We start from the raw sequence: 144,179 nt of genomic DNA on the forward strand, positions 1-144,179 counted from the left end.
GACAGTGATACATTGAACATAGTTTTAATGGCATGGAGTTTCCATTAGTTGCGCTCAGCATAATTCACCCAATATTCACCAAACCAGTGCAAAAGACTAAGAAATTTCAAACACAAATTATACCCAGTGCAAATCAAGTTTCCCCAATCTTCTGCATTAGTTCCCTTCCTAACAGCACTGTAGGTGTACCTACGACATATGGGGCAGAATTTTGCCCTTGTTGGCTCGGCGGGGGTGGGCGGGGCAGTCGGGAAACAGGCCGATGCCCATGATTGAGGCTGGAAGGCGATTTCACGGCCCGCTCAGCGCTACCTGTGCAGGTGGGGGAGGGTGGCAGGGTTGGGGGGCAGTGGGGAGTGCGAGTGGGGCGAGTGCAGACTTCGCACATGCAGGTGAGTGTGCGCAAGGGAATCTCCCTGAGGCACAGAGCTGCCTCAGAGAGATGAAGAGTTTTTTTTTAAATTAATAAAGATATGAAAAATGCCATAAAACATGTCCCCTCATGTGACCCTGTCACATGAGTGAGGACATGTTATTTATTAAATTTTAAATTTTTAATTTTAATTTTAATTGCTTTAGGAAACCTCATCAACCTGCCAGCGGATGAGGTTTCCTATAAAGTGCAAAGGCCGCTTGGCCTTTTTGCCTGCCCGCCAACCGTAAGGCTGGATGGGCAGCGAAAAATTTTGTTCAGTTACCTTTTTAATGGCCTTAACAGGCCAACTCCGGCACACGCCCGCCAAACAAAATATCGCGCGAGTGCATGTTGACATTGGGACGCTCGTCTGACATCAACACGTGCCATTTCACACTCGCGTGGGTCGGGCATGCGCCCGCCCGCTGAGGTAAAAATTTTGCCCATGCCCTGCAGTGGTTCAAGAATGCAGCTCACCACTACCCTCTCAAGGGCAGTTAAGGAAGGGAAATAACTGTTAGTCTAGGCAGTGATGCCCACATCCCTGAAAGAATAAATAAAAAAAGCATTACCCTAGAAGACACCAAACTGGTCATACCCCTGAGGTCAATTTAAACACCCTTGTACGTTTTTGCTAATTGCACCTGATAAAAATTAAGCTTTTTCAAAGGGTGAGGACCACTAATAGACACATTATAAAGGCTGCTTAATGTTCTTAATTAATACAATGGTCATGTGCAGATTTTTAAAAGTCATTTTCAGTCATTTGAAAGAAGGTTACTCATGGGTGGTGAAAATGCTTACTTTTCAATTAATGAAACTGCATTCGGTTAATGCTCCTAAACATATCAAGGAATATATTTTAAAGCAGTTTCTTTTAATTACAAACTAACACGTTTGTTTCATAGAAGATTTTACATTTGGTGATAAGCAAATAAGTTAGAGCAAGAACAAAAAAAACACTTTTTAAAGCTAGTGCAATTTTAACCCCAATTTGTGCCCTGATTGCCTCCAAAGCAGAAATTCTTGGCTATTCATTTTACAATTGTTGCTATTATTGTTTTCTTGGACATAAGGATCACAATGATTAAAGCCAAACAAACCAAAGTAGAGGCACAACATTTGAGCCAAATGTGTAAGAAACGTCAGTAGATGAACAGTGATTTTGTTTTTCTCTTTTAAATTAGTTATTTTAATCATTAGGAGGTCACTACTGTAAACCAAGATCATTTCAAATTACACATAAAAATATCTTTGCAGTCACTCGCTTCGGATTAGACAAATTGACTTTCAATTTATGAGAAGACCAGAATATTTTGATTTGGTCTTCCGGCAGTTAAATCCATAATAGGCGTTGTTATGGTTTATCGATGCAATGCGATGGGGATGAGGAGCACCAGGAGCAAACTATTAAATTACTTGTTCATTGGGGGCAGTAGAAGTGACAGAGATAGGAGCTGGATTTATTACCTGCCGGCCAACAGAAATAATAAAAAGCAAAGGAGATTTCTATAGCAGTTGTACTGTGGAAAGGTGGCCTCAAATAACACTCTTACTTTGTGGCTTTCCTGCAAATGTATTAGAAACTCAAAAATAAAGCGTACATTTATGTAAAGCCTTAACATGGCACTCAGAACCATCCCGAGGCAATGTATTACTTTTTTGAAATGTATTCACTGTTGTTGTGCAGGTAAACATGGCAGTCAGTTTTGGGACACAGCAGGGATTAAACTCCACATCATTGCATTCATTTTTTAGACATGAAATAGTCGAATCAATGATGAATTTAGCAGTGCAACGGCCAGCACCTGATTTGCAAATGTGCTGGAACTCCAGCTGAGTTGGTTCTCAGATTTATTTTTAGTGTGATTGAGAATGTGAGCTTTGGATAACTTGTAATTTATGGAAGGAAGAAATGAGGAGACAACTGGGTGAATATCAGAGAGTTGCAGCCTCAAGACAATAACAGCGTGCGTTATGTCATCAGGGGTAGAGAGTGAAGAGGTAGGCAGGTGATGTTTTAGAGGTGAAAGAATGCGGATTAGTGAGGCATCAGTTGCGGGATTTGGGGTGAGGGAGCTGAGCTTAAATTGAACAGGAAGTCCCAGGTCTGTATGACAGGGCTTAACCTGTCACAGCAGGGAAGTAGGTTGATATAGTCAGATGGTGGATCAGGACAGATATTTGCAAACGCCAAAGGATGGATTTATTGCTGCTGAAACTTAGCACAAGAGACGTTTACAAGGCTACAAGCATGGAAGCCAAGGGTGGGAGCTAAGTGACCAGGGGGTGAGATGGCACTCAAAATGACAGGAGTTGGACTTCATGGAAGAGATGAACTTCTAGACTGGAGGGAAATTTCAGCTTGATGGGAGGTTGGAGGTAAAATGGATGAGGCACCAGAGGTATGTCAGGAGTGGTGGGGGAAAGGAAAGGAAGGTCACAGCAGAGGAGGCTGTTCAGGGAAGAAATCCATTAACTCCCGCATTTGATATCTGACAGGTTTGCGTGTGTGGGGGTAAAAAGGGGAGGTTGGTGTAGAGTGGTTTGTAGAACGATCAAGGTAAATGTGTTTGAGACAGAGATTCATCATGAATAAGAGAAGCCTTAGCTTGTTCTTTTTCATCGCGATGATCTAAAGTATGATGAGGATTTGACTGAGGACAGTGAAACATAGTAGACAAGTGATGAATGACTAGACCAGTCAGGAGTCAGGTGTTGTTGAGTTTATGGCTCTTGGACTTAAAGGAGTGAAGATGAGTCTTGCTGCTGAGGAATTGGCTTGGTCAGTGATGTGATGTGATCAGGGGCACAGGAGGCAAGAACTCCTACACCTCCTGATCCACAAGCACTGCTAGTAAAATTTCAGCTGTGGCTCAATTTGGTAGCACTCTGGCCTCTGAGTCAGAAGGTTCAATTCCAATTTGAGCACATGTATCAACACTGAAACTCCAGTGCAGTATTGAAGGAGTGCTGCACTATTGGAGATGCTCTCTTTCAAATGAGACATTAAACCATGACACCACTTTGAAGCAGAACAGAGGTGTTATCCTCGGTGTCCTGGCCAATATTTATTCCTAAATTAGTATCACAAAAACACATTGGGAAGAATCTTCCCCCTATCCAGGTGGAAGTGCAGGAGTGGGCACAAGCAGGCGCACCTCCGATTGGCATCCCCAATCGGGGGCATGCCGCCATTTTACGTGGGTAGGCCAATTAAGGCCCGCCCAGCGTGACGTCCGCCAGGCGAAAGAGCGCACTCATCTCCCTGAGGCTAAGTGCTGCTTCAAGGAGATCGGTGCCAAATTTAAAAATGGTAAAGGTGCACAAACACAATTTCCCTGACATGTCCCCTCATGTGACACTGTCACATGAGTTGGGACATGTCCATCACTTTAAATCAATTAAATTTTTAAAAACCCTCATGAAACCTCATCCCGCCCGTGGATGAGGTTTAATGCTTTTTCTGAAGCCCGCCAGGGCTCCCAGCCTGTCCTCCAACCTTAAGGTTGGATGGGCAGGTCCATTAATAAAGTCAATTACTTTTTAAATGGCCTCAATAGGCCATTGACAGGTTGGCAGGCGCACAGCTAATTAGGCTGCGGCCTCATCAACCTGAAACTTGTCATCCCACGTCATTTTACACGTCAGCGAGCAGGCCCGGCCTCCCCACTCGCCAACCTAAAGATCCTGGCCATTGTCTTGGTCGTAATCACATTGCTGTTTGTGAGAGTTTGCTATGCACAAATAGGTTGCCATGATTCCTACATTACACCAGTGATTACATTGCAATAGTACAATATCAGCTTTGAGATACCTGGTGGTCAGGATGCAGACAGCCTCATTAAAATATCAAAATGAATGATCTGCCTCCTGGGAGTGGGTTCATTGCCTGCTGCCCCTTTTCTCCCAGCCCCCATTGCCACACTATCCCACCTCTGGTATGACAGGAGGACACCTCGGTGGGCTCATGCAGCAAGGCAATATGGGTAGAGCTCCGGAATAGGAAGGGTGCAGTCACAATGTTGGGGGTTTACTATAGGCCTCCCAATTGCTGGCGGGAGATTGAGGAACAGTTATGTAGGCAGATTTTGGAAAGATGTAATAGCAATAGGGTTGTTGTGGTGGGTGATTTTAACTTTCCCTATATTGACTGGGAATCACTTACTGCTAGGGGTTTGGATGGTGCAGAATTTGTAAGGTGCATCCAGGAGGGCTTCCTGAGACAATATGTAGATAGCCCAACCAGGGAAGGGGCAATACTGGTTCTGCATTAGGGAATGAACCCCGCCAGGTGGTCAAAGTTTCAGTGGGGAGCATTTCAGGAAAAGTGACCATAATTCAGTAAGTTTCAAGGTACTGGTGGATAAGGATAACGGGAGTCCTCGGGTTAAGGTGCTTAATTGGGGGAAGGCTAATTATAACAATATTAGGCAGGAACTGAGGAATCTAGACTGGAGGCGGATGTTTGAGGGCAAATCAACAACTGACATATGGGGGCTTTCAAACGTCAGTTGGTAAGAATTCAGGACCGGCATGTTCCTGCTAGGATGAAGGATAAGCATGGCAAGTTTCAGGAACCTTGGGTAACGAAGGATATTGTGAGATTAGTCAAAAAGAAAAGGGAAGCATTCGTAAGGGCTATAAGGCTGGGAACAGATGAAGCCTGTGGAGAATATAAAGAAAGTAGGAAGAAGCTTAAGCAAGGAGTCAGGAGGGCTAAAAGGGGTCATGAAGGGTCATTGGCAACCAGGATTAAGGAAAATCCCAAGGCCTTTTATACATATGTAAAAAGCAAGAGGGTAGCCAGGGAAAGGGTAGGCCCACTCAGGGACAGAGGTGGGAATCTGTGTGGAGCCAGAAGAAATGGGAGAGATACTAAATGAGTACTTTTCATCAGTATTCACCAAAGAGAAGGACTTAGCGGTCAATTTGTCTAGGGAAGAGTGTGTAGATAGCCTGGATCATGTTGAGATCAAAAAAGAGGAGGTGTTAGGCATCTTGAAGAATATTAAGGTAGATAAGTCCCCAGGGCTAGATGGGATCTACCCCAGAGTATTGAGGGAGGCAAGGGAGGAGATTGCTGGGGCCTTGACAGAAATCTTTGTATCCTCACTGGCTACGGATGAGATCCCAGAGGACTGAGAATGGCCAATGTTGTTCCATTGTTTAAGAAGGGAAGCAGGTATAATCCAGGAAATTACAGGCCGGTGAGCCTCACGTCAGTGGTAGGGAAATTATTGGAGAAGATTCTTCGTGACAGGATTTACTGCCATTTGGAAGCAAATGGGCGTATTAGTGAAAGGCAGCATGGTTTTGTGAAGGGGAGGTCGTGTCTCACTAACTTGATCAAGTTTTTCGAGGAAGTGACAAAGATGATCGACGATGGAAGGGCAGTGGATGTTATCTACATGGATTTCAGGAAGGCCTTTGACAAGGTCCCTCCTGGCAGACTGGTACAGAAGGTAAAGTCGCACGGGATCAGAGGTGAGCTGGCAAGATGGATACAGAATTGGCTTGGTCATAGATGGCAGAGGGTAGCAGTGGAAGGGTGCTTTTCTGAATGGAGAGCTGTGACTAGTGATGTTCCGCAGGGATCAATGCTGGGACCTTTGCTGTTTGTAGTATACGTAAAAGATTTGGAGGAAAATGTAACTGGGCTAATTAGTAAGTTTGCAGACGACACTAAAGTTGGAGGAGTTGCACATGGTGAAGAAGATTGTCAAAGGATACAACGGTATATAGATCGGTTGGAGACTTGGGCGGAGAAATGGCAGATGGAGTTTAATCCGGACAATTGCGAGGTAATGCATTTTGGAAGGTCTAATACAGGTAGGAATTATACAGTAAATGTCAGAACCCTTAAGTGCATCGACGGGCAGAGGGATCTCGGTGTACAGGTCCACAGGTCACTGAAAGTGGCAACGCAGGTGGATAAGGTAGTCAGGAAGGCATGTGGCATGCTTGCCTTCATTGGCAGGGGTATTGAGCATAAAAGCTGGGAAGTCATGCTGCAGCTGTATAGAACCTTGGTTAGGCCACACTTGGAATATTGCGTGCAATTCTGGTCGCCACATTACCAGAAGGATATGGAGGCATTGGAGAGGGCGCAGAGGAGGTTTACCAGAATGCTGCCTGGTCTGGAGGTTATTAGCTATGAGGAGAGGTTGGAGAAACTTGGATTGTTCTCACTAGAGTGATGGAGATTGAGGGGCGACTTGATAGAAGTTTACAAAATTATGAGTGGCATGGATAGAGTAGATAGTCAGAAGCTTTTTCCCAGGGTGCAAGAGTCAATTACTCGGGGACATAGATTTAAGTGAGAGGAGAAAACTTTAGAGGAGATGTGTGGGGCGAGTTTTTTACGCAGAGGGTAGTGAGTGTCTGGAATTCGCTGCCAGAGGAGGTGGTGGAAGCAGGTACGATAGTGGTGTTTAAGAGGCAGCTTGACAAATACATGAATAGGATGGGAATAGAGGAATACGGACCCCGGAAGTGCAAAATGTTTTAGTTAATGGGCAATATGATCAGCGCAGGCTTGGAGGGCTGAAGGGCCTGTTCCTGTGCTGTACTTTTCTTTGTTCTTTGTTCTCTGTTAAAACTAAAGGGGGCAACTTGAGTTTGGGCTTGAGATACCGGGTGAAATTTTCCATGCCCTCTGGAGTTGGGCGTCATGGTGGGAAACATGGCTGGAAGACCAAAACTTGGTTTCATAATGTCGCGAAACCAGTTATCAATCGTCCACTCCACCCGTCAATGGCGGGCCGCATTTCCCGCCGCCGCATGTTGGGAATTTCATTGTAATATGTCTGCATATCATCATAAGCCCAGCTCACAGGAATCTTCCCCCTATACCGGATCATCCAGGACGTGTTTCTCAACGGCATTTATAAGGTGTGCACCTGGCGAGCTGCACTTTGAGGGGAACTCAGCGGTGAGTGCACAATAACATTGCGCAGCACTCGCGAGGGTCACCTGCTGAACTTCGAGTTGAGGCACCGTGCATTCAGGCAAGGGCACAGGCAGGTCGCTTTTTCCTGGCTGGCTGACAGTGCGGTGCTGGGGCAAGGGGTGCACCGCGGTTGAAGCAAGTTGGTGGGTGGCAAGTGCTGCCCTGCAGTTGAGGTGAGTTGTCGGGGGGTGGGGGGATAAAGCAGGCCTGCAGTTGAAGGTAGTGCACAGGCACGTGTGGGGAGCAAAGTGAACCCGCATTAGGGAAACCTTGTATAAAGTGACCATTCCTCTGCCACTGAGACAGTTCAGACACTGCATTGAGATGCTTGGAGTCAAGCCTCAAGATTCTCTGCCCACTCAAGCAACGCAGAGGCATCAAAGTACCACCTAGTGCTCCAGAGCCCTTCACCCCTTGGGCACAGACTGCAAACTAATGAGCATTTTGATGAACTGTAGAACAATTGGATGACTGGGCACGTTGTACAATCTCCTTGCTAAAGCTGGCCATGGAGCTGTCACTGGTGGAGGTGCTCACAGCCCCTTGCAATGTCAGCATCCCGGTTTGGACCAGCCTCCCCCATGGTTGAAGCTAACAGTGCAGCCTTGCAGTGTGGGTTAGGAGAATTCCTGCACCTGAGCTGAGAGCACAGCATGCAGTCCAGTGGCCGAAGCTGCTGTCAATTGGTCAGGTGGAGTGAGGCAGAGGAGGGGGGGTTTCGGGCAGCCACACAGCGCGCTAAACTCTGGCCATCCAAGTAGCAGCCAGCATTCTCTGGGACGCGTTAAGGGACACTCAGGCTTAACCAAGAGAGGTTCTTAGTACATCCAAGCTAACCCATGCATCTCTCTCATCCTACAGGAGGAATACATCAGGAGCGTGGAGCCTGGTGACCCAGCTGTTTGCCTCATGGCTTAGAGGGAGTGGAGACGAAGAAGAAGAGAGTGACAGAGGTGCCCTGGATGGACAGAGGAAGGAGCAGCATCCTCAGGGAGAAAGGGTGCTGGGTCTCCCGCGCACGCCGCTGAAGAGCCACAGCAAGCTGTCACTTGTCAGTGCATAGCTAGACCCAGGGGCTATAGGTGGTGCTTGTCATTCCTGCAGATGACCAAGAACCAATGTCGCCAAAGACTGTGCATGTCCAGGGAACTTATCGGTCACATCTGCCACATGCTGCAGGATTTGGTGCCGTGGGACATGGAGGGAATCCACTGCCAGTGGCCATGAAAGTGACCGTGGCACTCAATTTTTATGCCAGTGGCTCCTTTCAGAGCTCCACAGGTGACCTCTGTGGGATAACACAAGCCGCCACCCACAAATGCATCCATAAGGTCATGGATGCCATCTTCGCGAAGGCACACAACTTTGTTCATTTCATCCGGGACCAGGAAAGCCACGAAGCAAGAGTGCTGGGATTTTCCCAGATCTCAAGTTGCCCATTTGCACAAGTGGCATCAGTGATGGAGTTGAACCTGTGCAGCAGTGCAGGAACGATGTCTTGGACCAAGGTCTCGATGGCAGCTGCCGTCCTACCAGTGCATTGGCATGCCGGTGCTGTCACCTTAGACTGAAGGCGGACGGACTCCTCCATTGTGCCTTGCAATCTGAAGAGTGCAGCGGACATCCCTTCCTGATTTTCCTGAACTTGGCTTTGCAGCTCCAGCAACTGAGGTATGACTGGGTCTAGAGGCTCATCATCTGACTTGGACTCAGCAGATTTCTGGCCTCCAGCCATCCTCTGAGTGCTAGGTAGTCCCTGCCACTCCCTGCTGTGGATCAGACAGTGCTCACCAGTTTGCGACCCCAAGGCTACTCTAGAACTAGGTCCCACCGAGTGTATGTCTCTGCGCTGGTGGAGGGTGTGGGTGAACACTGTGACAGGTCTTCAATTAGGGTTTCAGCAGATTCCTCTTATGAAGTGTCTTTGGGGCTTGAGTCAAGGATCTTGTGGACCCCCTCGGCTATTTCCCAGATGTGCCTGCGAAGGCAAGGAGCTATAAGTAATGCATGGCAGTGGCCTGTGAAACAGGACACATCACTCACAGCATGGTTGTCTGATGGATGTTGCACTGCTGGATCCTCACTTGGTTCAGCACCGCCGACCTCACCATCAGCACAGGAACTGTCTAGACCTTCGCTGACCAGCTGGATGACTCTGCTTTCAAAGTCTGTTAGGACCTTGACATCAGACATTCCTCCGCCAGTTTGTGGCCTCTTCTTTTTGTTGGGTTCCAACTTGTCCTGTGTGAATACATTGGAGAGAGTGTAAGCAGGACATCTGTCTGGTCAGATGATAAGTATGCCAGGCATGTGTGGGTGGCGAGCGGTGCCATGGATGGGGTGAGGACAATGAAGGTGTGTGTGAGAGAGTGAATGGTGATGTCCCTTGAACTGGCAGTGAGTGAGATCCCTGTGGATGTGTGATGGGTTTGTGAGTGTGCGAGTTCATGAGAAGAGTGACTTACTCTGGCGGAATGGAGGAGATCATTCAGCCTCTTGCAGCACTGGGTGGCTGTTTTCTTTTGCAGGGCGTTAGCACTGACCACTGTTGCCAATGTCTCTCAAGCTAGATTGGTGATGTTGCTGCCCTTCCTGCTGCCAGAGTGGGAGTAGAGGACATCACGGCGGTCCTCCACTGCATCCAAAAGGCATTCCAGGGACGCTTCGCTGAATTGGGGGGCTGCAGTCTTTTTGCCTTTCAGAGCCCTGTCTTCTGTGCAGCTGTCCTGGGCTGGAAGCACTGGGAGGTGTGCGCATGGCTGCACTTTAAATATGGCGCCTGATGTGAAGAAGCGATCAGGTGATGGCGTGGCAGGCGACTGAGCGGCTACCCGCCAGAGACTCGGCATGAGTAATGAGGCCAGATTGGGACAATACAGCATGAAAAGCTGCCATTGCGACCAGCGGGTAAAACGTTCTATTTCCTGCCCACTACCGCACTTAGTCCAAATCTGGGACAATTCCGCCCACTTTGTTTTGCATATCCCAACCAACCGAAGCCCACACATTTTTGGGAGTTAAAATGCAACTTCCGCATTACAATAGCATCTGACTGAGGAAAAAACCATGGGAGACCCACTGGAATATTATAACCAGCAACAGGGAGAGGCTTCCAAGCTGCGTTATAAACTGAAGGCCCAGGTGCTATCAAAAACCATTTTAGGAGTTGTCTTTCCCAGGTACATCAATTATTTTTAATTTACCATTCCCCATTTTCTCCACACTCTGCCAAGATGTTTCCTATAACCTCATTCAGTTCACTTTGTAGTTTGACTGATTTAGGTCATGGTCATGTTATATTAGGGCTGAAATGGTCTTTGTGCTTTTCTTCCCCTTCTTTAAAATGCATGACCTTTAATATCCTTATTAGTTTAATGAAAAGCAAAACAATGTTAACAAACGCTGATGAAATTTCAATTGGAAAAATAATCCTTAATGTGTGAGAATTAATCAAATTCCGCCCAGCTCATTGCTTATAATGTTCCACTGCTTAAATACATTAAGCTTCCACCAGAACATGTTTTGAATTGATAGAAAATTGCAATTTAATGAAGAGAAGGATTTGAAGGATCAGGCAGAGAGTGTCCTAAATAAATGATTATGCCAGAGAGAAGTACAATAGGGGCAAATTAAAAGCTGAGTTTGGACCAGGGCCAAATTCACATTAATAACTTCACGTAACTCAACCTAAGGAATAAGAGATTGTCAGACCATCGGCTTTGCACCAGCAAGCACTGAAATTTTACAGTGAGCATTCAATTATATTCCGCACAGCAACAGAAAATCATATCCAGAGGCGCAAGCCGGTTTTTAAAAGGATGAAGTCGATAAAAATGGCGGAGATAAATCATAATCTACAGTGTTAGAGAAAACGCGTTGGTTTGCAGTGTCACCAGATTTTTATTCCCCCTCTTCCCCGGGTGACTGTAAGTAGAAATAACTGCAGGCGATCATCACATACATCTTCATGTTTATGTCCTGTCACCTGCAGACCTCTGCACTGTATGGGCATTTGTTTAAAACCTGCAGTGCTCTGTAGAACTGCAGGCAGACACCTTGTCAGAGAGGCCAAGGACAAAACTAATGAGGCAATTACAAGGTATCTGTGTGATCATGGCCTTGTTGAACTGCTCGGAAAACAATGAAACCAAATTTCCTCTCACTTTGTGCATCATGCATGGCATTTAAATGGGATGGTCGGAGAAAGGTAAGTACAACAGCTTGTTCCATAGAGGACATAGAATTAAAATGGACATTTTGGGAGAAGTTCAATTCCAAGACTGCACCTTCCCCACTTCCGTACTTGCAAACACTTGGGCCAGGATTTCGCCCTCGTCAGGCGGGCTCGGTGGGGGTGAGCATGAGTGGTCGGGAAGCCGACCACCGCCCGCGATCGGGCCCGACCGCGATTTCACGCTGGCCGGCCAATTAAGGCCCGCCCAGTGTGAAATGTGCGCGCTACAGCCCTCAGCGCTGCCTGGGGCGGGGTGGGAGGAGGGTGAGCGGGGAACTTTGCGCAGGGAAAGCTCTCTGAGGCACAGAGCTGCCTCAGGGAGATGAAGAGTTCTGAAAGTTAAAAAGAAAGAATTGTCAAATGTTAAAAAAAAAATGCCCCCTCATGTGCCGCTATCACATGAGCAGGGACATGTTAGAAATTAGTATGAAAATTATTTTTTTTTTAATGACGGATCAAAACCTCATCCCGCCCATGGATGAGGTTTCCCAAAAAATGCAACGGCTGCCTGCATGAGAGCCATTACCTGCAGCCTACATCATCAACGCCTCATTGGGCGTGTGAACGAATTGAAGTGGGCATGTCCTTTACAGGTTTCCCTCCATCTCAAAGCCAACAGGCAAGCGCTAAGTCTTTCACCTGGCCTCTGTCTAGACATGGCATCCCCCACCCCACCCCTTCCATGGAGGACCAGAGATGGATGTTCCTCCTGTTCATCCATGAATTCACATCGAGACGTTGCTCTTTGACCAGGGTAATGTGAGGCGTGTGCAAGAAGCCTCACGCGGACACTTTTCAGCTTGTCTCCACCACCCTCAAAGCTCTATAGAGAGACCATTCACTTGGCAGCATAGAAAGACGAACCGCATGATCCCTTGTTAGCCATGACCATTCACCTGATAGGATGGAGATTCGGAGATGTGAGCTGGCTGCCCTCCACCAGCCGCGTCACTTGGAAGCATCCACATCCCTCCCACCCTGCCTCACCTTTGCCTCTGACTGCAGCCAATGACAAAAGGCACAGAATGAACGGCAGCTCTACAACTTCCTGAGATCTCGATGTTATGAGACCCATGAGTCAGGAACAAACCTGCTGCAATGTGGGTTTCACCATGGAGAGGAGAACACAAGTGAGAACCTTTGACATCCAGTTGCCTCATAATTATTAGGGTGTTCCTTTACTTGGCCACTTGCGCTAACATTGAACTCCACCCACCTGAAAAGACCCTCCACTCACCTCGAGGGGTCTCACTGACTGACTGACTAACTGCGTGGTCAAGGTCAGCTTGGGAAAGTAGCGCACATCACCTTTCAAACTCGCTCGAACACCTTCTACCTCCTGCCACCCTTTCCCCCATCACCATAGACCCACCCATATCAACATTGTCCTAGGCCCAACCATCTTCAGCTGTTTCATCAATGACCTTCCTTCTATCATAAGGTCAGAAGTGAGGATGTTCGCTGATGATTGCACAATGTTCAGCACCATTCGTGACTCCTCAGATACAGAAGCAGTCCATGTCCAACTGCAGCAAGACCTGGACAACATCCAGGCTTGGGCTGACAAGTGGCAAGTAACATTTGTGCCACACAAGTGCCAAGCAATGACCATTTCCAACAAGGGAGAATCTAACCATTACCCCTTGACATTCACCTCTTGACTCCCCAAAGTTTGTCCACCATCTACAAGGAACAAATCAGGAGTGTGATAGAATACTCCCCATTTGCAGATGAATGCAGCTCCCACAATACTCAAAGAGCTTGACACCATCCAGGACAAAGCAGCCCGCTTGATCGGCACCACATCCACAAACATTCACTCCCTACACCACTGACGCACAGTAGCAGCAGTGTGTACCATCTACAAGATGCACTGCAGGAAGTCACCAAGGCTCTTTCGACATTGCCTTCCAAACACACAACCACTATCATCTAGGAGGATTAGGGCAGAAGACACATGGGAACACAACCACCTGGACGTTCCCCTCCAAGTCACTCCCTATCCTGACTTAGAAATATATCACCGTTCCTTCACTGTCGCTGGGTCAAAATCCTGGATCTCCCTCCCTAACAGTACTGTGGGTTTACCTACACCACATGGACTGCAGCGGTTCAAGAAGGCAGCTCACCACCACCTTCTCAAGGGCAACTAGGGATGGGCAATAAATGCTGCCTTAGCCAGCAACACCCACATCCCATGAACAAATTTTTAAAAAATCCTCTTCCCTCCTGTCAAACTTGAACCTCCCCCAGTTACCCTGGACTCTATAACGTGCCTTTCCTCCCCTCAGAGCTGACCCCCATTACTGTCCCCATGCCCAAATGACTGCCCAATCCCTTTGTCCAAGCCACCTGTCTTGTCCCCCACCGGGACCCCCCTGATGACACCTTCACCTACCAGACTCTCACCCTGTACCTGCCACCCTACCATATGCCCCTCCCCGACTGACTGTGACTGTTCCCTCCTGTCACTAGTACCCTGAGTCCTCCAAACGAAATATCGAGGGACTGCGCAATGACATCGGGGCGCTTGCCCGACGTCATCGCGCGTCATTTTATGCTCAGCTAGGTTGGGCCCACGCCCACCCGCCAAGCTTAACATTCTGCCCTGAATGTTCTAATTTCCCGCTGGTGCGGAACTTAATTTGGAGGGCAAAATTATTTCCAGTGAGGTGGCCTTTTATTGTGCAGGCATGAGATGCTAATGCATGCAAATGGGGTTCCCGACATTGTCCTTCGGGAAGTTCGATCCACCTTTAACCCACCTTGAAGTTGGGAGAACAGAATTCCAACAGTTAATCCTCATGTTGGGAAATGGGTTTTTTGCCTCCCGCCAAATCTTGTGCCCCCACCCACCACTGTTCCTGCTGCTTCCAGAGGCAGATAATTCTGCCCTTTGTGATTAAAGCTGTTCAGAAATAAACTAATTTATTTGAACCACGTGATTGTCACAGAGCCATATTAGGATATATAAAACAGCAGATTCCAACACTTTCAATTTATGATGTTTCTAAGTTGAATCTATAAGGTGGGCATTTTCAGCAGTCCTTCATCATATCCTGCAGGCTTGTTAATTCTTTTACCCAATGTAGGACACAAAGTCAAAATGGAGGGATTTGGAATCCTAGTGCTGAATTTTCCCGGTCCTTTGGAAACAGACTGGGAGTTGGGAGGCCTCGGAAAATGGTGATGGAAGGTATCGGGAGGAGAGCCTGGCATCTTCCAGCTGCAATGGGATATTCTTAGCGGTGGGGCACCATCGGCAGGACTGTTCATTGCCCAGAGGGGGGCAGCCAGGTAAACCAATAATTGTCCAATTGGCAGCCATTTCCTGCCCTGCGCCCAGTGGCATCTTACAGGTGCTGGGGTTGGCCCTGAAGCATGGGCAGGCTACCAGCTGAACCCTGGCTGCCTTCTAGTGGGTTTCCAGGGGGTGAGGGTTGGAGGGCACCTTCCTTTAAGGCCACTCAATGGCCCATGGGGGGCAACAGCCAGCCCTGTGACTCCACACTACTACTGGCGGGTTCACCCCTCTGATCACCAGGTCATGCATGCCTGGCCCTGGCACAGTAATAAAAAGCTTATCTGGCCTACGAAGGCACCAGGGGTGCCCTCTACTTCTCCCTTCAGCCTCAGCAGTCATCACTTCTGTCACCCTAAGGATCACATTCCCTAATTTAAAGAGGGAATGACTCAAACAAGGCCAATCATGGAAGTGGTTCAGGCCTCTCACTCTTGTTGGTGGACAAGAGGTGTCACTGTTCTATTCATCACTCGCCTGATTTGACTTACTATTCAAAATGGGTATTTGGCTGTTAAATTTTACTCATTCAGTGGTCCTCAATACAAAAATGGTGTTGCACTGATGTATACAGACCACTACAGGTTCAATCCCCGGTCTGTGCTGGCAGAATTGTGTAGAAAAAACGATTTGTGTCTTGTTTTCCACTGGATTTAGATTGGTCGCCATTTCTGGTGTGACACAAACTCTTTTGTGAGTTTTACTCCTGACATTGGGTTGATGCCCTAAGGGATGTGGGAGCAATGCCAAAATGATAGTATGAATACAGTATTTACAAAATGAGTGGAAAATATAATTTGAGAGTTACTGAAATAGGCTGTAAGTGCATAATTAAAGTGAAGGCACAAGTCAGGAGTGTGATGGAATACTCTGCACTTAATGAGTGCAGCTGCAACAACACTCAAGAAGTTCAACACCCTCCCAAGTGTCGCTCAGCCGGTATCCACCATCTTAAACGTTCACTCCCTTCACCACCAGCATACATGGGCAGCAGTGTGTACCCCCATATACAAGATGCACAGCAGCAAAACTCGCCAAGGATCCTTTGACAGCACCTTCCAACCCCGCGACCTCTACCACCTAAAAGAACAAGGGCACCAGACGCAAGGAAACGACAACACCTGCAAATTTCCCTCCAAGTCATTGTTCTCACTTGGCTGCATATTGCTGTTCCATCATTGTCACTGGGCCTAAATCTTGGAGCTCCATTCAGAAGCACTGACAGCACAAGAGCTGTAGAAGTTTAAGAGGCCCACTTCTCAAGGGCAACTAGGGATGGGCAATCAGCTTTAGCAACGTTACTCATATCACTGGAATAAGCATAAAAAACATAGGAGATTACTGCCTGAATGTTTTCCATGCTCAGTGATACTCTCTTAAATAGTCTTTATTTTGCAAAACCAGGCCACTAAGCTTTTGAGTCATGCTATCCATTGTACAACCAACATTCTGTATGTTATTTACCAAAATCCTTTGAATAGTAGCTCATTGCTTGCCACACCATACTGCGTTAGGTCATGTTATAAGAGGCTGCAGTCTGCGCTTTTTATTTCTGAACAGAGTCAGGAACAATTGCCTGAAAAGAAAAAACTAGCCATTAATGTTATCTTATGTGCTTTCTCTTCCTGCAGAAAAGTACCCTGCTGGACCTTCGCTACCTTGTGGAGAGCTGGATAATCTTGGCAACAAGCTTCGCACCCACCACCACCCCCAACAACTCCCATCCCCACCCCTCCAGCTGCAGTCAATGTCAGTTTATGATTGTCCATCAGAAATTGAAATTCAAGTAGGGTGATGATATGTTCCAAGGAGAGCTTCAGAACCCTGTGAGTTTCCTTGTAAATGAGGCTGGAGATGTGTTTAACGCCTCCACGTTGAGTGAGGCAGAGAATGGCGGGTTTAGTGATTCCCTGGCTATTATCTCAGGAGGTTTTCCGGTGCTGTTTAGCACTGCCTTTACCGAGACCTTTACCGCCTTTGCCTCTACTGTACATTCCACCCAGAGACAAAGCCTTGTAACGATGTTGGACAACATTCGCAATTCCTTCGGTTTCCAATCTTCACAAATGGAATTATTATTCCACTTCAGTACAGTGCCTCACTATGAGCAGACAACCCAGGAGCTGACCAAACTCAGCCAACTGAGGGAAGAGTAAAAATTGTTGGTCGCGCTTGGGATTTGGGTCCCTGCTCCTTTGGCTAGGATTGAACCCTTTTCACCAACATGTGCAATGTAATCAGGTTTCTTCTAGAGGGAATAACTGTAGCATATTGAGCAGCAGTTGAGGGACACGTTTCTGTTATTAAAAATGTTAACGTTGTTTGCTAAAAGTCTTTTTTACCCTGGCTTCAGAGGTGCACAATGAGTACAGTTGCCCTGCTCATGTTATGCACTCACTGGGGTGGCTTTTGAAAGCCTCTCTAATGATGCGCTTGGCACTCAGAATAAAAGTTCCATTCGGGCGTTGCTAGGGAATTATGTCTGCAGAGCTTCCTTGTAAATGAAAACAAATCTGGTGGCATTCTTCTGTCACTTTCAGTGCTATGAGTCATTGCACTCTGAATGTATGTTCCCAATTTGTCTCTTTTGAATTGTTCCCATTCCCACAATTCAACAGATAACAGATTTCTGTGCACAGGGTATTAATCAAAAATAGCTCAAGCGCGATGCATAGATTTTCCATGTGTAATACAACCGAGGCAGCATTGGAAAACAAAACAGCCACCTTTGCTCCTGTAACAAATAGCAGCAACAACAGGAACATTTTTTAAATCTTTGAAATCAAACGGTCACAAAGAATAAACTGAGGCACAGAATGTAATTTGTTCGACTAGGTTCCCTTTTGTGAGCTTTTTGTGGCAGAGGCATTGTATTTGCAGTTGCTTCAAGGACTAGTCAAGCACGCCCAGTTTAAAATTGAAACTGAAATTCATTACTGCTATTACAGCAAGGCAAAACTTTATAAGGAGTTAGAGGAGCAAGGTTCATGGGTTCTATTGCATACTTTTTAAAAGGAGGAAGACAGAGCTATTGACAAAATATATGGCGGGCTAAATTGGATAACCCTCCCCTGAAATCAGGCAAGGCTTTTGCGATGTGCAGTCACGAGAGGGCATTAACTAGAGCAGCAAAGTCAAAAATGCGAGGTCTGGTGCTAGGGCTGGCTGGTTTCAGGAACTTCCTTCCCTGCATACATCTGGTGGATGTGTGTAACGCCTGCGTTATAGCCTGTAACAACATGGCATTTAGTGCTGGCTGGGCTGTACATGGGCGAGAATGATGCAAGCACTTTTCAGTAAATTTGTACCCGCAGCGCCAAAGTGACTGGTGCTGCAGAGATGACTTTTGCAGCCCTGGGACCCCAGGTTTTATAAATAAGGCAGTGACAATGCCGATGTTTACAGGGTGACAGGGCTACGGATCCTATTTTGAAGCCATTATTACCCCTGTTGATGCCAGGTGAGGGCACTCAAAATCAACCACTCTGCTTTTAAAAACTTTACATTAAAAGTAACATTTTTTTCCCCAAATGCTTTCTGTGAAAAAGTGGTCAGGAAATGTCACTGCCTTATTTATAAAACCTGATTTGGCTACAAGAGCAAGTCAGAGTCTAGGGATCCTGTGGCAAGTAACTCACCTCCTGACTCCCCAAAGCCTGTCCACCATCTACAAGGCACAAGCCAGGAATATGATGGAATACTTTCCACTTGCCTGGATGAGTGCAGCTCCCACAACACTCCAGAAGCTAGACACCATCCAGGACAAAGCAGCCTGCTTGATTTGCACCCTATTCACAAACATTCACTCCCTCCACGACCGATGCACAGTGACTTTAGTCACAAGATACACTGCAGGAACTCACCAAGGCTCCCTCGACAGCACCTTCCAAATCCACGACCGCTACCATCTAGAAGGACAAGGGCAGCAGACACATGGGAACATCACCAACAGGAAGTTCCCCTCCAAGCCACTCGTCATCCTGACTTGAAAATATATTGCCGTTCCTTCACTGTCGCTGGGTCAAAACCCTAGAGCTCCTTCCCTAACAGCACAGTGGGTGTACCTACACCACTTGGACTGCAGCGGTTCAGGAAGGCAACTCACCACCACCTTCTCTAAGGCAATTAGGGATGGGCATTAAATGCTGGCCCAGCCAGTGATTCCTACATCCCATGAATGAATAAAAAATATAAACTAAACATGAATTAACAGGTAAATCACTTACAATATTACAAATTACACATTAAATAGCAGATAAAACAAAAACAGAGCTCACAGATTTACTGGGTAGTCCACTCAGCATATATGACACCAACTTCAGCCACAAAATCCTTCAAAACTCTGAAACAAAAACAGAAAATGCTGGAAAAACTCAGCAGGTCCAGCAGCATCTGTGGAGAAAGAAACAGAGCCAACGCTTCAAGTCCGTATGACTCTTCTTCAAAACTCTGAACTCCCTCAGGTAAAATCCCAGCTCCTTTTCTTTGAAGATTTACCCACCAATTCTCTTCCAACAGCATCTCCACAAGTTCTACAGGCATGATCTTCACCAAAATAGCAGACTTCTCCAGGACCTTCTTTGCTCTGCTTACAGCAGCCTTGATGGCATGGATGAAGTAACACTTTTTATCCGATCCCTCAGAACATTCAACAAGTCATCCATTCATCAGTTCCCACATGCTCCCCCACTGATCCCACAAACCATGGATTCCTTCGCAATTCCCATGCCAGATGGACTGTAGCAGTTCAAGAAGATGGCTCTACTTTCTCAAGTTCAGTTAGGGATGAGGAATAAATGCTGACTGTGTTAGTGATGTTCAAAACCCGTGAAGGAATAAAATAGAAAAATCACTCCACACACCAACTTACCTCATAGGCACACCCATCCCTCTCTGTCTGCACTTCCTCACATCTCTGTGTCCAACCACCACTGACACTCATCCTCACCTTTATGCAGTGTCATGTCTCTTCCTCATAGTTACCCTCAACAAATGCATCAGGTGAATACATCCCATGAGCCTGACCCATTGGTCTCTTCTTTCCCTCCTTATAGAAGAGAACACAGGGGGTTGAGGGCCTGCCAGATAGTGACAGAAGTACATATCAGTCAACCACATGACATGCAACGCTTATTCACTCATATTGACTTCATGTTAGCAGCATGTGAAATTCATGCAGATAATGATAATGTCATACTTTCTTATCATTCTCAGCTTGGCACATTCCTGTCTTTTATCTGCCCATAGGGCCTATATGTATCCCACATCAGGTGGTCTACTTGGCTGCTGCCATTGACCACACTTCAGAGGAGGTCACTCCCTTTGAGAGCTGTTGGGAATATGAGGTTTATAAGATTGTTATGTTTTGGGATTGTGTCTTTAATTTAGGATAAGATGAAGGGGGTCATGCTTCCTGTTCTGAAGTCTGCCTAACAACAGGTCTGGGTGACATGGCTGCTAAGGATTAAAGGGAGGCTGAAGTTGCTTCGCTGGAAAGAAGTTGTTCACATTTGGAGACAATAGCAGCAACATCTGTGTTTTCAATGGTGAGACTGTTAGTCCCCAAAGCCCCAGGAAGGTGTTGCAGGTTGTAAACAGTTATGCTTTCAACTGTCTATTTACTTCCTGGATCGAATAGAGTTGGTGTCTCTAACTGCATTTCTAACTGGATACAAGGCCCATATGATTCATGTTGCCATGGAGATAGTCTTTAAGAGGGAGAAGTTCTTCTAAGATACCCCTGACAACTCACAGACAAGTTAGCCTGTCAGGGTCCAGGAGAGATGGAGCAGCGAGACGCCAAAAGCCAAAATGGCTCGATGCGCAGGAATGCAAACGGGAGCTCGTGCTTAGATTGAAAAGACCAAAGGCAGGTCGGCGAATTTTTAGGTTGGCTTGCAGGCACGCGCCCAACCTGATCGGACACGAAATCGCCCGAGATGATGTCAGGCGAGCGTCGCAATGTCATCCCGCGCTCACGCAATATTTCGGTCGGCAGGCACCCGCAAAAGTCCACCGACAACTAAGGAGCTAATTAGTGCAATTAAAGTTGCACTTGTCTCCAACTTTTCGTGGTCCATCCAACCGTACTGTTGGCGGACGGGTGAATCAGCCAGATGGACCTGTGAGGATTATGAGGGACATGGACATGGGGGATAGGGAGCAGCTGTTCCCCTTAGTTGAAGGGTCAGTCACGAGGGGACACAAGTTCAAGGTGAGGGCAGAAGGTTTAGGGGGGATGTGAGGAAAAACTTTTTTACCCAGAGGGTGGTGACGGTCTGGAATGCACTGCCTGGGAGGGTGGTGGAGGCGGGTTGCCTCACATCCTTTAAAAAGTACCTAGATGAGCACTTGGCACGTCATAACATTCAAGGCTATGGGCCAAGTGCTGGTAAATGGAGTTAGGTAGGTAGGTCAGGTGTTTCTCATGTGTCAGTGCAGACTCGATGGGCCGAAGGGCCTCTTCTGCACTGTGATTCTGGACTATGCATTTTTCATGAAACCTGATCCAAGGGTGGGATGAGGTTTTCATTATTAAATTAAAAAATCTCTTAGACAGCATTTTTATAATGTTCAGGTGACTGATTGTAATTCTTGGACATTTTTTTCCTGCTTTTAAAAACTTTATTTAATTGTTTTCAAGCCTTCAGCCCCCTGAGGCAGCTCTCCACCTTCAGGGAGCTTTCATTCAGCATTCGCCCATGCCCGCCCTCTTCTGGCCCCCACCCCGGCAGTGCTGAGCATTTCAGTACGTGCTTCACACTAGCTGGCCGTTAATTGGCCAGCCAACGTGAAATCGCAGTCGGGGGCCAATCGCGGTCAGCAGTCCGTTCCTTGGCATATCCCGGGCCCGCCGATCGCTGACCTAAAAATCCTGCCCCAAATTTGTGAGGGTTTGAAACAAAGCTGGAAGATTTTGTAGCTTGCACTAGAGGGAGGGTCACCAGGAGAAACCATTACTGTAAAAGACAGTCCTGGGATTAAAAGTTACCCGGCTGGGAAAGAAATGGAGCAGAAGTAAACCTTCAGCAGCTAAGAATTACTTTGGACTGGGTCCGGGACAATTGAATGACAAGAGAGATAGAGGTAAAGGATGTGAAAAGGAAGAAGTGCGCCTACGACAGATGTCAGGTAGAAAATAAGATGGAGAGTCAGACTGAATATATAAGGACCAGAGGGGAAGTGAAAAAACTAATTAGAAAAGCAAGGAGAGAGCATGAAAAGAGACTGGCAGCTAATATAAAAGGGAATCCCAAGGTCTTCCATAAGCATATAAATAATAAAAGGGCAGTAAAAGAAAGAGTAGGGCTGATTAGGGATAAAAAAAGGGACTAGCATGTGGAGGCTGGAGAAATAGCGGAGGTGTTGAATGAATACTTTGCACCTGTCTTTACAAAGGAAGAACTTGCCACCCAGGCTGCGGTGAGAGAGGGGGTAACTGGTACACTAGCAGAACTTACAATCGAGAGGAAGGAGGTGTTGGAAATGCTATCATTACTTAAAATAGATAAGGTACTAGGACCAGATGAGAGGCTTCCAAGGGTACAGAGGGAAGTGAGAGTGGAAATTGCAGAGGCATGAGTGATAATCTTCCAGTCTTCCTTAGACACAGGGGAGGTGCCAGAGGACTGGAGAACTGCGAATGTCACACCCTTGTTCAAAAAGGATGCAAGGATAAAGCTGGCAACTATAGGTCAGCTAGTTTGAACTCAGTGGTAGGGAAACTTCTGGAAACTATAGTATGTGATAAATCAATAATCACTTAGACAAGTGCAGGATGAATTCATCAAGGGAAAATCATGTCTAACTAACTTTCTGGAGTTTTTTGAGGAGCTAACAGAGAAGGTTGATAAGGGAAACACTGATGATGTGATGTATATGGATTTTCTAAAGGCATTTGATAGAATGCCACACAACAGACTTGTCAACAAAATGCTAGGTCATGGGATAAAAGGCATTTGGATGAGTAATTGGCTGAAACAGGAAACAGAGAGTAGTGATAAATGGTTGCTTTTCAGATTGGATGAAGGTTTGTATTGGAGTTCCCCAGGAGTCAGTGTTGGGTCCCTTGCTCTTCTTGACACATATTAACGATTTAGACTGTGGTGTGCAGGGCATGATTTCAAAATTTACAGATGATACAAAGATTGGAAATGTTGTCAACTGTGATGGGGATAGCCCTGAACTTCAAAAGGACATGTTGGTGGATTGGGCAGAGAAGTGACAGATGAAGTTCACTGCAGAGAAATGTGAGGTGATTCCTTTTGACAGGAAAGATATGGTGAGACAGTATAAAATAAAGGGAGAGCCTCTAAAGGAGGTGCAGGAACAGAAGGACCTTGGTGTATACGTACATAGGTCATTGATGATGGCAGGGCATGTTGAGAGAGCAGTTAATAAAGAATATATAGTATCTTAGGCTTTATTAATAGGGGCATTGAGTACAAGAGTAAAGAGGCCATGTTGAACTTGTATAAGACACTAGTTAGGCCTCATCTGGAGTGCTGCATCCAGTTCTGGGCGCCATACTTGAGTAAGGTTGTGAAGGCATTGGAGCGAGTACAGAGGAGATTCACAAGAATGATTCCTGGGATGAAGAACTGTAGCTATAAGGATAGATTGGAGAAGTTGGGACTGTTTTCCTTGGAGAAAAGAAGGCTGAGAGGAGAGTTGATAGAGGTATTCAAGATCCTGAGGGGTGTGGACAAGTAAATAGTGAGAAACTTTTCCCACTCAAGAGAACATCAAGAACTGGAGGGCACAGATTCAAAATAATTGGCAAAAGGAGTAAATGTGATGTCAGGAAAAGATTTTCATCCAAAGGGTGGTTGGAGTCTGGAACAAACTTCCTGAAAGGATGATGGAGGCAGGTTCAATTGAGGTATTCAAAAGAGAATTGGTTTCCTATCTGAAAAGAGAGAATGTGCAAGGTTACAGGGATAAGGCAGGCGAGTGGGACTAAGTGGAATGCTCTTTCAGAGAGCCAGTACAGACTCCATGGGCCGACTGGCCTCCTCTGCACTGTAAAGCTACTGTGATACTTAAGGTAAAGTGAGTTTTTCGGTTGTATTAAAAGTAAAAAGGGAAAGTTCTGTTCTGTAGTTTAAAGTATAAGTTGAAAACAAAAATACTGTTTAATCAATAGTGCTTTTGGACTGGCTGGTACAGAAAAAGTCTTTCAACATGAAATCTCGTCAATACATCCTTTCAGCTATCAACTGCAAGCTCAAATTGCATTTTTTTTAATGTTATCCGTCTCTACAGGGAGCCTAACAGGATGCACAGTCATAGGAGTTATGCAGTCATCCACCAGCTCAGATACTGCCACTTCAGCAAGACAGATAGTTGGGTTTTCACCTGGTGACTCACAAATCACAAGTCAGCATGAGCAGATGGTGAAGACAGAGCAATTAGAGGAGTCCATCTCAAGCATGAGTGACATGATGCCACAGGCCTTTGTGATGAGATCTTCTTCAATGGAAAGAGTGACCAACTGCATGGACCATCATATGCAGCAATCAGAATGAGTGCATGTAGGCCCTCACCAAAGCCTTGCACAATATGAATGCTACCTTAAATAGGATGAATGATACCCTAGCCTTAGCTGTTCATTGCCCCACTGATCCTCAGCTCACCAGCCCAAGGAAATGCGGCTGGACCATGAGAGGGATGATAGGGAAAGGGGATCTGGAAGTGGGGATCTGATCAAAGCACTTCCAATTCTCGGCCATTGTCCACCCATTCCCCAGTTAGAGATCCGCATGTTGCCTCATGTCCCAGTGGCAGAGTTGGCCCCTGCACAGGTGCCAGTGGAGCAGTCTGTGGCAAGGATCACAGTCTCCTGAACCCAGAGGTCATTGGCCAAGAGATTCTCACCAGTCACAGCAGGGGCCTGAGCAGTCTGCCTCTACCTCTGCTGAAGCCACACATGTTACACCATGTAGAAGTACTAGGAAGAGGAAGAGTAATGATTTGTAGTCACACAAGAGTCTGCACATGGGCTGTGTTACACAATGTTAAAATGTTAAGTTTCTATTGCATGTGTGAGCCACCTAGAAATGACTGTTTTTATTACTTTTTTGCACCACTTTCCTGTTCTTGGTTATTGGCTGGCAAGAGGCCTTTTCGAGTTGTGTGCTAATGAATGGAAAGATATGAATTGGCATCATGGAATTAGGGCTGTGAAAGGGAGGCTTGTCATTTTCAGGGCTGTTTTACATTGGTTGTATTAGTTGTGGTGGTGGGACAATAAAAGTAAGTTTTGTATATGAGTATTGGATGGGGGGAACATGAGTGAACTTTATAATCCTGAGAGCATCCAAGCATTCCTTGAAACAGTTTACAAAGCTAGTGTTGTATTGCCCACAGCACCTTCCACTTCCTCCACATCGCCCTCCTCCCCCTCCTCCTCATTTTCCTCCTCCTCCTTGGAATCATGTGCGGGGGCTCTGAAGATTGCACCTCGTTCCTCCTGCAGGTCCAAGCCTACAATGTGGTGCAGAGCACCGCACAACATGAACATGCTGGAGAACCTGCATGTTGTGTACTGAAGGCTGCCTCCAGGTCTGTCCAGGCAACTGAAGTGCATCTTTAGGATGTCGGTGGCTCGTTCAATGACACTCCTGACGCTCGGTTTTCACGTAGTTCAGAAGACTCCACGGACCTTTAAAAATGGCAGGCAGGACCCGGATGCAGAACTCCCCATTTCCAAAAGATCCATTTTTTCCCAGCTGGGGAAAGGAGAAACAGCGTGATGCACAGGCAGGAAACCTGAACCCAGCAGGGCCATTTCAACTCAATGCTGAGTTCAGACAGACCCCCTTTTGGTTGTTCCAAAAGACTTAGCCTGCAATGTGGGAGTCACAAATTGATAGAGTAGACGTAAACACTCTTGATGGGTGCATCTGGACTGTATAACTGACATTATCTGAAGTATTTTTTTAAATGCCTGCTCTTTAAACTTTAAATAAAAACACTCTGCTGCTGTTAGTGAGAGTTAAACAATCCCTTGGCTGGACTACTTTAATTGACAAACACAAGTTTGAAAAAAAAAGTAACATCTGATCATACAGTTTCAATAGAGCTCTTTGTTGACATTTCTCCAAGGGCTTTCATTATGAATGCTTGGACTAGTTTCAAAAGCTACAATTATCTCAGCAAGGGATTCTGAGTTCATTATTTGATTGACAGCTTAAAGAGGCTATTTAAGGATTACCTTTCTTTGATGTGGGGTCTGAATAGAAATTTTCCTTTGTGAGAGATCAACTACTCAAGGGGATTTAAAATCTTTTTATGAATGGCAGTTTTTCTACTAGCAAGGGCAGAATTTTGCCCCTAGCGTGCAGGCTCAGTGGGGGGAGGTGGAGGCGGCCAGGAAGCTGACCGCTGCCCGTGATTGGCACTGCACCACGATTTCACACTGGTGAGTCAATTAAGGCCTGCCCAGCGTGAAATGCGAGCGGCAGCACTGAGCGCTGTCTGTACAGGGATAGTGAGCAGACCGAGCACGAACTTCACGCATGCGTGCGAGTGAGCACTGCATAATCTCCCCGAGGCACAGAGCTGCCTCAGGGAGATGAAGAGATATTAAAAAAAAATGTAAATAAAAATGAAATAAAACATGCTGCCTCATGTGTCTGTCACATGAGCAGGGACATGTTATTAATGAAAAATTAAAGTTTTAATTTTATTATTATTTGCTTTTCGAAACCTCATTCCGCCTGTGGATGAGGTTTCCAAAAAAAATGCAAAGGCCGCTTGGCCTTTTCGCGTGCCCGCCAACCATTAGGTTGGACGGGCAGCGAAATGTTTAATTTAATTGATAACTTAATGGCCTTAATAGGCCTTTTAATTGTTGGCGGGCATGCTGCCAACTCTGACGTGCTTATCTAATGATGACCATGAAACCATTGTCGATTGTTGTAAAAACCCATCTGGTTCACTAATGCCCTTTAGGGAAGGAAATCTGCCATCCTGACCTGGTCTGGTCTACATGTGACTCCAGACCCATGGCAATGTGGTTTATTCTTAAAATGCACTCTGAACAAGGGCAATTAGGGATGGGCAATAAATGCTGGCCTGGCCAGTGACACCTGCATCCCACGAATGAATTTTTAAAAAGTCTGGTGACACCCTGAGCCTCCTGAGACACTGGGTGCTCTGACCTGTCTCCTGTAGACCCTGTAAGCCAGGAATGGCCCCCTGTGATCTGCACCTCTCTGCTGATTCCATCGCTCACGTGGAACTGGTGCAGGTCCTGCTGCTCCTAATGCTGCTGTTGGTCATCTTGGTCCTCACCTGAAGCCCATAATAACACAACATAAGCAACTTTCAAGGGCTTAAAAGTGTATATCAGAATTCTGAACCTCCAAAGTGTAGATGACACCTCCAAAGGCTGTAATGTTAACCTCCCAGCACAGGCACTGTGAATAGACCCTTTCACAGAAGCAGGTAAGAAAGCAGCTCTGAGTACTCAGTAATTATTGACATATTTCCCTGTCATGGCTTCAGCTCCCTCAGTTGCCACTTTCTTCTTGCTTCTGTTGGTGAGTTTTCAGAAAACCGGGAAAACCCATGGAGCAAAAGTTAAACTCCAAAACCCACATTAATATCGCTCCAGTTGACCTATTAACATATTGAAGGTGACAAATTGCCTCTCTCAAGGGGGTTGCTCACACACAGCGAAACGCACTGCAGTTAAATTCTGAACTCAACAGGTTAGACATGGCTTCCCAATGCACTCACACTTCATTCATTTTCACCCCAACCCGCACCAGCACCCAAACCCACCCCCTCACCCACATCAAAATTCTCCCAATGAAGCAGTTTACTTTTGAAAGACAAAAATATCCGATTCAGGTTACAAAGGGGTTCTATTTTATACTTCCAACTAACAATGTCATATAAGTGGTTATCACACAGTGCAACCCAGCTCATATGAAGATAAAACACATTTTTTTTCTGGAGTGACTGACGCCACTGTCTCCACTACCTTTGGCAGACCCACATTTGTAATGGGGCATAGAGCACTTAAAGCAAAGTGAGGATGTTTCAAATGATAAAATTGTAGCGTCAGCTGTGGGTCAGTTGGTTGCACTCTCACCTCTGAGGCAAAAGGTTGTGGGTTCACTCCAGAGAGTCAAGCAGAAAATCTCGGTTGACATCCAGCTCAGTACTGGAGGAGTGTTACACTGCTGGGTGTGCTATCTGTCAGGTGATATGTTATATCATCTGCTGTCTTAGTTGGATAGAAAATATTCTACAACACTATTCAAAGAAGTATGGTGGAGTTCTTCCCAGCATTATGATCAATGTTTATCTTTCAACCAATATCATTGCAACAGATTATCAGTATCATATTGCTGTTTGTGGAATCTTGCTGTGTGTAAATTGGCTGCCATGTTTCTTACATTGCAACAGTGACTATACTTCAGGCTTTGAGATGTCCTGAGGTTGTGAAAGGGGCTATATAAATGTAAGGCTTACTTGTTCCTCTTATACAATTCAGTGGTTAGGCTGCAGTTAGAACATTGTATCCAATTATGGAGGCCTTATTTTAGGAATCATATGAAAATGATGGAGAGAGTGCAAAAGCAACCCACTAAAATGATACCAGGGATAAAGAAGAGAGAAACTGGGACCTTTCACCAGAATAAAGTGGTTTAAGATATTATCTAATGGAGTCATTCAAAATGATGAGAAGTTTTGATCAGGTAAATTGGGAGAAATTATTTCCTCTGGTCAGTGAGTTGATAACTAGACAACACAAATTTAAAATCACCAAAGGCAGAATGTTATATGCAGAGAAAGAGCAGGACATGGAGTCCCCTCCAAAAGGCAAGAGTTGGAACAAATTCCATGACTGCTTTTAAAAAGGACACAAATATAAAAACAGGATATGGGGAAAGAGCTAGGAAATGGAACGAAACAGATAAATCTTTCAAAGAGCTAATATATTGAGTTGAAAATTTTCCTTATGTGTTGTAAAGTTCCATGATTCAATGTCTTGGCAGAAGGTTGTATAAATTTGTGCTACATTGTGTTGCAATTTCCATTCATTTTCAAGACATGCAACTCTTACAATTGTGCTCAGAATGAACATGAACTGCATGACTGAGTCCAGCACCCTTCCTCTGCCATTCCACTGATACACGTTTATTTTTAATACAGTTACAAAAAAGAGGTTTTAATCTGAGACCTGCTGAACACTGCTGATCTTGGAATAAAATGCTGAAGTCACCATTTGGCATGTCCCAGCGTCACAGTAATAAAAAAGTGAATAATATACATGAGCTCCATGTCAGCCGCATATAAAAACAACACATTGTGCCTTGAAACACATTTGTGTCATTATTGAAAAAATATTCTTCTGCCTATGAATGTAAAATCGTTTTAGTGGTTTGTTATCCGCTCTAATGGAACCCTTATATTGTCCATTCTGTGTCAATTGTGATGTGGTTCAGCAGATATGCCCAACTTACTTACATATTGTTCTACAGCCTCCTTGTATTTCTATATTCTGCATATCACAGTACGTTTTGTCAGTACATTGTGGAGTTCCATTTGAAGCTGTCACTTGGTCATAGCCTTTGCCCCTTTTAATGTGGTATCAATGTCTGACAGCAGGAGGCATAAACTGCTTTGGATCTCCTGGGAGCTGATGGTGGAGCTCTTATTCTATTGGACCAGGTAGGAAGTTTCACCCACGATGCTCTTGAGAATTTCACTTAACTTCCCCTCCTGGCCCCCGGTATTGTAAATGGTCCACTCTCTTCTGGTGTTGTCCCTCTCTCCTTTAAACTTGCTGCCATCCCCTCTCTTCAAAAAAGCAACCCTTGACCCCACTATCCTTCCAATTTACCATCCCATATCCAACCTCCCTTTCCTCTCCAAATTCCTTGAACGTGCTGTCGCTTCCCAAAACCATTCCCATTTTTCCCTGAATTCTATGTTTGATTCCCCTCAATCAGGTGAACTGTGCCACAGTACTGATATAGCTCTCATCAAAGTCACAAATGACATCCTCTGTGACTGTGGCAGAGGAACGCTTTGTACTTCTCGAACCCTCTGCAGCCTTTGGCATGGTTAACTATCCATCCTCCTCCAGTGCTTCTCCACTTTCATCCAACTGGGTGAGACTGCTCTCAACTGATTCCATTTTTATCTATTTAACCATAGTGGGAGAATCACTTGCAATAGCTTCTCTTCCTGATCCTGTACCCTTACCTCTGCTGTCCTCCAGGGATCTATCCTTGGCCGCCTTTTATTTCTCATCTACTTGCTGTGCCTCGGCATCAGTTGATACATACACGCTGACGACACTCAACTCTATCTCACCGCTCTGTCAACTCTTCCACTGTTGCGAAATTCTTGACTCGATTACTCCAATGCCTGGTCTTCCACATTTTACCCTCTGTAAACTGTAGGTCACCCTAAACTCTGCTGCCTGTCTCTTAACTCACATCAAACCTGGTTCACCTATCACCCCTATGCTTGTTGACATTAGGCCCAGGTCAAGCAACACCTGGATTTTAAAATTGTCATCCTTGTTTTTGAATCACTGCATGGACTCGCCCCGCCCTATCTCTGTAATCTCCTCCAGCCTCCCAAACCCTCCAGGATATCTATGCTCCTCTAATTCTGGCCTCTTCAGCATCCCCAATTTTAATTGTTCCACCATTCTTGATGATGCCTGCAGTTGCCCAGACCCCTAGCTTAGGAATTCCCTCCCTGCACCTTTCTCCACCTTTCCACCTCTCTTTCCCCCTTTAAGACACCTCTTAAAACCTACCTCTTTGATCAAGCTTTTGGTGATCTGGCCTACTATCTCCTCATGTGACTACTGGCGTTACACTTTGTTTTATAATGCTCCTGTGAAGTGCCTTGGTGCATTTCGCTATGTTAAAGGTGCTATATGAATATTGTTGTTGTTTTCGACTACTGCAAATTCAGCCTAGACTCAGTTTAATTAGATTACTGCAATATGCAACCTGTGAAAAGCAAACTTTTAAAAATGTTTTCTAACTAAACAACTGATTGGCTCAGCAACTCTTTACTAAGGTTACAAGTGTAACCAGGGTTAGAACGAAGTGACAGAGATATCACATGCAGGTGAGCACACATGGGTAGAACTTCTCTTATCCTGATTAGAGTTGCATGGAGCCAGCAATATCATTTAAATCTACCCATTTGCACTTCACTAAAGCACACACAATGATTGCGAAGGTTTTCCCTGTAGAGGTGCTAGGTAAATGCAAGTTGCTGTTGGTGAATCAGCAGCATATGTCATCAGCACTCCCCACTCTCCAAACATGGAAAGGAGAAGCTGATCAAGCAAACGGCAAAGTGACGTTTATACCAGGTACAAACAATAATAACAAAACAAAAATCGAATTAAGTTTATAGGAAGAAGTTATTGTCGTGAGAGAACACAAAGGCGCAGATGGGTTATCAAACTAACCCTCGAATTGAAACAATGCAATTTTATTTATTTGGAGTTGTCATTGCCTCATTGGCCCCATCTGGATTTAAATTGCATTCCCACGATGATTTGTTATCAATTGTTAATCATTTACAACTGTTTCTGGTGCTCCTGCAGTTTTCCACAGCTGCTGAGAAGTTGTTTGCTGACTAAAACCTAACTGGTTCTTGTTGGGCTTCTTTCTGTGGTGTTTGCAAAGGAAGTTTCTTATAGTGTAAAATCGCAAAGACAAGGCAATATAATTCCCTCTTTAGGTTCGATGCATTTCTTTTCTTTCCCTGATGTGTATCCTCCAACATTGAAGGTAGGTTGCGGCTCTATAGGCTGCCTCAACATTTTCGATTGCAAAGCTGCTCTTTGCTAAGCTACAGGAAGTCTGAGGGATCAAAATAGGGTTACACATTCCATACTCAGTATTATTCTGCTGCTCAGGATCAGAGGATATTTCGCAGGGATATCTCATGTGTTTCATATGGGCCTAGGACAAATATCCCAGTTGGTCCCCAGTAAATATGTAACTAGACATCCTTACCCAGTAGACTGTCTAAGGAATGTCAGAGTAACCCTTTACACACATGACTGGTAAATTTAATTGTCAGTCTGGGACAGGAACTGACAGGGAAATACAAAAACTACACAGATTAATAGCAATTCAGAAAACATGACCTGATCAGGAAAGAATGTTTTTGTTCCATTAACAGAAGAATGCACTGTAAGTATTAAATGGGGGTGCTTCCAGAGTCAAGCAAGGTACAGGATGATTCAGTTGAACTCTTGAACTCTACGAAGACGACAGGGGGGCATGCATTTATGTGATTGGTTGATCACTGAGCTGAAAGAAGACAGGTGTCCTAAAATGGAGGTAGCAAGTTCAATGGGGCACATCTGAAGAAAAAGATTATTTCTTTTGCGAAATGTTGCCTTTGTTTGAGAAGGAAGGGGAGCCAGAAAGGATTGTACATCATCTTTATCCTGAATGATGTCCCAAATTCAGCCCTGATTTTAACCAACCCTGCCCAGTGGGTGCAGAGCGTGTGAACTGTCACAATGACAAAAATCAACTGTTTCTGCCAGAAAGCCACCGACTGCCATTTTAACTCCAGAGTCGACTCGGATCCGAAAATCACCAAACCAGAAACGGGCAGGTGCCTCATAAGTAAATTGAAACATGGGTCTGATGATATCGTTTGGACCCTGGCGCAATTTTATCTGGGCAGGTGAGAGGTGTCGCCCAGTGGTTAAACCCATTGAGTAATACCTAGCAGCAGTGGTTTCAAAAACTGACTGATGATGACTAGAAACTAATGAGGTTCACATGGGCAGAAATTTTCGCTCGGCGGGTGGGCGGGCATGCGCCCGAACCGCTCCAGCGTGAAGTGACGCGTGTTGACGTCGGCCGAGCGTGCTGACCTCAACGCACAGTCACACGATAGTTCGGTCGGCGGGCACGCATCAAAGCCAGCAGCGCGCCCGCCGACAATTAAAAGGCCTGTTAAGGTCATTAAGTAATTAATTAATTCATTAAGTAATTAATCCATGGGCGGGATGAGGTTTCCAAAAGCAAATAAAAATAAAATTAAAACTTTAATCTTTCATTAATAACATGTTTTATTACATTTTTATTTTCTTTATTTTTTTGTATCTCTTCATCTCCCTGAGGCAACTCCGTGGAGTTAAGAGTCAACCACACTTCTGTGGGTCTGGAGTCACATGTCAGCCAGACCAGGTAAGGATGGCAGGTTTCCTTCCCTAAAAGGACATTAGTGAAACAGACAGGATTTTATGGCAATTGATTTTAGATTTACAGTCACCATTACTGAGACTAGCATTATAACTCCAGATTTATGAATTGAATTTAAATTCCATGATCTGCTATGGGGAGATTTGAACCCATGCCCCCAGAGATTTAGCCTGGCTCTCTGAATTGCTAGTCCAGTGACATTACCACTATGCTACCATCTCCCCCTAATTCCTCACATCAACCTTCATTGAACTCTCACTGCTTATCACATGTGCTGTTTTAACTTCACTCCTTTGAATGGATGAGCAGTTGTAAGAGAAAAAGCAGCAACTGGACCTGTTAGAAGACAGTCGGTAAGGGGAGCTTCTTGTAGGAGGCTTACCCCAGCCCACAGGGATAGGCTGAGCTTTACTTCCTTCAGATATTGTGAGGAGCAGTGCAGGAGGGTGGTGCACTTCACCAGGCATGCTGCTGCGCCATTGTAGCAGGAGTTGCTAACTGCTGGAGCAGAAGGCCATGTCTTACCAAAAGCTGTGAAAGTCATCAATGCCCTTGGGCCTGAACCATGCGTTCATTGGGCACGTGTGATCGGTGGGCCCGGAATCAGCCACAGTGCCCGTTTCTGCCCGCGAGCTTTGGAACGACGCGATTTCACGCTGGCTGGTCAATTATGGACCAGCCAGTGTGAAACATGCCCGGACATTGGTGCAGCGCTGCCAGTGGAGGAGGGAGCTTGGCAGGCGCTGGCCGGAATGGTGGCCTGGAGGGGGGCATGAAATGAGCTCAGGCAGCTCTCTGAACACTGCCTGGAGTTGGGGGGAGTCTAAGGGAGCTGTTGATGAGAGACTGGAAAATTTGGCATACATGATAGCCTCAACACCTGGTGGCCATGGCAGGCAGGATGCCAATGCTGGTGGGCACTCTGCTCCACAATTCTAGTGGAGGCAGTTAGTGCCTGACATGAAGTGCTCATGCCATGGGATGGCAAGGGAGGCCACCCCACAAGACGAAGAAGGCTGGATGGAGGTGGCTGCCCAGGTGAGCGGGCATGATGTGGTGCGCCGCACATGGATCCAGTGCCGGAAACGGTTCAATGATCTTCTGCGCTCCGCAAGGAAGGGTACCAACTTGGCATGGAGGTGAGTATAGATGCTTTGGAGGGTGGCCATAAGTCACGGTTCTCAGGGGTGTGAGATGCATAGTGCCAAATGGCACTTATCCCTGTGCCTGCCAAGAGTAGATGTTTCCGCTCACCTTGTGTGTATAGAAGGGTGAGGAGTGCCAATCTGACGGACTCCTCGAGCTGACTGTCCGGGTAGTGGCGGGTGGGTCACGAGGCTGGAATAGTGTTGCAGGTAAATGATGGACCAATGAATGCACTTGCTTGGGTTCAGGAGAAGAGCAGCCATAACGCACTGGAGCGCACACGAACGGGTGGTGGGATGCCCAACATCCTGATCCTGTCCAGGTTTGAGATGGACGCCCTGGACATGGAATGCGAGCGAGGAGCAAGGTCCACAGATCTTGGAAAGGCAGGGGTCTCGGAGGATAAGAGTGCAGTGAACAGGTGAGAGACTGGGGATTGTGCAAGAAGGGCAGGGTCATGGCATCTCCAGTAAGAAGTTTAAGCCCAGCGCACCCATCATTTGGCCAATCACAGTCTCAGTGAGGTACGAAATGGCAAGCAACCATCGCGCTTGCACCGAGACTTCGTGATTATAGACTTAACATATTCTGTTTCTCCCTCAGGGGCGCCATCCTCACAACATGCAAGTGACCCTGATGACTCCCACGTTGTTACCCAAGGAGGGTCCTGCCGAGTGATGCCCCGTGGAGAGGCAGTTCCAGGAACAGGATCAGGGGCTCTGGGGATCACGTTTGGACCTGCAATCCCACACACTGGCAGTGACCTCAGGAAAGAAGCCACTGCTTTTTTTAATTCATCCATGAGATGTGGGCATTGCTGGGCCAGAATTTATTCCCCATTCCTAATTACCCTTGTTCAGAGGGCATTTTTAAAGCCAACCACATTGCTGTAGTCTGGAGTCACATGTAGGTCAGGCATTTCCTTCCCTAAAGGGGCATTAGTGAACCAGATGGGTTTTTAATGGCATCATCAGGCTTTCAATTCTAGATTTTTATTGAATTCAAATTTCACCATCTGCTGTGGTGGGATTCGAACCCAGGTCCCCAGAGAATTACCCTGGCTCTCTAGAATACCAATCCAGTGACAATACCACTACACCACTGCCTCCCCACTGAGGGATGGATGAGGCACCTAGTCTCTCTGCTAGGTGCCCGTCCGTCAATGGTGAGCAGGGAGGTCCAGCCATACCTCATGCTGGCGGACGTGCTGCCTGTCGTCTCTGTGGACTCCTCTCACAGCGCTCCAGATGAGGGCAGCAGCTCCTCTGCCCCTCTGCCAGTGACCGTGCCATCTTGTGAGGCCACGATGACTGAGGACAGTCATGTGGCTGGACGCACCCTCCCAGGTGGAACCTGCTCAGGCCCTGCTAGCCAGAGGGCGACCACCAAGGCCATCAGGGCCGAGACGATAGCAGAGTCAGCAATCTGCCTCCAATGCCGCTGCCAGCGAGTGGGGGGGCACCAAGGTGGAGCACTCGCACGTGTAAGTTTAAGACATCGTGAGCACAGGATGGGGTTTTCATGGGTGACATATGTTCATTTTATCTGTGTTTTGTATTGTTTTTGTGTGACTTTGGCAACCACATTATGTTTCCTTCCTTGTTTGCAACTCTGGTAAAGATTTAAAGCAAGATTTTGTTTCAATGCCCTGAGTGTCCCTTATGTTTTTCCATAGCTACAGGCCACATCAGTGCCTCGTGATAGATGGCAGAGGGCAGCAAACTTTATTACAGAAGTTGTGAGGTGACACTGGGGTCATGGGATTGCTGTCTTAGAAACGTGTGTGATGGAGATGGTGCCATTGCACTGAGATGGAAGCCAAGCCCTCGAAGCCTAACTGAAGTAACAATGAAACAAGGCTCCCCTGGTGTCCCTGCCTCCCTGAAGGTGCATCAAGTCTGCTTCCTCACCCTCGCCCTGTGCCTGCCCAGGCTCCTCATCTGTAGAGTCTTCCTCTGAGGTGTGGGGCACTGTCTCGGTGTCCTCACCCTCGAGTCCCCCCTTGCCAGTGCCAGGTTGTGCAGAGCACAGCAGAGCAGGACGATAAGCGATACCCGTTCTGGAGGATATTGCAACAGTCCAGGCAAGTGGAGCCTCATCTTCAGCAGCCCTATTGTCTCCTCAACCAGCGCCCTGGTGGAGGCATGACTCCAATTGTACCTCTCTTCCACTTTTGTCCTCAGATGCCGGAGTGGTGTCATGAGCCACCTTTTCAACGCACCCTCTTTCTCACCCAGCAACCAACCATCCAGCCAAGCTGGAGCCAGGAACAGCCTTGGCACTTGGGAGTGGCACAGTTTGTATGCATCATGGGAGCTGCCAGGGTACCTTGCACAGACTTGCAGAACCTGGGTCTAGCGGTCGCATACTATCTGCACATTCATGGAGTGATAACCCTTCCTATTCACAAAGGCACCCGGCTGACCCGCTGGCTCCTTACTGGCCACATGAGTGGCACCCTGGATGCGCGGGAACCCAGCAACAGCTGCAAAGCCTCTGACTCACTCAGCCTAGCTGGCTTGGTCTGTCCGGTAATGAATAAATGTGGGGACCTGTCTGAACAGAGAGTCCGTTACGAGCTTGATGCAGCTATGGACAGCTGATTGGGACACTCCACACAGATCCCCCACTGACCCCTGGAAAAATCCGGATGTATAAAAATTGAAGGCTACTGTGACCTTCAGAGCCACTGGCACTGAGTGCCCACCCACATGTTGGAGGCGATCTCCGGCCCAATCATATGGCATAATGATGTCACAGTGTCCCTAGAGAGGAGGAGCCTCCTGCGGCACCGAACCTCGGACATGTTGAGGTAGCTGGATCTCTGCAAATACACCCTGGCAGCAATATAATGGCGTCTTCTGCGGGCCCGTCTGCCTTGCTGTCCCTGATGACCCTGCACCCTCTGTGCCTGCACCTCTCCTCCCACGGGTCTCTCCCCGCAATGCTGCCTGCGGACACCTGGCCTCCGCCCCCTTCTACCCCTCTCTTCCTCCTCAGAGGAGGTGCTCCCAGCGAAGTATACAACCCCCACCTGTTGAGATGCAGATGGCACTGCCCCCGAGCACTGAAAGCTGCACTGGGCAGGAATGCTGCAACAGAGCTGACAAAACAAAAAAGCCCACAGAACAAGGCTAACAAAGCAAATACTTCAGAAGAAACCAGAAGTAAAGTTCTGAAAAGTCAACAATAAAGCAACAGCAAACTCTCACCTGAACTCCTAACACACAGCCAGTGTTCCCGCCCCATTTTATCCCTCCCTTGGATGAGGAAAGTGAAAAAACGGATGGCCGCCTGCCCTCATTGCCCGTGCGCCAAACGAAAAATCACACGGGAAACATAAAACTCACGTCAATTGTCCTTTTAACTGTCTTAAATGGCTGATTAGTTGTCGGCGGGCGCGCTGCCGACTCCCTCGCTCGCCCGCCGACCATACTATATCGCCAGTGCGCAATGATGCGGGACGTATGCCGCACGGTTTAACATTCTTCCAGATCGGCCGTGTGCCTGGAACTAAGGCTTGAAATTCTGGCCTTAGGGCAGAATTTTGCCCTTGGCATGCGGGCTCGGTGGGTGCTGGTGGGGGCAGCCGGGAAGCCAGCCGCTGCCCGCGATTGGCGCCGGAAGGCAATTTCACGCTGATGGGCCGATTAAGGTCCGGCCAGCGTGAAACACGAGCGGCAGTGCTCAGCGCTGCCTGTGCGGGCAGGGAGAGGAGGGCAAGCGGGCCGAACATGACCTTCGCGCTTGGTAATCTCCCTGTGGCAGCTCTCTCTCTGAGGGGGCAGAAGGGGGGCGATGGATACGTACTGCTCGCTAACCCCCCCTGGATGAACTGATTTCAAAAAAACAATTAAAGATTTTATAAATGTTATGAAACATGTCCCCCCATGTGACTCTGTCACATGAGCAGGGACAGGTTATTAATGAAAAAATAAAGTTTTTACTTGATTTTTATTTGCTTTTGGAAGCCTCATCCCGACCGTGGATGAGGTTTCCAAAAAGGTGCAAAGGCCGCTCGGCCTTTTCACCCGCCCGCCAATTGTTAGGTTGCATGGGCACTGAAACATTTCTTCTCATTCACTTTTTAATGGCCTTAATAGGCCTTTTAATTGTCGGCAGGCGCACTGCTGACTCTGGCGCGCGCCCGCTCACTGAAATATCGTGCGAGTGCGCAACGACGTCAGGACGCACGCCCGACATCATCGCGCGTCATTTTACGCTCGGTCAGGTCCGGCGCGCGCCCGCCTGCCAAGCTAAAAATCTTTCCAGGCTGTTACACGGACTGTATCCCCCAACCTGCCGTGCAGATGGAGAGATGTGAGACCCAACTTTAACTCCCAGGCCTCATTTCAATGTGATTGATGAGTTACACACCCTGATTATTCTGAGAAATGGGCAGCCCACCCACTTCACGCGGGCAATTTCCAGCAAGTCTCCGGAGGCTTGTTTGAAGCTGTAATACATCTCTTAAATTGCGGTTGCATTCCTCAAAGAAAGATTGCCTTGCAAAACTGCACACACAATTCTACAGAGACCAAGCCAGGGCGAGTCAGGAGGCTGCCTCCACAGGCTGTATTTTACAGGGTTGAGGAGGTGAATCAGGGTGGTGGGTGTGTACTGCTTGCTACCCTCCTGGAAAGAAAGTCGGTCCCGAACCAACCAAGAGAGGCCACCTTCATGAAAATATAATAATTTTCATAACATTATTATAATTTATTGTAAAAGTAAGTTAATATTGGGGTTTGGATTAGTTTCTGTGTATAGGTGTGTGTGTGTGTGTTTTAATTAAATTGCAGACAGCTAGTCTGGGCGTTTTGATGTATCAGAAGGGAAACTAGGTTTGAAATGCTAAACACGTAAACATGACTGAAGTTTTAGAATGGGAGGTGTGAAGGACATTTGCATTTATAGATAAACCAGAGTCTTGAATTTCAAAGAGATGGTAAGGTATTACACCTAGCCAACAGAGGCTAAGCCAAACAGTGTGTTTATTTTTCCCAAAGATTACTGATAATATGAGTACTATGAAAGATTTATATTATGGCAAAAGTAAAGTTGGAAAGACATATTGGAACAATGGGATTTACATTAAAAAGGGAAAAACCTGTGTCAAGAAGATGAGGTTATGTATAAGAGGAAGGCATTCTCAGATCTAACAAGTGTGAAAAGCCTCCAACCTCTATGTGCCAAGCTGCTGTCTACAGAAACCAAAGCTAAGAGCATTCACTTTGAACACCACTGTCCAGGGTATTGTGTGTTTTGCCTGGGTCTGTTGAAATCTATGTTGTCTTACTGTTGCCTTAATGGAGGTGTAACTGGGAGCTAGAGTGATTAGGGGATTTAGGAGTTATCATAGTAGCAATTTGTAGACCTATGTATGTGCTTAAAATAATTTATTTTATTAATAAATGTTTAATTGAGCTTTGTGAAAAACCTGTAAGGCCTGGTGGACTTGTTACTGCTGAATTCAAGGCATGCATCTCGAAATAAAAAAACAAATTTCAAAACAATTTTGGCAGCTGTTTCAAGTTTCCCTCTGGGTTTTGAGCAGCTCAGCATTTACCATCCACTGTGCCATAATACCGCCCCTCAGTGATAACATACTCCAGGCTACCTAAACAAGCTAAGGGGCAGACTTCCGTCCCTCAATCAAAGGAAGTCCTGCCCTCAGTGCTGCCAGCCAATCTAGGACCCATAGTTGTCCTTGCAAAGTGCCTGTTTTAGCCATGGTCACTGGACACTTTGTTTTTGAATATGCTAATATCCAATTGCAATTTTAGAAGCAATTCTGGCTTGTAGTGAACATTCATTTCCTGTCCACCATTATGGAGATTTAGCTGCCTATTTAGCACCTGAGCAAAGGGCATAACACCATCAAATGCTTTGACCCATAAGTATACACTTACATAAATCCATGTTATATTCGTTGATCAAGAAATCAAACTCTCTCTCTCTTAGTGGAACAGCTGTTTCATCCCAACCTCTACAAGAAGTTTTTTTCTGCATCTCTTCTGATTGGTTTGCTTATTTAAGCCTTTATACGCACAGATTTCAGTCTACTGTTTTTGCATTGAATTTAATATTCTGCTTTTAGCGGTCTCTTTAGTAAATAACGGTGTTCATCAATAAGTATGTTTTATAATTCAGTTTACCACAAAAATGTCTTGCTTGGCTGATATTAGTCATTTACTTAAGTAATTTGAGATTTTTTATGATTTATCTGATAACAGTAAAAGTGCCAGATTTGATAACTGCAATAAAACAGAAAATCCTGCAAATAGTCAGGATGTCTGGTAGCATTGGTGGAGAGCAGAAAAGGGTCAACAGGTTGAATTTTAGGCCAGGATTTTACTTATGGCAGGCGGGCTGGGCAGGAGCAGGTGCAGAGCCAACCGCCGCCCGTGATCAGCTGTGGGCCACCATTTTACGCGGGCGGGCCAATTAAGGCCCGCCCAGTGTCATGCACGGCCGGTAGAGCGCTACCTGTGCGGGCGGGGGGAGGAGGAAGAATCGGGGCCTGCGAGAGAGCGCAGCAATCTCCCTGAGGCATGGAGCCGCCTCGGGGACACTGAATAGATTCTAAAACATTTTAATAAATGAAGTAAAAATTTATCCAAACATGTCCCCTCATGTGACAGGGTCACATGAGTTGGGACATGTTTGTGAAGTTGGGAAAATTTATTTATTTGTTTTATGAAAGCTTCAGGAAGCCTCATTCGCCCGTGGATGAAGTTTCTGGAAAAACGCGAAGGCTGCTTGGGCTCTTCGCCTGCCCGCCAACCTTAAGGTTGGATGGGCAGCATTGTAACGCATTTTAATTAATTTCTTAATGGCCTTCATAGGCCCTTAAACGAGGAGGCTGTGCGCCCGCCGAAGGAAATATCGAGATGACGCACGCCTGACATCATCGTGCTTCAGTTTACGTGTCAGTGTGTCGGGCCCGCCCCCGCACGCCAACCGGAAGATTCAACCCTTAGTTCCAGGGTCCTAATCCTGGGCTGAATTCCGGATTGGGAACCAGGAAGTGACTGTGGTAGGAAGCTGGAGGAGATTTTTGAGGAGGTGGCCAATTAAGAGGCCGCCTCTGGCAGCCCCATCCGGTTAAGGAAGGCAGGTGGTCTCTGCAGCAATGGGATTGCCTGAGACTCTGAATGGCTGGCAGCCTCCACTGGGAGAGGTGTTGGTTGAGTTGTTGGTGCTGCCGGTGTTGGCGGAGCACCGTGAGGGCACCTCAGGATGGAAGTGCCATCTGAAGACATGTAAATGTTACAAAATATTCTGTAGCTACAGCTGCCTGGCTATCAGCGTGGAGGGGGAGCCCTTCCACATGACTGTAACCCTCATCGCCTAGTGGATTCCTGCCAGGCTCTTTTGCAGAATGTGTCTGTGGACCCCACCATGCCTGACATCGAGAGGTGGCCATGATGCCACCTAAGGGCTGCGGCAAAATTGGGGGGGGCCCATTACATTGTCTTGAAAACACAGGCAGGGTGTGGAGGCTACTCTCAATCGGCTCTTTAATTGGCCTAATTGCCTACCCGCTACTGACGGGCAGGTAGTTGTTACACCTCCAGACACTGCCACCCTGGAAGTAGGCCAGAGGTGGTAACCTGCGGACGGACCATATGAAATTGCCGCCATGCCTGTCTCTGAACCCGCCTGCATCTCAGCCCAATGTTTCAGGCATTTTGTCAGTTCTGATGAAAGGTCATTGACCTGAAACTTTAACTTTGTTCCTCTCTCCGCAAATGCTGCCAGACCCGCTGAGTATTTTCAGCATTTTCTGTTTCTGGTTTTATTTCAGACAGTATTTTACTCTTGATAACTGCAATGATGCCAACTCACCGAGCAACCAATGCATTGCGATAATCTATGTTTATAAAGTATTTTACAAGATAGTTTATAATGTTGACCCTGTGCCATAAAATGGTTTTGTTTTTAACCTCACTATGCCATAGCATGAAAAGAAATCTAAATTCCTGATCCTAAACTCTTCCTCACCACATGTTACTAAGGCACTGATTATAACTGTGGACTGGTTTTCAGCAAATGATCAGCAGTGGGAATTAGAAACTCAACCACCGCTTCAGAAATGAGGCCTGGGGTATTTTAATTCCCGGGCCTCAGTTAAATCCATTCTGAGTGGGTAGCCGGCAGGAAGCAATGAGAAGTTGTAGGCTCGGAGGCTGCCCACTGACAGAAGGTGGGTGGCGTGATCAGACACCCCCGGGTCATCTCATGGGGGACTGTGATCAGCAGGGGATGGATTTACACCTGCAGAGGCCTAATCTCTTCTTGTGATGTTCTCAAGGAAAGTAAAACAAAAATTACAAACCCTTTCCTTTTTGGGTCTCCTCAGGCCCCGATCCTCTACACTGGTAGGTTGGCCTGCCAGAAACTCGCTGCAACTTCCCAGTTGCAACTTCCCTAACCCTAACCCTAACCCTAACCCTAGGCTACCCAGTAAAAATTGCCATCAGGTCCTAACAAGGGCATCGGGGCCCAACATGCATAAGTTAAAGAGTACCCAGTGACTTTGTTAGATATTTGTGCCATCTACTCAGGAAGAACGGGTGAAAATTGGAGCTTGTCAGCTCCTGGAGGCTTCGTGTCAGGTAACTCGGACAATTCTAATTGCCCACCTAGTTGGTGTTGGCGAGTCGGGTTTAAATTGGTCCCTTGGTAACTGTTTAGTACATCTTCCAAATTGTCTTTCAAAACAACAGAGCTTGACCATACCAGTTAATCGGTGCTCACATACTCTCTGGTTGAGTTTACATAGTAGAAGTGATTCTCTGATCGCAAGTCACATGCAGCGGCAAAGTAAAACATGTTTTAGTTTACGTCAAAGAATCTTTTTTTGGATAAGTTTTAGGTCAACTCACATTTAGTCAACACCCTACAACACCCCTCAATATAACTCTTAGCAGATTAACCAATGTTTTTTGTTTTCCCGAATGCTTCACCGATTTCTCACAAGCTTTTTTTGTAATATGTGGTTTGTTTTCACATGAGTTAAATACTATTTCAATTAAAGAATTATATAACTCTTTAGTAATGAGTTTCTTAATGTGATGGAAGTATTCATTGGAATGGAGTGGGTTTGGATGACAGTGTGCTGTGCTGCTCCCTGCCAATTCATTAGAACCGTTTGAAAAGGATTACATTCGGGGATCAGTCCTGTACAAAACAAGAGAAAAACACGTCATCTTGAATTCATGACCGAGGCCAACTGAGTCTGAGAAATCTTGACAAAGCTGATTTGCTAAATTGTTTGTGCCTAATTTTGCCGGTATGTGTTCAGTTTATGGCAGAAATGTATCAATTTCTGCCGTCTTGTGCACAACAGAAAGAATTTTTCTGGACCTGGGCTGTTTTACATTAGTATCGGCTGCTGGGGCCCAGTGGGCAAGGCTTCATGAGTCAAACAAAAGAGAGATCTCAGCAGAACGAGTTAACAGCCAAACTCGAATGTGGCATCATCTGCCCATGGCCTTTTTTAAACCTGCCTTGTGAGTCAAGCAGCAGTTCCAAGAATAAATTGGGAGGACTATGTTCTCTGTTATCAAGAAATCTTCTAACCATTTTTAAAATATCAAATGGCTAATGAACCATCAAATTCACTGATAAAACAAAAGGACCAACTTTCAATAATTCAATCCATGGGCCAGTGTCATCACATGAATGAAATTCTATTGATGTCTTCAATTAATTGTTCTTAGCTCTGACAGCGTTACTTTATTGCTGTGGAAATCACACTGATAATTCACTGCAATAAAAAATAAAGGGCTGGATTTTCACGGAGTTGGGGAGACTCCGTGGAGGTGTGAAAATGGCCGCCGGGACCCGGTTCCAGGATTCCTGACCCCATTCCCAAGGTTTCCGATTTTCGCCAGTAACGAGTTAAGGATGCAGGCTGCTGTGGGTCTCGAGCCCGCACTCCCGACCTGGCTGCTCCATTGCAGGGTTTAATGTGTTCTAGTCCTCCGCAATTGTCCTGGGCCAGAATTTTTCGCTGAGCAGGTATGTGCGCGCCCGACCCCCCCAAACGTAAAGTGGCGCGCGATGATGTCAGCGAGTGTCCCGACGTGTTCACGCACTCGCTCGATATTTCAGTCGGCGAGTGCCGACAATTAACCGGCCTATTAAGGCCATTAAAGTAATAATTAAATGCACTTTTGTGCTGCCCGTTCAGCCAAGCTAGGAGGCCTTTGGATTTTTTTATGAAACCTCACCATGGGAGGGATGGAGTTTCCAACAGTAATTAAAAATAAAATTAAAATGTTTAAATCTCATTTGTAACATGTCCCTGCTTATGTGACAGAGTCACATGGGAGGACGTGCTTTCAACATTTTTAAATTATTTATGTTTTTAAAAGTCTTCAGCTCCTGGAGGCAGCTCTCTGCTTTCAGGAAGCTTTCAGTGCATGCACGCACACGCATGTGCAAACTTCCACACTCGCCATCCTCCCCCCCACTCCCACTCAGGCAGCACTCAGCGTTGCAGCGTGCGATTCACGCTGGCTGGTCGTTAATTGTCCAGCCAGCGTGAAACTGTGGTCAGAGCCCAATCGCGGGCAACAGTCGGTTTCGCAACTGCTCCCGGGCCCGCCCGCTGCACCCGCCCAATGAGGCAAAAGTCCTGCCCATAGAGTCCGGCCAGCGTTTAAAGGGCTCATGGTTCACGGCACCTCCTTTCACTACAGCCCAATAAAAGTGTCAATCTCCAGACACTTTAAAGTATGAATAGCAGAAACTGCAAACACTTGAAACCTCTTTGTGTAAATAACATTGTGCAATTGACAGAATAGACAGACTAGATCAGGCTGCCAGAGCTTCAATCAAGCAATGTTTTCCCTGGGGCGCAACTGCTTCAACACTTTAATGGATGTCTGGGATTTCAGCCAAGAAGGAGGCCACGGGGCTGTGTGGGGGGCATGAGGCAGCATGGTTGGGACACAAGGAGTGTGTGGGGGCAAGGGATTAGGGCTAGAGGACTGTACTGTTTTTATTATAACTGGGGAAAAGTCCCAGATCATCAAGGTGGACCTATTAAACAGCCCGCTGCAGCACCCTGTAGCTGCCTCAGAACTCTTTCCAGGGGTAGTGGGCCTGACTCCTACAGTACCTTCTCCCAAGGACAATCTGCCAAGCTGGGAAATTTCCCGATTCCCACTACCCGCCCTGAAGATGAAAATCCAACCCATTATTCCTCACCTGATGTCTTGCCACTCAGGCAGAGCCAACCAAAAACAGACAAAGCCTTACATTATCTTCCAGTATTCTGCACCCAAAAAGACAACGAGTAGAATTTTCCCATTCATCCTGTGGCGGCTTTCAAGACGGGCGGGAGCAGAGAATCCAGCGGGAGCAAAAATGCCGGAAACCTGCCGGCGTAAAAACAGTTGGCGATTCTCCCGATGGTGGTCAATTATCCCGCCAATTAGTTGCGTGAACAGCTGCTCGCCGGAATTTCCTCACATCATCCAATCTTGTGCCACACCAGCGGGAAATTACATCGGCCTCAAACCCGTTTGAAAATGAGTGGCGTAAAAAGTCGGGACTTTATGGCCCTGCTCAGCTAGCGGACATCTGATGAGAGGAAGATGATGGAGGCCTACAGCTACCGGACCCTGGAGGAACACATGCATTGCCTGGTGGGTGGAGCCTCATCCTCCATGAAGCACTTTCAGAAGGTGGGAGGTGTCCATGCTGCAGCTTCAACTTCGCTGAGGCTCCGGACTTTCAGAGACTTGGCTGAGGCTTGGGACCATCTCACCGGGACTTTGGTGTGGGGAATGGGAGCCTCAAGCTGCGGGATGGAAGGCAGAAGGAGGCACTGATGTGTGGTGAAGAGGCTGGGTTGGAGTATCTAGGTCTGAAGAAGATGAGGAGGTAGCTGTTGTCCTGGTCAACGTGCTCACTGGGAGGGTGGACTCCTTCTGACTCCTGGGGTGTGAACTCAGGCTGGGTGTGATAGGAGGGGATGGTTAAGATAAGATGGTTAACAGCCAGTAGGGTGGAAGGGTGAGGGTTCAACGGTCTTGGGTGAAGGGGCGGCGAGGGTTGTTAGTTGGGAATTGGAGATAGACACGGATATGGGGGTTGGGGTGGTAGGCAGGAGGAGGTTAGGGAGGTCAATGTGAATGGGGGTGGGATACTCTGGAAGAAAGGGAACGTGCACAGTCACCTGGACATCCTAGAAGGAGAAGGGTTCGGACTGGAGGGTGATGGTGGGGAGGTTGAAGGTGATGCCAGCAGGGTCAATGGTGATGGTGGGAAGGACATGGGTGACTAGGAGAGGGGAAATGGTGGCGCAGCTCTAAAAGAAAGTCACTACAACCATAGTCCTCAAATCGAAAGTGAGCGAGGCCTCGTGTTGGAGGAGCATGGGAGTTGGGTCAATGCGTGGATGGAAATGCAAGTCGCCTCAACTAGGCAACAGAAAGGGAACCACAGCAGACATTATTGAATATGTTAGGGACCAATGAGATGAGTTAGCTGGATGAAGGCTCCATGGGCGTGGGAGAGTTCTCACATGAGAGGCACTGCCAAAGAACCGGCTCCCTGCAGATTTAGTCGGGGGGCCAGCTGTGTGCAGGAAGACTGCTTGACAGTGGGGTGCCTCACAAAACCTTTAGAAGAATGCTGAAAGAAAACTGTAGACAATATGCATTGCAAGTGAATATATTTGCAGAAGTTCATATGGTGACAATTATTGTCTTCACCTGTGTAGCAAGCTGTGATCAAAACCTTTTGATTTTTCTAGGCCATCCACTCCTAGGTGCTGCCCTGACATCCGCAGCAGGGGTGGAGGCAGCCTGCGGAGCTGTTTGCCCTCTTGCCTTTGATAACAGTGCAGTCTTCCTCTTTGAGGGCTTCAGACACTGCTACATGATGTTCCCCTGCCTCTTGCTGACTATCCACCATGAGAGACTCATCAACTGCCTAGGGCTGAGCGGGTGGCTGTTCTTCAGCAGCCCTCCGAGTGCTGGAGACCTGGCCTGCCGCTGCCTCCTCCTGCTGCGGGGACGTGTCAGTGAAGCGTTCTCCAGAAAGTGAGCCTGTGCCTCGTGTAGAGATGTTCCCCACAGCGGTGCGTGTCCATGCGCTGCTGGAGCATGTCAGTGAGCGCTGTAGGAGTTCTTCATCATCTTCCGCCTCGGATGTGGTCTGGGGGCTGGAAGTTCTGGTGGTGTCCCTTGTGGGCCTTGATCTGCAGGTGCCTATAAGATACAGAATGGAGTTTCAGTAGATGAGCATGAGGAACATAAGACTATGTTACTCACTGTGATTGCCAAGGCGTGATGAACGCATGGAGGAGTGATCCATACTGGGTTGCTGAGACAATCTGATCTCCCATTCCCCACAGGAGCGATCCCTGCCCTCCCCAACAATCTGGGCTACAGCCTCCTCAAACTCTGTGAGGTCAATGACGTTGGCCATGCCCCCACCCCTCCCCCCCACTGTCTGGGAACCTTCTCGCCCGTTGTGGGCAAGCTAGTCCTGGATGAAGACACAAGAAAGGCATGTGATGAGAACGGATGGAGCCTGGGTTAGCAAAGGTTCATACTCCATGTGTGTGGTGAGCCCTCCCAGCAGGTCTGAGGATGGAGAGTGCGCAGCATGATAGATGAGGTGGTGGTGATGTAAAAGGTTCCTTTAGTCCATCAGTGTTGGTGTGTATCCCCTGGTTATGGTGCGTGAGATCCCTGAAGAGACTAGCTATTTGAGTAAATGGGCTGCATCTTCTGGTCGGCGACCAGGGGGCGGGGCCTGCTAGTCGATGTGTAAAATGACGCAGGGTGATGTCAGGCAGGCGTCCCGACATCATCCCGCATCATTTACCTTTTGAGGTCGGCGGGCGCACAGCTGACTTAGCTGTGCGCCCGCCAACCTGTCAACAGCCTATTAAGGCCATTAAAAAAGTAATTGAAATCATTAATGGACCTGCTCGCCCAATGCAAAGGTTGGCCGGCCGGCTGAGAGCCCTGGTGGGCTTCTGAAAAAACATGAAACCTCATCCATGTTGAGAGGTTTCACGAGGTATTTAAAAATTTCAGAGTATTTTAGAATAAAAGTTATGGACGTGTCCCAACTCAGTGTCACATGAGGGGACATGGCAGCAAATTTTTTTCTATTGTTTAAACTGCTTTTCACAGTTGAGCCGATCTCCCTGAGGCAGCACTTTGCCTGAGGGAGATCTGTGTGCTCTATCGCGCGCATGTGCTAAACAGCGCACTCGCGGCTCAGGGAATCCCCTCTCCCCGGCCCCCACAGGGAGCACACAGCGCTTCCTGGCGGACATCACGCTGGGCGGGCCTTAATTGGCCCGCCCGCATAAAATGGCGGCGCGGTACCCAACTGGGGGCGCTGATTGGGAACCAGACCACCCGCCCCCGCTCATGATGCCATGATGAGAGTTTGATATTAGAGGGAGTTGAAGGGTGACTTACCTTGGCAGAGTCGGTGTGGTCATTCATCCTCCTCCTGCACTGGATCTCGTTCTGGGTGCAGCTGGAGGCTGCGCTGACCTCCTTGGCGATGACCTTCCGGGCCTGAGAGGTGAGGCCGGTGTGCTTCAGGGAACCATCCCTGGGATAGAGCACACCCCTATGTGCCCACATTCTTCTGATCAAGGCCTGGAGGGCGTCTTGTCTGAAGCGGGGTGCAGCCTTCTTGTTGTGCGTGGAAGACATCTCTGTAACCAGCTCCTGGAGACAAGTAGGCCACAGAGAGTGAGATGTATGTGTTTGACCCTGCCTGCTGACGGCAGGGTGGATGAATCCGCTCCCGACCCAACAGGTCATTCCCACAGGCGCGTGTTCCTGCCACTCTGAGCAGTGGGGGTGTGCGCCATCGAATTCGCCCACCACCGCACTTAGTCTCATAAATAAAGAATTCTGCCCAGTCAATAATTTGGATTTCTTAAACCCTTCAAACATATTGGAAGTGGAAAAATAATTTGAATCCAGCAGTATTGGATTGAAAATGATTGCATTCACCAGTCTGGGAAAAAAACCTGCTTTGTTCCTATGTGACTATTGTGTTTGTATGCTGGGGTCTTTTACACTGAAGACATTAACCAGGAACTACACCATCATAGATGCAATATTCAGCATCATCTATGCTCAAGCTGTGTCAATATATTATACATTTACAGTACAGTATACTTTTGAGAAGTTAGTCATTATTGGAATCTCGATGCATATTTTATGATACTAATTGACAATTCAAATGAAGCTGTAAAAAAAAATTTACACATGAAATCCTAAAAAACCTCCCTAATTCAAAGGCAGCATTTCCCTAGCTGTGTGTTTGACCGAGTACTGAGGGAACATGTTATGAAACAGATGTGATCTTAAAGCATACCATTTCCTGTGGTTGAACGGGAATGAGCATGTTTAAGAGTATTGTTAAAGGAACAGTGTCCAAACAGAGAACAAGCGACTTATGATGCAATGGCTACCCCCAATACTCCCAGACTTTTGTACCCACTCTTCCAGAGATCCTGGATCCCAGCACCTGCCCCAATAACCCTTGAAACTCCCTCTTTTGTGCCCCTGGAGACCTGGGATTCCCCAACACTACCAAGGATCCCCAGGCATCTTCCCTCAAAGTCTTGCTAGGCTGCAAGCCTCCTGTTCAGTGTCCTTAGATCCAAAGGTTATCCTTAACGCTGATGACTCAGTGATCCTGGCTACACAACTTAGAATTACACCATTTTTCTTACATAATGTTACAAATATGGGGCAGAATTTTCCATTCGGCGTGCGGGTGCGCACCTGACAGTCCGGAGCGTAAAATGACGCGCGATGATGTTGGGCAGGCGTCCCAACGCCATCGCGAAGTTGCGTGATATTTTGTTCGGCAGGCGCACACCAGATTCGGCTGCGTGCCCGCTGATAATTGATAGGCCTATTAGGGCCATTAAGCAGGTAATTAACTCGAATGATACGCTGCCTGTTTAACCTTACGGTTGGAGGGCAGGCAAAAAAGCCAAGCGGCCTTTACGCTTTTTAGGAAATCTCATCAACGAGCGGGATAAGGTTTCCTGAAGCTGTAACAAATTAAATTAAAAGTTTCCTTTGAACTTAAAAACATGTTCCATCTCATGTGACACACATGAGGGGACATGTCTCATTAAATTTTTAATGTATTTATTAATCTTTTTAAAAAGCGCTTTCATCTCCCTGGGACATATTCGTGCCTCAGGGAGATTGAAGCGCTCCTTTGCGTGCATGCACAATCTGCGCACTCTTCCCGGCTCTCCCGCCTCCCCCCGCCTGCACGGGCAGCGCTCAGCACTACCGCTCGTGATCCACGCAGGGTGGGCCTTAATTGGCCTGCCCGTGTGAAACTGCGATGTGGAGCCGATCGCTATCGGCGGGGTCAGCTCCGCGACCGCCCCCCGCCCGCTCTTGCCGAGCCTGCCCGACTACTGGAAAACCCTGCCCATGAAGTTCATAAGTTTATTATGTTTTGGTACTGTCTGCTTAATGTAAGGTAAAATGAAGGATGTTCCGTGATCTGCTCCAGATCCTGCTTGACAACAAGCCTGGGTGGTTTGGTTGCTATGGGGACAGTGAGGCACAGGTTGTTTTACTGGGAAGAAGGTGCAAGATGTCCATACCATTGGACAATGGCAAGGCCATCTGTGATGACTCTGGGTAGACTGTTAGCCTCCAAGTCACAGGGAGGAGTTAGGAATATCAGGTTTTGTAAACAGTTATGCTTTAAATTGTCTATTTAATTTCAAGATAGAATGGAGTTGGGGGGTCTAAAGGATACCTAACTAACATTTCTGCCTGAATACATGGCCCATGTGATTTACACTGCCAAGGCAATGGGCTATGACAGGGAATGAATCCATTGCAAGCCATTGTAGTATTGGGTTACAGAGCTTTTTTTAAGATATCCCTGAACCTCACAGACAGGTCAGTCTGAAAGAATCTGAGAGAGCAAGAAAAAGGGAGCAGAAAGGTAGAGGCAGCTAGCCCTATACCTTAAACAGAGAAAATGCTGACCCTCTCAGTCACCACGTGGAATGTTTGTAGGAGCTCACACTCAGATTGAAGAGACTGAGGTCACAAGGGTTTAATTGAGACTGGAACATTCACCTGTCTTGGCTAGAGGAAAGAGTCCCCAATGTGTCCCTCACCATGAAAGTCAGTTCAGGAATTTGAAGTAATCCGGTTGGAAAAGGGAAAAGGGGGCAAGCTATTGGGAACTGGGAATAGCTTTGGACTGGTTCCTGGAGAATGAAATGTTCACTTAAGGGACAGAGTAAAGTATAATCGTGGAGGGAGATTTTCAATCATTTTAAAAGTTAAGTGGGGTATCTTTTTTGTAGTTTAAAGTTTAAGTTGCCTATGAAATAATGTTAATCAATGGTGCTTTTAGTTTGTTTGTTTCAGTAAAAGTCTTAACACTTGATACCTTGTCACGTTATTCTTTCCATTGATCAATGGAATTCAGATATCTTCTTTACAGGTTATCGGCCTCCAAGTAGAGGATCGCAACAAAAATCATTAACTCATCATGAGCAGTGCCATGGGAGATCTGCTAGTTAAAGATAAATATACATTTTTAAACATGTTTTGAAAAAGTCTTAGTCACCATGAGAACTCTGTGCCATCTGGTTCAAAATGTGGAAGGAGTACCAAATTGTTTTCTATCTGTGACCTTTAGAAACATTGAAACTAATTAAGTGGCAATTTATTCGAAAGCTAAAATCTAACTATTTGGATAAGCAAATTTAGTGAAAGGATACTTGAACTCTGCTGTGATTATTTGTTCATTAAGTTGTCAAGCCTCCCAATTGGGTTAAAGCAAACGTAAAGGGCAGAGATGAATTTTCATAAACAGATTCTGCTTAGAAAGGATAAAAAATGTAGAAATAAAACACATAAGTGTTAAATGAATAACAATAATGAGCATACAGTCATTCAGGTGGTTTCTATTGAGCTGATGGCAATTTGATTAAAAGGGCAGAATTTTCTGCCTGTCGGGCGGGCGGGCCTGACCCAATCTCCAGCGGGCGGGGAGCCGATCCCTGCCGGAGAAGCGGGCCCCACCGCCATTTTACGTGGGCGGGCCAATTAAGGCCCGCCCAGCGTGACGTCCGGCGGGAAGCGCTATGCACTTCCTGTGCAGGCGGGGGGGGGGATTCCCCAAAAGCAAGAGTGCGCTCTTTCACGCATGCACATAAAAGAGTGCACATCTCCCTGAGGCTAAGTGCAGCCTCAGAGAGATCGCTGACACTTTTAAAAATATTAAAAATGGAAAAAAAAATTCCCTAACATGTCCCCCTCATGTGACAATGTCACATGAGATGGGACATGTTCATAATTTACATAATAAGTTTATTAAACTTTTCTAAACCTCACGTAAAACCTCATCCCACCGGTGGATGAGGTTTCTTGTTTTTTCTATTGCCCGCTGAGACTCCTGGACTGTCCGCCAACATTCTGTTCTCTTTTCCGAAGAAGAGTCATATTCGACTTGAAACATTTCTCTGTTCGCAGATGCTGCCAGACCTGCTGAGTATTTCCAGCACTTCCTGTTTTTATTCCTTATGTGCTGTGTGATTCTATGATTCTGTAATTTATCATAGCCTTTTGTGACAGAACAATCTTTTTTGCAGCCAAAGAACATCTACGCTCACTGTTGCTAGTTACACTATACTTGCCATTTCCTGGTAGAACATATGAAAATTAATTCTATTGTTTGCTTGAAATGGTTTTGAGAAACCTTTTTAGTTTGCACAAGTTGGTGTAAAAGCCACTGCCGAAGACAAAATTACACATCAGCTACAGTGATGAGTAATGGGACCGAAAGAGCTTCCTGAAATACATCATTAATAATTTAAAACTCTTCCTTGAGGTAGCCATTTACAAAGACAAATCTATTTGAATTGCCACATTGTAGCATGATTACCTGCACCAGCTTCCGTGAGACGAAAGAGATCATTCTAGTTAAATTGTTTATTAAAATCAATGGCAAAAAACAAGAAGGGCAATTGTTGGTTGTTGTTCCCTTAGTGATGTGCATTGGTTTTGTGTCAGTTCAAAGCAATATCTTCTTACATGAAAATCTACCTAATTCCCCTTTGGATGAGTTTATTCTGTTGAGTACAATACTTCTATAGGCCTTTGTGTTGACTGATATGAGACGGAACCAACTACAAGTTGTTATTAGCCCAAAGTCTTCTTTTAAGACAAGAGGACAATCATACCTTTCTTTTACTCTTGGTGTTTCCCTATGTTCAAAGAAGTGTTGACATGAAGATTTGCTGTGTTCCTATTTTTCCTTCATGATTGCTAAATCAGAATCTCTAAGGGGGAGGAGAAAGTTCTGCTCAGACCTGTACTTTGTATGAAATAGACAAATTCCTTGGTTTATATCTGGCCACGCATCACTGGAGTGTTCAGGTAGCAAAGGGTTTTCATGCCATTTTCATGGTGATTAGATATTGGGCAATAACATTAAAAAAAACCTGATTGTAAGAAATACAGGTGGCGCTTATAAGAGAGACACTGGCCTGGTCTTTTGCTCCTGGGCCGGGAGCTCAGAGTTAGGACATTTCCCAGGATGACCCATGGGAAAGAGCTCTCTGAGATTCAGGCCTGCTGCCCAGAGAATGAGTGCGAGGCTGCCGGGTGCGGAGATGGGCTGCACAGGAGGATCTGTACTCCAGCATTGCGTCCAAAATTTTTATAAAAGCAATAAAACAAGGAACAGCCCTCACATCTCCTCAGCCACCGTATACTGCCCATGCCGCATCCATGCCAACCCATGCTACCTTATGCCCTCTACCTGCCCCCATGGCCCTTCATATCCTCCATGCCAACCTATGCCCCTCTACCAATGCCTCAGCACCCTTCAGGCCTTCCATGCCAAACTATGACTCTCTACACTTCCTCATGGCACTTTATAGCCCCTATGGCAACTTAGTGCCAACTCATGCCAACACATGCCCCCCACCCATCACCCTTTGCCATTACATCTACCATGCCAACTCACCCAGTACCCACCATGGGCAGTGTTCAAGCCCATGCTGAGATTAAATGAAATGAAGTTCTAAGTGACTATTGTAGACATTGGGTAGAATCATCCGGTCCCACTGGCGGTGGGCATCATGGCGGGCGTGAGCGGACAATATAAAAAGCAGGCCAAAAATCAGTTTTATGCCTTTGTGAAATCAGTTTGCGATCATCCACTGCACCCATCAGTGGCGGGTCACGGTTCATGTCGCCACAGAGCAGGAACCTAATTTCAATACTTTATCATCTCCTTATAAGCCCTGCTCGCTGGAATCATCCCCTCATGCTGGATCATCTGGGCACGCTGGTGTGATTGCACGCTGATGTGTTTCGCAACTGTACATAATCGGCGTGCACATGGTGAGCTGCACTACACTCAGGACTTCGAGGTTTGTTTGCCTACCTTGCTTCGGGCAGCACTCGCGATCATCAGTGCCAGGCTTCGCAGGCAGCACCACATTTCTTTTAGGGGGGGCTCACGGGCAGGTCTCTACCTACCAGACCAGCCATAAGGCGGGACTGGCTTTTCAACATCTGCAGGGCTAAGGCTGTACTGGGGTAGGGGGGTACCCCAGGGTGTGTGTGGGGGCACATGTTGACTTGTGCAAGTGGCCTCAAGATGGTGAGGGCTGAGGAGGCAGTCTCCAGAGGAGATGGAGATGGAGATGTGAGGGTGTGTGTGAGAGTGTGAATGGTGATGTCTCTTAAGCTGGCAGTGAGTATGTGAGCTTAAGATGCCAGTGAACGTGTGATGGGCTTGCGAGTATGTGAGCTGAGATTGATGAGATGGTTGACTTACCCTGGCGGCACAGATGAAATCATTCATCCATTTTCTGCACTGGATGGCCGACATCTTGTGTGCAGCATTGGCACTGACCACCTCTGCCAGCGCCTCCCAAGCCGGAGTGGTAAGACTGACGGGCCTCCTGTGGCCAGAGCGGAGGTAGAGGACATCGCGGCGGGACTCAATGGCGTCCAGAGGCCGTTGCAGGGATGCGTCACTGGATCAAGGGGACATTACTCTTCTTGGCTTTTGGGGCCATGTCTTCACTGAAGCAGTCCTGGGCTGCAAGCATTGAGAACTGTGCATGTGGTTGCAGTTTAAATATGGCAACTGGCATGAGGAAGTGGTTAGGTAACGGCATGATGGGCAAATTGGAGGCCGTCTGCCAGAGAGATGGCATGTTTCCTGTGGCTGCATAATTAATGAAATGGGAAGGGGACGATACAGTGTGAAAACCCACCATTGCGGCCGACAGGTAAAACGTCTTTTCTCAAGCCCACTAAAACACTTTGTGCAAATCGGGGATGATTCTGCCCTTCATTTTTTTTAAAACACTCTCATTCATAAAAACCCATTCACTATATTTACATCCCTTCAACTACATCCCTTGAACATTGGAATTCTAAATCCCACTTCAAAGAATCTATAACCACATGGAGCTGTCAATCAAACTGTGGACTGGAAGGCACCCTACTGTGATAATGGAAGGTTGAGAAATCAGTTATGCAGTACTAATCCAGTAATGGTAACCCTCAGGCTAATGTCAACAGAGACAGGGAAATAGCCTTTAATGATTTTTTTAAACACTTAGGGCATTTTTTTCAAAGATTTAAAGGGCAGGTATTTCAAATGCTTTCACAGTTTGACAGTTGCCTTTGACAATTAATTTTGACACCTCTGTCAGTTCCACACAGTTAATGAATTTATGTACTGTTTACACACATTCATGCCTAATTTTAACAATCCCAAGGGACACCTTACCTCTCACACGGGGCACCTGACCATCCTTCAAAGGGCACCTGACCTCCCCCAATGGCTTCCCGGGGCTATATCCAAAGGGGTACCCCACCTCTCCAAAGGACTCCACAAAGTTCAGACCTGCTACTACCAGGCCTGATCTGCACACAGCGTGTTTCACACACCTGAGTCACCAAAATTAGACACAAGTGGAGGCAGCTGCTGATTTATATTGGAAGGTGCCTCCGCGAAACGTTCATATGCAAATCCTGACCCAGGCCCTTTCCCTCCCTCTTGAAAATAGTAGGTGCCATGTTCAGGGTGGAGACTTCTGATTTTGGCTCCTTCTGCCATTTTGCAACAACAGAGATGCTTTCCATCATTGCAAAAGTCCAGGCCATTGAAATTTAATGAATATCTAGTACAGACCTAAATTTTGCAATAGTAATATTTCAGCACAGCAGCAAATACACAACAATGGTGCTCCCAGTTGTGGAGGCACACAATCATTCGCAATATTCTTCAAAATTTTAACTTTGAGATTCCATTTAAAGGCTAGTCTTTCTTATCTTTCTTCTGAATTGTGGCATAGCTTAAAATGATCAGCTATTCTATGGACCGGGGTGGTTTTGAGGTATTGTGATCATGGACAAATCCTGCCAGGAAGATCAATGAGCCAAAGATAAACAGAATAGATGGTGTGTCAGTATTTTGAGTTTTGATTGACTGAATGACTTTGGGAGAACAGGAAGCAACTCTGCAGAACTTTCCCTGGGGGTTAAATAAACTGAGTAAGTGTATGATGAGGCAAATTGTACAAGGAATGTGCAAGGATCAGGCTTGATGTGGCTTTTCTTGTTCAATGTTTACTCACATTGGTTTATTTCTTCATTTATTGTTTCTTTCTGTGCATCTACTTAATGTGTCTTCAGGCTCCTAATCTTCTCTCTCCAGAGCCTGTCTCTACAATTGCTTAACTTTGTTTTCCATTATCCATCTATTCCTGTTTTACCAACCTTGGCTCGCTTCACCTGTTCAGATGTCTGGAAGTTACTTCCAGCATTCTGGCCTTGCCACAGCTGTTGCTCCCATCATCCTGTTTTGCATAATTGCAAACCTTTATTCTTTAATTACGTTCCAAATGACTGAGAGCTGCCCTCACATTATCTACACTGAGGACCATTTTAAAACTATGTTGTTCCTTAATGACATGCAAGTTATTTTAAGCTGTTACAGGCACAATGATGTGCAGGCAGACAGAAGCAGCTAGAAGTATTTCCAGGCTTCATAAAAAACAAGGAGGAAAAAAACTCGCATGTAGCAGTCACAGAATAAAATGAAACCAAGGCTTCTCTGCCTTTTGGCTAAGATCAAGTGTTGCAGGGGCGACACCATGGTCCTGCCAAGGCAAGGTCGGGATGGAAGGGCTATAACCAATCGCAATCGAAATCCATACCGTGGGTTACCTATCACCGTCCGAGTCACGGTGAACCACAGCGAAGGAGGATCACCTATGGATCGGGGCTTCTTCACCAGGAGGATCCTGTTGAAGGCGTGCGGCTTCCAAGCTCCGGAGATCTTCACCCTGCATGACTCCCGCAAAGGTGGTTATTTTGACGTGACGTTCAAGCGGGTGGCAGACTGCGTCCGGCTCCTGAGGGTGTTCGAGGAGAAGAGAGACCTGCCGGAGATGAAGATCCTGACGGCAGAGCCGCACTTTTCTCTGCCGTTGCAACGGGAACGTGTGGTGATGGTGCATGTGTACAACCCCTTCGTCCCTGTCGCCGACGTGGTCACCTTCCTCACCAGGTACTTCGATAAGGTGGGGAGCGGCACCGAGATTCGAGACGACTTGGGGATCTGGACAGGCAAACGCCTGTTTAAGGTCACGCTAAAGACCGATGGTAAGGGAGCCATTTTCCACCCTCCTTCCAGTTTCGCTATCGGGGGAAACCGTGGCTACCTGGTCTACGCTGGGCAACCCAAGCATTGTCGCTCATGCGGCAAGGCTGGTCATGTGGCGGCCAACTGCAGCGCCTCCCTCTGCAAGATCTGCAAACAGGAAGGGCACCAGACAAAAGACTGCAAACAGGCCAAGTGCTGCAATCTGTGTGGCGAGGCAGGTCACCTCTACAGGACCTGCCCCAAACGCTGCCGTACTTACGCACAGGCAGCCAAAGCCGACCAGGGGGAAGCAGAAGAAATGTTTCATGTCACTCCAACCACCAAGGCCCCCAAGGAGCTCAACGGGACAAAGGAGGACACAGAGAGAGACAAGGTGGAGAAAGAGATTGAGGCAACAGAGAGCCAATCAACAGCACTACCCCCTGAACCTCCCAGTCCTCAGGACAGCGAATCAATGGAGGAGGAGGCAGCAGTGGAAAAGCAGCAGGGGGAGTGGCGGACGGTGAAGAACAAGAAAAGTAAGAAGGAGCGAAGAAGAAGCAAAGGCATTTCCCAGAGAAGCGGCAAGAGGCGTCTCCCATCCGACACGGATGACAAGGGCAGCAGCTCTTCGGATGATGAAGTGCCAGGGCGGCACCGACAGAAGAGGCGGCAAAGCTCCAGGGCGTTGGAGGACGAGACACCCGAGCTCCAGAAAATTGGAGACAACAAGGAGACCAGCGCACCCCAACTTTGCCTGCAACCTGAGGAGGCCAGTGCACCACAGCCCCTGGAATCTGGGAGCAGTGAGGCAATCATCGCACCCCAGCTCCAGGAAGCCGGGAACAGCAACACCCCAGAGGGGGTGAGTTTTGGAGAAGCTTCTCCAGCAAAGGTCATCTCAAAACCCGCTCTCTACGTGAACCTCCAGATGCCACTGGAGCAGAACACGGCCAAGGAGATCTACCTCAGCCCATCCAAAGTGAAGGAATTTGAGCTCACTACGGGTATGAAGGAGCAGACTAAAGGTCTGGGACTCTCAGAGACAGTGGGTTTGGTAGGAGAATAAATGCTTTAAAATGGGTTTAAAGATTGTATCCATAAATGTGCGTAGCATTAAATCTACTACGCGATGTGTTGCGACCTTGGACTACCTAGCCAAGGTCAAAGCTGACCTGTTGTTTCTGCAGGAGTGTGCGATACCGCACCTCAGCTCCTACAGGCAATGGTCACGATGGTGGTCCCATGGGCCATCGATCTGGTCGGGCGGAAACGACTCTCGTTCCTCTGGCCTGGGTATTCTGCTGCGGGGAGGCAACTTCACCGTCTCCGAGGTCAAGGAGGTGGTGGGCGGGCGACTCCTCGTAGCAGACGTAATGTACAAGAACGCTCCACTCCGGTTAATTAACGTGTATGGCCCGGCACAAGGGGCTGAGCGGCTGGAGGTTTTTCAGCAGCTCCCACTGCTGCTGGCGACCTCCAGGCCGGTCATTCTGGGCGGTGACTTCAACTGCATCATCGATGCGGCTGGACGATCCGGCAGGGCCGGCAGCAGATTGGACGCTAGGTCCAGATCCCTGATGGAAACAGTTAAGGATGCCAAGCTGCACGACGTCTTCAGCAACCCTGCAGACGGAGCGCAGCGTAGATACACCTGGTCGCGGCCAGACGGGTCCATTCGTTCCAGGATAGACTTCCTGTTTGTGTCCCGTGCATTCACAGTCAGATCCACCGATGTCAAGCCGGTGTTCTTCTCTGACCACTGCCTCCTACTGGCGGACTGCCACTTGGAGAAGGACCTGAGGATGGGCAGGGGGGCATGGAAGCTAAATGTGCAACTGCTGACCCCAGAGAACATTGAGGAGCTCAAGAGGGATTACAAAGGTTGGAGAACCGTGAAACCCCTCTTTGAGTCCCTGACACACTGGTGGGAAGCGATCAAGGGAAGCATCAAGAGGTTTTTCATCCTCAAAGGCACCCAGAAAGCTAGAAAGGAACAGAGGAAAATGTCCCGACTCCAGAAAAAGATGCAGAATCTGCTCCGGCTGCAGTCGATGGGGGTCGATGTCAAGGAGGAGCTCCAAGAGGTGAAGGGCCAGCAAGCCTCGCACTTTGCCTCGGAGGCCTCCAAGATCATCTTCCGTTCCAGAGTCCGCTCCGTGGAGCAGGATGAGACGTGCTCACGTTTCTTCTTCCAAAAGGTACACAGAGAGCGCTCTGTGATCAGCAGCCTGAAGGAAGAAGACGGCTCAGTAAAGTCATCACGGTCCGACATTCTGAGGATCAGCAAATCCTTTTATGCCGGATTGTATGACGTGAAGCCCACGGACAGTACGGCCTCCCAGTCCTTCCTGTCCTCTATCACGGAGGTCTTAGACCACAGTACGCGGGAGAGCCTGGACAAACCGCTAACTCCTGATGAACTGACTAAGGCCCTCGAGTCCTTCGAGAAGAGTAAAACTCCCAGAAGCGACGGCTTGCCGGCGGAGTTGTATTCGGCTCTGTGGGACTTGATCAGCCCAGACCTGCTAGGAGTGTACGAGAGTATGCTCCTGGCCGGTAGTATGTCAGAATCCATGAGGAAAGGCATCATCACCCTCATCTACAAGCACAAGGGGGAAAGGGAGGAAATTAGAAATTGGCGACCCATTTCACTGTTGAATGTGGACTATAAGATTCTGTCCAAGGTCATCGCCAATCGGGTCAAATCCGCTCTGGAATTGGTGATTCACCCTGACCAGACCTGCTCTGTGCCAGGCAGGAAGATCTCTGACAGCCTGGCGCTGCTCAGGGATACGATTGCCTATGTACAGGACAGGGGTGTGGATACCTGCCTCATCAGCTTGGATCAGGAGAAGGCCTTTGACAGAATATCGCACACCTACATGGGGGATGTGCTCTCCAAAATGGGGTTTGGGGAGGGAATTCGAAATTGGATCCAACTGCTCTACACTAACATCAGTAGCGCAGTCTCAATCAATGGGTGGGAAACAGATAGCTTCCCGATTAAATCTGGAGTCAGGCACGGCTGTCCTCTCTCGCCTGTCCTTTTCGTGTGTTGCATAGAACCCTTTGCCGAGTCCATCAGGAAGGATCCGGGCATAAGAGGAGTGACGATCCCAGGCAGTGGAGGCACTCAGGTAAAAGCCTCCCTGTACATGGACGACGTCGCCGTCTTCTGCTCGGATCCGCTGTCGGTGCGCAGACTGATGCACATCTGCGACCAGTTCGAACTGGCCTCGGGAGCCAAGGTAAATCGTGGGAAGAGCGAGGCCATGTTCTTTGGGAACTGGGCTGACCGATCCTTTGTCCCCTTCACTGTCAGGGCTGACGGCCTGAAGGTGCTGGGGATATGGTTCGGAGGGACCGGGGCATGCGTTAGAAACTGGAAGGAGCGAGTGGCTATGGTGAAAAGGAAACTGGGCATGTGGGAGCGACGCTCCCTCTCCATTGCGGGTAAGAACCTGGTCATCAGGTGTGAGGTACTCTCGCTGTTGCTGTACGTGGCGCAGGTCTGGCCCATTCCAGACTCCTGCGTGATGGCGATCACTCGAGCCATCTTCCGCTTTATCTGGAGGTCGAAAATGGATCGTGTCCGCAGGGACGCGATGTACAAGCCTCTAGATAAAGGGGGAAAAAACGTGCCCAACATCGCCCTCATACTGATGGCCACCTTTGTGTGTGGCTGCATCAAGCGGTGCGTAGACCCTCAGTACGCAAACACCAAGTGTCACTACGTGCTGAGGTTCTACCTGTCCCCGGTGTTGCGAAGGATGGGTCTGGCCACGCTGCCGCGGAACGCTCCAAGTAGTTGGACCGTGCCGTACCACCTGTCCCTGGTGGAAAAATTTATGCAGAAAAACACCTTTGACCACAAGCCCATCAGGCAGTGGTCAGCACGTAACGTCCTAGAGGCCCTGAGGGAAAAGGAGAGGGTGGACCCTGTGGGATGGTTCCCCGAGCAGACTGTCAAAGTCATTTGGCAGAATGCCTCATCGCCAGAACTTTCCAACAAGCACCAAGACGTAGCTTGGCTGGTGGTGAGAAAGGCCCTCCCCGTCAGATCCTTCCTACACGTCAGGAGGCTCACCCCCTCTGCACGTTGCCCTCGAGGTGGCTGTGGTGGGGAAGAGACCGTTGTTCACCTCCTTGTGGATTGTGCCTTTGCAAAGAAAGTCTGGAGAGAGATGCAGTGGTTGCTGTCGAGGTTCATCCCGAGCAGTTCTGTGACACAGGACTCTGTGCTCTACGGGCTGTTCCCAGGGACACACACCGAGACAAACATCGACTGCAGCTGGAGGATCATCAACTCGGTGAAAGACGCGCTTTGGTCTGCCCGAAACTTGTTGGTCTTCCAGCACAAAGAGTTGTCCCCGACCGATTGTTGCGGACTGGCACAATCCAAAGTCCAGGACTACGTGCTGAGGGACGCACTAAAGCTTGGGGCAGCTGCCGCAAAGGCGCAATGGGGAAGGGTCGCTGTCTAAGACCTTTCTACCACAGCGCACCGAGAGACTGGGAACTGTTTAGAGCCCCTCGGGCTGTACAGATCAAAATGAAAGGCTGTAAATGATTGTAATATTGTTTGTACTGATGCACCTGGTGATACATTTTGTAAAAGTTTAACCTGGATTGTACCCTTGTAATGTTGTTTTTGAAATGGTTTTGAATGTGATTGAAGATATTTTATGAATAAAGTATATTTTTACAAAAAAAAATAAAATGAAACCAATCTATAAGCAGTAAACGGCGTTCTATGAACTTGCTCTTACTAGAGATATAATTGATAATGCTCATGTATTAATATACTTTACCAATTATGAGTAATTAAAGGTTTGCATTTATATAGAGCCTTTCATAGCCACAGCATGTCCCAAAGCACTTTAGAGCCAATGAAATACTTTTGAAGTGTAGTTACTGTTGTAATGTAATAATCCCGTATAAACTACACAGTACATAAACCAGAAAAACCACAAACCTAACCATGCCACAAAAGTAGAAGTAGGTGTTTCTTGTTATAGAGAAAATATTGAGTTGTAATTGTAGTATCAGGACCTGACACATACAGGATTAATGTGGGACTAAGTACAGTATCGCCCTCAGAGTGATGTAAGAGGGCACATGACCCAGACCAAGGGGTCATGTGGTGTTGCACAGAAACATGAAAAGGCCCAAATATGGAGATAGCTCCTAGCCTGTGCCCTTTACCGTACGTGTAAATAGTTCTACTTATTAATGAAGACTTATAGTTAACCTATTGAAGACTACGAAGACTTCTGAGAGACTCATCGTTCTGTAACCAGCACCCTCTCAGCATGTTGGCAGCTGGGGATCAAAAATCCTTAATTTCACTGAAATGTTGAAACAAGCCGAGATTCTGGAAGACTAAGGAAAACTTTAAGAAAAGTTCTGACCTGAGCTAAGCTCCCAACAGGAGCTGAAGACACAGAGAAACTTTCCAGAAAATGGTCCAGAGAAAAAGGCTGGAAACTGAAGGCAGAGATTTTTACTGCAGCGGGAGACAGCATTGGATCTCCCTTGGCAGTCTAGCTTCAGAGTGCAGAGTTCACGGAGCCTGCAAAAGTGAGCTAAATTTTTTAAAGTTCCTGGCTGCAGCTAGTCCTGAGAAGCCTTTCCCTAATTCAATGTCAGAAGCACTGTTAAAGGAAAGCCCATCTCTAAAACTTAATTCCCCAGTCCTACCCCAGCACGTGGCCTCCAAATTCGTAACATAAGAAAAAACAATTAATTATTTAAATGTCTTTTATTTTTATTCATTCATGGGATGCGAGCTTCACTGGCTGGGCCAGCATTTATTGCCCATCCCTAGTTGCCCTTGAGAAGGTATTGGTGAACTGCCTTCTTGAACCACTGCAGTCCATATTTTTTTTTTTGTAAAAATATACTTTATTCATAAAATATCTTCAATCACATTCAAAACCATTTCAAAAACAACATTACAAGGGTACAATCCAGGTTAAACTTTTACAAAATGTATCACCAGGTGCATCAGTACAAACAATATTACAATCATTTACAGCCTTTCATTTTGATCTGTACAGCCCGAGGGGCTCTAAACAGTTCCCAGTCTCTCGGTGCGCTGTGGTAGAAAGGTCTTAGACAGCGACCCTTCCCCATTGCGCCTTTGCGGCAGCTGCCCCAAGCTTTAGTGCGTCCCTCAGCACGTAGTCCTGGACTTTGGATTGTGCCAGTCCGCAACAATCGGTCGGGGACAACTCTTTGTGCTGGAAGACCAACAAGTTTCGGGCAGACCAAAGCGCGTCTTTCACCGAGTTGATGATCCTCCAGCTGCAGTCGATGTTTGTCTCGGTGTGTGTCCCTGGGAACAGCCCGTAGAGCACAGAGTCCTGTGTCACAGAACTGCTCGGGATGAACCTCGACAGCAACCACTGCATCTCTCTCCAGACTTTCTTTGCAAAGGCACAATCCACAAGGAGGTGAACAACGGTCTCTTCCCCACCACAGCCACCTCGAGGGCAACGTGCAGAGGGGGTGAGCCTCCTGGCGTGTAGGAAGGATCTGACGGGGAGGGCCTTTCTCACCACCAGCCAAGCTACGTCTTGGTGTTTGTTGGAAAGTTCTGGCGATGAGGCATTCTGCCAAATGACTTTGACAGTCTGCTCGGGGAACCATCCCACAGGGTCCACCCTCTCCTTTTCCCTCAGGGCCTCTAGGACGTTACGTGCTGACCACTGCCTGATGGACTTGTGGTCAAAGGTGTTTTTCCACTGCAGTCCATATGATGTAGGTACACCCACAGTGCTGTTAGAAAGGGAGTACCAGGATTTTGACCCAGTGACAGTGAAGGAACGGCGATACATTTCCAAGTCAGGATGGTGAGTGACTTGGAGGGGAACTTCCAGGTGGTGGTGTTCCAACTATCCTCTGCCCTTGTCCTTCTAGATGGTGGTGCTTGTGGGTTTGGAAGATGCTGTCGAAGGAGACCTGGTGAATTCCTGCAGTGCATTTTGTAGATGGTACACACTGCTGCTACTGTGCATTGGAGGGAGTGAATGTTTGTGGATGGGGTGCCAATCAAGTGGGTTGCTTTGTTCTGGATGGTGTCAAGCTTCTTGAGTGTTTTGGCAGCTGCACTCATCCAGGTAAGTGGGGAGTATTCCATCACACTCCTGACTTGTGCCTTATAGATGGTGAACAGGCTTTGGGGAGTCAGGAGGTGAATTATTCGTTGCAGGATTCCTAGCCTCTGACCTGCCCTTGTAGCCGTAGTAATTACATGGCTAATCCAGTTCAGTTTCTGGTCAATGGTAACCCCAGGATGTTGATAATGGGGAATTCAGTGATCATAATGCCATTGAACATCAGGGGCGATGGTTGGATTCTCTCGTTTGGAGATGGTCATTGCCTGACACTTGAGTAGCGTGAATATTACTTGCCACTTGCGAATGTCGCAATTGTCCAGCTTGGAAAACAGAAAGCATAACTTTAAACTTGAACGCCTTGTTACTCGGCATAGCAAACCATAGAACAAAAGAAGTTGGCACACAACATCCAGGCAGCCATTGCTGAGATTCTTCTTCAAGAAGCACACCATCACCATTTTGCAGAGCCCGCCCAAGCCAGCAAGCACACAAAATCTCTTTGTCCCAGAGTCAACGGCAACACCATCTTGAAAGCCTGTAAGTTCTTAAAGCTGCACATACAAGTTAAACATTTTTAATATAGGTCACAATTCAACACTTCAAACTCAATTTGGACTAACCAAAGGCCCAGTCCAGTCACAAATTTGGGGTCTTTGGGGGAAAAGATTTTTAAGATATAGCATCGCTTCTGGTTTAAATAGAAGGTCAGAAGAAGAGCAGGTGAACACACTGCTTTACGCTATAGGCCCAATTGCAGACAACATCATTGTAAGACAGGGTATTAGTGAGTCATCCACTAAATTCAAGGAGGTTTTAAAATCTTTTGATACTTATTTTGACTTGCAAAGCAATAAAATACTACAGATAGCTAAATTCAATAAGGGAGTACAACTGCCTGGGAAACCCATTGATTCCTTCATAAATGATCTGTACAGGGTGGAAGAGGGGCGTGAATATGGAGATTTAAAGCCTGAACTCATCAGAGATAAAAAAGTGGTGGATGTAACAAATGATACTCTCTGACTTCCTACAAGCTAAAGGAGATCCAAACCTGGACAAGGCAATCCAGGTAGTTAGACTGTCTGAATTTCCATGGGCAGCACAGGACAATCTTACAAAGAACAAATAAAACATGGGGCAAAAGTCAATCCTCAGTCCAGCTTATGAGGCCACAAAGACACAGGGACAATTCAAGTCAGGGAAAGCAATTCCCGAACTGCCCAGCAGAGGGACCTTGCCAGCGCTGCGGTGTGAAGCGCCCTTGCAGGAGAGATCAGTGCCCTATGAGTACAGCCCAATGCTTCCACTGTAACAGGATGGGCCACTATGGCAACTCGTGCAAGTCAAAACCCCAAAAACGCACAGAAAACCCAAAAGTAATCCACAAGGTCAAGACCAATAACCCAGAAGACACATAGTCATGCTCCTTGGGTGAGGTCAAGGATTGTGGTTTCTCGTTTTGCTATACAGACATCCTTGTTAACGGCCATCTAACAAATTTTAAATTAGATTCAGGTGTCAGCGTGACAGTCCTGTCAGACAAGGAGCCATGGCTCAAAGACCTCTGGCTTTGAACAGTGAACGCTCCACTTTACAGGGCAGGAGGAATCCAACTTCCAGTTATTGACATGATCCTGGAACCACTGAGGTCTGGCAGCAATTATAACTTTGAGCTGATGTATGTCATCCATAACCAGCTTTTCTCTCTCCTGAGCAGGGATGCCTGCGAAGCCATGGATCTCCCACAGACGGCAGAGGATGTTAACACAACCACTGTCGTCAGCCAACCAGAGCTGCACGGTTCCGAGTACTCAAATACTAAAGAGTGTTCAGCCTCAGACTTCAGCTCTGAACACTCTTCTCTCTTTGCAGAGCAGACCTGTCCATTTTTATTGCAGGTCCCAGAAAACCCCCAGTGGTCAGACCAGCCCTACTGTCCACAAGATAACCATGACCCCTTCAGAGAGTGATCAGCAGTCTGAGAAGCCTCTACCTCCAACAACAGCAATGGAACAGTTGGTGAATACATCAACCACCGTGCACACACTGCAGCTTCCAGCCAGCATGCCACGATCACAAGGGATGCTGGAACCTGATAGTAGTCTCCCACCATCGACAACAAAAAGCAAAGGCGAGCGTGCCACCAAACCTTCTTCTCGCCACAGGAATGCTCTCCCTCAGCCCCAGAGGGCATCGGGACGGCTTACATGTAGAAAGAAGAAAAGCAAGAAGTGACACAGAGGCAAGTTCAATGCTAGTCCGCCCCGCAAGAAATATTTGGAGTAGCAACAGCCACTGATCAACGCAACACCGAACCGACCAAGTGCGGTTCAACAGGAAGGAATGGAAGAAAAGAATGAAAAAATACCCAAATGCCCGTCCAACCTCCAAGCCAACAGGAAGAACCAGAAACAACAGAGCCTACTACTCCTCTGACAGGACAGCGAATGAGATAGGGAAGGGTTACAAGGTCTCCAGACTGCCTGAACTTTTAAGTTCAAGGACTTAAAGGGGGAGATGGGATAGAGAGAATGTTGTAATAGGGATAATGTTGTAATAATGCTAATACAGTAATAGCAATAATGTAGTAATGGCAATAATGTGGTAACAGCAATGTAAATGCATGAGATGGATAACAATGTAAAACATGAAGTAAACTAGTAACTCCATATACATTGGATAAAGACTTTGGGGGAGGGTCTGGCACATACAGGATTAATGTGGGATTGAGTACAGTACTGCCCACACAGTGATGTAAGAAGGCACATGACCCAGACCCAAGGGGCAGTGTGGTGTTGAGCAGAGACGTGTAAAGACCTAAACATGGTGATACCTCCTAGAGTGTACCCTTAACTGTACATGTGTAAATAGTTCTACTTGTGAATAAAGACTTACAATTAACCTACTGAAGACTACGAAGACTTCTTTAAGAGACACCATTCTGTAACCAACACCCTCCAACAGAAAGTTCAGCTCAGAGTTGAATATAGGGCACCAAGGCCATGAGCAGTCTGGTTCAGCTTGAGACAGTAGCCAGGCAAGAGGATGGAATTGGCAGCAGGAGTTTGTGGCAGGAACTAAAAATAATGGCTTTGGTCTTTCCAGTGTTTAACTGGAGGAAATTTCTGTTTGTCCAGAGGTGAACGTTGGACAATTTGTCACGATAAAAGCAGTAGGGGTGACAAAGAGGTCGAGCTGGATGTAGTAGTATATTGGGAAGGTGCCACTACATCTTTGGATGAAATCGGTAATCGGCAGCATGTAGAGGAAAGGGTCAAGAACAGATTCTGAGGGGACTCCAGAGGTAATTGTGTGGGAGCAGGGAAATAAGCCATTGCTGGAGATCCCCTCATTATGACTGGTTAGGTAAGGTATCCCAATGGAGCTGACAGTAGATGACAGGCATTGGATGAGAATAGTATGGTCGACTGTTTCAAAGACACTGAGGCTTTGGAATGGAAAGGGAGGTTGACCTGGGGTAGTAATTTGCAAGCATGTGCTGAGTATTTAAAGGTGGCTTCTTTGAGGAGGGTGTGATGCTGAACTTGTATTTATGTAGCACCTTTAGAACCACAGGACATCCCAAAGCACTTTCCAGCCAATGAAGTATTTTTGAAGTGTAGTCACTGTTGTAATGTATGTAAGGCATTTGAGCACAGAAAGCTCCCACAAACAGCAATGTGATCATGACTGGATAAAATGTTTCCATGTTTTCATGATAATGATTGAGGGATGAATTTTGGACAGGATACAGGTGATAACTCCCCTGCACTTCTTCAAAATAATGCCATCGGTACTTTAATATACACCTGAGTGAACTAGCATTTAACAGTCACAGGATCAAATAAAACCTATTTAAGCAATATAAGCAGTTCTGTGAACTTTCTCTTACTATAGACATAATTGATAGTGCCTATGTATCAACAAACTTTATGCTATATTATCAAGCATTACAATAAATAAAGGCTTGCATTTATATAGTGCCTTTCATGAGAGGGCAGGTATCTGCCTTGGCTGAGCATTTCAACCAAAAGACTGCACTTCCAACAATGCAGCACCCCCTGGAGTGTCAGCTGTGATTTTTGTACTCAAGCCCTGGAGTGGGACTTAAACCTTCTGAGACAAAACTGCTAGCAACTGAATCACAGCTAAGAGATAAGATCGATGGTTATGGTGAGGAGACAAGTATTTGAGCTGATCAATGGGAAAGGAATGGGTTCATTTGGGCATAATGACCATTTCTAAATCCTTAGAAAAAAAATCGTTGTTCACTCCAATGTGAGAAATTGTAGAGCAGAACAAGTGGATCCTATTTCATAAACATGGAGGCTGGTGCTTGATTGTAAAAGTAGATGTGAAGTCATTTACAAACACAAAGTGCAGCAGAAAAAGTCGTGTTGAGGAAGGTTCCTTCCGTATGTGGTCAGCAATGTATTTGTAAATCCGTTTATAAAGTAGAAGCTTATGATTTCATTACATTTCATTCAGAGTAAATGTCCTTTCATTGTGTACATTGAGGATTGAAGATGAGGCAAAAATCACCTTAACTGGCAGTTTCCCTGTTTTTCCACCAGTCAACAATGATAAGTTTGCTGCTTTGGAAAATTCTAAGAGCCAATGTCAACTGAACTTGGATCACTTGATCCGAAGTTCAAGCTTTTGACATTGTAGCTAATGGGGCATCTGAGACCAGGCGGATTCGAATTGGTTTCCTACTGGAGCAGCAGTAATCCAGTACGACTAGTTGTTACTTGTAACAACTGTAGCAGCTGCATGACACTCAGCCACCTGACTGAGCAGTCCCGGAGTACGAAGATCCAATCTTTCATTTGGAATCCGGACTCCAGCATATAGTGATTGGATGATTCCAAGACAAATCTTGCCTTCGCTCTTGCTAGGTTGAAGGGTGGAGGAGTTTATACTTAACGTTAATGGACCTTGTGCAGAGACGCCAACAAATAGGAATTGTTAGTTGTCACGTAGCTAAGCTGCAGTTCCGTGCATAGTGTACAGCAATTGACTGTAGACACTGCTTCAGATAGCAAAACGATCTAGACAAAAAATACAAGTACAACAGGATTAATTACTGGAACAAGTATCGCCTACAACTGACAAGTCGGCTATACATCAACCCAAAAATGATAGATCTTGATGGAAGGGAATAGACAACAGTGAGACACATTAAAAAGCAATAGCTTGTGCTGTACAAGTTAAGTGCAGGGGTGGGACCAGTCAGGCACAGTAAATACATAGGGAAATAGCACAATTATCCTGCACTTGTTCATTGCGATGCAGACTGCACAGTATCTTCATGCTACCTGTTTACTATCATGATTGCTCCATGGAACCAATATTAACCATGTTGTTTATTGGTTGCATACATCAGCAGGGGCCTAATATCATTACTTGCTAACACTGCTGAACACCAGGCTGCACCTCTTAAAGGGGATGTGCAGTGTGCTGGAGGCTTGTAATTGTGCTGTGTGATGAAGAACAATGGGTGGCCACGGAGTGTGCATCAACCTTTTCTGATGCCAGAGGCTTTAGTGGAGGTGATGGGAAGAAGGGAAGATGTCCTGTATCCACAGGGGAAAAGGAGACCCTCCAAATATAGGGCTGAGAAGGCAGTAACAGCAGATAGCCTCGAAGTTAACACCGGGAGTGCAGCCCCACAGACCTCAGTGCAATAAGTCCATAAGACCAAAAGATGTAGGAGCAGAAGTAGGCCATTCGGCCCATCGAGTCTACTCCACCATTCAATGAGATCATGGCTGATCTGATAATCCTCAACCTCACTTTCCTGCCTTTTCCCCATAATCCTTGATTACCTTACTGATTAAAAATCTGTCTACCTCAGCCTTGAATACACTTAATGACCCAGCCTCGACAGCCCTCTGTGGTAAAGAATTCCACACATTGACTACCCTCTGAGAGAAGAAATTCCTCCTCATCTCTGTCATTCTTACTATCCCTTTACTCTGAGATTATGCCCTCTGGTCCTAGACTCCCACAAGGGGAAAAAACCTCTCAGCATCTACCCTGTCAAGCCCCCTAAGAATCTTATATGTTTCAGTAAGATTGCCTCTCGTTCTTCTAAACTCCAATGAGTACAGGCCCAACCTACTCAACCTCTCCTCATAAGAAAATCCCTCCATACCCAGGATCAACCTAGTGAACCTTCTCTGAACTGCCTCCAACGCCAGTACATCTTTCTTTAGATAAGAGGACCAAAACTGTTCACAGTATTCTAGTTGTGGTCTAACTAGTGCCTTGTATAGTTTTAACAAGGTTTCCCTATTTTTATATTCCATTCCCTTTGAAATAAAGGCCAACATCCCATTTGCCTTCCCTATTACCTGTTGAACTTGTATGTTAGCTTTTTGTGACTCATGCACGAGGACTCCCAAATCCCTCTGTGCTGCAGCTTTCTGCAGTCTTTCTCCATTTAAGTAATATTCAGCTCCTCTATTCTTCCTGCCAAAGTGCATAACCTCACATTTCCCACATTATATTCCATCTGCCACCTTTTTGCCCACTCACTTAACCTGTCTATATCCCTCTGTAGACTCCTTGTGTCATCCTCACCGCTTGCCTTCCCACCTATTTTTGTGTCATCCGCAAAAATGGTGACATTCATTTCCCTCATCCAAGTCATTAATATGTATTGGAAATAATTGAGGCCTCAGCACTGATCCCTGTGGCATTCCACTAGTTACAGGTTGCCATCCTGAAAATTCCCCCCTTAGCCCAACTCTCCATCTTCTATTAGTTAGCCAATCCTCTTTCCATGCTAATATACTACCTCCAACACAATGGGCTCTTATCTTATTAAGTAGCCTTATGTGTGGTACCTTATCATTTGCCTTTTGGAATTCCAAATACATTACATCTACTGGTTCCCCTTTATCTATCTTGCTTGTTACCTCCTCAAAGAATTCTAATAAATTTGTCAGGCATGATTTCCCCTTCATGAAGCCATGCTGACTCTGCTTGATTAGATTATATAATTCTAAATGCTCTTCTATTACATCATTTATAATAGACTCTACCATTTTCCCAATGACAAGTGTTAAGCTAACTGGCCTATACTATAGTTACCTGTTTTGTGCCTCCCTCCCTTTTTGAATAAGGGCATTACATTGGCCGTTTTCCAATCCTTTGGGAATTCTCCAGAATCTAAGGATTATTGGAAGATTACTACCAGTGCATCCACTATCTCTGCTGCTACTTCCTTTAATATCCTAGGATGCAACCCATCAGGTCCAGGGGGCTTATCGGCCTTTAGTCCCAGTCGTCCCAGATCTTCCAGTTTCCGGATTGCCGGAGACTGGACATAGTGCCCAAAGATGCATTTTGGGGCCCTTCTGGATGCAATGATTCTATTGGAATTGCCCAGGAAGTTTGAATGGGCAATTCCCCTGCACCCCGCGACCCTCGGAAAAAGTCTCTGACTCTGAGTTAGACTAGGATCTTTCTGTGTAACATTTCCTGGGTAAGTATCCAGGTAAGTAAGTCAGAACCATCTGAAGTCTCTGTCTCTAACTCCTTCATAGCTACACAACTGACAGCACAGACTTCCCACTCCACCTCCCGACTACCTCATCTGTTACCTGTCTCTCCCACTGACCCCCAGACTCCTAGCCACCACCACCCAATTTCCCATACCCTCTGACTATCCTACCCATCTGCCACCCTACCCATCTGCCACCCTGCCCACCTACTACCCTACCAAACTACCACCCTACCTAGCCATCACTCGACTCACTTATCCAATTAGCTCACCCACCTACCCGCTTATACTCACCCATACACTCACCCATTCACTCATACACTGACTCACTAACACACTGGAAAACTTGGGGATCTTTAAACACTTACCAGAATATGGCAGCTAGTGCTGTAATTGAGGGCATGGCTCCTGTGGAGATTCTCTTCACTGCAAGGATTCCAGCATAGAGGGGGTTCTGCAGAATTCTTCATCGGATGTCAGAGCCTTTTCAACACAACATGTGAAAAGAACGCTGAGAGGAGACTTGATAGATGTATTCAAGGCCCTGAGGGATATGAACAGGGTAAATAGTGAGAAACTATTCCTACTCAAGAGAGCATCAAGAACAAGAGGGCACAGATTCAAAATAATTGCCAAAAGGAGTATAAGTGATGTGAGGAAAAACTTTTTCACCCAGAGGGTGGTTGGAGTCTGGAACAAACTTCCTGAAAGGGTGGTGGAGGCAGGTTCGATCGAGGGATTTTGTCAAAAGCCTTCTGAAAGTCCAAATAAACCACATCCACTGCTCCCCCTCATCAACTCTACTAGCTACATCCTCAAATAATTCCAGTTGATTTGTCAAGCATGATTCCCCTTTCGTAAATCCACGATGACTCTGTCCGATTCTGCCACTGTTTTCCATGTGCTCAGCTGTTAAATCTTTTATAATAGACTCTAGAATTTTCCCACTACCGACATCAGGCTGACTGGTCTGTAATTCCCTGTTTTCTCTCTGCCTCCCTTTTTAAATAGCGGGGTTACATGAGCTACCCTCCAATCTGTAGGAACTGTTCCAGAGTCTGGAACAGCAAGTACTTAGCACGGTTCGAAGTCTCACACCAACATCACACATCTCGCACACACTGTCGGCTGTTCGACCATGACAGCCACACCACCCTAACAGATTGCATAACACTGACCGTCTCTCTTGCTGGACAAGGTGGCACACAGCTGGAGGAAGCAGGAAGGGGAGGTGAGGCATGCCTGTATGCTGTAATATCCATGGAAGAAATGGTGCTGAACATTTGCAATGGGAGCCCAGGCTGCTGTCATCGTATGGATATCGTCATCCAAAGGATCCTGCAGGTGTTGGAGCAACCCAGCAACCTGTCCCCCAATAGGTTACTAGGGTTACTCAGGGGAACAATCTGCTGTCCTCTCTCAGGATGCCAACATTCTTGACCTCCACTCCACTAGTGCTCTTGCTGTTGCCTGTCAGCCATTCAGCCCAGAATGTTGCCGAGATGGTGCAGTTTGAAGCCAGGCCTTTTTTGGTTGCTTACCTTGCTTGATGACATCACTGTTGCTGAACATCTGGAGACGCCTTTGACTCGACTCAGAATAAAGTTGGGAACCGTGAAACCACGTCGTGGAGATCTTTGTGGGCAGCTTGCTTTGAGATGAGCGGATACCGCTGCCAGTTCACCGCTGATCGCAAAATCCGGGCCGATGCCACCTCAGAACACCATGACAACCTTTCCTGCAACTTCATATTTGAATCTCCCCAATTAGATTTTCACATTGCAATAGCATTGAAACAAATGGAAATAACAACAACAACTTGCATTTATATAGCACCTTAAATGAAGAACATTGGTCCAAGGAACTTCACAGGAGCCTTACCAAAAAAATTTTCCACTGATCCATAATTAGCACAAATGAGGCTGGTTTCCAGGAGCATCAGGAAAGAGGAGAGAGAGGTAGAGAAGCAGGGAGGATTAAGGACAGAATCCAGAGTTTAGAGCCCAGGCAGGTGAACGTACACCCACCAATGATGGAGATGTTAAAATAGGAGTTGAGCAGCAGACCAGAATTAAAGTAGTGCAGAGATCTCACAGGGTTGTATGGCTGGAGGAGGATACAGCAACAGAAAGGAACAGAGACATGGAGGTTAAGATGTAAGGATAAGAGTTTTTAAACTGAGGCACCCAGGAATGGAAATTTCGATCAGAAAGCATAGGGTTGATGGGTGAACCAAAGTCACAAATAAAAAGTGGGGTGTGTGGTAATCTGAGGTGCAATACACCTTTAAGAGAATGCGAGCAGATTGACCACGTGGTTGGTATTACCCAATTGCTATCAGCCCTATTCAATTTTTTGTTAACCAGGTGATTATTTTCATTGGCATCATAGGCTTCATCAATCATTTCATTGTTCCAAAGAATTTCAATGTAGTAACATTAATTATTATCAGTCACTGTGATGTTTCATCACTTAACATGAGCTTTGGGGTATCGTAAATTGTGAGAAGTGCCTTTGACAAAAGGGTGTTCAAAGGGTGAGCACCCAGAGCAGTGAGCCAAGTTTTCATAACTCGCTCACCTTTCTAATTTATGACTCTTTGACGATCATGTAATAATGCTTCTGCTCCCACTGTTTTGATATCCTATATGTATTCTATGTTGCTTTTATCTGAGACTATTTGTGAGGTGCCAAGGTAACCACATCAATAAAAAGATGATCCATTGGATAATAACAGGATGGCATAGAAGAATGAAAGCCAGTTTTCATTAAATAGGAGAGGTTCATAATTCCTTTCTCTTTCTTTCAAGTCTTGTGTCAACAAAACACAGTAATTGATTTTCAGTAACTCAAGAACAGAGAGAAAATGAACAAGTAATTTTGAAAGCTTTCAATTCCCTGAATTTGATTGTGATGAGATAATAATGCAACATCCCAGAAGAGGTGTCTTGTTTGGGAATGTAACTTCTCTCATTATTTCCAAACCTACTTTCAAGCCAAAAGTCATCCCCGGTAGCCATGTCATAATCTCGTCATTGAATATCTCCAGGTTCGTTAATCATCATTTTATATTAATTCATCCAATGCCTTTGTTACATCTATACCTGACTATTCCAATGCACTCCTGACCAGCCTCCATAAGCTCATCAAAACTCTGCATCTCGTATCCTAACTGACACCAAGTTCCGTTCACCCATTACCCCTAGGCTCGCTGACCCACATTGGTTTCCAGTTAAGCAACTCCTTCATTTTAAAATCCAGCCCTAAAACCCTCTGAGATTCCTGAGCTTTTCCAATTTTGTCCAAATTATGGATCCCCGGTTTTAATCGCCACACAATTGATGGTCATGTTTTCAGCTGCCTGGACACTAAGCTCTGGAATTCTCTTCCTAAACCTCTCCAGCTCGCTACCTCTCTTTCCTCCTTTAAGACACTCCTTAAAACCTATTTCTTTTGGAATTCTGCTTTAATAACTCCTTACTGCTGTAGTCTGTGAAGTGCAGATACACCCACGGTGCTGTTAGGAAGTGAGTTTCAGATTTCTGACCCAGAGACAATGAAGGAACTGCAATATAGCTCCAAGTCAGGATGGTGTGTGGCTTGGAGGGGACCTTAGGGGATGATGTTCCCAAGAATCTGCTGCCCCTGTTCCTCTAGGTGGTAGCGGTTTAGAAGGTGCTGTCGAAGGTGCCTTGGTGAGTTGCTACAATGCATCTTGTAGATGATACAAACTGTTGCTGTTGTGCGCCAGTGGTGGAGGGAGTGAATTTTTAAGGTGGTAGATGGGGTGCTAATCAAGCGGGCTGCTTTGCCCTGAATGGTGTTGAGCTTCTTGAGTGTCATTGGAGCTGCATTCATCCAGGCAAATGGAGAGCATTCCGTCAAACTCCTGACTTGTGCCTTGTAAATGGTGGAGAGGACTCAGGGAGTCAGAAGTCACTCACCAGAGAATTCCCAGCCTCTGACCTGCTCGTGTAGCCACACAATTTATGCGGCCAGACAAGTTAAGTTTCTAGTCAATGGTAACACACAGGATGTTGATGATAGGGGATTCAGCGATTTTAATGCTACTGAGATGGTTAGATATTCTCTTGTTGGAGATAATCATTGCCTGGCACTTGTGTGGCACAAATGTTACTTGCCACTTTTCAAGCCTGAATGTTGTCCAGATCCTGCTGCAAATGTTCACAGACTGCTTCAGTATGTGAGTAATTGTGAACACTGGTTAATCATCAGCAAGCTTCCCCACTTCTGACCTTATGATGGAGGGAAGGTTATTGATGAAGCAGCTGAAGATGGTTGGACCTTGACCATTCCCTGAGGAACACCTGGGCCAGAATTTTATGTCCCGCTCGCGGGCGTGTGCCCGACCCGAACGTGTGTAAAATTGCGCGAGATGACGTCAGGTAAGTGTCCCGATGTCATCGTGCACCCATGTGATATTTCGCTCGGCGGGCGCGCGCAAATGTCGGAAGAGTGCCCGCGAACAATTAACTGGGCAATTAAGCTCATTAACGGCCAAATTGTAAGTGATCTTTTGTGGCCCGTCCAACCTTACGGTTGGTGGACAGGCCAATTAGCCAGGCGGCCTTTACATTTTTGATGAAACCTCATCCAAGGGCGGGATGAAATCTCCGTTAGGATATAAAATAAAAAGAAATATCTGGGGACAGCATTTTGATGAGGTATGCTTTCAGGTGCTTGAATGTGCTGCTTGGACATTCCTTGCAGCTTTTTTTGGGCTTTCTTTGATTCCTTGGAGATCTGCAGCTCCCTGGGACAGCTGTCTGCCTTCAGGGAGCTCAGTGGAAGCGCTCACAGCACCCACAGTGTTGTTCGCGCCCATCCTCTTCCTGCCCCTACTGGCAATGCTGAGCCTTTCTCCGGGTGCATTTCAGGCTAGCTGGCCGTTAATAGGCCAGCCAGCATAAGATCGCATTCAGAGCGTGATCTCAGCTGGGAGCGGGCTTTACATCCGCTTCCAGCCGCGCTGACTTCAGGCGCACCCTGACGGCAAAATCCAGGCCCTGTAGCGATATCCAAGAGCTGAGATATGAGCCTCCAACAACCACAACCATCTTCCTTTGTGCTAGGTTTGACTCCAGCCAGTGGAGAATCTTCCCTGACTCCTTTTGACTTAAGTTTTGCTAGAATTCCTACATGTCACAATCGGTTAAATGCTACCTTGATGTTAAGGGCAGTCACCCTCACCTCACCTCGAGAGTTCAGTTCTTTTGTCCATGTTTGGACCAAGGCTGTCATGAGGTCAGGAGCTGAGGCCTGGTGGAACCCAAACTAAGCGTCAGGTTATTGAGGGTAATTGCTACTTGATAGCACTCTCAATACAAACAAACATACATGCTGGTCCAGCCAGTGAAGCTGACATCCTGTGAATGAATTTAAAAATTGAAAAATACCAAAACAGGAGCAGAAGTAGACCAATTGGCCCCTCGAGCCTGCTCTGCCATTCAATTAGATCATGGCCAATCGGTTTGTGTTTCGATTTCCACATTCCCATCTATCCCCAATAACCTTTGATCCCCTTGCCTAACAAGAATCTATCTACCTCCACCTTAAAAATATTCAATGACCCCGCCTCCACTGCCTTCTGAGGCAGAGAGTTTCAAAGTCGCACAACTCTCTGAGAGAAAGAATTTCTCCTCATCTCTGTCCTAAAAGGGCGACCACTAATTTTAAAAAAGTGTCCCCTAGTTCTTTACTCACTCACAAGATGGAACATCCTTTCCACGTCCACCTTGTCAAGGCCATTCAGGATCTTATACATTAGTAAATCTAGTAAAAACCTCCTTTGAACCGCCTCCAATGCATTTACATCCTTCCTTAAATAAGGAGGCCAAAGCTGCACACAGTATTTGAGATGTGGGGCTGTAACTTCCTCAGAGTGACAATCAGCGCTGGATTGCCACTCCTTGACCAATCTCTTCCGTGTCTGTCTTGCCCGACCTTCTGACACAGGCCGGGCAAGATCTAGGCAGCGCAGCTGTCTTCAATGCCCAGTGTTGCAGTCCAGCAGAGTTGGATTGGAGAAGGACGCGCCCTCTTTTTTATGGCACTTGGGGAGGGGGGGTGGGGAGACCTTGGAAGGGTGGGGTTCAGACTTTGGGAGGTGTGGGAGGTCACACCTCGGAGGGGTGTGGCATAGTGGGGGTGGGGGATCAGACCTTCGGGGTTCAGGGGTGCATGAGGGGGGTCAGACCTCAGGGGCATGGGGGGAGTATGGGGATTGAACCTCAGGAGCACGTGGTTGGGGGATGGGGGGTTCAGACCTCGGAGGGGTGTAGGGTGAGACCCCCTGGGGGGGGGTCGTCAAAGGCCGGTGGGGGTCTGGGTTGGTGTCAGCTCGGGGAGGGGACAGGCCTGCAGGGGGGATCAGATCAGGTCGGGCTTGTGGACAGGGTCGTGTCAGGCAGGGGGTTCGTGTCAGGCCTGCGGAGGTGGGGTCAAGTACGGTGGGGTGGGGATGGTCAGGTCAGGTCATGTAGAGGGGGAGTTGGGCCTGCATACCGGGGATCGGGTCAGGTCTGCAGCGGGGTGGGGGGTGGCAACAGGTCAGTTTGGGCATGCGGATGGGGTCAGGTCGGGTTGGGGGTTATCAGGCCTGCGTGGGATGGGGGCTTGGGTCTGGTCAGGCCTGCCTGTGGTGGGTGGGTGGGCCGTCAGGTCAGTTTGGGTATGCAGATGGAGCCAGGTCAGGTTGGGTGCTGTCGGGCCTACATGGGGTGGGGGCTCGGATCTGGTTGGGCCTGTGTGCAGGGTGGTGGGGGGGGTAGTGGTTTTTGGGATTGGATCAGGTCAGGGGATTGGGGGGAATCCCATGGGGGGTGTTTGGAGGGTGGGGAATACCGTGGGGAGTATGGTTAGTGTGCAGGGTCGGGGGGAGTCCCCTGGGGGTCAGAAGTGTGGTGATCATCTCATGGGCAGGGTAGGGGTGGGGTTCGATTTGGGTCTTTGCAAAAGTTACTCAGAAGTTGGAAGAGGTTTTAATTCTTCTAACTTTTTCTAGGTAACTATTTTCGTAACACAGGCAGAGCCATCTGAAGTCTGCGATTTAAATCGCATTTTCGGATGGCTCCCAGCACAGGGCAATTGCCCAGAGGAAGTTTGCACCTCTGGGCAATTGCCTTGCAAACCCTGACCTGTGAAGTTCCAAGAGGGATTTCCCAAAGCATCTTTGGGGAGCTCGAAAGTTACGGCCCATTCTCTCACCAATGCCCTGTATAACTGAAGTATAACATCCTTACTCTGATTTCAATTCCTCTCATAGTAAAGGATAGCATTCCATTTGCCTTCTTAACTACTTGCTGTACCTGCATACTAACTTTTTGTGACCTATGCACTAGAACACCTAGATCCCTCTGCACCTCGGAATTCTGCAGTCATTCTCTGTTTAAGTAATACTCTGCATTTTTTATTCTTCCTGCCAAAGTGAACAACTTCACATTTTCCCAAATTATACTCCATCTGCCAGATTTTTGCTCACCCATTCAACCAATCTATAACTGCCTGCAAACCCTTATGTCTTCTTCACAATATACCTTCCAAAGTATCTTTGTATCGTCTGCAAATTTAGCTACCATACCTCCACTCCCCTCATCTGTGTCATTGTTGTAAATTGTAAAAAGCTGAGGCCCGAGTACAGAAACCTCCACTCGTCTCATCCTGCCAACCAGACAAAGACCCCTTTATGCATACTCCCTGGCCAGGATTTTTCAGTTGGCGTGCAGGGGCGGGCCCGACATGCCAGCAATGTTTTGTTTGGAAGGCGTGTGCCCAAGTCGGCTGTGCACCCGCCGATAATTAATAAGCCTTTTAAGGCCATTAACAAAGTAATTAATTTCACGTTTACACTGCCCATCCAACCTAACGGTTGGTGGACAGGCGAACAGCCTAAGTAGCCTTTACGTTTTTTAGGAAGCCTCATCCACAAGCGGGATGAGGTTTCCTAAAGCCTTTAAGAATTAAATAAAAAGTTTTTCTGAAAAATAAAAACGTGTCCCATCTCATGTGACACAGTCACACGAAGGGACACGTTTCATTAAATTTTTAATGTTTTCATTTTATTTTTTTCAAAAGCGCTTCAATCTCCCTGAGGCAGCTCCGTGCCTTAGGGAGATCAAAGTGCTCTTTCACGTGCATGCATGAAAGAGCGCTGGACCCCACTCTCCCTTCCTCCCCCCGCCTGCACAGGTAGCGTTACCGCTCGTGTATTAATTGGCCTTAATTGGCCCATCCGCGTAAAATGGTGTTGCGGAGCCAATCGTGGGCGGTGGTCAGCTCCGCGGCTGCCCCCACCTGCTCCCGCCAAGCCCACACGACGCTGGAAAAATTCATGCCCCTGTTTTCTGCCAGCCAGCCAATCGTCTATCCATGCTAATATGTTACCCACTACATCAGGGGCTTTTATTTTCCACAATAAGCTTTGATGTGGAACTTTATCAAATGCCGTCTGGAAATCCAAGTACAGCACGTCTACAGGCTCCCCTTTATCCACAGCACATGTGACTACTTCAAAGAACTCCAATAAATTGGTTAAACACTATTTCCCTTTCACAAAACCATGTTGACTCTTCGCAATTACCTTGAGCTTTTCTAAGTGCCCAGCTATAACCTCCTTAATGATCGATTCTAACAGCTTCCTCATGACAGACGTCAAGCTAATTGGCCTTTAGTTTCCTGTTTTTTGCTTCCCTCCCTTCTTGAATAGAGGGGTTATATTTTCTACTTTCCAGTCTGATGGAAGTGTTCCAGAATCTAAAGAATTTTGGAAAATTAACACCAACACATCTACTGCCTCATTAGCCACCTCTTAAGACCCTTGGGTAAAGTCCACCAGAACCTGTAGACTTGTCAGCCTGCAGCTCTATCAGTTTGCTCAGTACCGTATCCCTCCTGATTGTAATTTCACCAAGTTCCTCTCTCTTCTCCACCTCCTGATTTGCAGCTATTAGTGGAATGTTTTTGTATCCTCTATAGTGAAGACAGAGTCAAAATATTTGTTCATTTCATTCATCATTTCCTTATTATCTACTATTAACTCCCCATTGTCACTTTCTAGAGCAGTGATGGGCAACCTAGGCTAGTGAATGGGCCGCATGAGTAGCCCTTCTTCGTCTCAGTGGACGGCAAGATTGAAATGGGGCATGTGCACTAGCCATGACCCCATGAATAAGATTAAATACATTTAATACAAGCCAAATATTTCATAACGAGTTACAGAAAATGCTTAACCATTCATATATTAATAGAACTATCATCAACTTTAAATGGTAAAAGCAAAATGAATATTTACGCTTCCCTTACATCATGTTCAGTGCGACTTCTGGTTGGGTCTGTACTTCATAAGCTTTCTTAGATTAGGACTTAGGGATGTGCAGACACTTCTCAATTCAGCACTGAGGTTTCCATCCGTTAGTCTGTTGCGATTCTTGCATTTTATGTGTCCTAAAGCAGAAAAAGTCTGCTCGCACATGTATGTTGATCCAAAGGTTGACAGCAGCTTTGCAATGCAATGCCGGAGAAGTGGACCGGGGATATTCAACCCCAGTTCTTGTATACCTTTACTCTTTAGCTGGTTAACTTCATCTTCAGCCAGGGCATGAACATGAATTAATTCCTCCTCAAACTTGCTTTTATCAACCCCAAACCTTTAACATACTGCCCCACATTTGCTCGATCAAATTCAAATGGATTTAAGAGCAACGAGAGGAAGGGCTTCAGATCGCCCAGAGAAGAAAAGCAGTTCTCAAAATGCTCTGCCGGTGCAGACATTCCACAAGGAATGTGGGCTTCACTGGCTGGGCCAGCATTTATTGTCCATCCCTAGTTGCCCTTGAGAAGGTGGTGGTGAGCTGCCTTCTTGAACGCTGCAGTCCATGTGGTGCAGGTACACCCACAGTGCTGTTAGGAAGGGAGTTCCAGGATTTTGACCCAGTGACAGTGAAAGAACGGTGATATATTTCGAAGTCAGGATGGTGAGTGGCTTCGAGGGGAACTTCCAAGTGGTGGTGTTCCCATGCATCTGCTGCCCCTGTCCTTCTAAATGGTAGTGGTCGTATGTTTGGAAGGTGCTGCCTAAGGAGCCTTGGTGAATTCCTGCAGTGCACCTTGTCGATGGTACACACTGCCACTACTGTGCAACGGTGGTGGAGGGAGTGAATGTTTGTGGATGTGGTGCCAATCAAGCAGGCTGCTTTGTCCTGGACAGTGTCAAGCTTCTTAAGTGTTGTGGGAGCTGCACTCATCCAGGCAAGTGGGGAGTATTCCATCATACTCCTGACTTGTGCCTTGTAGACAGTGGACAGGCTTTGGGGAGTCAGGAGGTGAGTTACTTGTCACACGATTCCTAGCCTCTGACCTGCACAGTATTTATATGGCTAGTCCAGTTCAGTTTCTGGTCAATGGTAACCCCCAGGAAGTTGATAGTGAGGGATTCAGTGATGGTAATGCCACTGAATGTCAAGGTGCGATGGTTAGATTCTCTCTTGTTGGAGATGGTCATTGCCTGGTAGTTGTATGGTGTGAATGTTACTTGCCATTTGTCAGCCCAAGCCTGGATGTTGTCTAGGTCTTGCTGCATTTGGACAAGGGCTGTTTCAGTATCTGAGGAGTCGCGAATGGTGCTAAACATTGTGCAATCATCAGTGAACATCCCCACTTCTGACCTTATGATGGAGGGAAGGTCATTGCTGAAGCAGCTGAAGATGGTTGGGCCTAGGACACTACCCTGAGGAACTCCTGCAGTGATGTCCTGGAGCTGAGATGACTGACCTCCAACAACCACAACCATCTTCCCTTGTGCTAGGTATGACTCCAACCAGGGGAGAGTATTTCTCTTGATTCCCATTGACTCCAGTTTTGCTAGGGCTTCTTGATGCCACACTCGGTCAAATGCGGCCTTGATGTCAAGGGCAGTCACTCTCACCTCACCTGTGGAGTTCAGCTCTGTTGTCCATGTTTGAACCAAGGCTGTAATGAGTTCAGGAGCAGAGTGGCCTTGGCGGAACCCAAACTTGCATGTGGACTGATGGATCATATCAATTTCCTTGATCAGAGTGTTTTTCCAGCCCTTTTTTTCAAACTTGGGAAACGAGTGTAATCACATGAAGGTAACTGATTGGATATTAACTGCAGGTGTAGCATGAATTTTCTGACACTAGCAACTAGTGTGGGCAAGAGGAGATTCTTCCCCTGCAACGACTCATTCGTCGCATTCAGGTGACCAGTGATGTCGGCGAGATAATCCACATCCAAAATTCAGTTTTCGCCTTCTAACTCAGGGTATATTTGAGAGTTCTGAGCAAGAACCTGCTTGATTTCTGGCAGAAGCGCCAGGAAGCAGTCGAGTGCTTTACCAAGGGTAAGCCAACACATTTCATTGTGCATGACAAGGTCTCCACATTCTGTTTCAATTATGTCCACAAGCTCCACAAACTGACAGTGATGCAGGGGGCGAGTGCGTATGAAGTTAACAATCTGTACCACTTTGTCCATTACAGCTTTCAGTCTGTCTCCCTTGTCAAGTTTAGTTCAGAGCATTTCTTGGTGTATTATGCAATGCACACCATACATGTCATGTACACAATCTTTCAACAAAGCTACAAATCCATAGCGTGTTCCTGTCATGGAGGGGCACCCATCTGTTGTAACTGATACAATTTTTTCCCGATTGTAACTCGTGCACTTTGAAACAATCAGTAAATGTCTCGCAAAATACATAGCCCTGTACTCGTGTATTCCCAAGAGATCTAAAAATTCTTCTGTCAGGCTCAGATCATTGCCAACACAACAAGCCCACATGCAGAGCTGAGCAACGTCGTTAATATCTTTGCATTCATCCATGCTGATAGCCTCACTTGAACGTACAGTGCTGCAAAGCTGCTCTGCCAGATGGGAAGCGGTACCTCACACTCTGTGACTCACAGTACGCCTGCTGAGTAGCAGACATTTAACACTTTTGATAAGTTCCTCTTGGGCCAGAATTTTCTCGTCAGCGTCCAGGGCGGGCCCCGCATGCCGACGCGTAAAATGACGCACGGTGACGTTGGGCGAGCGTCCCGACATCACTGCGCGCCATCGCGATATTTAGGTGGGCGGGTGCGCAATGATATCCGATGCCGCCCGCCATTAATTAACGGGCCACTTACGGTCTTTGAGGCAGCAATTTCCGGGGATTATTCGGGGCCCGTGCGATTTTCAGGTCATCGCACAGGTGTAATGGGCAGGCGGGTAGGCCACATTTGGATAAACCTCAACCACAGGCGGGATAAGAGGGCCCAGTGGGGTCGCGAGTGTTATTTGTCAGACATTTAATGCTTAAAGTTATTGGTACTTGCCTGTGTGAGCAGGAATACCTCAAAACTCTTCACAGCTACTTGGGCAGGAGTAACAGCCTTCAGGCCAGGACTCTGAGTAAACATCATTTCTGGGGCTTTGCTGGTTTCAGGAAGCCTTCCCTTAGCCTGGGAATGGGAGTTGTGCTCTCCACTGGAGGCACCTCCTCTGAGGAGGAAGGGAGGGCCAGAAGGGGGAGGAAGCCAGGAGTCCACATTCAGCCTCCAGGGGAGGAGAGGTGCAGGCACAAGTGGTGCCGGACCAAAAGGAAGTCCAAGGCAGAAGGGGCCACTGAAGACGCCACTATACTGCTGCCAGGGTATACAGGTGTCGAAGCAGCTACCTCAATATGTCTGAGGTGCAGTTCTGATAGAGGCTCCGACTCTCAAGAGAGACAGTCACCTCCATATGTCAGATGATAGGGCCTGAGATCTCCGCAAACTGTGTGGGTGGACACCCCATGCCAGTGGCGCTGAAAGTCACAGCTGCCCTCAACTTCTATGCCTCTGGCTTTTTCCAGGGGTCAGTGGGTGATCTTTTGCGGAGTCTCCCAATCAGCTGTGTACACTTGTGTCAAGCAGGTGACAGACACTCTGTTCAGGCATGCATTGACTTTCATCCGCTACCACTGGAACGAGACCAGCCAGACACAGTGAGCCAGAGGCTTCGCGGCCATTGCTGGCTTCCCCCGTGTCCAGGGTGCAATAAACTGTACACATGTGGCCATCAAGGCACCAGCAGGTGAGCCCGGTGCCTTCGTCAACAGGAAGGGCTTCCACTCCATGAATGTACAGATAGTGTGTGACCACAGGATGCAGATACTGCAAGTCTGTTCAAGGTGCCCAGGCAGCTCCCATGACGCCTACATCCTCAGACACTCCCAGGTGCCAGGGCTCTTCAGTGCTCCAGCACGGCTGGATGGATGGCTGTGGATGAAGAAGATGTAGACGCTGTTGCTCCGGCTGCACGTGATGAGTCCAGTAGTGAGTCCGAGGATGAGCACGCACAGGAGAACGCTGAAGGGGTAGATGCTGACCCGGGCATACTCCAGAGAGGCAGGGATACCCAGGAGGCTTCAATCCAACGAACCTTCAGCTAGCCCACCACAGATGGAGCTCCAACACAAGCCAGGGCTGTAGGCTCCATACTCGATACCTGAGTGTAAAATCTGCATGCGTGGGAACATTAACTAAGGGCCTTGTCAATAAAGCTCAATGTCAAACAGCTCACTCATGACAGCATGGGTTCCCGTCCACCTGCGGAAGTAAGGAGTCACCCTGAACTACGCTCACAGATCAAAATTCAACGATTTAACAAAATGAAGTACAAAAAAATAATTACAAAGGTGTTACGCATCACACCAAGTGGTCATGAACTATAAGTGGGGCAACATAAAACCACCAGTGGGAAACCCATGGTGTGCCTCAGGTGTCTTAAGTTTATGTTTGCGGGTGCTACTTCTAGGTGCTCCCCCCTCGCTGGCACTGGCATCTGAGACAGCCTGCTCACTGTGCTGTCCTGTTGGCCTCGATGACCTTGGCGGACATTCTCTGGCCCGTGGAGCATTTGATGGCCTCGCCTGGGAGGGAGTGGCCAGTCCCAGCTGGCTTCTCCCCAGTCGCTGCAGCCTCATCGGATGCCACGGTCACTGGCAGAGGGGCGGAGGAGGTCCTGCCCTCATCCGGAGTGCCCTGAGAGGAGCCCGCAGAGACGACACGCAGCTCCTGTGCTGACGTGAGTTCGCTATGGACCTCCCTGCTCACCGTGCGTGGATGGGCACCGAGCTAGGATACTTGGTGCCCAAACCATTTACCACTCTGGCACTGACCAACTGAGGTCAATGTCGCTATGAGTGCTTGCAGGATGGAGCGCAACCCCAGGAAGCCCCAGTTGCTCTCCTGGAGGAGCCTCTCCACGAGAGTCACCACTCCCTCCATGGAGGAAGCATGGCGCTCGGCCATGAGGCTCATTGCATTGGTGATGCTCCACGTAGACTCCTCCAGCACGGGCACCATGCCACGCATAGCCTCATGTGTCTCCGCTAGATCGTCCCACATATCCTGCTGCACTTCCAGCGTTTGCTGCCTCACGGACGACTCCAGAGGCGCATCATCAGCCACTGACTGAGAATGTGCCTGGTCCCCTGCAGTCCTCCAACTGCTGGCGCCATGGGCACTCTCTGTCTCCGCTCACACCTCAAGTGAGTGCGAAGTGCCCTCACTGCTGTGTCCTGGGACACTAGCCGATGATCTAATTCCTACCGAGGTGCTAGTATCTGCGCTGGTGACTGCCTGGCAGAAATGGTGTGACGCTGGTGAATCCAATCGTTCAGGGCCCTCAGGTGTGAGAGGTGGGCCCTCTGCCTCCTCCTCCCGGCTCTGCCGGTGATGCTGAAAGAAAGAACAATGACATTTGATTAGTTAAAGTGGAGACAATGTCAATATGTATCCCTGTCCCCCGGATCAGTATGCGCTCATCCTTCCATAATCAATGGTCAACCCATGTTGCAAGCTTCAATCACTGAGCATTCAGCAGTGCCATGGCTGCTGGGACACACATGGTGCCCTCAGTGCTCAGCAATCTTACCTCCTCGTTGCACCCCAGCCTCACTGCCAGGACGGGCACATGGCTCCTCTCCAGATCCATTGCCTCCTGCTCGTATCTGGACACGATGGCCAACTGGGCCTGGCCACCGCCAGTCCGCATCCACTTGGCGGCATTGTGTTCAATCTTCTCCTGGAAAGGAGAGAAGAGCATTGATTAGTCCAGCCTGTACCTGGATTCCCATCACATCCCTGCCACCCCAGCCAGTGTGGGACATTGCAGGGCTCCAGTGATTCGTCACCCTGCAGCTGCCGCACACTCACTCAAAGGAGCCCGGGCTGACCCCCCTTGCCCACATGCTGCCTCCATCACATGTGGCACCACACAGTCTAACCTTGCAAAGCAAGGAGGCACAAGCACGTGGAACACAAAGACCAGCAGATGGATTGGTGCCCCACCACCTGGGAGCTCCCCTCCCAGCATGTTAGCACCCTGACTTTGACATGCTTTGCAGTTCCAGCACTCTGCCTGGGTGCAGATCCTTGAGTTTGCCCCCAAAACTGTACTCTGGGTGTCAGTGTCACACATGCTGTGGGTGTAGAACCCAAACCAGCACTACCCTCTCAGGGTGAACTAGTCATGGGCAATATCTGCTGGCCCACCCAGCGAGGGAAACATGCTGTGAAGGATTCAATGTGGTAACTGCACTCAGAGTTGGGGGCGGGAGGAGGGGGCGGTGGTTGGCAGGGGTTGCGGGGGGAGGCCTGTGGGGAAAGCTTACCTGCTGTGTTAAGTGACCTCTGCCAACATGGTACTCACCCTTCTCTAGCGCAAGAGGTCGCTGAATCACTTGCGGCACTGGACCCACATGCATCGCACCACGTCATGGGAGCTGACTATCTCTGCCACCTCCTCCCAGGCACGTTTGATCAGGCGAGGGGACCTCCCCCTCCCATCCTTCGGAACAAGGACCTCTCACTGTGCTGCCACCTCCTCCAGGAGGGCAGCTAGGCACAGATCAGAAATCCGAGGGGCACGCTGCTCTGCTGCCCTACCCTCCTGCCTGGCCTGCTCACCAGCAGTGCTCTGGGGAGCCCTTCTCCTGGTCATGATGAATAGCCTTTGCAAGGCTGCCAGAGCTCTATTTGAACAGGCCGCCGTGTCGCCATTGGACCCGGTGATCATTGCACTCTCGCTACTGCCCGCCCACTCCCGCTGTCCTCGGGAGCCACACTTCAGGCTGGGCTGGCCTTAATTGGCCCTCCAGCGTAAAATGGTGGCACGGAGCCAATCACAGGTGGCGATTGGCGCCACGCCCGCCTGTGCCCGCTCCCAAACGGCCCGCCCGACGGGGAGAAAATTCTGCCCTTGGTTTTTAAACCCATCAAATAAAACATCCGAGGATTCAATGATACATTGTTTCACTAATTCGCCATCTGAAAATGGCTTTCCATTTTTTACAATGTAAAAGCTAGCCAAAGTCACTGTGTCACTGTCGTTTAATACTCGTCTAAGTACCTGCTTCTGTGTTTCCATGGCTTCCTTCAGATTTGGAAACCATCGAGCATGTTGGGCACAGCCAACTGGAAACTTGGCTACATGATTGGAATGGCGTGTTTCATAATGTCTCTTAACGTTGTATTTTTTTAGAACTGATATCACCTCATTGCAAATTAAGCCAAGTGGCCTCCATTTCTGTTCAATAACAAATCACAGAATGTTACGGCGCAGAAGGAGGCCATTCAGCCCATCGTGTCTGCTAGTCTTAGGTCCACTCTTTTCCCTTTCAAACTGGATGTAAAATTCAATCATAATGTGGTCGCCGCTACCTAGAGGTGCCTTTACTCTGAGGTCATTGATTAATCCTGTCACATTACACAATACCAAGTCTAATATAACCTGCTCCCTGGTTTGTTCCAGGATGTGTTGCTCTAAGAAACTAACTCGAAAGCATTCTATAAACTTCTCATCCAGCACTGACATGCTGGGCTCACTCATCACTGAGGATGGGGATGCTTGTGGAGCCTCTTCTTCTGGTTCGTTGTTTAAATGTGCACCACAAATCACGACCAGATGTGGCAGAGCTATAGAGATTTGACTTGATCTGTTCCTTGTGGGATCACACAGCTCTGTCAATAGCATCCTGCTTCCGCTGTATGGCATGCAAGTAGTAGCTTCACCAGATTGGTATTACAATTTTAGGTACGTTTGGTGCTGTTCTTTGCATGCTCTCCTAGACCTCTCATTGAACCAGGATTGGCCCCTGGCTTGATGTTAATAGTAGACTGCTGGGATAGGAGGTTACAGATTGTAGTTGAATACAATTGAGAAGCTGCCAATTGTGCACAGACCCTCATGGATTTTGAGCTCAGTTTTTAGCTGCTAGATCTGTTCTGAATCTATTCCATTTAGCACACTGGAAGTACCACATAACATGGTGTAGGGTGGTGTTTTAAGACAGAACTTGGTCTCTTCAAGGGCTACACAGTGATCACTCCTACCAATACTGTCAGAGGCAGATGAAGATGCAATAAGCAGATTGGTGGAGGACAAGGTCAAGTAGGTTTTTCCCTCTTGTTGGCTCTCTCGCCACCTGCCACTGGCTCAGTCTGACAGATATGACCTTTAGGACTCAGCTAACTTGGTCAGTAGTGGAGCTACCGAGGCACTCTTGGTGATGGACGTTGAAGTTAACAGTGCTAAATAAATGCAAGTTTTCATTGTTGTTGTTGATCTGCCACTTGATATGCTTAAGTGTTCCTTTCCTCATTCATCGTAAAGTGTTATTTTCAACTGGATAGAATTTTGGTTAGACCACACTAAGAGCACAGTGCACAGTTCTAATCTCTATGTTACGAAAAGGATATAGGGGCACAGGAGATGGTAGAAAAAAGATTTACGAGCACGATAACAGAATTAAGAAGTTAACCCTATCTGGGAAAATTGAACAGGCTGGGGCTCAGTTCTCTAGGGAAGAAAGGCTGAGGGTGACCTGATAAGATAATTATAAGATTATGAAAGGGTTTGATAGCATAAATGTAGAGAACATGTTTCCACTTTGGGGGAAACCGAAACTAAAGGCCACAAATATAAGATAGTCACAAATAAATCCATGAACTTAACCTCATCTAAAACTCTGCTGCTCCTGTCGTAACTCACACTAAATCCCATTCAGATAATTCAGGAGAAGCCTCTTGACCCAGAGAGTGCTGAGGATGTGGAACTCACTGTCACAAGGAGTAGATGAGCCCAATAGCGTGGCTGTATTTAAAGGGAAGGTAGATAAACAAATGAGGAAAAATGAATAGTAGTTTATGATGATAGGGTTAAATAAAGAGAGGTAAGAGGAAGCTAGTGTGAAGCATAAATATCAGCATGGGTCAGTTGCGTCGAATGGTCTGTTTCTGTGCTGTAAGTATTTTGAGTCATCGCTGAAAGATGCAATAAAACATTATAAAAATGTTAGCCTCATATCCTCAATCCCCTCCTTCTCCCAACCAGGCCAAATGAAAATGGTGAACTCACCATTTAAGGAAGGCTGCCCTGTGAAATGTCACTCAGACCGGGGGCAGGATTTTCAGCTCAGCGTGCGGGCTCCCGTGTCCAAGACGCACGAGCGTGAGATAACATGCCATGATATTGGGTGAGGGTCCCAGCGTCATCAGGCACTCGTGTGATATTGCGGTCGGCGGGCACATGCAGAAGTCGTCAGCGCGCCCACGACAATTGAGAGGGCCGTTAAGCTCATTAATAAATAAACTAACGTGAAATTTTCTCTGCCCGTCCAACCTTACAGTTGTTGGGCCGACGAATAGGCCAAGCGGCCTTTGCATTTTTTGCGAAAGCTCATCCACAGGCGGAGTGAGGTTTCGAACAACAATTAAAAAAAAATAAAAACATTTAAAACTCATTTTTAATACGTCCCTGCATATATGACAGAGTCACATGAGGGGAGGTGTTCTCCTTATTTTTGAAATCTTTACCTTTAATGTTAATAATCTTCCGCTCCCTGGGGCAGTTCTGTGCCTTCAGGGAGATTTCACTGAGCGTGCCCGTGCGCATGTGCTCACTTCAGCGCCCGCGCTCCTTTCGCCCCCTACCCCGGCAGTGATGAGGTTATCAGCGCGCGTTTCACGCTGACTGGCCGTTGATTGGCCAGCCAGCGTGAAATCACGGTCAGGGCCCGATCGTGAGCGGCCATTCCCGGGCCTGCCCACCGCGCCCACCTGGCAAGGTAAAAATTCTGTCCCTGGTGTGCCTTACAGACAAGAGTCTAATGTCCTTGTGCTGTAGCTACCGGTCCACACCTTATGGTAGCATGTAGCAAAACATCTAGATAATCTTGCCAACACTTCCAGTGACCCATCTGTTTATCTGAGGCTCAACTTCCTCTCTAAATTTTGAGACATTATGTGTAAATGTTTGAGGCGAAGGATAAAGATTGTTTTCTTCTTGTGTTCCCTCCTATGCCTCTACAACTGATGTAGTTGATAGCTGCAGTAAACAGACTGTGTCACTCTCGTGTCCCCCCCTCCCCTCCCTGTGGTATGTTTGTGCGATAGCAATCAGTGTTTACAGCTGGGGGAAGAGGGAATCATTATTGTTTATGTGACCCATTTGTGACAGTGTTTTCAAACTGCGACCAATTTTCTCAATCTGTGGGTTTGATGGTTTCCAGAGCAAACAAAATACAAGATGATGGCGTGTGTTTGTAGATTGAGAGCGCATATATTTATCCACGAGCAGTGGGGGCCATGTTCCTCAAGCACATTATCCAAATGGTTTCCAGAGAATAATGGGCAAAGCTCCAGCGATAGATTATTGAGAGCAATGTCCGGAGAACATGATGATGGAGCAGTGCACAAATTACTCTAAACAATTGCAGCAGTCGCATCCAGGAGATTGTCACATGAAAAATGTACCCATCCATCACATTGCCACAATCATCCTGACATGAGGTTGGCACTAATTATTCTTTAGAAGTGTGCTTTTCTCTTTATTTTTAATGTCAATAATTTACAAATGTTTCCTATTTGACAAGCAGATGTAACAATAGACCATGGGAATGTTTAATTAGTTTTTAATGAACTCTTGTTTTGCAGATGTGAGTGAATGCCTAACAGGTGCTTGCATTGCTCTGAGAGTCCATTTTTTTTTTCAGAGGGTGGCAGGGGGGTTGAGGGGGTTAAGAATAAAAGCAGAGTGCAGCTGACTGCAGTAAAGGCAGGTCAGGTTTTATTGGTAAGTAGTATCGGCTAACCACAGGCCGTCTTCAGCTGTTTTTTGTTGAGGAAATTAAAATAATTTTTAAAAACGTTTGGACCCAATGAGATTTATGTACTGCAGTGGACAACCTTCAGTGCAGCTGCACGTTGCTGCCTCCATATTAAAAGCAGATGATGTTCAGTGACCACAAAGAGCATAGCATTTGCTCTGTCATATATCTTACTAAGAAGGCTCACCACAAGTAGCCGCCTGAGGTTGGATAAACTGCTTCAAGACCACTCCGAAGGCCTTCAATAAATAAGAGCAACTTTCTTTTGAAAGGAATTGTCCATTATATTAATACAATGAGGTAGATTTTGACTTGGTGTGATAATGTAAAACAGGTGATAGCAGATCAACAGCCTATTTTTCATTGCTCCTGATTGTTTATTTCCATTGGTTTTTCATGAGATGTAAAATAGTCTGCCAATTAACTATCACCTGTTTTATACTCACGCACAAGATAAACTCTTACCCCAATTATTTTTCCCAGCTGAACTATTTCATAAAATGTAATGTAAAACCCATATGACAGAGCCCAGTTTGATGTTTCTGCACGGACTGTGCAGCCTGTGAAACCATCAGTCTTACAAAATAACAATGGTGCTCCCCAGTGTGTGGTACTGCACTGATAGGGCAGCTTTGACTTCCTCATCGATGCTGTTCTGATCTCATCCAGAGTAACAGTGTGGCATCTGCAAATAGCCTCCACTTCCCTTGGCTAAGGAACAAAATACCTATTTAGAATTCCTGTCGCTGATCACTCTTCAGTGAGCTCTAATGGAAAGTGCCTGCAAGAGTATGGAGAAAAGGACAGGCTCAGCTGATATTTCCCAAGCCACCCTCCACCCCCTCCAATTCCCCGAAGCTGAACAATCTGCCAACACTTGTGTTATCCCACACATTGAAAAAAAGTGGTCACTTAAGAGAGCATCCAAGGCTTCAGGATCTATAATCAACATCGATCACCACATTCAAAGCAGCTGAGGAGAATGGGCTTAAAACTGGCGGGAGGTGGTATCAGGGAGTAGGTAAAGGAAAGGGAAGGAACCAAACAAGTTGGTAACAGTTGTAAAGCATTAATAATTGGATGTTATTTGAGGAAAATGTTCCAAACAAGAATTTCAAAGAACCCACGTCTGTGAGACAATAGAATAACTGTTAATTCTAAACAGCTGTTCCTGACATAAGTACTTCATCTAAAATAACAACACCACAGTCAGTATTTTAAACATATCCAGCTTCCCAATGGATGTCATGGGGAAAAATGACCTGCTGGTTCTTATTAATTTCAATAACACTTAAGGCTACAATGAATAACACCATTGATTATGAAGGAGGTTTGTTATTTTAAATGTGTGAAATCTTTTACAGCGCTGGTGTGTGTAGCGATGCTGACAACATTTTATCAACAAACTCCATGCCTCGTGCACATTGCAATGTTTAAACCAATGTCTTTTGCTTTGTGTTTTTGGTATAAATTCAGTCAGAAGAATGAGACTGAAGCAACTGCTTTTCCCCTTCATATTGTCAGTAACGTTTGAGGAAGTTGAAAGAAAAATAATCTGTTTTTGATTAAATAAATCTGAAGCACTTCAATTTATCTTAACATATCAGGAGACACATCTTAAGTAAATAAGCAGATCCTTCTCTCTATGTCTAATTATTCATTTTCATTTTTACACTCATTAAATGAGGATTCCAAATGTGGAACAATTAAGATTCTGCCCCACTTTCTATCTGCTGACTGTATTAAATACTTCAAAATGAGGAATCACCCAAATCAAGCAAAATGCTTAGCTTTTGCTGACCAGAGATGTACCAGTGAAGAAGCATAAACAAATGGGTGAAACTAACTTAGAGATTGGATTTGAACTCCAAAAGTCCTGTAAGATGTTCAGTAATCTAATGCTGGAGTGATTGGATTCCAGTCATCTACAACGGCAGATACCAGGCCTGTACTATATATTTGCTAGAGTTGCCAGGCCTTCACAGAATCATAGAATCACAGAATCATTATGGTGCAGGAGGAAGCCATTTGGCTCATCCTGTCTGCACCAGCCCCCCAGATGAGCAACTCACCTAATTCCCATTCTCTTGCTTTCTTCCCGTAGCCCTGCACACTCTTTCTTTGCAAGTAACAGTCTATTTAAATAACAGTTGCCAGGGTTCTACTAACTTTACCCCCAGTAAAGTAAATTTATTCAGTCGAACTTAGTGTCAGTCTTAGTCCTTGACTAGGGGAGAGATTTTAAATCATTATAAGAACTTACTCAGATATACTAGCTATAGACTTGATCCTAAAATAAAGTGTCCTCTCCCCAGGAGTATTTAGACTAAACAAAGATATCTCAGAATAAAATATACTTACTAGGTATATTATAGCAGAAATAACTCTTCTGAGTTAACCTCCCTCTGTATATAGAATTGCCCATAGAAGAATTCTTGAGAAATTAGGACCCTGAGGTATACAAAGTGAGTCTACAAATTTTATAATTGTTACTGAATAATATTTTATTATAAGCTTAAATTTTAGATTATATTATAGTAATGGTTGCCATATTGCAAAGTGTCAAGTAGGTAAAATAAACTAATCCATTTAAAATATAAATGCAAAATAAACAAATTCACCTAGAAGTAAATGAATAATACAAATCCGCATAAAATAAATGTAGGGTATTCAAACAAATAACATACTGGCCAGAATTTTACAGCCCCATTTTGGCAGAGATGGGGCTGTAAAATGCTGCGAGCCATTATAAACCCCTTTGACTTCAGCGGGAGCGTAAAATCCCGCTGCTGAAAAATTCTGCCCACTAAGTTTATACTCATAATCAAAGTATAAACCATAGTTTCTGTCTTTTCTCTCAGCTAATAGGATATCTATAAGACCTCTACTCTCTTCTGTCAGTGTGCAGATGACCTAGAGGTTTACCTAAGGGCCTAATTTAAAGAAAATCTTTTGCTTTAAGAATAACATAACCATTGTCTATCATATTTCTGGGTTCTTTGTTTTAATATTCTTAGAGGGCCAATTAATGTGTTTTTGTGTGCGCAGGTGTCCTAAGCTTGTTATAAATTGTCTCACGGCCCTAACTAGCCAAGCCTTCTCAAGGTTTTTTTGCATTTGTATGTGTGATGTTGTCTCTCTCTGCTCTTGGCAAAGGTTCAAATTTTTCATGAGCTAGGTTAAATCCTTAACACAATCTAATAGATGCTCTAACCCTAGTGCTATTAAGCTCTAATTATCAATAAACAGAAATACTAAGTTTTGGTCATTTTTTAGTTTATTTACAGGATGTTGGTGTCACCAACAAGACCATCATTTGTTGACCATCCCTAATTGCCTTTGAGAAGGTACTGGTGAGCTGTCTTCTTGAACGCAATTAAGTGATTTGCAAGGCTATTTCAGAGGGCAGTTCAGAGTCAACCACATTGCTGTGGGTCTGGAGTCACATATAAGTTGGAGCTGTTAAGAATGACAGATTTCATTTCCTAAAATAAATTAATGAACTAGATGATTTTTTTACAATAATCCAATCGTTTCATTACTGTTAATTTAATTAATTGAATTTAAATTGTCCAGCTGTCATGGTGGGATTTGAACTCATTTCTCCAGGTAAGTAGTCCAGGCCTCTGGATCACTAGTTCAGAAACATAACCACTGTGTTACCATACCCCTTATTTAAGCAACCGAAGCACCAAAAGTTTGTATGTTAGATCATCCAAGATTTTAGCGAGGTACCAGCTCATAAAGCTAAATCAAATATCTGTGTGGATCAAGACTCATCGTCCAGTGCGGCGATTCACCTATGTCTACCTATATTTACCCTCACATTTGAAATGCAGGCGGATTGTAAAAAAAAATTACTTAGGGCCACAGGAACAGGAGTAGACTTTTTGGCTCCGCCATTCAGTAAGATCATGGCTGATCTGGTTGTGGTCTTAACTCCACCTTCCTGTCTGCCCACATAACTCTTGACTCCCTTGTCTATCAAAAATCTATTTAAGTCAGGCTTGAATAATGACCCTGCCTTCACAGGCAACCCTCAGAGAAAAAAAATTCTCTTCATCTGTCTTAAAAGGGAGACCTCTTATTCTTAACCTGTGGTCCCTGAGTTCTCGTCACCCCCACAAGAGGAAAAATCTTCCGGGTCTCCAAAGGAGTCCCCTCAATAAAATGACCTCTCATTCTTCTAAATTCCAATGGGTAAAGCCCAAACTGTTCAACCTTTCTTCATACTTTAAGGAACATAAGTATAGTTTTATTAATTGCTGAGCTTACCTCGATCTCAAATTCCTAAAAGACATTATGGAGTAATTTTGATTTTGAGTGATAATGTTAAATGGCACGATATTGGATCTGTTGCCATTTATGGGCAGCTGATCTGATATCGCCCGTTTTGCACCTTGCCGTGGCAAATTTACTCCTATTTTCATCTGGTAAAGTGCCTTCTAAAATAGTTTGGCAGGTTTTTAAGCAGAGATTTGTGAAATCATGGAATTATTGCTGCACTGACATTACTGTTAGCAATGTCAGCAGCTGTATCCGTCCTGTCAAGATTCAGTCATAAATAGCAAACCAAAACAAGTTGCTTCAAAAGCTGTTGCTGGTGCTGATACAGGGCATGATATTACTGTTACTGCTTGCAGCAGCGAAAGCTAAACACAGACCCCGGTGCCATGCATTGAACTTCTTTATATGTCTATATAAATGATCAATCAGAACCAAGTAGCATGGATTTCCCATTTAGACTTTGACATGAGTAACATTGAGTGTAATTCAGCTTGCTGAGCCAAATGGCCGCCAAGCCCACCATAATTCCTAGGGTTGCCTAGATTATAGTGTTTTAGGTGAGCTTCAGACATTAGAAATGCTTTTGATTGGAAGCTCACCTGTTGGGGCAGGAAACATTGTGCCTCTGCAGGATTTAAATGCTTGCAGTTATTCAAAAGGTCTAGACATCATCATTACTGTTTGCATCAGAAAAAGGCCTGAGATTGTAGAATGACTCTTTAATCACCGTCTCAAGATGAGGTAGTGAAAATGCTGTTCTAGGCAGTTATAGTTATTAACACAGAGCACTGTAGGACAGTATGAAGAACTGCTGAGGGTATTGACAGGAAATTGCTGGGACAGTAAGTGCCTGCTTCACGAACTTCTGCTTGATTTGGCAGTACCAGAACTTTAATGACCTCACTGAGTCACCTAAGTTAAAATAAAGCCGGGGGCTTCCTGTGCCCACCGGCGTTGGGCGTGTTCGGTGGTGTGAGTGGACAATATCGCACTTTCAGGTTCACAACAGCGTGAAACCAGTTCGTGATCGTCCGCTCCGCCCACCGATAGCAGTTCTCTGCTATCAGGTGTCGGGAACCTCATCATAATACATCAACAGATCATTGTTAGGCCAGCCTGCTGGAATCATCCCCCTCAGCTGGATCATCCACTCATGTCGGCAGGAAAATATGCCGACGTGTTTCACAACAGCATATAAGCGACGTGCACTTGGCCGGCTGCACTGCGCTCAGGGCTTCTAAGGTTTGTTTGCCTACCTTGCTTCGGTCAGCACTCGCAGTCATCAGCGCCAGGCTTCACAGGCAGCACCACATCACTTTTAGGGGGGCTCATGGCTGGTCTTTACCTACCAGACCAGCCATATGTGGGTGGCTTTTCAACGGCTGCAGGGCTAGAGTTTGCTTGGCAAATGGGGAGAAGCAGCCTCAGGGAAGGGAAGTGGCTGCAGGACGAGAGCTGTACTGGGGAAGGAGGGTATCCCAGGGTGTGTGTGGGGGGCACATGTTGATCTGTGTAAGTGGCCTCAAGGTGGTGAGGGCTAAGGAGGCAGTCTCCAGAGGAGATGAGGCCAGATGGGCATGTGAGGGTATGTGTGTGAGAATGGGTGGTGATGTACCTTGAGCTGGCAGTGAGTGAGATGCCAGTGAATGTGTGATCAGATTGAGTGTGTGAGTTTAGAGTGATGAGGTGGTTGCCATACCCCGGCTGCATGGATGAGATCGTTCATCCTCTTTCTGCATTGGATGGCCAACCTCTTCTGTGCAGCATTGGCACTGATCACCACTGCCATCGCTTACCAAGCTGGAGTGGTGATGTTGCTGATGTTGCAGATGTTGCTGCCCCTCCTGCGGCCAGAGCAGGGTAGAAGACATCACAGCGGGCCTCCACTGAATCCAAAGGGCACTCGAGGGCTGCAGCCTTCTTGCCTTTCGGTTCCATGTCTTCTTTGCTGCAGCCCTGGGCTGGAAGCACTGAGCGCAGCTGTACTTTAAATGTGGTGCCTGGCGCGATGAAGTGGCGAGGTGACGGCATGGCAGGCGAATTGGAGCCCGCCCACCATGGAAATGGCGTGTTTCCTGGGAATGAATAAATAATGTTGTGGGTTTGGGGTGATATGGCGTGAAAACCCACCATCGTGGTCAGTGGGTAAAATATCGTTTTACCCGCCCGCTACCGCACTTGGTGCAAATCTGGAACAATTCCACGCAAAGTATCAACATCTTCTGAAAAAACATACTTCCCAGTATGTTTGCTACTTAAAAGAATTGCCCCATCATTGCCCTATAGCAGTCATAAAATGCTGTAGATACCTGGATAATTATATGCATATAATCAGTGCTTTGAGACTGAGCTGTTGCCTTGACATACCTTGTTTTCAGTTGGAGATATTCCTTCAGTCATATCCTTTTCTGTTTACACCCACAAATCCCCACCTGGAATGTAGTCACTCAATGCAAGCAACCGTCATCATTCCCAATTTGGAATGCAATGAATGAATTTGGAACACAAAAGCAAAATCCTGCAGATGCAGGAAATCTGAAATAAAAATAGAAAATGCTGGAAATACTCAGCAGCATTTGTGGAGTTAATGGTGGGGGCGGGGTGCAGGTGGGGGGGGAGTTTAATGCTCGTGGCGAGGGGCTCATCCACCAGCTGGAAAAGCGGTGACAACCCTGCCATGGCCCCATGGAATTAAATCACAATCGGGCACCTACCTGACTGCCATCCAGCTTCCTGACTCCTGGGAGTGTATTTCCCCCAGGAACCCTGATGCGTGGTAGATGTCCCACCTCCAAGGGTTTCCAGCCAATCAAAGGAGGGCAGGTCTCCAGTTCTGGCCACCGGTGGTGGCCACTGCTAGCACTGCAATGTGGCCTGCAGCAGGAATTGGCGATGGTGCCTCAGGAAACAGGTGAGTTGGTTGGGCTTGCTGGAGCCAGTGAAGGGGGGAAGAGGGGGTCACTTTAAAAAACGGCAGGGTCTAACTCCAGGTCCCTCCATTCCCACCATCAGGTGCCTCCACAAAGTGCCCACCATGGAAGGACCCTCCCTACAGGGCCTGTACCTACCTGCCAGCGTTTTCCAGATGATAGCCCCACTTAAACATTACCTCTGGTGAGGCTTAAATTCCACCCAATGTTTCAGGTTAATGACCCTTCATCAGAACAAATTTGGAACCTGGGCTTTTCCGTGGGAAAACTGGCCATCCTTCATACTCATTATCAAGGCAGCACATAACCCCAGAGAGAGCTGAACCCCCACACAATGCCATTCAACTTCCCTGAAGAGGAAACAGGTAAAAACCTTGAAAAGGGAAACCATACAGGATACTAGGAGTGTATATTCAAGCTGCAATTTAATCAGGAGCATCTATTCTTCTTTCTCATAATACTGTGCTTCACATTAACTACCAGCAAGCTATATCCTGAAGGCCTCATTTCTCTCCTCCCAGTGTAAGTTACAAGTAAACTCTGCTAATCAAGGAATTATTACAATTTATTTTTCTCCTCTAAGTATTGCTGAGGAAGCAAGTATACCTTAGGGCATTGATCCCGTCAGAACATCAGTTCAAACACATTCACCCTGGAGGAGTTGGAGTGTCAACCAGAAGGCAGTGCATTAGGTGGCACACAGGGCACAAGGGGGCAGCGGTAACAGCTTCTGGCAAATGAGGAACTTCCAACTTCACATCCATGCCATCGCCAGGACTGCCTATTTCCACCTCTCGCCACTGTCTCAGTTCAGCAGCTGCTGAAACCCTCACCAATGCCTGTCATGATAATAGCTGATTGTGACAGTGGACTCCAGTATTAGATACTATTCGGTGCTCTGTACCAGATATGGGGGTCACCTGACCAGGGGTTGAAGGTCAGATAGCACATGTTGGAACCTGTCTTGATAGAAATCGGTTACCGCAGATATGTGTTCATCTTAGGAAAATGAGTTATCAATAAAGTTAGCTCAGTTACCATGTCGACGGCCTGTGTGCATCATTGAAACAAAAAACAAGACATGGGGCTGTATCTTTGAGTCGGCTGCATGACCGCCGACCTGTCAACGGCCTATTAGGGCCATTAACAAAATAGTTCAAGTCATTAATGGACCTGCCCATTCAACCTTAAGGTTGGCGGGCAGGTCGGGAGCCCTGGCGGGTTTCTGAAAAAGCATGAAAGCTCAATCACGGGCGGGATGAGGTTTCACGAGGATCTAAAAATCTCACAATATTTTAAAATAAAAGTTATGGACATGTCCCAACTCATGTGACACTGTCACTTGAGGGGACATGGCAGGGAATTTTTTTTCTCCGCTTCATTTAAAGTTTAAAGTGTGAACCGATCTCCCTGAGGCAGCACTTTGCCTCACGGAGATCTGTGCGCTCCTCCGCGTGCATAGCACTTCCTGGCAGATGTCACGTTGGGTGGGCCTTAATTGGCCCACCCACATAAAATGGTGGTGCGCCCCCAACTGGGGGCACCGATCGGAAGCCCGCCCACCCGCGCCCGCTCCTGCAGTTGCCTCCAACAGGGGGAAAATGGTGGCAGAAGTAAACTAAATGCAACAGTTTAGGAGGTTCTGAAACCACAGGCAGAGCTCAGTTTGGAGGGAAGTCTTGCCGAAAACTGGAGGAGGTTCCAGCAGCGATTTGAGCTGTACCTCACAGCAAAGGGCAGTGATAAAAAAGACCCTCAGGTACAGTCTTCCATCCTTCTTCACATAGCAGGGGAAGCAGCCCTTGAAGTCTATAACACATTCATGTTTGAAAGTGACGAGAAACAAAATGACTTGGAAGAAATAATGGAAAAATTCAAAGCCTATTGCAGCCCTAAGAAAAACATCACGTATGAAAGATACCGATTTTTTACGTGCATGCAAGGCACTGACAACATTAGTCAGTACGTAACTGAGCTGAGAAAATGAGCTAGTCCCTGTGAATTTGGAGAGTTTGAAGAATCACTCATCTGTTATAGAATAATTTCCAGGATCGTAAATGACTCTCTGAGAGAACAGCTTTTGAGAGAAATTGATCTCATGCTGGAGAAAACAATAAATATCTGCAGAGCAGCAGAGACAAGGAAATGCCAGATTAACCAGATGACAGAAGATGATAAGCTGCACACGGTCAAGCCGTTAGATGCAGTTAAACAGCAACAGCCCCGGGAAACAACAAATAGACAGTCTGAACTTAAAAAGAACAAACGGCTATTAAACATTTAAATGCGGCCGATGCAGAACAGAGGTTTTACCACGTAGTTGTCCAGCCTACGGAAAGCAGTGTAAGAACTTTGGTAAACTAACTCACTTCGCTAAGATATGTAAATTGAAGAAAGTGCACACGATTGACACAGTCACTGAAACTGAACTTTTCGTTGATACAATAACAACAAATTCCAAAGAAGACAAATGGAAGGTTGATTTAAAAATTGCCAACATAAGGGTGAATTTCAAGCTTGACACAGGTGCACAAGCAAATCTCATTCCCATCAGCCTGTATCGTAAGATAAGCAAAGAAAAACAGTTAACTAAAACAAAAGTGAAGCTGTCTACTTATACTGCTGTAGAAGGCAAGTGCCCAATTAAAGTGAACTACAAAAAACAGTCTCAAGCACTTCCATTCATAGTGGTGAAAACTGATGCAAAACCTATTCTTGGAATCAAAGCTTGTGAAAATCTGAAGCTAATCAAGAGAATAATGACTGTCACCACTGATGACATCCTGAGCGAGTATAAAGATGTGTCCCAGGGTATTGGCTGCCTAAAAGGAGAACACACCAAGATTGACGAAACTGTGACACCCAAAATACACCCACCCAGCACAACACCAGTAATGCTGAGAGACTGACTGAAAGCAGAGTTGGACAGAATGGAAAAACTTCACATCATCAAGAAAATTGAAGAACCGACAAAGTGGGTTAATCCAATTGTAATTGTAGAAAAATCAGATGGGAATCTGCAAGTCTGTCAGGATCCCAGAGACCTAAACCAGGCAGTACAAGGAGAGCATTACCAGCTGCCCACAGTAGAAGAGATCATGTGTAAGCTAGAAATGCTAAATACTATTCAGTCTTGGATGCGAGTTCAGGCTTCTGGCAGGTCAAGCTGGATGAACACAACTCCTATCTCTGTACCTTCAACACACCATACAGGAGATACAGGTTTTTATGCTAACCTTTTGGCATTAATTCAGCTCCAGAGATGTTCCACAGAACAGTGAAGCAGCTGTTTGAAGGGTTAGAGGACATGGAAACCTATATCGATGAAATGCTGGTCTGGGGAGCCTCACGAGGAGAACACAACCACAGACTGAGGCAGGTGCTACCCGAGCTAGAGAAAGGAACCTCAAGTTGAAGAAGGAAAATAGCAAAATAGGCCTTCATGAAATCAAGTACTTGGGACATGTGCTAACAAGTGAGGGACTGAAGCTGGACCCGAATAAAATCGAAGCAGTCATGAACATTCCACCTCCAGAATATAAAAGACTTGGAGAGGTTTTTGGGAATCTTGACCTATCTTGGGAAATTCATTCCAAACGTGTCAGACCTGACAGCACCTCTCAGAAAACTTCTACAAAATGATGTGGAATGGCACTGGGAACAAAGTCACCAGGAAGCTTTGACCAGTCTGAAGAGAACACTGACCCAGGCACCAGTGTTAAAGTATTACAATGTCAGTCAGCCAGTCAAGATCTCAGACTGGCCTGGGAGCTTTCCTCTTGCAAAATGAGGCACCAGTGGCATATGATTCAAAGGCAATGACTGAAACACAGCAGCGGTATGCCCAAATAAAGAAAGAAATGCTAGCAATTGTGTTTGGCCTAGAACGCTTCCATCTGTTTTTCTATGGCAAAGATGTGGAGGTAGAGTCTGTTCATAAGCCTTTGGAAACTATACATAAATAGCCCATGAACTGTGCATCACCAGAATTCAAAGATTACTAATGCATCTGCAGAAGTACTAGGTCATAGTTAAATAGAAACCAGGCAAGGAAATGTACATCACAGACACTCTGTCACGTGCATACCTACCCATCACGGAGGAAGAGGATAAGGAAACGGAAGTACAGGTTCACATGCTGGCAAAAAACTTACCTGTGGCTGTAACCAAACTGGGTGAGATCAGGGAATCGACCAAGAAGGACGCCACCATGATAAAACTGCAGCAAATTGAGTAAACTGGCTGGCCCACACATCGGAGTGGAGCCCCCCTTCTGCTGTACGAGAGTACTGGATCTTTCGTGAGGAGCCTCATGTAGCAGAAAGAATACTTTTCAAGGGAGAAAAGATCTTAATTCCTGCAACACTGAGGAAAGAAATCCTGCAGCGTGTACATGAAAGTCACCTCGGCATAGAAACATGCAGGAGAAGAGCTCGAGATGTAATGTATTGGCCTGGAATAAGAGCACAAATTGAGGAAATGGTGAATGTGTGTGCAGTGTGCTGAAAGTACAGTAAATTACAACAAAAAATAAACACTTCAACCAGTGTTCCAGAGAGGCCCTGGCAGAAAATTGGAGTGAACTCATTCGCATTTGATAACAGTGAGTACCTACTAGCAGTAGATTAGTCAAAGTTTTTTGAGTCTGTGCTGCTGAGAAATAGTAGTAAGAGCATCACTGTAATAAATCATTTAAAATCCATTTTTGCTTACCACGGCATACCTGAAGTGCTCATCTCAGATAACGGTCCACAAATCTCAGGCACTGAGTTTCGCAAATTTGCGCAGGACTGGGAGTTTTGCCACACTACTTCAAGTCCCAAATATCCACTATCCAACGGTATGGCAGAACATACTGTGCAGACCTTAAAACACCTGTTGAAGAAGGCAAAGGCGGACAAAGAGATTTTTTAAATTTAAAATTTTTGAAAATCCAGCTCTGCTGGATTTCAGGAATATTCCATTAGAGGGCATTGGATCATCTCCAGCATAGCTCCTGATGGGAAGAAGACTAAGAGCTAAGCTTCCAACAGCACCCCAAACTGTTATTGCCACAGCCAGTGAGCTGAATCATGCAGGACCTGCTCAAACTGAGACAGCAGAAGCAGAAACGGTACTTTGATTGAGGCGCCCGATCCTTGCCTGACCTGAGCATGGGAGAGAGTGAGGATTCAGCATGAAGGGATCTGGAATCCTGCTGTTGTCACAGGAATCACAGGAGAATCAAGGTCTTTCTTAGTGAAAACTCCAAAGGGAAAACAGTACAGGAGAAACCGGAAATTCTTTACGGAAAACAAATGGAAAGCAACCCTGCTCTGAACCAGAAAGTGCAGCTGAAGATCGAAAAGCAGAATGCACCAGTGCAGCAACAGATAACCAGTCAAAGCCTGAGAGTCCTGAAAACGATCCAAGGGCTGACAGTGACACAGAGTTGGAGAAAGCCCCTTGTCCTTCAAAATCACTTCAGTCACCGTTCAGAATATCCAGTGGAAGAATTGTGAAAAAAAACCACAGAGATACAGAGATGAGTAAAAAACAAAACAAACTGGTCAAAGCAGAGTGATAAAGAATAAACAAGAGGCTTTGTGTGGCTGAGTTGTATAAAAGTTTTTTTTAAAAAGGGAAATGTCATGATAATAACTGATTGCGGTTGTGGACTCCAGTATTAGATACTATACGGTACTCTGTACTAGATATGGGGTCACCTGATCTGGGGAGGGTTGAAGGTCAGATAGCACATGCTGAAACCTGTCTGAAAGAATTCAGTTACTGCAGATATGTGTTCTTCTTAGGAAAATGTGTTATCAATAAAGTTAGCTCAGCTTACAATTTTGATGGCCTGTGTGCATCATTGAAACAAAAAACAAGACAATGCCTTTGTTAGCTCTGGACACAACTATTCCAATGCACTCTTGGCTGGTTTCCCACATTCTGCCCTCCATAAACCTGAGGTCATCCAAAACCCTGCTGCCTGTGTTTTATTTCACACCAGGCCCCATTCGCCTATCATCCCTGTGCTCGCTCACCTTCAGTTGTTGCTGGTCAAACAAGGTCTAAATTTTAAAATCAGCATCCTTGTTCTTGAATCCCCCCCATGGCTTCTCCCCTCTCTATCTCTGTAATCCCCTCCAGCCTGGCAACCCTCCGAGATACCTGCGTTACTCTAATTCTGGCCACTTGAGAATCCTCGGGTTTAGTTGCTCCACCATTGGTGGCTGTGCCTTCAACATAGGCCCTAACCTCTAGAATTTCCTCCTGAAGCCTTTCCACCTCTCTCCCTCTCTTTCTTCCTTTAAGACACTCCTTAAAACCTACCTCTTAGACCAAGCTTTTGGCCATCTGACCTATCTCCTTATGCGCTTAGTTTCATGTTTTGTTTTATAATGCTCCTGTGAAGCAGCTTGGGATGAACTATTATGTTAAAGGTGCTATATAAATACAATTTGTTGTTGTTGGAAGGCATTGCTGGCTAGGTTAGGTTGCATTGATAAGCCTGGGGAATCAATATTTCAGGGGTCTACCTTTTAAAATAACAATGTTGGCAGAGTATCAAGCACAGAAAGAGAGACTAGGACTGGATTTAAAGGGCATGACAATGGTGGTGGAGGGGGGTCCAGCCCGTCGGTTGGAGAGCCAGCAGGAGCCCCGCATCGCCTCTTTCGGATAAGGCCTGGTGAATTAAGTGCCATTCAGGCACTTAACTGGACAGTGGCAGGCCTTCCCCGGGATCAAGGACCTCGGGCGGATGTCTCTTCTGCTGAGAGCGGCCAGTCAATCAGAGGCCAGCAGCTGTATTGAACAACAGTGCCACCTGCTGCCATTACTACACCTGCCTGAGGCCTCGCATCGCTGCTGGACCCCAGGCCACAGGTGCGTGATGGTGGTGAGAGGGGGTCATGGGGTGGGGGTCACAGGGGTGGTCAGTGACAAAGGCAGGGTGGTGGCTCTCAGCAGGTTTCCCTCACCCCTCTTCCCACTGCTGTGTCCTTCGATCAGGCACTGAGTAATTCTAAACGAGGGGTCCCCTGAGAGCCTGCAAGTAACCCTGCACGTGTTTGCTTGTGGAGCGCCCCATATGGTGGGCCGCTTGCCAGCTCCTGGGTTAATACCAGCGGCGGCAGGATGAGGCTCTTAAGCGGGCATTAATTTAAGGGCTTCAATTGGCGGCAGGGCGGAAAGACCGTTCACAACAGACTCAATCAGGGTGAAGGCGGGAAGGTGGTGGGGTACCTACCTGCCACCGTCCCACCTGACCAAATGCCCCCCTACCACCAAACTCATTAAGGGTAGGGCATTAAATTCTGCCCCTAACGCTTTCACCAATAATGCTCAGACTACTGTCGTAGATGTCAGTGTTATCAGAATGGACACATCTGTGTCTTCGCAATGGCAAAGGATTCCTGGGGATGGGTTGAAGATGAGTATTTTCATAAAGTAGGGTGAGTTACCTATAATAACCAGCTAGATATATTGTCAGTAAAAATATATATAATAACCTGAGTTATTTAGTAATTACACAAATATTAATAAGTGTTGTTGGTGGAGTAAAATAGTTTCAATGCAATAAGCAAGATTTAAATTCAGAATCTCATTTTTAAACCGAGGTGGCTTTATTTCATGTTAGTCCATTAGTGTTGAACTTCATTCAAGGAGCAAACAGATCCTGTGAAACTTGTTATTTTCCACTAACAGTATGATCAGAAAAAAACTTTAAACTCTATATTAACACAGCTAGTTATAACCAAGAGAATGTGGGCAAGCATCAAACACATATCAGCAATTTTAAACCAATTAAGGGGGAAAGAACATAAGCAGCAAGATTGTAAATTCATTCAAAATGATGTTGCTACAAGTGACGAGCTGACCAATTATTCCACCCAGATAACCCAAGCACCCAACGCACAGTTAATATTCCAATTGGAAACCAGAGGAATGATCAAAGCTGTGAAAATCAAATAGTCTGTCAGCATAAATAAAAGAGATTTTATAAAGTGTTTTATCACATTGTCAAAATGCCTCAAAGAACTTACTTTTAAAGTGCTAGCTAAGCAACTGTCAGTAAGTGTTGAATCAATTCCAGACTTATTTCACTTTCACACACTTTAAGACTAATGAATTTTCCAACAAATAAAATTTTGCAAGTCTGCTGCAATTGGGGAATATGAAGATTTATCGTGCAAGAAGAGTCTTAATATCGTGTGCGGAGACTTAATGGAGGTGCATCGTGTTTGTACCACTGGCTTTTCTGTTTTCATTTCTCAAAGTCAATGTTAGGGCCATGAAAAATTAATCATGGAATCTAAACCTACGTCTAACTGTGCCTGTCTTTGAATAGACAGACATCTGCCTGGGCTAGATTGGCGGACTAAGTAAATATGTCTTTGCAGGAGTCGCTCCTCTTCATCAGTCTGTCCACTCGGTCAGTGGAAGTGATGAACCCCAATGCCATGGGAGTGGCAGTGGTGGAGTGATGTCAGCACATTTGCTCCCTCACCGCCCCCTCCACAGATACCCAGTGCAGTGCCAGGAAGACAGCTGGACCAACAGAAGCTGAAATGCATCAGCCTGCAGACAGCAACTCATAGGTGCAAGCACCAAGGAGTCATCGGCCACAATCATCTCAAGGCTCCCTACACAAGCAACAGGAACTTTCCACAAGCTCTGGTAAAACCGCTGGCGGGGTGCTAGTAGGGGTAGTAGAGTGAGAAATTCCACTGCTAGGAGAAACACTATAGAGGGTATGTTAACATGAGTGAGTGGATGGGTTTGAATGTGAGTGGGGTTTAACCCCTGGAGAAATACATGCACATTAGGAAATTGGCTCCAATCCACTGACTGCATATTTAACTGCGATGTGTTAGGCGGCATGCAAGCAACCTCCTCAGGAGAGGAGGGTTGTCAATTTCAATATGATACTCACTCCATTTCAGCGTATTAATATAGTTTTTGCAATCTAACTATGGGTCCATGGGTTTCCCAGGCTTCCTGGAACTCGCCAGTGAAAACAAGTTGAGAACACAGCAGCAACTGTGGGGCTGAAGACATGGCAGGGAAATATGACGGTAAGTACTGAAAGCTCCCAGCTGCTTTCTTGCCTACTTGTGTGAAAGGCTTCATTTACAGTACTGATGCTGAGCAGCATCCTTCTGTGTGCACAAGGGAGGGTCTCCAGAGTGGTCATGGTGTGCTTTGCAGTGCAAAACATTGCACCGCTGTGTGATTTGGACCTGCAGGAGGAGCAAGACAGAGCACAAAGTCGCACAGACAACTCCAAGGAGGAAGAGAAGATGGAGTGTGATGCACGGCCATTGCGCGAGCGACTGCTGCCGGGGATGCCCTCATTATTGCAAGGCTCATTTAGGTTCCACTGGTCCATCCATCCGGCAACCACATACAAAAACCATTTCTGCTCTCCCCACCCCCATAAACAAACTAACACAAAGCAGTCCTGTAAATAACCAAACACCCCTTTGCTCAGCATAAATTGAGGTCTTACCATTTATCAGCAGTGAACGGGCCAGGCAGCAAGCAACAATGGCCAACACAGAAAAGTGGTGGAATGAAATAATATTTATGTGACTCCAAAATAGAACACAAGCTTAATAATCTAACATGTGCAACACAGCCATGTGCATACCCTTGTGCTGCAACAAATCTTTACTCTTCCCCTTGATGACACTTTTACATGGTGCAACTCCTGTTGAGGTAGACGCAGTCTGCTCACATCACTGATCTCACTGCTGAGATGCTCTTGGCCAAAGATCTCTGAGGGAGACGGTGCGCCCTGTCAAAGACTGCTACACTGGCACGTGTGCAGGGGCAGGCTCAGCCATCGAGACACGAGGCAGCACGTGGGGTAGTGACTGGGGCAGGGGAGGGCAACAGGCGAGAAGTGGAAGCAGCTATGCAGATTCCCCACTTCCATGCCCCTTTCACCGTCATCCTCGTCATGGCCCACCTGCACTCCCCTGCTAACAATGAGACGAAGAGCATTTCTCTGAAAAGCAATGAAGTGATGAACCACCAAGGCTATTCATTCTCTTCATGGTTACATTCATAGTACCAGGTTTTATGGGAGCTGAAAGAACGGGTTAGGAGTTGGGAGGGGGTGCCGAGTCATGGCAAGGGATGGTGGGGGTTAGAATAACTGTCGCCTTCACACCACCATGCATTCTGTCAGTGGCAGGGAAGCTGAAAGTTGGCCCTTCCACCCAGAGCCAATTGACCCACTAAAATGTCAAATTAAGGACCTCTTCCTGTCGCCACTGGCATTTTACCAATTGTGAGTAGACCCTCTGCCACTTGGGGAAATAATCACTCGCTCTATGGCCCATGGAGAGGCCCCCCAGAGGAAATGGCCATCCTTGTGGCAGCAAACCCCCTCCTCACCAACCAAGACCTCCTCACCCCCTCCTCGCCAGGGCCAGTCAGGGTCCCTGGCCCCAGTTATCTTGCTGCGAGGGCAGCATCCATCATTGCTTCTCTCAACTGGGTGCAGTCCCAGCAGTGACCGCCACCCCCAATGGCACAGCTGGGACTGAAGAGCTGCCAGACCACTGATTGGTCAAATGGAGGCAGGATCTTGTCCCTTAAATCCAACTGGGGTCTCCCAGGCTGCATCCGTCTTTCTGGCCCATCATCGAGGTCACCACTGCTGTGACAGTTCCAGCCCAGAGAATGCAAGCTATTGGAAGGGGTTTGAAGGCACTCGTGTGATTGCTGGATTTGATACTCTATGCAATTGGCCACTCTTTCCATGGATGAAGACATCATCACAAAAGCCGGTGACATCATCTAGCTGAAATTGCTTCATGTGCGTCATCATCTCACCCACTCGCCTGAATTGGCTGGGAAACCCAGATATAAAATAGTAATGCAGTGGCTGAGTTAAAATGCCACTGACAGACCTGTTGTACTGACTTACAGGGTTTTCCTTACGCTACCGAACTCAATCGCTGCCCCCACTCCCCCACAACCCATGCTTTCAGCACATTGCAAAGTTAAAATCCAACTCTTTTATGTCAAAGGATTTTATCTTCTGTTTATAAATAAATTCATTGGGCGGAATTTTCCCTTTCGAGGCTAAGGGCGGAATTGTCTAGTCCCGTTGGCGGCAGCCAACATGGCGGGCGAGGGGGGGTGACAATTCAGTGTGCAGGGCAGAAATCGGTTTCACGCCAGCATGAAATCACAGCGGGATCATCCAATAGTGTCCGCGATGGGGGAATGCGAATCCTGCTGGAGGCTGGCGTGAACACAATTTGCATCCCACTAATGGGACGCAAAGTCAGGCCCGACCTGAATTGTCCCCCACACCCGATTTGCCATTACACCATCAGGAAGGTAGGGAAAGTACACATTCACCTGGACACCCTGGAACGACAAAGGTTCAGGTAGGGAGGTGGAAGGTGATGCCTGGGAGGTCAGCGGTGATTGGGAAAGGACATGGGTGAGTGGGGGAGGGGAAAGGGCTGGGGAGCTGACAGGATAGTTGACCATGACCATGCTTGTCAAAATTGAAAGTGAGAGGAGACTCATGTTGGGTGGGCACAGGTGCTGCATGGGAGTGTGATCAGTGGGTGGGTGGAGATGCAGGTCAGCTCAGAGGAGAAGCCCAGCAGGCAGCATTGAAAATGCTCAGGACAGTGAGATGAGTGTGAGGGATGAAGGCTCTGCATGCGTGGGAGAGTGCTTGGACAAGGCTCCGAAAGGCCCTGCCACACACACACTTCTCCCTCCAGAATCACTTATGGGATGGCTACGTGCAGTCGAACTGCTAGTGGGGAGGCTTGCAGTGGGAAGACTCGTGAAGCCTGTCAATGAAGCTGAAAGACAACACTATGCATTATTCAGTGAAAGTGAAGATATTTTCAGATTATAAAGTGACAAAATGTGTTCACCCATGCAACCAGTTTTGATCAGAGTATCTTAACTTTTCTAGCCCTACCACTTCTCCTAGGTGCCACTTCCCTGGCATCCGTAGCAGGGGTGGAGACAGCCTGTGCAATGGTTGGCCCTATTGCCCCTGATGACTTCTGCTCGTGCCCTCTGGAGAACTAAGGCCTTGAGGGCACCGGCTAGCTTTGACTGTCCTCCTGTGGGCCAGCTTCTCCCTCTGTGGTGACAGAGGACGAGGTTGAGGGGGGGTCACAGCCAAAGGGGACTTGGAGGGAAAGGACAGCCTCTGCGATTCCTGGGTGGATGACCCAGGGGTGTCCAGCTGCCACTCCTCCTCCCTTTGGGTGCCTCCTCCCTTTGAGTGCCTGACTCCTTGGGAAGGTGCACCTGGAGGGTCATCAAGGTGCCCCATTTCCCTCTTGTGTTGCCAGGAACTCACCATGGCCACCATAATGGAGTGCAGGGCTGCCACATCTCCGTGTTCTGCTGGACCAGGGTCTCCATGGAGTCCGCCATCCTTCCCATGGAGACCTCCATACGCACACATGTGGGCACCACTTCACCAGAGAGCAAGTGGACGCACTCCTCCGATTCATGTGCCACTCTGTTGAGGGCTTCCAACAACTCTGTATGATGTTCCCCCACCTAATGCTGATTCTCCACGATGAGCTGGAAGGCCAAATCCAGAGGCCCATCATCTGACTCGGACCTCACAGATGCCTCCTCCCCAGTAGTCCTCTGGGTGCTGGGAAGCTCGGCTGAACCTGCCTCCTCCTGCTGCAGACACATGTCCATGCGGTGACTGCCAGATTGTGAACCCAAGCCTGCTCTAGATCTAGGTCCCACCGAGGTGTGTCTCTGTGCTGGTGGAGGGTGTGGGTAAGCGCTGTGATGGGTCTTCCAGGCTGCTTATTTCCAGCTGTTCAATGGAGGAGGTGTCCTCTTCACTGGAGGTGAGGATGTAGATGGAGCTGAGGGACTGACTGGCTGACTGACGGTGTCAGTCGCTTGGCAGAGCTCCATGTGAACCAAAGTAGAGATAATTAGTGCATGGCAGCAGAGTCAAAAGCAGGAGAGAGAGCACTCACAGTTGCGTTGAGAGAGGGATGATGCAGGATCCTCACATGGGTGTTCGCCACTGATCTCACCATTGCTGCAAGCAGGGTCCATTTCCTCACCAGTCAGCGTGATGGCACACTCCTCAAAGTGAGTGAGGGGCCTAATGTGGGCCACTCCACACCACCCCATCCCCCCCTCCACCGGTCTGGGACCTCCCCCTGCTGATGTAAGCAGGCTTCTCTTGCATGAAAACAGATGGTGAGAGTGTGAGCAGGACACATGGCACTGTGTGGAATGATTGTGTGGTGAGCGGAGCCATGGACAGGATAAGGATGTGAGCTCCAGAGGATATGAGCCTGATGGAGATGTGAGGGCGTATGTGAGAGTTAGTGGTGTTGTCCCTTGAGGTGTGAGATCCCTGTGGATGTGTGATGGGTTTGTGAGTGTGTGGGTTGAGAGTGATGAGAAAAGTGAGTTACCCTGGCGGAGCAGATGAGAGCATTCACCCTTTTCCGGCACTGGATGGCTGACCTCCTCTGTGCACCGGTGGCGCTGACTGCCGCTGCCAGCGCCTCCCAGGCTGGATTGGTGACTCTGGTGGGTCTCCTGCAGCCAGAGCGGGGATAGAGGACCTCACGATGGCCTTCATTCAGCAGGCGCCCTAGAGAGACGTCACTAAATTTGAGGCCTGCTGTCTCCTTTGTTTTCGGGGCCATCTGTCGCCTGGAGCAGTCCTGCTCTGAAGACGTGAAGTAGACTGTGTTCTGGTGCACTTTAAACATGGCACCCGGAGCGAGGAAGTGCTGAGGTCATGACATGGTGGGCAAACCCGAACCCGCCCACCAGTGATCCAACGTGTTTCTTGTGAATGCATAATTAATGAGATGGGACGCGCTCAGAAGGGCACGGTATGGCGCGAAAATCCGCCATTGCAACCGGCGGATAAAAGGTCACTTTTCACGCCCGCTACCAAACCTAGTGCAAATCTGGGATGATACCTCCCTAAGTCCCACAGCGGCGGTGGAGACACAGGGGGTGTTTCCCACCGCGGAGGCTGCTGGGAATTCGCGCAGCGTCACCCAGCCCCAGCCTGACTAATTATGCGTTTAGGGGTTTCCCGATGTTTTGCGTGGCTGTGCGGGCTGAATGGCATGCGCCCCACCATCATATCCAGGTGGGAGGCAGCCTATGCAGTCACTCACTCTCTCCTCTCTCACTTACAGGTGCCACTAGGAAGAGGGCAAGCCCTGTCCAGCTCTAACACAAGCCCGGAGAGGAGCGAGGACATCGCTGATTACCAAAGTGTGGCCGTAGAAGCGTCACGGCAGACAGCTGCACCCTCCAACAGCCCAGACACACACCTCAGTGGGTATTAGTTCTAGTTTAGGAAGGTCTCACGTTCTGGTGGTCACAACACAGACAGAAGGAGGCAGGGTCAGCCAAGGTCACCGGCACTTGGAGGAGTGCTGGGGAAGAGGCATCTGCGAGACACGAGTCCGGTGATGAGCCTCTGGAATCAGCCTTCCAAGAGATGATGGGGAGGCAGGAAGAGGCAGGAGAACAGCAGGCAGATATGTCGGAGACCCTCAACAGAGCAGCATGCGAGGTGGAGAAATCCGTCCGCCTGTTGGCTGATGAAGTGGTGCCAACCTGTGCATGCATGAAGGTCTCCATGGGGAGGGGGCGGACTCCATGGAGGATCTGGTCCTGCAGATTCTACTGGAGATGCGCGCAGACCTGCACTCCATCGCGGTAGCCATGGGTCAGCTTCTAGAGTGGCTACACGAGAGGAGGATGGGCCACTTCAACCTCCTTCCAGGTGCCCCTTCCCCTTAAGGAGTCAGGCAGGGGCCTGTAGGCGACCAAAGGGAGGAGGAGCGGCAGCTAGACAGCCCTGGGACCTCCATTCAGGATTCTCTGATGTTATCCAGCCCTGCCAAATCCCCTTTGCCTGTGACCCCTTCAACCTCATCCTCTGTCACCACAGAGGGAGCAGCTGCCCCATAACAGGACAGCCAAAGTAAGCCGGTGCCCTCCAAGCCTTAGGTCACCAGAGGATGGCCGCCAAGGTCATCCAAGGTAAGAGGGCCAATGGGCCAGCAGGCTGCCTCCACCCCTGCTGAGGATGTCAGGGGAGAACCTAGAAGAAGTGGCAGCGGAAGAAAAGTTAAGAAGATCTTAAATCACATGTGGTTGAACGGGTGCACTATGATTGTCACAGATATCAAACTTTTGTAAATATAGTTCACTTGGACATTAATCATGTCTGATGTGGTTTGTTTGTGATAGTCCCTAAACCTTTTCACTCAACCTCGCCACCCCCATACACTTCCTTGGGACACCCCATGTCCTCTGGAATCAGGCATGTGCAGGGAAGCAAAGTTCTTTGTCAGGGTCCTTATGAGCCATGTGCAAAAAGTCTCCCGCGCACATTGAGCCTTTGCCTGTCACACTTTCATCTTTCCCAGGGCCCTAGCACTGTAAATACTACATTGTAAATACCCCTTCAGTTGCCCAGTTGAGCTGACCTGCATCTCCGCCCACCCCCGATGATCCAACTCCTATGCACAATGTCGAGATCTCCACCATGAGGCTATGCAAGGTTGTGACCAGCCATGGTGGTAGTAACATCCGAGGTGCAGTCTAACACCTTTTCCCATCCCCCCAATCTCCCCATCTTCACCCTTCAACTCCCACCCCCTTTCCAGGTAAAGGTAGATATCCCTTTCCTTCCCAAAAATCTCGCCCTGTAACGATAGATATGCCCGCCTACATCCTTCCTACCCCTGAATCCACATCACTTTCTGCATCCCCTCCAACAATCCTCGGTGCCCCTTCACGTTACATTGTTTCACCCTCACCCTCCCATCCTATTGGCTCCCACTGCCCCCTTTAACCGTCACCATCCCCTCCTACCACCACTATCCTCAGTTTTTACCCCAGGAATCATCCACTGACTCCACTGACCTCACCCACTGAACCCCTTTCCCCTCAGAAGCCCCCATGCCCGTCCATACCTTTACACCCGCCACCCCCACGCCCCTTCACACTTGCACAAGCCCCTCCGCACTGCCCACAACCCAATGTGGCCCTTCCCACCCTCCCGCTACATACCAGCATATGAAGTTCACCCAAGTAAGACCCCCGCTGACTCTCTTTTCCCTACCACCCCCAAGCTCCCCGCCCCCCTCTAGGCCTTCATACCCACCCCACCTCTCCATTCCTCTCCTCCCCATCTTTCGCCCCTTCCCACAGACCCTCGCCACCCAGCAGTACCTCCTGCAGCCTTCCACCGGACCCTGGAAGAAGTTGCTGCGTCGAGGACAATGACCTCCTGCCTGCTGCTGCACAGAGAAGATCCACCTGGTTGATGCTCCGCCCACCCAGTGCTGCACGTGGTGTTCCAGGGTCCGGATGCTGGAGGCCTCCATCCTGAATGCAAAAGTAGGGAGATTATGCTTCATTTGTACAGGGCACTGGTGGGACCACATCCGGACTAATACCCAGAATGGGTGGGTTGTCTTATGCGGAAAGGTTGGACAGGTTAGGCTTGTATCCGCTGGAGGTTGGAAGACTAAGAGGCGACTTGATTGAAATCTTTAAGATTCTGAGGGTTCTAGGCAGGGTGGATGTGGTGAGGATGTTTCCTCTTGTGGGAGAACTACAACTAGGGGACACTGTTTACAGAATCACAGAATAGTTATGGTGCAGAAGGAGGCCATTCAGCCCCTTGTGTCTGCACCAGCTCTCAGAATGAGCATTATGATTCAGTGCCATTCTCCTGCCTTTTCTCCGTAACCCTGCACATTGTTTCTATTTAAGTAATCATCTAATGCCCCCTCGAATGCCTCAATTGAACCTGCCTCCACTACACTTCCACGCAGTACATTCCAGACCTGAGCCACTCGCTGTGTGAAAAAGTTTTTTCTCATATCGCATTTTCTTCTTTTGCAAATCACTTTAAATCTGTGCCATCTCGTTCTTGATCCTTTTACGAGCAGGAACAGTTCTCCCTATCTGCTCTGTCCAGCTCACCCATGATTTTGAACATCGCTATCAAATCTCCTCTTAGCTTTCTCCTCTCCAAGGAGAACAGTCCCAATTTCTCCAATCTATCTTCATAACTAAAGTTTCTCATCCATGGAACCATTTTTGAAAACAACTTCTACACTGTCTCCAATGCGTTCACATCCTTCCTAAAGTGTGGCACCCAGAACTATACACAATGCTCCAGCTGAGGTCTAACTAGTGTCTTATACAAGTTCAACATAACCTCCCTGCTCTTGTGTTCTTGTACTTTATGCCCCTATTAATAAACCCCAGGATACTGTATGCTTTATTAACTGCTCTCTCCACCTGTCCTGCCACCTTTAGCAACTTATGCACATATACACCCAGGTCCCTCTGCTCCTGCACACCCTTTAGAGGTGTATCCCTTATTTTATATTGTCTCTCCATGTTCTTCCTACCAAAATGAATCACCTCACACTTCTCCCCATATTGAACTTCATCTGCCACCCATCTGCCCACTCCACCAACTTGTCTATGTCCTTTTGAAGTTTTGTACTGTCCTCCCCACAGTTTTCCATTCAGCCCCTCGAGTCTGCTCTGGAATTCAATAAGATCATGGCTGATCTGATTGTAACCTCAAATCTGCATCCTGCTGACCCCCAATAACCTGTCACAGTTTACAATGCTTCCAAGTTTTGTATCATCCGCAAACTTTAAAATTGTCCCCAGGGTTTCCTCCTCTGTCATCATGGCCTGGGTAGCATCTGCTCCCTTGGTAAAGACAGGTGCAAAGTATTCATTTAACACACCTGTCTCTATGTGTAAATCTCCTTTTTGGTTCCTAATATGCCCAAATCCTCCTTTTACCACCCTTTTACTATTTATATGCCTATAGAAAACTTTGGGATTCCCCTTTATGTTGGCTGCCAGTCTTTTCTCATAATCCCTCTACACCTCGCTTATTTGCTTCTTCACCTCTTCTCTGATCCTCTGTACTCAGCTTGGTCCTCAATTGTATTTTCTACCTTACGCCTGTCATAAGCACACTTTTTCTTCATTATCTTAATTTCTATCTCCTTTAAAATTAAGGGGTGGCTCATTTAAGACAAAGACAAGGAGAATTCTTTTCTTACAGAGGGTCGTGAGTCTTTGGAACTCTGTTCCTCAAAAGGCAGTGGAAGGAGAGTGTTTGGCCTAAATTTTTCCCTTGTCGGGCATGTGTGATCCACTGGCCCGGGAGCGGTCAGGAAATGGGCCAATTAACAACCAGCCAGGGTGAAACGCACGCTGAAAACCTCACCGCTGCCAGGTGGGGCGGGAAAGAGGGCGGGCGACTTCAAGAGAGCTCCTGAAGGCAGACAGCTGCCTCAGGGGGCTGCAGACCTGCAAATAATAAAATAAAGCATAAAAAAGCTGAAAAAATGTCCATGCAGCACAATCAAGCACCTGAAAGCATACCTCATCAAAATACTGTCCCCAGATATTTCTTTTTATTCTATTTCCAAACGGAGGTTCCATCCCGCCCTTGGATGAGGTTTCATGAAAAATATAAAGGCCGCCTGGCCGATTGGCTCATCTGCCAATGGTTGAATGGGCCAAGAAAAATCGCATTCAATTGCGCCGTTATGGGCTTAATTACCCAATAATATCGGCAAAATATTGTGACAGCGCACGATGACGCCGGGACGCTCGCCTGACGTCATCTCGCGCGATTTCATGCCCGATCGGGTTGGGCGTGCGCACGCCCGTGGAACATAAAATTCTGCCCAAAGAATATTTTAAGGCAGAGGTTGATAGATTCTTGATAAGCAAGGGGGTGAAAGTTTATCGGGGGTAGGCGGGAGATTTACAATCAAATCAGCCATGGTCTTATTGAATGGCGGAGCAGGCTCGAGAGGCCGAGTGGCCTACTCCTGCTCCTAATTCAAATGTTCATTGTCCTCATTTCCACGAACTGCCCCAGGCTTTCTTAAGGAAAATGCCGACGTTTACATACCACGTTGGCCCAGGCGTGTTCTGGACCGGCGTGATTTCCCGCTGATGATTGGGCGTGGAGGGGGTGGTTACAGGTGATTCCAGTCGGGCCTTCATCTGCTTCCCATCAGTTTCACGGCAGCCTTTGACGGGAATTGTGATCCACATGGCGGCCGAGAGCAGAAGATGCCGCCGATTCTTGATCTCCCGCTGCATTGCCATCGACTCCCGTCTACAATTAAACCCGTCATGGGGGGTGGGGGTCGGGGGTGGGGGGGAAGAGAAGGGTTGTGAGGGGGGGAGGTGGGGTGATCTGGAAAATTTCATCCATTGTCTTTTATACATTTGGGAGTTTGGTGGAAGGCTAATTAGCCTACATTGGCAGAACATCATTGATATGGACATTAAATCGGTTTCTCTCCACAGATACTGCCAGTATTAACACCTGATCCTCTTCTCTTTTCTTAGGCAGCCCCTCAGGATCAAGGGTGACTTGCTTCCATTCAGTTCAATAGTTTCTGAAATGGCTGATAAGCCCAATGAACGATCTACAGACTCTGACACGTGCAGGAAAGGTGGCGCTTGAAGGGTTGGGTAGATGGGTTGTTCGGAAGTTTGTGTCATCCCTCTGGCACCTCAACTTTGCCGCTGCCAGTTCTCAATGAAGTCTCTCATTATGTTTGTTGCCTTCCTGGATGAACCTGCTCCATTTTGGTCGGCCACAAGCCCAGGTCTCCCATGAGTCAATGGGAATGTCTGACCCCTTCAAGGATGTTTTGAGGACATCCCTAAAGTGTTTCCACTCTCCTTCTGAGAGTGTCTTGTGCGACCGAGTTCTGAGTAGAGCAGCTGCTTCAGGAGTCTGGTGTCAAGCATATGAACGACATGTCATGCCCAGCGGAGCTAGTTTTGAGCGATTAGTGCCTCGATGCTGGGCATGTTGGCTTGGGAGAGGACGCTGATGTTGGGGCACCTTTCTTGCCACCAGTTTCAGAGGATCTTGGGAAGGCACCGCAGATGGTATTTCTCCAGTGCTTTGAGGAGCCTGCTGTACGTTGTCTAACTTTCCATAGCATATAGGAGTGCAGGGATCACTGCTGCCTGGTAAACGATGATTCGATCCACTTTGGGGCAGATTGCAGGGAGTTCCCAGCCTGATCAAAGTACTAGAACCTTAGCTTCAAGATACCAGTACCAGTGGTATGATCAGTGATTATCCTGGGTGGCCCTAGGACCATCTCTCTCAATAGGCTGTGGATACTAGAACAATTGGAGCTTTTGAGACTGAGCTTTTGCCACTGCCGCAAATCCCAATGAGTGCTCTTATTCTGGCCTTGGGCATTCATTGGGAAAGTAATGTAGTGATTAGCTCTGGCTACTAGGGCACTTGTGACTTAGGGACTGGGAAATAGGGGTGGTTGGCTTCTTGGACGAAGGCTGAGGCATTGAAGTTCAGGATGGTAGTGGCTTTCACAGCTACTGGCAAAGCATGGTCCACATGGTCCAGCAGGCAGTGAGCTGCACAGATCTGTAACAGCTCATGTCTGGTGAAGTGCAGCCGCCTTTGGTATCACTCCTATAGTATGTAGATATCCAGAAAAGTGGAGCCTTGTGGGTGGGTACCCCCATCTACAAGCAAACCCACTCACCTGTGGTGCTCTAACAGGCCCAAATTCCATTAATCATGGTTTCTGAGGCGAGTGCCTCTCCTGTTCCTCCCGCCGTTTGCTCATCTAGAATAAAGAATCCAAAATGCGCCAAGATCCTCTTAATCCAATGACCGCAGGTGATTGCCCCTTTAAACAGAGCCCCAGTCATGTCCGTTGGTTTCTGAGGCCAGTAGAGCGAGGTTTTACTCAGCAGTCGGACGTTGGGCAGGATTTCTGTCGAGTCCAGTTAAAATAGTGCTGGGGTTCCATTGACACATTAGGATTTGAAGATAATCACCAGGCACATGCCTGTTTCAGGTGCATTTCTAGCCAGAGTCAATTGGACTGCAAATCGCGAGTGTGGAGTTTACAGCTGCATAAAATAGTAAGGGGATTCTCACGACCTTACCCATTCCTGCCACACTAAAGTAGGGTTAAAATTGGGGCCACATGTATTATGTTTGAATTGCATACCCAACCACAGGTCAAACCTCAGTGGGCATGGTTCTCAGGATAGGTGTGGTTGTTTGGCACTGCCTGGCACCTGACTAATCAGCCATGATATTAAATTTCAATTATGATGATGCCCCTTGACACAAAACAAGGATAAAAGTATCATTTCAATGTCAAACGTGTCTTCCCTTGAGCACCATCTGGACATGGTATTTTTGAAAATGTTTGTTTAAATTTGCCCATTATAAAGAACCCTCTCCCACCACTCTAAAGCACAAAAAGGACAAATACGTGACCCATCTGGGCGTAAAGGTCTTCTGCAGGCTAATAAATAGATTCACACGGCTTGTAATGGGCTAATTTAACTGTGTTCTAATGGCAGGAAAGGAAGTGACAGTTTGTGAGGTAGAAATTTGTCCTTGGCCATTTTAAATTGTTAGGCCGAGGACCTCATTTCCACCAAGCCAGTGAGGTGCAGGAGATTGGCAGAATGAGAGAGAGGCAGTGAGGAGATCAAAGGCCAGAAGGAGTCGAGAGATGGGAAGCTGGAAATGGGGATGTTGGTGGTCAGGAGATGGGAGACCTGGGGGCCTGGAGGGTAAGTGGGGGCAAGGTGACCAACTGTCCTGTATTATCCCTTATTTAAACTGTTTATGCCACATCTTGTAAAGTCTTTTGTCCAGTATTTCTACGACAGCCTGTGGGAGACTGAATATGGGAGTCTCAGTTGAGTGAGATGTTGTGAATCCACAAGATACGTTGTGAATCTTGGTTGCTTAAAACAACCCCATGCCCCATTCTTATGGTCACCAGAAACCCCCTAATCTTCACCAACCCCACCCCCCCCCACCCCGCCCTCCAGCACTAATGGCCATCAGACCCCATCACCACCCCTACCACCCCCCACCCCCTGTCCCACAGTTGAAGTGTCCCCATATTTTATTTCATAAGAGTTGGTCAGCCTGAGTGGGGGAAGGGTGGTGTCGGGAGATCGAAGGCAAGGTGAGTTGTTATATTGGAGTCAAGGTGAGGGGTGTAGGGACATTAAAGACCTGGACTGAGGGTGAACAGAGACCAAGAGCTTGGGAGATCCAACACCTGTGGTGGGACGGGACAAGGCCTGTGGTGTGGTGGGGGTGGTGGGAGCTGGGGTGGTGGCATATAGCACCAGCTGTCCATGTTCTATAAGCATGAGGCAGGGAGGAATATTATACAGGTATTTCAAAAGCGTAATGTGTTGGTAACTGATGATCTGAAGCTCTGCTTTTTATTGTCTACTGCCAGAACTGACGATGGTGATCTCAAACAGGCATTATAGGCCCCTTCTTTAGTGTGCTAAGAGCTTGAAGACCTGCAGAACTCCCAGAGAAATTACATAAGTGGCTAGGAACAGCTGTTTACATCACTTCACCAGTAGGGAGAGGTTGTTCTGCTAATCTTCCACTAACTTACAGCAGTCAATCAGGAAAACACCAGGGAAATTCTAGGTGTTTGGTTCCAGTACCCAGCGATCCACCTGTAATACATATGCACACACATCCTGTCTATCACACTTACATCAGACTGTGCCTAATACCATTTTTCTAGGCTTTCTATGGAGTATGGAATAGGCATTTCAAAAGAGGCAGAAAAAGTGAGCCCAAACTTCAATGGCCCCAATGCTGATGGGGAGACAGGGCAGATGGGCAGACAGGGATGGTCTGAGGGAATCTGCCAAGGCCGAAGAACTCAACAAGTACAGGAAAGTGGAGACCCTCCTGATCTTAACTGTAGACTCATGCCCAACATCCAGCCAGATTGACTGCCCAGCAAGCAGGCAGGGGCAAAACATTAGCATCAGGAGCCTTATTGTGGGGGAAGGCTTGGGGCTACAGCTGGGAAGTGGTGGGAGTGGCAGTGTGAAAGATGGGTCATAATGGGTCTGACACTCAGTCAGTCCTGGGTGAACTGCAGCAGAGGAGGGAAAGGTAGTTGGATCATACACCAGCTTCATTGCCCAGGACCAGGTCGGTGTCTCCTCCTTTTCAAAACACACACTGCATTCCTGGAGGCAGTAGGGGGCTGTTTCGAGCGAACCCTTTCAGCAAACGTTCAGGCACTTGGGCACTTGGGGCCAGGATACAAGCTGTTGCTGGGCTCTCAAAATCTGCGGGCAGTCAATTAGATGCGTCCCTGTAAAATGAGCGTGCCGCGATCCAGTTTCTAGGTCACTGGTTTCACAATGAGTTCCACTCTGAGGTCCTCACTAGATCAGCATGGCCTAACCCTAACCCTAACCCTAACATATTGTGGGGTGCAACTCTGTCAAAATGCTGCCTCCCCTTCTTTACTGCCTACTGTACTGCCCCCCCATCTTCCTCCATTAAAATAGTGAACAGGGGAATCCAATAGCTAACTCGAAGGCTCTTGTGTAGGGTTAATGGTTTCTCGGTGATCTCAATCCCTCAGGCTATCCGAGCCAGGGTTATTCCTCAATAAGCACAAAGCAAAACACAAAGAAAACCAACTTCATACATCATGCAAGAAATTTTGGAACCCAATCCATCAGGGCAATTGTTGTTATGCTTTGTTTTCAACTGGTTATCCGAAATTTGGGTTTTGTTAATGGTCCTCCAACAGAAACAGTTTTGCTTACTTCAACTGGTCATTCTCTTGGCAAGGACTGAATTAACTGACAGATTATAACAGATTGCAGGTTGCCGGTAGTGATAGAAACTAATGGCGCAACAATAGTGTGTTCAATAATTTCAATGAAAACAAAATGAGTGAAGAGCGGTGAAATGTCAAGTGATAATGGGAAAAGAGATTTATTCCTGTTTAGTGCTGCTCCAGCCATTTCTACCTTTCAGAAAAAAGCAAAAATAATAGCAGTGCAGCAGAAAAGGCCAATTTAAATAGTTAAGACATTTTTACAGATCTTTAATGAGGATTCTGTGAGGCTGTCCTCAACTGCAGGGTCACATTGAAGTGAGTTTTTTAAATGAGTACGATTCATAATGGAGAATTTTTCAAAAGAGATTTCACATGTTGAATATGGGAATGTGTAGTCGCTGAGGGTATAGCCTCTCCTGCTGCCTATCAGGGGTCACTTAATGTTCTGGGAGGCTCTGAGCAATGAGCCCTAAGCACGGGGAATCCGGGAGTTGAGGCTTCCTGACGAAAGTCCTGATCGAGCATGTAGCACCTGAAAAGCTCTCTGTAATAAAGTTTGTCTGTTTCTTATTGAAATCTGTCTGCTCTGTCGAATCATGACAGAATGTTAATAGTGAAAATGTATTTATAGTCTACAATAACTGGATACATGAACAATTTTGTGGTTAAAACAATCTCTTCACTGTTGGTCTTAGTTGGGAAGTTAAAAGGCATGCAGGCCAAGATATATGTGGATCCTCAAGCCACACCACGTTTCTTTAAGGCCAGACCTGTGCCTGATACATTGAAGGAGAAGGCGGATGCAGAACTGTGCCTGTTAGAAAAGCTGGGTATCATCCAACCCGACCAATTCTCAGAATGGGCAGCACCCATAGTTCCAGTGGTTAAGCCTGACTAAACCATATGCATTTGTGGGGACTATAAATTGACCTGTATAAATTGACTATAACTAAGGCAGCAAAATTAGACAAGTACCCATTCCAAGGATAAACGATGTATATGCAAAGCTGGCTGGAGGCAAATCCTATACAAAATTTGATATGAGCCACGCCTATCAACACTTAGAACTGGATAGCACGTCGAGAGAATACGTGACTATTAACACACAAAAGGCTCTTTATCAGTACACTCACCAACACTTTGGAATATCGTCTGCATGCACTATCTTCCAGAGAACAATGGAGAGTCTTTTGCAAGGACTTTCCCAAGTGGTAGTATACCTAGATGATGTTCTGATCACAGGGCCAAAAACTTGGCCCACCTGGAGAAGGTGTTAAGAAGGTTCATGGAAGCCAGCGTATGGTTAAAGAAGGCAAAATGCACATTTCAAGTGCCAGGAGTTACTTACCTGGATCACAGGGCAGATGTCATGGGGTTGCATCTGGTGCAAGAGAAAGTTTGGGCAATAAAAGATACATCCTCACCATCCAATGTAACCGAACTCAAGTCCTTCCTGGGTATGATCAACTATTATAGCTGCTTCTTGCCTAACCTTTCAACTGTGTTGGCACCATTACATTGTTGTTAAAAAAGAGTCACCATTGGTCATGGAATTCACAACAGGAAGAAGCCTTTATGAAAGTAAAGAAAATGTTGCATTGGTGTTTATTGGTACACTACGACCCATCAAAAGAGTTGGTATTAACATGTGATGCCTCTCCTTATGGTGTAGGAGCCGTATTATCACATAGAATGGAAAAGGGATCAGAAAGGCCCATTGACTATGTCTCAAGAACTCTCTCCACAGCCGAGAAGGGTTGTTCCCAGATAGAAAATGAAGGTTTATCGGTGGTATTCGGGGTGCAAAAATTCTACCAGTAACTACATGGTCGACATTTCACCATTGTGTCTGACCATAAAGCATTAATGCTTTTATTCAGTTAGGATAAGGCCATTCCACCAATAGAATACAATGTTGGGCTCTGAAATTATCTGCATATGAGTATACTTTTAGGTAGCGTCCTGGCTTACACATTGCAAATGCGGACGCGTTCAGTCATCTCCTGTTACCAAATAGCATTGTACATGCTCCTGTTCCACAAGAAGTTGTGCTATTATTGATCTTCTTGGATTCTTTGCCAGTGTGTGTGAAGAAAATTAGAAATTTGATGAACATAGATCAGATATTGTCGAAAGTCAAAGACTTTGTTTTGCAAGGATGTCAAATTCGCCTGTATCTGAAGATTTGAGACTAATCCATGTCAGATACACAGAGTTAAGCTGTCAAGATGGAATTTTGTTGTGGGGATCAATGTTTATCATCCCATCGCGAGGAAGAGAATCACTCTTGACAGAGCTTCACCGTGCGCATCCAGGCATATCACAGATGAAAATGCTTGTGCAAAGCTATGTCTGGTAGCCAGGCATTGACAGTGACATTGAAAACATGGGACAGAATCTTGCCCTTGCTGGGTGGGCTCGACAGGTGCAGTCGGGGCTGGTTGGGAAGCCGACCTCCGTCCGCGATTGAGGCCAGAAGGCGATTTTAGGCTGGCAGTGCACCCAGCATGAAACGCGAGTAGCAGTGCTGCCTGTGCAGGCGAGGGGAGGAGGGCGAGGGCGAATTCACACATGCGAGTGAGTACGCGCCTGATAACCTCCCTGAGGCACAGAGAATTTTTTAAAAATAAATTAATTAAAATTATTACAAAGCATGTTCCCTCGTGTGACTCTGTCACATGAGCAGGGACATGTTATTAATTAGATTTTAACATTTTTACTTTATTTTTATTTACTTTAGGAAACCTCATCCCAACCGTGGATGAGTTTTCCTAAAAAGTGCGAAGGCCACTTGGCCTTTTTGCTTGCCCGCCAGCCATAAGGTTGGACGGGCAGCAAAAAATTTCTTTTAAAAACCTTGTTAGTGGCCTTAACAGGTCTTTTAGTTGTTGGCAGGCTCACTGCCAACTCCGGTGCATGCCCACTGACCAAAATATCTCACGACTGCGTGTTGATGTCGGGACGCTCGCCCGACGTCAACACGCATCATATTATGCTCAAGTGTTAGCAACAACAGAAGTTGCCTGTTTCAGCTCCCCTACATCCGTGGGAGCCGCCTGGTCGACCCTGGGCTAGACTACATATCGATTATGTAGGACCATTCTTAGGTACCATGTTTTTGTTGATCGTAAGTGCACATTCTTAGTGTATGGATGTGTACGAAGTCAAATCACCAACATCGAGCGCAACTATCATGAAGCTGCGACCCTGTTTTAGCATACATGGCCTACCTGAAATTGACATTTCTGACAATGGTACAGCCTTTACCAGCACAGAGTTTCAGAAATTGAAGATCTGAATGGAATCAGGCATTAAAACAGCCCCTCACTATCCCTCATCGAATGGTTTAGCTGAGAGAGCTGTACAAACTTTCAAGTCTGGTATAAAGAGGTTATCAGAAGGAACTCTAGGATCTCGACTTTCCTGCTTTCTTTTCAGTTATCATGCAACGCCACATTTGACTACGGGTTCAACAACGTCTGAATTATTGATGAAACGTCGCCTACATACACGGTTAAGCCTGGTGTTTCCAAATTTAGAGGGGAAGGTGAAGTGGAATCAGTCATCAAAAATTGAATCATGACATACACAGCAAAACCCGCACATTCAGTGTAAATGGCACGGTATTTGTGTGAAATTTCGGAAGTGAATCTTATTGGGTTCCTGGAACCATTGTCTCAGAGAATCTTTCCCAAGTATGAGTGGGAGATTTGCTCCACCCAGCAACCTATGTTATTGACTGTATCTCTATTGACGTTAATCCTACTCCCTCACACTGCCATTCAGTAATCCCTTTACACCACAGCACCTTGTGCTTCTGACTGTAGGTCTACTGATGTTAATCCAGCTCCCTCACAGTGTCACTCAGTAACACCTCTCCCCCAGCGCCCTGCGTTATTGACTGCATTTTTTCTCATGTTAATCCAGCTCCCTCACACTGTCACTCAGTAACACCTCTCCCCACAGTGCTCTGTGTTACTGACAGTATCACTACTGGTGTTAATCCAGCTCTCTTACACTGTCACTTGATAACGACTCTCCCCCCTCAGCACCCTGTACCCCTGACTGTATCTCTGCTGATGTTAATCCAGCTCCCTCACACTGTTACTCAGTAACCCCTCTCCCCGCCAGGCACCCTGTGTTACTGACAGTATCTCTACTGATGTTAATCTGGCTCCCTCACACTGTCACTCAGTAACCCCTCTCTCCCTCAGCGTCCTGTGTTACTGACTGGGTTGTCTTATGAGGAAAGGTTGGACAGGCTCAGTTTGACTCCACTGGAGTTTAGAAGAGTGAGGTATTTGATTGAAGTATACAAGATCCTGAAAGGTATTGACAAGGTGGACGTTGAAAGGATGTTTCCTCTTGTAGGTGAGTCCTGAACTAGGGGGCACTGTTTTAAAATTAGGGGTCGCCCCTTTAGGACAGAGATGAGGAGAATTTTTTCCTCTCAGAGGGTTATGCGACTTTGGAACTCTCTGCCTCAGAAGGTGGTGGAGGTAGGGTCATTGAGTATTTTTAAGGCAGAGGTAGATAATTTCTTGTCAGGCAAGGGATTCAAAGGTTATCAGGGTAGATGCGAATGTGGAATTCGAAACACAAACAGATCAGCCGTGATCTTATTGAATGGCAGAGCAGGTTCGAGGGGCCGAATGGCCTACTCCTGTTCCTATTTCTTATATTCTTATGTTCTAAGATAAAATCGTTCATAAGCATGTAGATCATATTCGTGCTAGAGAGACATTCCAACAACCAACTATTCCGCCTGTGATTAACGTTGAACGGTCAATTCCTGAGGTGACCGATTGAACTAGAATAGACATGCCCGATGTCTAGAATTGCCAAACCCAAAACTGCCACTTTCTAATGATGTGTCTCATACTACAGTTTCAGATCCTGTTGAGGAACCACAAGTGGTAGAGCTATGCTGCTCTAGCAGTATAAGGAGAGCACCTCAGAGACATGACCTTTAATCACCTGAAGTTGTATATATGTATATATTGTTGGATATTCAAATGTTCCCCTGTAAGGAGAAATTGTAAAAAACTAAAAGGGAGGAAATGTAATAACTGAGGGTATAGCCTCTCCTGTTGTCTATCAGGGGTCACGTGATGTTCTGGGGGACTCCGACCAATGAGCCCTAAAAATGGGGAAACCGGGGGTTGGATCTTCCTGATGAGAGTCCTGATTGAGCGTGTGGCACCTGAAAAGCTCTCTGTAATAAAGTTTATCTGTTTCTTATTGAAACTGTCCACTCCTTCGAGTCATTACAGAATGTTAATCGTGCAAATGTATTTGTAATCCACAATGACTGCGGATACATGGACATTTTTGTTGTTAAAGCATTCTCTTCACTGTTGGTCTTCAGAGAATCCCAAGAGACTCCCACCAAAACACCTCATCTACTCCTTCCATTGAGAAAGCATCTGGAAGAAGCACTATAATTTTCAAAAGCTACATAGTGTACGCTGTCATCCAAGAGAAGCACCAAGATGAAAACACATGCTCATTCAGGTTACTCTAAGGATCTAAATTAGTTGGACATGTTTCAACTTTGTCCAAAACATTTTGTTCTGATGACAGATCAGAATTGGTATCCATAGTAATTAAGATAATGAAGAAGACAGCGCTGACTATGGTATAGAGATCCAATGCATGGTATGGGTGTGAATAACAGCAATAACAATAATATATATTTCATCTTTGAATGCCATGAAACTTCCCAAGGCATTTCATGAAGGATGCAAATGGAAACTGAGCAGCAGTAGAAAAGTTAAGGAAGATGACTGGATACACAGTCATAGACTTTTAAGGCAAGAAGAGAAATATCAAAGTGGGTAGGGAGTTTAGAGAAGGAATAACAGAAATCAGGACCCAGGCACCTTGACCGTGAAGGGTCAACAACCTGAAAACTTGGCCAGAATTTTTACCTCGTCAGGTGGGCTTGGTGGGAGCGGGTGGGATCGGTCGGGAAGCTGACCGCCGCCCACGATTGGGGTCGGACCAAGGTTTCATGCTGGCCGGCCAATTAAGGCCCGCTCAGTGCTGCCTATGTGTGGGGAGGTGGAGGGTGAGCAGGGAACTTCATGCATGTGCGCAAATCTGTGCAGGAAAGGCTATCTGAGGCACAGAGCTGCCTCAGGGAGATGAAGATATTAAAAAAAAAGCATTTTAAAATGTTAAAAAATGCGTCCCTTCATGTAAGGCCAACCATAAGGTTGCACGGGCAGTGAAAAATTTAATTCAATTACACACAGACTTAAACAGACACCAGACAAAGCACATTTTATCTTACAAATTCAAAATGAGGTTCCTTTCAATTTGGTTCCTTCGCAGACAGTTGTGGGCTTACAGGTGGCTAAGATCTCACATGCCTCTGACCCACACACAAAACCCTCTTCTGTATCTACCTAGCCTTCCCTTTGAATGTAAATTCTCATTGTATCACCAGGTCCTTTGAACTCCACCTCTTCTAATAATAAAACCCCTTTCATAGTACCAATTTTATAAGTAATATAAACATATTGTTTGGTCTCTCCAAGCTAGGCGCAAGGTTTCAACCCCAGTCTATGAATGGTTCATTCAACAAAATGTAAATGTCCCCTTTACCTTACTGTTTAACATCTCAAAACTACTACACATCAAAGCACCCAGACAAGCTGACTTTAATCCAATTAAGACAAACACACTCACACCCACAGACACAGACCCTACTACAAGTGCAATTTCCAATCATTTCCAATAACACTCCATATATTGATATCTTCATGACATCCACCTCCCTATCGAACAATGAATCGTCATAATTCTAAAAGACAGTTTCATTTTTTAATAACCCATTTCATACTATCTCTTATACTTATGATGCTATCAGATGCATGCATTAACATAACTATATATATACATACACAAGTCCTTGGTATCAACAGAAATCACTCCAGTTCAGTGTCCAGGGGTAAATTTTTTAGCTCAGCAGGCGGACATGCGCCTGGCTCAACCGAGCGTAAAATGACACGCGATGAAGTCAGACGAGCGTCCCGCGCGATATTTTGGTCGGCGGGCACGCCCACCAACAATTAAAAGGCCTATTAAGGCCATTAGAAAGTTAATTAAAAGAAATTTTTCACTGCCCATCCAACCTTACGGTTGATGGGCAGGCGAAAAGGCCAAGCGGCCTTTGCATTTTTTGGAAACCTCATCCATGGGCGAGATGAGGTTTCCAAAAGTAAATAAAAATAAAATAAAAGCTTTAATTTTTCATTAACATGTCCTTGCTCATGTGACACACAAGGGGTCACGTTTCATTACATTTTTAAAAAGTAATTTTTCATATCTCATACCATTTTTTGCATATCATGTGCCTCAGGGAGATTATGAAGCGCACATTTACATGCTCACCTGGCTTGCACTCCCCCCCAGGCAGCACTGAGTGCTGCCGCTTGCGTTTCACGCTGGGCGGACCTTAATTGGCCCGCCAATGTGAAATTGCCTTCCGTCCCCGATTGCGGGCAGCGGTCAGCTTCCCAACCACCCCCGCCCACCCTCGCCAACCCCACCCGACATGGATGAAATTCTGTCCCAGGTTTTTCTTTAAATGTCCAATTTTCCTTTATGCTTCAAACTCTTTATAATGCATCTGCGAACAGATTTTCTCTACCCGCAACATGTATAATCCGTAGATTAAATGATTGTAATAATAGACTCCACCTGAAAAGTCTTGCACTTTTGCCTCAAAATTTGTCCAAAAACTTCAAAGGATTGTGGTCTGTATAAACAATTGTTTCTGATGACTTGTTGGCAACATAAATTTCAAAATGCTGCAATGCTAACACCAATCCCAAGGTCTCTTTTTCGATCGTTGAATACCTTCTCTGTTGTACATTCAGCTTCTGCGAAAAATACCCTATCAGTTTTTCAATTCCAGTGTCATCTTCTTGTAACAGTACAGCCCCAATGCCTATATCGCTTGTGACAATGGCCAACTGAATTGCTTGGCATAATTGGGTGCTACCAAAACTGGTGTTGTAGTTAATACAGTTTTCAAACTATCAAATGACTTCTGACACTCCAGTCTCCATTGAAACTTCTTGTTATTTTTTAATAGTTCAGTCAGTGGAGGAACTACACTGCTATAATTTGGTACAAATTTCCGTAAAACCCATTTATGCCCAGAAAGCTCAAAACTTCTTGTTCTGTTGCAGGTGCTGGGAAATCCATGATAGCCTTGACTTTCGCATCTTTCAGAGCCACCTTACCATGTCCAATGGTATGGCCTAGATACATAACTTTGTGCTTTTGCAAGTTCAATTTTAGCCACGTTCATCACCAAATTAGCTTCTTCTAAATGCTACACCCACACAGGACTAAAAACTATCAGATCATCAATATAAACAGCTCAATTGCTTACACCTGCAATTACTTTGTTTGTCAGTCTTTGAAATGTCGCAGGTACATTCTTCAAACCAAATGGCATGACTTTAAGCTGATATAGTCCCCTTGGCGTTACAAAAGCCAATATCTCCTTTGCTCTCTCTGACAATGGTACCTGCCAATATCCTTTTAGCAAGTCAATGTTTGTGATAAATTTCAATTGTCCCACTTTCTCAATGCAATCTTCCAACCGTGGTATAGGATATGAATGCACTTTTGTCACCACATTCACCTTTCGATAGTCCACACACAGTCTTTGTGTTCCATCTGGTTTCGGTACCAGCACAGTAGGCGAACTCCAGTTACTGCAGCTAGATGCAATGATATCATTTTGAAGCGTGAAATCAGTTTCTTTTTGTATTTGTGATAACTTTGCCGGATTTAATCTATGAGGATGTTGCCTTATTGAAGATGAAATCTGTACAATGACATCATGAGCAGAATCTCCCGGTCGGCAAGCGGGGCCCGCAATGACATGTGGTGAGATCGGGTGTGCGTCCCAAAATCACCATGTCTCATCCTGATCCTCAGCTCAGCGGGCACGCAGCGGAGTTGGCTGCGAACCCGCCGAACTGTCAAAGGCCTATTAAGACCATTTAAAAACTAATTAAAGTAATTAATTGAGCTGCCCATCCAAACTTAAGGGCAGGATGAGGTTTAATGAAGGGTTTATAACTTAAATAAATTTTTCATTAAAGTTCATTGACATGCCCCAGCTCATGTGACACTGTCGCATGAGGGGAAATGTCTTAAATTTTTTTTATTCTATTAAAATTTTTGGAACTTAAACTAATCTCCCTGAGACAGCTCTGTGCCTCAGGGAGATTTCTGCATTCTTTCATACGCATGTGAAAGAATTAATTGGCCCGCCCATGTAAAATGGCGGCACCCAGCCAATTGCGGGCGGCGATCGACTGTGCGCACACCCGCTCCTGCCCAACCCCCCTAACGGGGAGAAAATTCTCCCCCATGTATAACTAAATCTTGTCTTTCCTAATTTATTCCCACAAATAGGTTTGTGTGACTGCAATAGCTTTTCCAAATCACTTTGACAATTGCTTGGAAGGTAACCCAATATTTCATTTAAATTTTCAAGCACCTCCTCATTATCCAATTTGATTAGAGGAAAATCAATTTCAGAGTCCTGCACTTCTACCTCTTTCTCATCATCCACCATCACTAATAACCCTTTTTGTTCCTCTTCCCTGTCAAAGTACTTTTTAAGCATATTTACATGACGCACCCTCTGCTTCTTTCTCCTATCTGGAGTATTTATTAAATAATTTACTTCACTCAATTTCTTTTCAACCCTGTAAGGCTCACTAAATCTTACATTTAATGAATCACCTAGTACTGGTAACAAAATTATACTTTCTCTCCAGAAAGAAAATTGCGAGCTTTAGCTTTCTTATCTGCCCTCACTTCCATCATTTGCTGTGATTTCTTTAAATATTCCCTAGCCAACTCACATGCTCTGTCCAATCTTTCCCTGAAATCCAAGAGAATAGTTTCTGAACTTTGATCCACCCGTTTCTCATGAATTAATTTCAGTGGTCCCCTTACCTCATGACCATTAACTAGTTCAAAATGGCTAAAACCAGCTGATGCATTAGGAGCGGATAACAAGAATGGAATTCCTCCATCCCAATGCTGTGGATAATCCTGACAATATGCTGTCATCATAGTTTTTAAAGTTTGATGCCATCTTTCCAAAGCTCCTTATGACTCCTGATGATAAGTTGTTGACTTAAACTGTTTTATCCCCAAATTGTTCGTTACTTCCTTAAACAGCTGTGACATGAAATTTGACCCCTGATCTGATTGCATTTCCTTAGATAAACCATATCGTGTAAAAAAAAAATTAACTCCTCCACAATCTTCTTAGTTGTAATATTTCTTAAAGGCATTGCTTCAGTAAACCTGGGGCAGAGTTTTACCCTTGGTATGCGGGCTCGGCGGGGGCAGACGGTGGCAGTCAGGAAGCCGACCGGCGCCCGCGATGGGCAGTGCACCGCGATTTCATGCTGCTGGGCCAATTAAGGCTTGCCCAGCATGAAAGGCAGCTGGGGAATCAGCGAGAAGGGGCAGGCAGGGGCAGGGGCAGGGCACCATGTCTGCTGGGTCCAATAGTGACCCGGCAGCTGATTCAAAACAGGCCCAGGCAGCCCCTGGAAGGCTGCTATAGAAGGACGCTGAAGTCCATGGATCCCGTTGTGGGTGGACACGGCAGGTGGGAGGGTATGTAGGCGGGACAGTCGGCCTCGCGTTTCTCGGATGAGTGCCTCGTAGCCCTCCTGGAGGAGATTGCAGCCAGGGAGGAAGCCCTTGTCCCCAGAGATAGCAGGAGGAGGCCCCCACACCTCACCAAAAGGCCCAGGAGGAGGTGGCATCCAGGATCAGCAGCCAAGAGGTGGTGAGACGCACATGGGTTCAGTGCTGGAAGCGCTTCAACGATTGGCTGCAATCGGGAAGGATGAATACCGTGTTGGCATGGGTCACTTTGCAGGGCAGTCAAGAGCTGGCCATCCCCACCTGGACCTCAGAGGGGATAGACTGTGAGTGGCAAATGTCAATGAGCCAATGTCACCCTGGCCAAGGGGGTGAGCCCTGGCTGCTTGGACTGAGTCCCTTGCGGCTCCAGGGTCACAAATCGGCTGAGCCCTGCGAGGTGTTTCTCAGGTGGGGTTGGCCATGGTGCAATGGCGCTGCAGATACAGGGTGGACTAATCAATGTTCCTCTATCCTTTCAGGAGAAAACATCCCATAACAATATTGAGATGTTGCGGACTGGCAGAGGAACCCCACACCTCCTAATCTGACTAACGTTATGAGCAGGAGGCTCTGGACCTGGAGAGGTGCCATGCACCTCAGTCAAGCGTGCGCAGTGAGTTTGGGGTGCCAGACGAAGGTAGGAGTGCAGAGCATTGAGGTGAGAATGTCGGCTATTGCAATCGTTCTAGTGTAGTCTCTATATTGATGTGAGCCTTGAACCTGGAGTCCCCATTGATAATGGAAAGTCAAGGGCACCATGATGCATATCCCTGTCTCACCAGCGTGCCTGGCATGCACAGTGACAGTGTGATAACTTAAACTAATCACATGTCCTTCCTGTCCCTTTTAGGCTCACCAGCAGGCAGTCACTATGAGGAGCCTGAAGGCCCACCCCTGACCCCGGAGGAGCACCATGCTGAGCACACACCTGCATCACACCCACTCTGTCAAGCAGGCATCAACGCAGATACCAGCACCTCGGTGGGCATAAGGTCGCCGTCTTGTATCTTGGTGCACATTGGTAAGAGCAGTTTACACTCGCTTGAGGTGCAGGTAGAGGCAGAGAGTGCCCAGGGCTCCGGCAGTCGGAGGACTGCTGATGACCAGAATGATGCTCAGGCGATGGCTGATGATGGGCCTCTGGAGTCGTCTATTACGCACCAGATGCTGGAAGTCCAGCGGGGTGTGCGGGAGGATCTGGCGGAGATACACGAGGGGATGAGTGCCATGGTCTCCGTTGTAGAGGAGTCCCTGCGGAACATGACCACTGCGTTGACCCTCATGGCTGAGCGCAATGCCCCCTCCATGGAGCGAGTGGCGACTCTCATGGGGAGGCTGCTCCAGGGACACAATCAGGGGTCCCTGGGGATGCGCTCAGACCTGTAAGCCCACACACCGGCAATGACCTCAGCTGGTCAGTGTCAGAGTGGGAGATGGATTGGGCACCCAGTATCCCAGCTAGGTGCCCGGCCATCAATGGGTGAGCAGGAAGATCCAGAGCAATCCCATGTTGCCCCATGAGCTGCCTGTCATCTCTGTGGGCTCCTCTCAGGACTCTCCAGATGAGGGCAGCAATTCCTCCGCCCCTCTGCCAGTGACCATGGTATCTGATGAGGCTACGGCGACTGGGGAGATGCCAGCCATGGCACTGGCTGCTCCCTCCCAGGCAGGGCCAGCTCCACGTGTATCTCCACAGGCTCCACGCACCAGAGGACGACTGCCAAGGTCATCAAGGCCAACAAGACAGCAGAGTCACAGGCTGTCTCCAATGCTGGTGCCAGTGAGGGGGGAGCACCTAAACATAGCACCCACAAATGTAAATGTAAAGCACCTTAAGCACAAGACGGATGTATCACAGGTGATATTTTGTTTCCCTATTTTGCATTACATTTTTTCATGGTGTGATTAAAACACCAGTTAATGTTTATTTCAGCTATTCTTCACATTCACAATTAAATGACACGTTATTTTGTGCTATTGGCCTCTGTATGCTTCATTTGTTCTGTAGGTGCAGGGAAGGCCATTATGTAATGATGGACGTGTGTCTCCTGAACCTTTATTGCAAAGGCACAAAGTGTATGTTGTTGGCCAAGGAGCTGGTCCTGTCAGGGATCGAGTATGGAGCCTGCAGTCCTGGCGTGTGGCGTTGGTTCTTATTTGGTAGGCTAGCTGAAAGCATCCCGGGTGTCCCTGCCTCCCTGAAGGTTACCCAGGGCAGCGTCCATACCCTCAGCGTTCTCACCGTGCTCATCCTCGGACTCACTACTGGACTCATATCTGTTGCCTGTACAGCTGCGTTAAGACCTTCTTCCTCCACTGGGTCCCCCCTTGACAGTGCCAGATTATGGTGAGCGCAACATGCAACCACTGTAAGTGACACACGATCTGGGGGGTATTGCAGTGCGGCCCCTGAATGGTCCAGGCATCAGAAGCGCATCTTGAGAAGACTTATGGTCCTCTCTCCCACCGCCCTTGTGGAGACATGGCTCCTGTTGTAACGCTGCTCAGCTTCTGTTCTTGGGTGGCAGAGAGGCGTCATGAGCCACCTTTTGAGGGGATAGCCCTGGTCACCCAGCAGCCATACATCCAGTTGGGCTGGAGCACTGAAGAGCCTTGGCACCTGGGGGTGCCTCAGGATGTGAGCATCATGGGAGCTGCCTGGGTGCCTTGTACAGACTTATAGAATCAGCATCCTGCGATCACACACTATCTGCACGTTCATGGAGTGGAAGCCCTTCCTGTTGACGAAGGCACCGGGCTCACCTGCTGGCGCCTTGATAGCCACATGTGTACAGTCTATAGCACCCTGGACACGGGGGAACCCAGCAATTGCTGCAAAGCCTCTGACTCGTTCTGTCTGGCTGGCCTCGTTCATATGGAAATGAATGAAAGTCAATGCACATCTGAACAGAGCTTCTGTCATCAGCAACTGTGGGCAGCTGATTGGGAGACTCCACAAAGACCCTCCACTGAACCCTGGAAAGAGCCGGAGGCATAGAAGTTGAGGGCCATTGTGACATTCAGCGCCACTGGCATGGGGTGTCCACCCAAACAGTTGAAGCTGATCTCAGGCCCGATCCTCTGACAGACGGAGGTCCCTGTCTCCCTTGAGAGGCGAAGCCTCCTTTCGCATTGCAGCTCGGACATATTGAGGTAGCTGCATCGCCGCCTGTAAACCCTGGCAGCAGGGTAGTGATTTCTTCTGCAGCCCCTTCCGCCTTGGACTCCCTGCTGGCTTTACGCCCCTTGTGCCTGCACCTCTCCTCCCACAGTTCGCTCCTCTGGAAGCTGAATAGGGACACCTGGTCTCCTCTCCTTTCTGCCCCTCTCTTCCACCTCAGAGGAGATGCCTCCAGCAGAGACCACAATCCCCATTACCAGGGTTAGGGAAGGCTGTCTGATACCTGGAAGGGTCCACATGGTCTGAATCCTCTGGGGGCCTGGAAGAAAACAATGAGTCCTGAAATGAAGCCTAGAAATGCTCAGAATGCATCCCTGAAGTGAGATGAAGCTGTCCAGTCCATGGAAGCAACCAACAGCAAGTTTGGTCCAAAACTCCTCACTACTCATATTGATAATGCCACTGGCCATTCTTGTCCCGCCCGTGGATGAGCTTTTGCTAATTGTGGCCTGTTTGCCTGCCCGTTTTGCCTGTGCAATGGCCAAAAAATCACATGGGCTACATAAAGTCAGAGACAGTTAGTGTGTCAAGGGCCTTAACTGGCCTCTTAATTAATGGCGGGTGCACCTCCCTCTCAATCGCGCACCCACCTAGCGAAATATTGCGAGGGTACATTAACGTCAGCAAGCTCAGCTGACGTCATCGCGTGTTGTTTCACACTCGAGCGAGTCGGGCGCGCGCACACACGTCGAGTGAAAAATTCTGCCCCTGGTAGACACATCCATTATTGTTAGTAAGTACTGATGTCCACTTTTAGTCTTAGGGAGGGGTCCTACACAATCAGTCATGACCCTAGTAAAAGGTTCTTCAAATGTTGGTATTGGGGTTAAAGGCACTGGCTTAATCACAGTTTGTGGTTTCCCTGTTACTTGACATGTATGGCAGGTTCCACAGAATTTGACTATATCCCTATGCAATCCTGGCCAAAAAAATATCTGTGTATCTTTTCCTGTGTTTTCCTAATTCCTGAATGCCCCCCATTGGAATTTCATGAGCAATCCTCAGAATCCCCCTACTATACCCTAATGGGATAACAATCTGATGCACCTCACTCCAGCTTTCATTTTCTGAGACATGATCCAGCCTCCATTTTCTCATCAAAATATCTCCCTGAAGTTAATAACATACTGGAATACATTTTGCTTCTGTTTCTGAATAAGCTTTCTGATATAACTGCTTTAATTGCAAATCATTTTTCTATAACTCCACTAACCCCCTAGAGTTAAAACACTTCAGCTAAATTGTCCTGTGGTCTTTCTTCCTGAACAATGTTATCAAACAAAGTGCCAGCTAATTGGATTTTGACACCTTCTTCTTGCCTTTGAACTGCCTGCCCTTCTTGTTTTTCTTGTTTCAACCTATGTGCCTGTGACCTCATTACCACACAATCTGAAAACAATCCATAATGCTCCTTCTGTAACACCTCTGTTGAAAACACTTCTACAGGCTGCTCAAATACCCTAGGCATCACCCACATTTGTGATCCAGCTATATCATTACCAGAATAAATTGAACCCCTGCAACAGGCAATTTTTCCACTTCCAATAATAAGGGACAGCTGGTAGTGTAGTGGTAATGTCACTGGCCTAGTAATCCAGACGCCCAGGCTAATGTTCTGGGAACACAGGTTCAAATCCCACCATGGCAGCTGGTAGAATTTGAATTCTTAGTAAATCTGGAATATAAATAGTCATGGAACTAGCATCAATTTTGAGTCTGGGAAGAGTGTCCTGCAGCCGGCATCGCTGTGAAGCAGTCTGGGAAGAGTGTCCTGCAGTCAGCATCGTGGTGAAGCAGTCTGGGAAGAGTGTCCTGCAGTCAGTTCTCATTGAAAATAACAAGGTTGACATCACAAGACAGCGTGAGAGAGCAGTGAAGAGATCAGAACCAGCTTGATTGCGGGGAAGCTTCAAAAAGTGACATGAGCACAAAGGTTTTTTTCTCCAGTTTAAAATAGATTAAGCTAATGAAAGGTAAGGTTTCTAGTTTTTAACTAAAGTACATAAATAATTTAATTTAAAGTAAAGGGTTTTTTTAAACTAGAGGCATGGCAGGGCAGCTCAGTCCCATGTTATGTACCGCCTGCAACACGTGGGAAGTCCTAGACGCTCCTTGCGCTCTGACTGACCACGTGTGCAGGAAGTGCCACCAGCTGTAGCTACTTGAGCTCTGAAATTCGGAGCTTGAGCAGCAGCTGGAGGTACTGAGGTACATCCGCGAGGCTGAGAGTTTCGTGAATAGCCACGTGTTTAGACGTGGCCACCCCACAGCTTGCAGAAGTGCAGACAGAGAGGGAATGGTTGACCATCAGTCAGGAGAAAGGTGTCAGGCAGATAGTCAGGAAATCCTCAGGGTGCGTCTCGCTTGAGAACCGTTTTTCTGTGCTGGGAAACGGTGAGAGTGACGGTTCCTCTGGGGAGTGCAACCACGCTCATGGCACTGAGTGGCTCAGCTGCATGGGGGGAGGAAAAAGAGGGGAGGAGCAATTGTTGTAGGAGACTCGATAGAAAGGGGAATAGACAGGCGTTTCTGCGGCCGTAGATATGACTCCAAGATGGTATGTTGCCTCCCTGGTGCCAGGGTCAAGGATTTCACTGAACGGCTGCAGGGCATTCTAAAGAGGGAGGGCAAACAGACAGAGATCGTGGTACATATTGGTACCAACGACATAGGTAGAAAGGGATGAGGCCCTGCAAGCAGAATTTAGGGAGCTAGGAAACAGATTAAAAAACAGGACCTCAAAGGTAGTAATCTCTGGATTACTTCCAGTGCCACATGCTAGTGATTATAGAAATAGGAGGTTAGTCCAGATGAATGCGTGGCTGGAGGGATGGCGCAGGAGGGAGGGCTTTAGATTTCTGGGACATTGGGACTGTTTCTGGGGGTGGTTGGACCTGTACAAGGCGGACGGGTTGCACCTGAACTGGAATGGGACCAACATCCTTACGGGGAGGTTTGCTAGTGCCGTTGAGGAGGGTTTAAACTAACTTGGCAGGGTGGTGGGATTCTGAGAGGAGGTTCAGCAGGGGGAGATGCACAGCCAAAATTAGAAAAGTGAGCAAGTGAGCCTGGAAGGCATAGAAATTATAGGTCAGTTAAGGCACAAGGGAGTTTGGCAAGGTTGGATGGTATTTATTTTAATGCAAGGAGTCAGACGAATAAGGCAGATGAGTTGAGGGCACAAATTAACACGTGGAAATATGATGTCATTGCTGTCACAGAGACATGGTTGAGAGAGGGGCAGGATTGGCAGCTCAATATTCCAGGGTATAGGGTCATCAGGCAAGACAGGGAAGGAGGTAAAAGAGGAGGGGGTATCACAATATTGATCAAAGAATCAATTACAGCAGTAAGGAGGGATGACATCTTAGAAGGCTCCTCAAATGAAGCCATATGGGTAGAACTTAAAAACAAAAAAGGAGCAATCACATTGCTGGGAGTGTACTATAGGCCCCCAAACAGTCAGACAGAAATAGAAGAGCAGATATGTGGGTAAATTTCAGAGAAGTGTAAAAATAATAGGGTAGCAATAGTGGGAGGTTTCAACTTCCCCAACATTAACTGGGTTAGTCATGGTGTGATAGGTTTAGAAGGAGAGGAATTCTTAAAATGCATCAGGAGAGCTTTTTAAGCCTGTAGCTAGAAGGTCCTAGAAGAGAGGGGGCGGTTCTGGACTTAATTTTAGGGAATGAAGCTGGGCAAGTGGTAGAGGCATCAGTGGGGGAGCATTTTGCAGATAGTGATCATAACTCCATTACATTCACGGTTGTTATGGAAAAGGACAAGGATGGGCCAGAAATCAGAGTTCTAAATTGGGGGAAGGCTGATTTTAATAAGATCAGATATGATTTGGCCAGAGTGGACGGGGAGCAGTTACTTTTAGGTAAATCTGCGTCAGAGCAATGGGACTCATTCAAGAAGGAAATAGGGAGAGTACAGGGCCAATATATTCCAGTAAAGACAAAGGGTGGGACTAACAAATCCAGGGAACCCTGGATGTCAAGGGATATACAGGACTGGATAAAGAGAAAATAGGAGGCTTATGGCAGATACCGAGGGCTAAAAACAGCGGAAGCCCTAGAGGAGTATAGAATGTGTAAGGGGGAACTTAAAAAGGAAATTAGGAGAGCAAAAAGGGGGCATGTAAAAACATTGGCAGGTAAAATAAAGGAAAATCCAAAGTTATTTTACAAGTACATTGAGAGTAAGAGGATAACTAGGGAAAGAGTAGGACCCATTAAGGATCATAGTGGTAATTTGTGTGTGGAGGTGGAAGACATAGGTAGGGTTCTAAATGAACACTTTGTGTCGGTGCTCACAAGTGAGAGAGATGATGTGGGTATGGAAATCAGGCAGAAGGACTATGATATAATTAAAGAAATTAGCACAGAAAGGGAGGAGGTTCTGAGTGGTCTGACAGGCTTAAAAGTAGATAAATCTCCAGGCTCAGGTGAAATGTATCCCAGGCTGTTGAGTGAGGCAAGGGAGGAGATAGCAGGGGCGCTGGCAATAATTTTCAATACCGCTGTGGCCACAGGAGAGGTGCCAGAGGACTGGAGGACAGCCAATGGGGTTATTCAAGAAGGGAAGAAGGGATTAAACCAGGGAACTACAGGCCAGTCAGTCTAACCTCAGTGGTGGGGAAACTATTGGAAGCAATTCTGAGGGACAGAATTAATCTACATTTGGCGAGACAGGGATTAATCAAGGACAGGCAGCATGGTTTTGTTAAGGGGAGGTCATGTCCAACTAACATGATTGAATTTTTCGAAGAGGTGACCAGGTGTGTAGATGAGGGCAATGCATTTGATGTAGTCTACTTGGACTTCAGCAAGGCTTTTGATAAGTTCCCGCATGGGAGACTGATAACAAAAGTAAGAGCCCATGGGATCCAAGGCAATTTGGCAAATTGGATCCAGAATTGGCTGAGTGTCAGGAAGCAGACAGTGATGGTTAGGGGGTGTTTTTGTGACTGGATGCCTGTATCCAGTGGGGGTCCACAGGGATAGGTGTTGTGCCCCTTGCTGTTTGTGGTATATACAAACGATTTAAACTTGAATGTAGGAGGGTTTATCAGTAAGTTTGCGGATGGCATGAAAATTGGTGGGGTGGTAAATAGTGAGGCGGATAGTCATAGATTACAGGAGGATATAGATGGGCTGGTCAGATGGGCTAATCAGTGGCAAATAGAATTTAACCTGGATAAGTGTGAGGTGATGCACTTGGGCAGGACAAACAAGGCACGGGAATACATGATGAATGATAGGACCCTGGGAAGTACCGAGGATCAGAGGGACCTTGGTGTGCATGTCCATCGGTCCCTTATGGTAGCGGAACAGGTAGATAAGGTGGTTAAGAAGACATATGGGATACTTACCTTTATTAGCCGAGGCATAGAATATAAGAGCAGGGAGGTTATGCTGGAACTGTATAAAACACTGGTTAGGTCACAGCTAGAGTGTTGCGTGCATTTCTGGAATCTGCATTATAGGAAGGATGTGATTGCATTAGAGAGAGTGCAGAGGAGATTTATCAGGATGTTGCCTGGGCTGGAGAGTTTTAGTTATGAGGAGAAATTGGATAGACTGGGCTTATTTTCCCTGGAGCAGAGGAGATTGAGGGGGGACATGATTAAGGTGCATAAAATTATAAGGGGCATAGATAGGGTAGACAGGAAGGAACATTTCCCCTTGGCAGAGGGATCAATAACAGCGGGCATAGATTTAAGTTAAGGGGCAGGAAGTTTAGAGGGGATGTGAGGAAGAATTTTTTCACCCAGAGGGTGGTGGGAATCTGGAACTCAATGCCTGAAAGGGTGGTAGAGGCAGATACCCTCATAACATTTAAGAAGCATTTGGATGTGCACTTGCGATGCCATAGCATACAAGGCTATAGGCCTAGTGCTGGAAAATAGGATTTGAATAGTTAGGTAGTTGTATGACCGGCACAGACATGATGGGCCGAAGGGCCTTTTTCTGTGCTGTAGACCTCTATGACTCTATGACTTCACCTGTCCTCCATTTGCTCTTTAAATTTACCTTCCACAACGGAATAGATTTAGTATCACCATGAACCCTACTTGTTATCACCTGCTCCTGGAATACTCCCTCTGAACAACAAGTATCACTATCATACAACATTAAAGATTGACCAGCCCCTGTATCTCTTAAAATTTTAACATCTTTACCTTCTTCACCCTGTGGCATTTGATCTGCTTAGCTATCTTCTCAAATGAAACAAAGAATCCTTCAACATCTTCTTCCTCAAACTGTAGAAGAGCTTATACAAATCTAAACATCGCCCCACTGAGTTTTAGGTTAATGGTTTCTTCATCATCGGAACTCTCCTCAGAATCCAAGATTTATTTTTTAACTTCCAGCCTTTTAAGTAGGTATTTGCTTTCTCTCTTTCCTGAAATTCCAGTTCCAGCTTCTTTTCTTTCTCCTGCCTTTCGGCTTGCTCCCTTTTAAATGTCATTTCTCTTTCCTTTGCTTCTAATTCAAGTTTTTTCAGTTCCTTTGCTTGTTCAAATTCAAGCTCCTTCATTTCAAACTGAAGTCCCACTACCTCCAGCTGTGACTCACAAGTGTCAGGTATCACTTCCAACTGTAGATGCTGTGCTATACTTTTAATTAGGT

The 144,179-nt window shown here is 46.9% G+C and overlaps 1 long non-coding RNA gene across 1 annotated transcript; it reads left to right on the top strand.

Annotated features, from left to right (window-relative positions):
• Nucleotides 1–31,515: 31,515 nt before the first annotated feature.
• On the top strand, nt 31,516–96,090 carry LOC144682442 (uncharacterized). The gene is made up of 3 exons (XR_013577031.1): nt 31,516–31,686; nt 33,042–33,108; nt 96,023–96,090. It is a non-coding gene; the product is annotated as an uncharacterized LOC144682442 (long non-coding RNA).
• The last annotated feature ends 48,089 nt before the right edge of the window (nt 96,091–144,179 follow it).

The sequence above is a fragment of the Cetorhinus maximus genome, chromosome 7 (genome assembly GCF_964194155.1).
Source record: "Cetorhinus maximus chromosome 7, sCetMax3.hap1.1, whole genome shotgun sequence".
Lineage (NCBI taxonomy): Eukaryota > Metazoa > Chordata > Chondrichthyes > Lamniformes > Cetorhinidae > Cetorhinus > Cetorhinus maximus.